This window comes from Lepus europaeus, chromosome 23, assembly GCF_033115175.1.
Source record: "Lepus europaeus isolate LE1 chromosome 23, mLepTim1.pri, whole genome shotgun sequence".
In the NCBI taxonomy this organism is placed as follows: Eukaryota; Metazoa; Chordata; class Mammalia; order Lagomorpha; family Leporidae; genus Lepus; species Lepus europaeus.
Genome location: NC_084849.1, coordinates 7,894,627 through 8,004,864, shown reverse-complemented (window position 1 = coordinate 8,004,864; position 110,238 = coordinate 7,894,627). Strand labels below are relative to the sequence as shown.

At 53.6% G+C, this 110,238-nt stretch overlaps 3 protein-coding genes across 15 annotated transcripts in view; 2 read left to right on the top strand and 1 right to left on the bottom strand.

Annotated features, from left to right (window-relative positions):
• The first annotated feature begins 5,826 nt into the window (after positions 1 to 5,826).
• Positions 5,827 to 43,182, top strand: HVCN1 (hydrogen voltage gated channel 1). Of its 10 annotated transcripts, none has more exons than XM_062181895.1 (9): positions 5,827 to 5,870; positions 11,871 to 11,953; positions 16,359 to 16,398; positions 31,232 to 31,270; positions 32,910 to 33,191; positions 36,544 to 36,648; positions 40,607 to 40,838; positions 42,799 to 42,911; positions 43,093 to 43,182. In XM_062181895.1, exons 3-9 carry the CDS (start codon positions 16,378 to 16,380, stop codon positions 43,156 to 43,158), a joined length of 858 nt encoding a protein of 285 aa, XP_062037879.1. In that variant the 5' UTR covers positions 5,827 to 5,870; positions 11,871 to 11,953; positions 16,359 to 16,377; the 3' UTR covers positions 43,159 to 43,182. The 10 variants fall into 10 exon arrangements, with proteins under 10 accessions (XP_062037879.1, XP_062037882.1, XP_062037877.1 ...); XM_062181893.1 differs by lacking the exon at positions 5,827 to 5,870 and adding an exon at positions 6,233 to 6,275; XM_062181894.1 differs by lacking the exon at positions 5,827 to 5,870 and adding an exon at positions 11,121 to 11,156.
• Positions 43,183 to 44,096: 914 nt separating this feature from the next.
• TCTN1 (tectonic family member 1) lies at positions 44,097 to 76,643 on the bottom strand. 4 transcript variants are annotated; one of them, XM_062181888.1, is made up of 14 exons: positions 76,409 to 76,637; positions 70,700 to 70,820; positions 62,413 to 62,543; positions 61,216 to 61,367; positions 57,095 to 57,182; positions 55,129 to 55,238; positions 53,459 to 53,479; positions 51,292 to 51,426; positions 50,719 to 50,844; positions 50,242 to 50,327; positions 49,635 to 49,775; positions 47,877 to 48,039; positions 44,682 to 44,807; positions 44,097 to 44,341 (listed from the first exon to the last, which is right to left on the bottom strand). In XM_062181888.1, exons 1-14 carry the CDS (start codon positions 76,620 to 76,622, stop codon positions 44,198 to 44,200), a joined length of 1,758 nt encoding a protein of 585 aa, XP_062037872.1. In that variant the 5' UTR covers positions 76,623 to 76,637; the 3' UTR covers positions 44,097 to 44,197. The 4 variants fall into 4 exon arrangements, with proteins under 4 accessions (XP_062037872.1, XP_062037873.1, XP_062037875.1 ...); XM_062181889.1 differs by lacking the exon at positions 44,682 to 44,807 and having other exon boundaries at positions 76,409 to 76,639; XM_062181891.1 differs by lacking the exons at positions 62,413 to 62,543; positions 70,700 to 70,820 and having other exon boundaries at positions 76,409 to 76,639.
• A 20,403-nt stretch (positions 76,644 to 97,046) lies between these two features.
• The window catches only part of PPTC7 (protein phosphatase targeting COQ7), a 60,981-nt gene continuing 47,789 nt past the window's right edge, over positions 97,047 to 110,238 (top strand). The window contains exon 1 of the mRNA XM_062182259.1: positions 97,047 to 97,541. Coding sequence (XP_062038243.1) covers positions 97,310 to 97,541 — 232 coding nt within the window. The 5' untranslated portion in view covers positions 97,047 to 97,309. The remainder of the gene's footprint in view (positions 97,542 to 110,238) is intronic.

Below are 110,238 nucleotides of genomic sequence, written 5' to 3'. Positions count from 1 at the left end.
ACTGCTGTATCTCTAGCCCTCCCCTGTGACTACGTCATGGCGCTCTACCCATTCTTTCAACGCCAATTCTGAATTTTCCAAAGGGTTATTAAAAGAACATTCTACCTCCCTTTGTTGAAAATGGAGAAGTGTGAAGCCAAAAGTGCAACAGAAAAATAGCACGTGGAGAAAAACTCTATCCTGACCAGGGCCAGGGGCCTCCATTGTTCCAACAGAACTGGCTGGGTGCACCTGGGAGCACTTGTTCTGCCTACCAGAGCAGGGCAGGTGCAAAAGTGCTGACCACATGGGGCCTCCCTGTGCCAGGAACAGCAGGGCCACGCCCCCGAACTCCGCCAGGGGCAGCTGTCCACTCTCACAGTGACAGCTCCCTAGGCTACCCCTGGATCCATGCACCCGGGGCTCCTGGCTTCTGGGTGGCAGCTGTGCCGATGCCAATTGAGACACCTGCGTTGCTCATCGGAGCAGTGGGTTCAAGTCCCAACTCCAGCTTCCTGCCCATGCACACCCAGGAGGCCGCAGACCGTGGCTCAAGGGCTTGGGTCCCTGCCACCCGTGGAGGAGACGCAGACTGGGCTCCTGGCTTCTGGCCCAGACCTGGCTGATGCAGGCACTGGAGAAGTGAGGTAGCAAGCGGGACATCCTCTCTCTCTCTCTCTCTCTCTCTCTCTCTCTGTCTCTGCCTTTCCAATAAGTAAATGAATGTGTGTGTGTGTGTGTTTAACGTAGAGGTGTTCATGCCTGTGGTTTTAAAAGATTACTTTGGAGGTTGGAAGGTTGTGCAGTGAAAGATGCCCTAAGCCCCCAGGTGCAATTGCTCACCAGTAGCCAGGTGCCCACTGCTCTACAGGTGACTTTTTTGTTTTTAATTTATTTCAAAAGGCAGAGATACAGAGAGAGAGGGAGAGAGAGATCTTCCACCTGCTGGTGTACTCCCCAGACGGTCGCAATGGCCAGGGTTGAGCCAGGCCGAGGCCAGGAGCCAGGAGCTGCTTCTGGGTCTTCTCACATGAGTAGCGGGTCCCGAGCACTTGGGCCATCCTCTGCTGCTTTTCCCAGGCCATTAGCAGGGGCCTGGATAGAAAGTGGAGCAGCCGAGACTTGAACTGCGCCCGTATGGCCTACTGTTGTCTTTGTCGCAGGCAGCGGCTTAACCCACTCACTGGTGACTTCAAAGCGAATACCGTTGCTGTCTCAGTGTCTCAATTTCCAAGGCACTTCTATGGAAGTTTCCAGAACTAGTCCGGACGAGGCCCACGAGGCCCGAGCCTGGGAGCTGACCGCAGCGTCTCAGTGGTTCTCCCTCCTTCCGGAAGAGGCCTGCTTCCGGCGGCCGGCACACCCGGATGCTGCATCGCCCTCTGCAAGCCGAGAGTCGGGCCTGAAGGTGGGGTCAGCGGCCGTTCCCGGGGGAGGAGACGGCCTTCTGCGGGTGGTGGTCCAACTCCGGGGGGCTCCAGTGCGCTGGCCGCCTGGCATTTGCCCTCAGAGCCACTGATCCCATTGGTACGTGAGGGGTGGCCGAATACCCAGGCCCTTATCCTAGGGAAGTTCTAGACAGAGAACATTCCCTTCAGCGACTGCTCGATCAGCGTGTGAGGTGCAACTTCACAAGGTTTGTAGGGAATTAGAAGTTTAGGGGCCGGCGCTGTGGTGTAGTGGGTAAAGCCACTGCCTGTGACGCCAGCATCCCATATGAGCACCGGTTCAAGTCCCGGCTGCTCCACTTCCGATTCAGCTCGCTGCTAGTGCACCTGGGAAAGCGGTGGGAGGTGTTCCTGGTTCTTGGGCCCCTGCACCCACGTGGGAGAACCAGATGGCTCCTGGCTTCAATTTGGCCCAGCCCCAGCCACTGCAGCCAATAGGGGAGTGAACCAGCAGATGGAAGATTTTCCCCTCCCTCTTTCAAGTAAAAAAATGAATAAATCTCTAAATAAAAGAGTTTGTTTTGATGCCAAAATAAGTTGCAATCCGTGCATGGTTTTCTCGTATTGCATGCTTTCCATGAACACTGTGGAGCCCCCTGGTGTGCAGGGGGAGGTTGGGAGAGACGCTTACCTCGCCCTTGTTTGCAGTTTTCAAGAGAGCGCTGATTCCCTAGATGATGGTGAGTGGAGGCTGGCTTTTATTTTGCTCTGTGTGAGTGCCCTTGTGGGGTTCTGGGTGTAAGTGTATCTGAGATCTTTTGGTCCATTGCAATTTTCTCTTTTTTAAAATATTTATTTATTTGAAAGACAGAGTGGCCCAGAGCTCTTCCATCTGCTGGTTTACTCCCAAAATGACTGCCAACAGCAAGGAGCCAGGAATTCCATCCGGGCCTCCCACGTGAGTGGCAGGGACCCAACACTTGAACCGTCCTCTGCTGCCTCCCAGGCGCTTAGGCAGGAAGCTGGGTGGGAAGACAGATGTGGGACCGCACCCCAGGCACTGGGATGTGGGATGTGGGTGCTCGGCCCACTCGCCCCAGCACCATCCTGCACATGTCATCAGTGGGCGCATGCGTGTTCCCAGGGCACGGGGCACACCAGCCATGCCTGCCTCCTGCCGTTCATCCTGGAGCCCCTCCCGTACCAGAGTCTATGTTCCTCTTGCCTTTCTCCTGGCCCCTTGTCCTCCAGGGGAGGCCATCACGGGGTCCACGCAGCCATTTGTCTGTCCGTGGCCATCAGGGAGGTCATGGCCCCTGCTCTCGCAGGAGGCGCCCCAGCGAGGCACCTGCCCGGCCTTTTCCTGTCACTGCACCTGCAGGGTAGGCTCCCGGGCAGGGTGCTGCGGGGCCAGGGCGTGTGCATTTTGGAACGGCTTGACGTCTTCATTTGCCCACTGCCTGCCTCTTACAGCAGCGTGGGAGAGCAGCCTACTTGCTTGCATCCCTCCCAGCTCCGTGTCCCACTGTCACAACCTTGCTCCCAGAAGGCAGACTGAGCCACGTAGAGCGGGCCCAGGTAGGGAAGGGGCCGCCTGCACGCCCGGGCGTCCCAGCGTGACAGTCGTGTGTTCTCCCAGGTCCGCTGTTTGCATCCATCACAGACGTGTGTGTACTGGGCGTCCCGGGGCCCCGCAGCCCCGGCCTTCACGGGCACGTTGGCGGTTCCGGGTCAGACTCTCCACCCTTCTTGGGCTCAGAGTGAAACTGCAGTGGACAGAAAACGAGGAGCCCTCCCCAGCAGGTGATCTGGGCTGAGGACGGCCCTGGAACGTGGGGGTGCTGGCGGGGTCCGCGCTCCATGTGAGCTGTCACCGGCTGACTCCGGATGTGCCCCGGCTCAGGACATCCCCTCCCGACTCAGGGCCCCCCGAACCCTCCCCACTGCATAGACGGGGCCACCTGACTCGCACGCCGTCCTGTCCTGGGTGTGTAAGGCCGAAGCCAGCTGCAGAGAACCTCTGCTGTCCGCACGGAGACTGTCCAGGCAGGTGTTCCCTGGCCGGGCTAGCCAGGTCGCCCCAATCCAAAGACGCCCAGAGCTGTGCACTGCCAGGTGGGGAGGGGCAGCCTTCAGCTAGTCTGGGGATGAAAATATCAAGGCCCAGAGATCAAGGAGGAGGCCCGAGCCCTGTTCAGGCCACACCCAAGCCCATGCTTCCACTGGACGCCATCGGCAAAGTGGCAACTCTCCGCTACTCAGGCCAATTAGAACTGTTTTCTGTTACTTATAGGTCACGGCACCAGGCGCGCTCAGGACACTCGGCCCCACCGTCTCCTCGAGGAGCCGTCCTGGCCAGCATGAGCAGGAGTGGCTCCGGGAACTGTGCTTCCCTGGCCAAGAGAAGGGCCTGTGCCATGTGCCGTTGGGGGCAAAGCCGGGCTCTTTTCCCGGCATGCCGAGCCCACCCCGGCATTTGCTCGCCTGGTCCTCCAGGTCTGAGGCAGGGCCCTGATCCGCGCCGAGGTGATGAGCGAGGAAACAGGCACAGACCGGCGTTGCTGACGGCAGGCAGCGCGTTTGGTACAGAGAAGCAGGTGAGCCTGGCCCACGGAACGGCTGCAGCATTGGCAGGTGCACCAGTGCTCCGTGGGTCCCGGCGGCCTCTCCCTGCCAGGCCCCCCTGGAAGGCCGGGCTCCACCCTCCTGGAGTGCTGCCAGGAGCTGGCCAGGTGCGGGGGGTGGGAGAGGGGGAGCAGGCAGGCTGTCGGCAGGGAGCCTGACCTGGGGGCCAGCAGGGCCACAGCAGCCAGGCGGCTCCAAGCAAGCAGCCCATCGTGAGAATTCTCGTCCGGCAGCAGGGGGAAAGAAGCCAGGCGGGGAGTCGGGAAGCACTGCCTCGATCCTGCTGGTGGGGGCGTCACCTTCTCTGCGATGTGTGGACGCTGGGAGGAGAGGTGCAGGAGGCAGGCAGCATTAGTGTCAGCCGCTCCAGGCGCCACCGCTTTCCTGAACGTGAGGAGGTGACCACACGCACACAGAGCATTTCCATAGCCTGGTGGCACCGATGCCGGGAGGGCTGGGCGTGGCCGTTACAGCCCAGCGAGGCCTGGTTCCCACAGCCGAGTTGGTGGCAGCTACTTAGGGTCGCATCCCTGGCCCCCAGGTTCAGCCACTGGTTCTCAAACTGGGTGCCCTGAGGACCCTGCCAGAGTGTGGGACCAACATGGGCCCCACCCGCCGCAGATTCTGACTTGGAAGTCAGCGCCGAGACATGTACCTTTTCTTCCTGATTCAATCTGAAAACAACGCAGGGGTCGGTGGTCCACACCCGGACTTAGTGAGACCCTGCTCTGGGCCTGCTGTTGTATAAACAGATACTCCCTGGCGCCCCCAGGTGGTGATGAACAGGCCCGACATAGCATCCAGTAGTGGCAGATGCACCACTGCCGTCCAGAGGGACATTGTCACCTTGCTTACCTAACCCAGCCCGGGGGTAGCTCTGGGCAGAGCCGGGGGCCGGCTGCCCACCCGGAGCTCTGCCGCCCTCCCACGGAGGGGCCAGGGGACAGAAGCCAAGCAGGGATGGTCGCCACCACACTCCTTAAGGGCCATGCCCTGGTCCCATGAGCCACCACGCGGCAGTGAGGTCCCTGGTGCTGAAAACAGCCAAGCCCGACCTGAGACCTGTGAGATGCTGCTCTGAGGCCAGAAGTCTGCTTCGAAAGACGCTCATTTTCTGGAACGTGGCTCTCAGGACATCCTGCCCCCTTCCACTAACGCAGGGTGCTCAGCTTAAACACCACCTCCTCCAGGAAGCCGCCTCTCGCAGCTCCCCTCTCTGTACCCACGCTCAGCTCCAACAGCCTGAGTTCAAGTCCTGCCACTACATGGCTGCTGACATGGACCAGTGACGCCTCTCCCTGAGCTATGTTTTCCTCTGCCCAGCAGCTGCCCAAGGGGCTCCTCCCATCCGTTCATTTGTCACATTTGTCGCTGATGCCCCAAATGCCCCAATCAAGGCCACACTTCCCGTTGTCCCTCGAGCCAGGAGTCCCAGGGGCCGTGTGAGTGTGGGCACCTGCTCGCACAGACACTTGGCGCTCCCCTGCGCTCCCCACGGTTGGAAACAGGCTGGCATCTGTGATCAGAAGGGGCCGCGCTCGGCCTGAGGCGTGGCGCCCTCAGCCATCGCCGTGGGCGGTCACTCAGCCTTGCCCTGCGCCCAGCGTCTGTCCCAGGCCCTCCCCCGGAAGGAGCGGCGCCTCCTTCTCCTGCTGCACACTGAGCTGGGCGAGCCCACGGGCACCTCGCCTCGGTCTCTGGGCTCCTTGCATGTTGGCTCAGGCCACAGGACAGCGCCTACTGCAGGGCGAGAGGACCCAGGCTCAGCCCCGGGGATGGCGCGCACCCCAGCCAGGACCTGCTGAGTCCCGTGCCCGCCTCTCAGCAGGAAGGAGGGGGTGCCTTGGCGAACGTTCCCCCAGGGCCCCACCCAGTGGGGTGAGTGGGTTCCCCGCAGGGGAAGGGAGGAAGTGAAGTGGGCAGTGAGAGCAGCCAAACCCAACCTCCAGCCAGGGAGGCAGCTGCCCAGGGCGAGGCACTGGCTGACAGCGCCAGCCTTGGGCCCCAGGCACGTCCCACCCCCGAGGTAGCACATCTCCTCCAGGCCTTGTGCAGAGCAGGGAGGCGCGCAGCGGGGCGGACCCGCCGGAGCCCCGCAGCCTGCCCTTGGCTTCATGGCCAGAGCAGCGGGCCACGGACAGCAGGCGGGATCGTCTCCCCTGGGGCAGAGGAGCTGGGGACCCTCCTAGGTCTGCTTCTGCCCCTGGGCCAGGTGCCAACTGACTGCGGGAGCTCCTCCAGCCAGGAGGGCGTTGAAGCCACGCTGTGTGTGGAGCAGTTCCTGTGAGTAGCCAGCAGGTGGAACAAGGTGTCGCTTAATCCTGTAAGGGAGGGGCCGCTCACCGGAGTGAGTGAGAAAGCTCGCGGCATCTCCCGCCCTCGTCTGCCCGGCGCTGGGTCTCACCCACTGCAACTGAGAGTCCTGAATGGGGGCCGGGCTGGCGGCTCTGCCTCTGCCTCTCCCAGCCGCACGGCCTTGTGGGCACTCTTTGGTGCCTCAGTCCTAGACTCCAGGCATGGGGTGGGCCAGAGGGGGCTCAGGTGTGGGCACTGCCGCCCTCCGGCTGCTGTCCCCGTCCTCTGCTGTCTCCCCACTCCCGGCTCCCAGGACCCCACATGCCCTTAGTTCTCTCCACCTCCCTGGCAGCCTCTACTCACCTGCTCCACCTGCAGCCCTCTGTCTACACTCTGGAATGGGGTTGCCCCAGAACTGGTTTCCCATTCCCCCGTTCACTGAGGACACCCCAAGTTGCAAACCTGCTTGACAAGCACTTGGGCTATCCTCCACTGCCATCCCGGGCCACAGCAGAGAGCTGGACTGGAAGAGGAGCAACCGGGACAGAATCTGGTGCCCTAACCGGGACTAGAACTCGGGGTGCTGGCGCTGCAGGCAGAGGATTAGCCTAGTGAGCCACGGCGCCGGCCAGTTGGGCATTTTTTAGAAAATATTTTTGCTTATTTATTTGAGATAGTTACAGACAGCAAGGGAGAGATAGAGAAAGGTCTTCTACCCACTGGTCTCTCCCCAAATGACGAAAACGGTCAGAGCTGTGCTGATCCAAAGCCAGCAGCCAAGAGCTTCTTCCAGGTCTCCCATACAGGTGCAGTGGTCCAAGGACTTGAGCCATCTTCTACTGCCTTCCCAGGACACAGCAGGGAGCTGGATCGGAAGTGGAGCAGCTGGGATTTGAACCAGTGCCCATATGGGATGCCAGTGCCGCAGGTGAAGGCTTAGCCCACTGTGTTACAGCACCAGTCCCAGGCTTTTTTTTTTTTTTTTAACTGACTTTTTATTTGAAAGGCAGAGTGACCTAGAGAAGGAGAGACGGAGACTTGGCCAAGCTGAAGCCGGGAGCCAGGGACTCCACCTGGGTCTCCCACGTGGGTGCCAGGGTCCAAGCACTTGGGCCATCTTCTGCTGCTTTCCCAGGCACATTAGCATGGGGCTGGATGGGAAACAGAGCAGCCAGGACTCAAACTGGCCATCTGATCTGGGTTGCTGGTGTTGCACGATGAGGTTTAACCCTCTGTGCCACAACACCGCCCCCGGTCCCGCCCTTCTCACATGGTTACATCCTCACGCAGAGGTGGCCAAGCCCTCGCAGACATGGTCACATGGATGTCACTGCAGGCGACGAATCATGCCTGCTGGGAAAGGCGCTCCGGACCAGACAGAAGTCGCAACTCTCATCCTCTTCTGGTTTGTGCTGTCGGGAGGGAAGTGGTCAACTGCAGCTGCTGGAAACGCTGCCCTGGGGGAACCCGAACCAGCAGAGGCCAAGGCCAGAGCCAGCCCCGCCCCCGGTGGCACAGGAGCAGGATTAGACTGTCCTTGGACTGCTCCCCGAACATCCAAAGGCAGACACCCAGACAGCCCGGGGGCCACGCCTGACAGCTGCCCCTGCTCCCTGCGCTCCCTGCTGGGGAAGGGGAGGGTGGGCAAGGGCTCCCTTGTGTGAGAGAGCAGTGGTGGCCTTGCCCAACCAGAGCAAGCCCTCCCTCTAAAGACGTCTGGATCCTTCCGTAACCCAGGCCTCTGACAGCTGTTGGCGCCACCGTGCCTCCCAGCAATGCTTTTCAGTGCATTCTGTTACCAAGGTTCCTAAAAACTCAGAGGACATCAGCCATCCTGAGACGCAGTTTTAAATGGTTTTTTACATCGTGAAGAACAGGGGTGGGCACTACGGCACAGTGGGTTAAGCTGCCACTTACACAGGAGTCCCTGGGTTCGAGTCCCGGCAGCTCTGCTTCTGATCCAGCTCCCTGCTAAGGCACCTGGGAAAGCAGTGAATGATGACCCAAGTGCTTGGGCCCCTGCAGCTGTGTGGGAGACCAGGACGGAGTTCAAGGCTCTTGGCTTCAGCCTGGCCCAGCCCCACCTGTTGTGGCCATTTGGGGAGTGAACCAGCAGATAGAAAGACATCCTTCCTCCTTCCCCAGTCTCTGTGTCATTCTGCCTTTCAAATAAATAAAAACACTAGGTCAAGTGCTGTTGCCATCCCTGATTTTGATGACCAAGTTATTGGCGTTGCTAATGCACCTGTGGTTTGTTAGCCACATTCGCAAGGGAAAGGGTGGCGTGATGCCACAGTAGGTTAAGCTGCCTCCTGCAATGCCGGCATTCCCGATGAGCACCACTTCAAGTCCTGGCTGCTCCACTTCCAATCCAGCTTCCTGCTAACGGCCTGGGAAAGCAGTGGAAGATGGCCCAAGTGCTTGTGCCCTTGCACCCAAATGGGAGACCCGGATGAAGCTCCTGGCTCCTGGCTTCCGCATGGCCCAGCTTTAACTTTTGTGGCTATTTGGGGAGTGAACCAGCAGATGGAAGATCTCTGTCTTTCCATTCTCTCTCTCCTTAACTCTTTCAAATAAGTGTCTTTTTTATTTTTAAAGATTTATTTATTTATTTGAAAGTCAGAGTTACACAGAGAGGAGAGGAAGAAAGAGGTCTTCCATCCGCCGGTTCACTCCCCAGTTGGCTGCAACAGCCGGAGCTGCGCCGATCCGAAGCCAGGAGCCAGGAGCCTTCTCTGGGTCTTCCATGTGGGTGCTGGGCCCAAGGACTTGGGCCATCTTCTACTGCTTTCCCAGGCCATAGCTGAGAGCTGGATCGGAAATGGAGCAGCCAAGACTTGAACCGGTGCCCGTATGGGATGCCGGCACTGCAGACAGCGGCTTTACCTACTATGCCATAGCACCAGCCCCAATAAGTGTCTTTTAAAAAATTAGGGCCTGTTGGGGCAGGCACTGTGGCATAGCAGGTTAATGCCCTGGCCTGAAGCACCAGCATGCCATATGGCCTCTGGTTCAAGACCTGGCTGCTCCACTTCCAATCCAGCTCTCTGCTATGGCCTGGGAAAGCAGTAGAAGATGGCCCAAGTCCTTGGGCCCCTGTACCCATGTGGGAGACCCAAAAGAAGCTCCTGGCTTCAGATTGGTGCAGCTCCAGCAGTGCGACCAACTGGGGAGTGAACCATGGGATAGAAGACCTTTCTCTCTCTCTCTCTCTCTCTCTGCCTCTCCTCTCTCTGTGTAACTCTTTCTTTCTTTTTCTTTCTTTTTCATTCTTTCTTTCTCTTTCTTTCTTCCTTCCTTCCTTCCTTCCTTCCTTCCTTCCTTCCTTCCTTCCTTCCTTTCTCTCTCTCTCTCTCTCTTTCTTCCTTTCTCTCTTTTTTTACAGGCAGAGTTAGACAGTGAGAGAGAGAAACAGAGAGAAAGGTCTTCCTTTTCCATTGGTTCACCCCCCAAATAGCCACTATGGCTGGCACGCTGCGCCAATCTGAAGCCAAGAGCCAGGCACTTCCCCCTGGTCTCCCATGCGGATGCAGGGCCCAAGCACTTGGGCCATCCTCCACTACACTCCTGGGCCACAGCAGAGAGCTGGACTGGAAGAGGAGCAACCTGCACAGAATCTGGCGCCCCAACCGGGACTAAAACCTGGGGTAGCAGTGCCGCAGGCAGAGGATTAGCCTAGTGAGCCGCGGAGCCGGCTCTGTGTAACTCTTTCAAATAAATAAATCTTTAAAAAAATAAATCTCTTGAAATAGTATGTCACAGAAAATTACACACACAAAAAAAATTTAAAATAAATAAATAAAAAAGTGGGGCCTGCATGTGGTATACTGGGTTAAGCTGCCACCTTAAGCACCAGCATCCCATATGAGTACCAGTTCATATCCCAGCTGCTCCACTTCTGATCCAACTCCCTGCTAATGCACCTGGGAGAGCAGCGAAGGTGGCCCAAATGCTAGGGCCCCTGTACCCACACAGGAGACCTGAAAGAAGCTCCTGGCTCCTGGCTTCGGCCCAGCTCAGCCCTGTCCATCACAGTCATTTGGGGAATGAACCAGTGGGTGGAAGATCTGTCTCCCTCCCACCGCCCCCAGCCTGTGTCTCTCTGTAGCTCTGCCTTTCAAATAAACAAAAACAACAACTTTGAATGGAATCCTAGGTGTCAGCTGGAGGTTACCGAGAATAAAGGTGTGCGTGTTTCCCTCCCAGGTTGTGGACCTCCTGCATTGCCTCTGCGGCCACAGGTTACCCTGTCCTGAGATCATGGCTCTCACTTCCCCATCTGCCGTGGGAGCTCTGAGAACAGGGGCTGCTCCTGTCTCAGGAAGAAGCCCCCGGGCCGTGCCCAAGCAGCACCTGTGGAGGCCACGCCTGCGCCCACTAGCACCAGGCAGGCCCAGCCGTCCAGGCCCCAGGGTGGGGCAGGAGGAGGCGAGCAGGGGACTGAGTGCAGGGCAGGGCTGGGGATTGGTCCTCACTTCCTCCCATGACCCTGGGGGAGGAGGAGAGCTGGAAGAGTCGGGCTGGACGGACTTCAGGGAGTCAGGAGAGGAGACCAAAAGGCTTTTGAGAAAGCCTGTGACAGACAGACCGCGAGGAGGGGAGTGAGGAGAAGCCGCTGCCCTCTGGGGGCAGAAGGAGGCCCCTGCGCAGGGAGCCGGCTGTGAGCCTGCTGCCTGAAGTGGATGCAGCTGGTGTGACCACCTTAGGGCCCCTGCGGTGGGGAGAGTGGCCGGGCTCCGCAGGTGGATCCCATGCAGTCACAGGAGTCCTTATAGGAGGAAGTCAGAAGGCGGAGCGAGGACGGACATGGCGCGCTCCGGCCTGCTCCGTGTGTGGTCATTTGTTACCCCCAGCAAAGCAGGACAAGGGGTGAGCAGGGCTGATTTCCAGCGGTGAGTGGGGGGCGGGTCCCTTGGGGCGCCCCTTCTTCACCTGCAGGCTCCCAGGGTGGCCGGCCCCTCGGGCGGGCTTTCTGCAGGGGATAAGTACTCTCCTCCCGCCAGGCAGCGGGGCTGGGGGCCAGGCCCTGCCCCCCCCCCCCCCCCGAGTGTGTGTGTTGGCGGGGGTGACGGCCGGAGCAGGAAGTGGCCGCCTCCTCCCACCCCTTCCCTGGGGCTCCCACGACCCCTCCCGCGAGCTGGACCTTTGTCCAGCGCGGGACAGCGGGAGGGCCCGGGCGGAGGGGCGCTCGGCAGGAGGTCAAGGACCGCGAGGAGACCCAGTGGGAGCCCGGGCCGAGGCGCGGGCGGGGAGGAGCCGGGAGGAAGGGGCGGCGCCGTCTCGCAGTCGCTTCGGTGGCCGCGGGCGGGCGGGCGCAGGGTAAGTGCTCCGGGCCCGGGGGCGGCGCGCCCCCTCTCCCAGCCCCCAGCCCCACCCTCCCAGGGCTGCGTGGCCCCGGCAGGACCCCCGGCCCCTGTTGCCCTGGCTGTCGGGCGGCCCAGGGCTGCCCAGGGGAGGGCGCCCCTGGGCCCCGGACCTGCCCCGGGAAGCTGAGTGGTGCTCAGGGCCAGGTGCCCTCGGCTCCTCCTTGCTCGCCGCGGCAGCAGCAGGTGATGTAGGGCCCTGGCTGTCTCCCTCTCACAGGTGAAGAAACCAGCACCCAGAGCGGCCAGGCCACTTGGCTTGGGTCGCACAGCCGCAGGAGGCAGAGCCAACTCCGACACCAGGTCCGTGGGAACCCCGGCGTCTTCCAGGGAGACTGCAGGGGCTCAGGGGGCGGGAGGTAGGGCTGGGGCCCCAGCAGCTCTCCCCTGGAAAGGGACCCTGAGGAACCGGAGGGTGGGTTGGGGGCACAGGGGCGGCGATTCCTCCCAGGAGCTCCTCAGCCTGGCCCTGGCACCTCTACTGGGTGCAGGGCTCCTGCACGCGGGGCATGAGACCGCCTGCATGGCCCCCCCGTGGGGCTCAGCGTGGTGCCTGCCTTGCGGGGCAGAGTGTGAAGGCTTAGCCCAGCCGCGCCCCCTCGGAGAGCCCCTCCCGGCCCTGCACGGGGTGCAGCCTCTGCAGCCTAGCTTGGCCCAGGCCCTCCGAGGTGTGCAGGACTTCCGGGCAGTCAGCCACTAGAGCTGCTTGAACAATTCCAGGCTGGGGGGTAGCAACTTCTCCCCCCAACCCCCGACTCCCCCAGTGAGAGGCTGCACCTGCCGGGCTTTGGCAATCTTTGAGGTGAGGCTTGCACAACCCCAGAACTGCCCTGCAGCCTCAAAGCCCTCCGTGGCCATGGGCTTCACCAAGAGGGGGAAGTCCAGACCGCTCTGGCCCCTGCACCTGCCACTTCCTGGTCACACAGGCCCGAAACCCCAGGAGCCATCACCTCCACGCCTCCCTCAGCCTCTGTCATAGCCCATGGACCGGAAGTCCTGCCCTAAGCATCTCCCGGACCTGGCCATCACTCCGTGTCTCCCCTGAGATCCCAAGCCCAGGCCCCGTCCTCCCCTGGCGCCACCGGCGGTCTTCCCGCCCTCAGCGTTGCCTCGGTTGTCCTCGGCCCTCTTGCTCCACAGCCTGCTGCTTCTTCTGCCAAGTTCTCTGCACTCTCGGGGCCCGGGCCCGTGCTCTCCCCTTTCCCGGGAAGGCTTAGCCCCGGAGTCTGCTTGTGACTCCCTTGGCCTGCCCAGGGCATGAGGAGGTCATCCTGACCACCCACCCACCCACCCGGCCCAGGCCCACTACTCTGTTTGCCTTTCGTCCCGGGGGATAGGATCTTGTCCGGGTGTTTCCTTGGAGGAGCCGTCTGCCCACCAGGGCGCTGGCCTTTGTCCCCAGCCCTGCATTTCCCTGGGATCGAGGAAGCAGCACGGGCACCGCCGGCCTTGCATGCACGTGTCCCCTCGTCGCTTCCGCACAGCCTTGCACCTCCGCATGGACCCAGGCACGGTCATCACTTGCGGCCACTGCCCTGCGCGGCTTTTCTCCAGCTTCGCCGCCAGCGTGGTTGTCCATACCGCGCAGGTTTGAGCTGCTGTAATGTCTTTGCATCTGGTTTCCTGAGTGAGGTGTTGAGGTCAAGGGCGTGGTCGTAGTGCAGGCCTTGCCGCTCCTATGCTCCCGTAGAGCAGCTGGCCACAGCCCTGTGCACATGGGGTTTTATCTTTTGGGCTCTTTTTTTTTTTTTCAGGGTAGGTTAATGGGAAAGGCATGGTAGTTTTCCCTTGGCGGCTGCTTGAATTGGTGAAGTTGGCTGCTTCTCTCCGTGTGCTGGGTCTATTTCCTGTCTGGGGGAGGAAGGAAGTCTCCAAGCCGCCTTAATTCTTCCTTTCGCCTCCACTTGCGGTGATGGCTGCACTCGAGCCCTCCTTGTGAGAGCAGGGTGTGGGCCCCAGGGGGCCGCCCGGCAGGCGAGCACGGAGCTGAACTCTGCTGGCTGCGGAAGCTGCTCTGTCAGTCAACCAGCAAGAAACTCTTTGAAAGTCCCGTGCACCCTTGGCTGCAGACCAGGGCACGGAGGATGAACATCTTTTTTTTAAGTCTTTGTGACTTTTTTTCAGAATTGTAATATTTTAGATTTTCTTATCAAAGTCACACAGGGCTTGCAGGGTCAGCTGCTGAGCTCTTGGGGCAGGAAGAGACCCGGAAACCGCCTCACTGTCGTTCACTCGTGGAACTCGTGCTGCTGTGGGGAGTCCTGCAGCGCCGTGGCAAGGCGTGCCCTGTGTCACTCCCCTACAGTCGCCGCAACAGAGGGCCACGACCTTGGTGGCTTAAAACAACGAGGCGCTTGTTAATTGAAGTCCGAGGTCCATCTCCGTGGGCTACCCTCCAGGGGTGGCCCTGGCTGGATTGCTGGGAGTGGGGCTCTCGGGGACAACCTGTGGGCCGCCTGCGCCAGCCTGCAGAGGCTACACGCTTCTCACTTTATCTTGCAAACCATCGATCAACGCAGATCTTGGGTCACCCTGTGGCTCCAGCCTCTGCTTCGATGATTCCTGATTCTCCCGCCGCCTCCTGATTGCCCGGGGCCCACCTGCTCGGTCACAGGGGCAGTGTCCCTTCCTGCACACGGGGAACGCCCACGCAGGTTGCAGAGGTGGGCATGGGGCGCGTAGGGAGGGAGTGTGTTACTCCGCCCTGAAGGGAGAGAAGCGGGGCTCGCGTTCCTGGGACGAGAAACCTGCGGGCAGCAGACGGGTGTGGGTGCGCTCCTGAAGCGTGGAGCGCTCCGGGAGGGCGGGCGCGGGGACACCGGCCGGATCTAAGCTTCTTACCACTCGCACGTGTCGCCTGTGTTCAAGAGAATTTTTAGAAGTTCAAAGTTTCCAGAGCAAAAAGAGAAGGAAGAGACCCAGCCCACCCCCACCCCCACATCTCTCCTCAGCCCACCCCCACCCCCACCTCTCTCCCCTTTTGGGCCCAAGAACCACTGCGCAGGGCTGGGCTGTGTCCTTGCACACTGGGGGTTTGCGTCCCACAGGAGGGGTCGCGCTGTACACGCTGTGCTGTTGCTGACTGCTGTGCCCACCGCAGGGCTGACAGCAGGGCCCCCCAGAGGCATGTACAAAGCTCTGAGCAGGCCCCGTGCCTGCATGTTGAATCTGTGTGCTGCTTCTCGGGGCAACCGTGGACACCATACTGTGTGTGTGTGTGTCTCTTAATTGGCATGAAAGTCCCACGATGTAAGGTGGACAAACCATTCATGGTTTCGTACTTAGAGAAACAGACCTGACACTGGGTAGGGCTGGGCCGGGCAGACGTGAAGAGCCGGGAACTCGGGTCCGGTTTCCCTGGTGGATGGCTGGGGTCCGAGTGCTGCACCCTCACCTGCTGCCTCCCAGGGTCTGTGTAAGCAGGAAGCTGGAGTCGGGAGCTCACCCAGGACTCCAACCCAGGCTCTTAACCGCTAGGACAAACTCCTGCCCCCAAATCGACCACTTTGTTAATTTTTTGAAGATTTATTTCATTTACTTGACAGAGAGAGTGACAGGGAGAGCCCGATCTGTCCACTGGCTCTCTCTCCAAGCGCCTGCAGTGGCTGGGATTGGGCTGATCCAATGCGGGCGGCAGGAACGCAGCCTCTTGAGTCCTCACTGCTGCCTCCCGGGGCCTGCGTAAGCAGGGAGCTGGCGTCGGGAGCCGGGTGCGATGCTCGGCACTCCGCTGTGGGTGCAGGCATCTTAACCAGCCGTGTCGCCGAACCGCAGGGCTAAACGCCTGCCCTCCAGAGCATCGTCACCAACCCCGTGCCCACTGAGCAGCCCCTCCCCGCCTCCTCCCTTCTCTCTGCCCCTGGCAGCTGCCCACCTCCTTTCTGTCTCAACTGGCCAATTCTAGACACTGCGTGTCGGAATCCCGTGATAGCCCACGTCTTCTGTGTGGCTGATGTTCCTCGGTGCCCACGCCATGGCGTGCATGAGTCTTGGTTCCTTTCCTGACTCAACTCCTTTGTCTCGGTCGGCTTTGTGCGCCCCCTCCTTGCTTGGGCTGCTTTGCCTGTCTGGCTGGGACACTCGGGGTGGTGGGGGATTCCGTTGGCCTGCTGGGATACCCAGGGTGGTGGGAAGTTCCGTTGGCCTGCTGGGACACTAGGGGTGGGGGTGGGGTTCCGTTGCCTGCTGGGACACTAGGGGTGGTGGGGGGTTCCGTTGGCCTGCTGGGATACCCAGGGTGGTGGGAAGTTCCGTTGGCCTGCTGGAACACTAGGGGTGGGGGTGGGGTTCCGTTGGCCTGCTGGGACACTAGGGGTGGGGGTGGGGTTCCGTTGGCCTGCTGAAACACTCAGGATGGTAGGAGTTTCCATTGGCCTGCTAGGACACTCGGGGTGGTGGGGGTTCCATTGGCCTGCTAGGACACTTGGGGTGGTGGGGGGTTCTGTTGGCCTGCTGGGATACTCAGGGTGGTGGGGGGTTCCGTTGGCCTGCTGGGACACTCGGGGCGGTGGGGGTTCTGTTTGGCTGTCTGCAGTTCCTTTGGGTCTACACCCAGGGTGTCCTTCTGCACACATGTGGAGCTGGGTGCGACCTTCAGACACTCATGCAACTCAGGTACCTCACGGCTGCAAAGCAGGGACGGCAGAGCTCCCCCAGGCCGTGGGGCGGCAGGAGGACAGAGCTGGACGGGTGTTCCCTTGTTTTCCAGATCCAGAGACAGCGAGAACATGGCCGCCTGGGATGAAAAGGTAAAAGCTTGTGCTAGGGTGGCGTCCAGGGACCACCCAGGTCATCCTGCATGGTGTCGCGTGCAGGACAGTGAGAATGTTTCTGTTACGCTGAAGTGTTAAGATTTATTTACTTGTGTATTTACTTATTTATTTATTTATTTGAAAGGCAAAGTGATGGAGAGAGGGAGGGAGGTTTTCCATCTGCTGGTTCACTATGCAAATGCTGCAACGGCTGGGGCTGGGCCGAGCCGAAGCCAGGAGCCTGGAACCCCAGCCAGGTCTCCCATGTGGGTGGCAGGGATCCAAGCACTTGGGCCATTTTTCCTGCTTTCCCAGGTGTGTTAGCAGGGAGTTGAATCAGAAGCGGAGCAGCTGGGACTTGAACTTGTTCTCATACGGGATGCTAGCATCGTAGGCGGCTGCCTAGCCAGCAGTGCCACAACCCTGGCCCCTATTTTTATTTATTTGAAATACAGATCTTCGGGGCCAGCACTGTGGCATAGCGGGTAAAGCCACTGCCTGCAGTGCTGGCATTCAGTATGGGCGCTGGTTCAACTCCTGGCTGCTCCATTTCCAATCCAGCTCTGTGCTATGGCCTGGGAAAGCAGTAGAAGACGGCCCAAGTGCTTGGGCCCCTGCACCTGAGTGGGAGACATGGAAGAAGCTCCTGGCTCCTGGCTTCGGATTGGCCCAACTCCTGCTGGTGCAGTCATCTGGGGGAGTGAACTGGCCGATGGAAGATCACGTTCTCTCTCTCTCATTCCACCATTCAGATAAATAAATAAATCTTAAAAAAAAAAAAAAAAAAAAAAGGATCTTCCGTCTGTTGGTTCATTCTCTAAGTGCACTCAACAACCAAGGCTGGACCAAGCCAAGAGCCAGGAACTCCATCTGGGTCTCCTTCATGGGCGGCAAGCACTTGGGCCATCTGCTGCCTCCCGGGCTGCATTAGAAGGGGTGCTGGGTCAGAAGTGGAGCAGCTAGGACTGGGTCCCAGGCTCCCCGATACGGGCTGCTGGTGTCCTAAGCTACAGCTTAGCTCACTGAGCCGTAACGCCCAGGCCGTGTTGAAAGTCACAAAGGTGAACAGCTTCAGAAAGGGTCACAGATCCTGCAGGCAACTGATCCTGCGTGAGGCTCCTCCCCTCCCAGCTCTGCGTTTTGATGACCACCCGAGCCTCAGTTCCTTACCTGGAACAGGAGGACCAGAAGGTTGTCCAGGGAAGATCGGCGACACAGTGGTCTCAGCCCCAGGCAGATGCTGGCCCCTTCAGGCTCCTCCTTGTCGCCCCTGTTACAAGTCAAGAATCTTGGGGCGTGGCTGCTGTGCCGAGCAGGTGTAGCTGCACCGGGGCTACTTACATCACATGTCTGAGTGTCTGGAGCCCAGTCTGTCCTCCAATCCCACTTCCTGCTCACGTGCCCAAAGACTGCAGGCAAGGGCTCAAGTACTTAGGTCCTGCCTCCCACGTGGGAAACCCGGATGGAGTTCCAGGCTCCTGACTTTGGCCTGGTGCAGCTAGGGTTATTGCCAACATTTGGGAAAGGAACCAGTGGATGGAAGACCTGTCTCTCTCTGTGTCACTCTGCCTTTCACATCTTCAAACCATGGAGAAGGAAAAGCCACTTGCCCAAGATCAGGGGCTGGCATGTGACAGAAACGGGGATTCTGCCTTGGCCTGGCTCCAGAGCGGATGCTCTGCCCCTCGGGTCATGCAGCTGTCCCAACAGCACTGACCCTGTCCCTGATCTCTGGGCGCAGGTGTGGGGAGTGTACTGGGTGTGGAGGAAGTTCGGGGTTCCCTCTGAGCTGCTCACATGGGCTGTGGGCTGTGTGGGGCGGGGCTGGCAGTTCAGGGGAGGGGGCGGAGTCCTAGGAGGCAAGGGGAGGGTCACTAGGACTCTGGGATGATAATGATGGTGACCCCAGCAGCTGTCAGAGCTGAAGTTGGCATCAAAGAGATGCTGATGGAAGCCATTCACATTTTGCCTTCATTTGCCTGTTCAGTGGGGCGAACCACAAATGCACATGGTGGACGTGGAAGGCCACCCTCCCACCCCGTCCCATGCGCGTCAGGAGTGCCAGGGCAACCCTCGTAGCTGTCCTGGACAAAATTAGGCAGTGTGGACCAAGGCAAGAAAAGTGCTGGTGTTGAACCCTGGCCCCAGCCCCAGGGGGAAGGAGAGGCCCCCCAGTGGAAAAGAGCCTAACCCTGCACCCTGATTCTTCCCACGTTGGACACCCCGGCTTGTAGATGCACCTGAGGCCCGAGGCAGGATGGACTTGGCAGAGGGGGCCGCTGTTGGGCACCGCCGGGGCTCCAAGGTGTGTAGGCGAGGTCTCCGAGCTGGCGATGAAGCTGTAGACGTGAGGAACGGTCAGAGCCCAGTGGGTCGTCAGCCCGCTGGACCCCTTGTAAAGGCACAGGTGTAACGCGTGCGGCTGGGGAGAGAACGCCGGGGCTGCGTGCAGCCTGGGAGGACATCTGGGAACTCGGGTCTTTATCAAGGTGCTGTTTCAGCTCCGGTTTTTGCCGTAGGAGCACAGGAAGAAGCAGGTGTGGGGTTGAGTTCTGGTTGCTGGTGCGAGTGACAGCAGGTGAGGCGGACTGGGGGTGTCCACGTGTGTCTGATGGGTCCCAGTGAAGCTGGGAGGTGCAGGGACAGTCCTGGGGTTGGGGCCTTGTCAGAGGCCTGTGCCAGGGCCTCAGGAACAGCAGGCAAAGCACAGAGCCAGCCTCAGGGAAGTCCCAGGGCAGGCGCCCGTTGGTCACCACCCGCAGGCTGGCCTGGGTGGCACTGCCAGGGGCCTGGGCAGAGGAGCCAGGACCAGCTGAGGCCAGTACACCTCTCCCGGTTCACAGACTTTGTCTGCGGGACTTTGGACCTTCGAGAGCCTGCCGTGGTCTGAGATTTTGCCGTGGGGTTGCTTTGAGAGCCTGTTCGTTGTCCAGTTCCAGTCATCCGAGTAGAGGAGAAGCTGGGTGTGGGGGATGGTGCTTAGCTCGGTGCGCACCTGATCCACAGGTACCCTGTGGGCCATGGACACCTGCCCTGCTCGGAGTCCCTGCCTGGCCCTTCGCGCCTCTCTCAGCATGTGCAGTAGGCCCCCTCTGCAGCGCGGCTCCCTCCCTCACACTGCGTCTCCCCCAACCCTGGGGTCTGCACCTTGGCAGCCAGGCGCACCTGCACCTGGCCTCGCCGCTCCTCCTCTCCAGGTGCAGCTCTCCTGTGGCTCCGGTGCCGCCTCTCCCGAGCCGAGCACTCAGACCGACTGGCTCTGAATCTGAGCTCTTCAAAGTGTCCAGGCGACTGCAGTGTGCAGCGGGGCCATGGCTCCCTGGGCTGAGCAGGGTCTCCCTCTGCAGAGAGGGACAGGGGAGAGGCGCGTCTGAACGCCGATCCTCGGTCATTTCCGCAGCTCGTGCCCACGTCGCCGAGACATGGGCTGGCGCAACTGAGTTGCACTTGCAGCGCCGCTATTGCAGCTGGGGAACCTTTTTTTTTTTTTTTTCTATGCTTTCGTAAAACATAGCCCAGCTTCTGCCCCTGGCTCAGCTGACTGATGTCGCAGGCTGTGGAGCTGTGCTCACCAGTTGTCAAGGGCCTGTGCCCCCTCACCCATGTCGTTCAAGCTCGGCCCCTTGGTGTGTCTGGACAAGCTGTCGGCCTTTGCTATAGCAGAAACTAGGACTGCTGGGGTGTTCCGCGCACGGCCACTTCAGTGTCAGTTATAGAGGAGCAGGATGTCAAACGCTGGCTTCCTTACCATGGAGCGCCGTGGCCCGCCAAGCGTGCGCCTCGCCAGCCGTGAGCCAGTGCAGAGCTCGGAGTGTGGGGTGAGGGGTGCCACGAGGCCTGACAGCCTGGGGCTCCTGGCTCTGCTTCTCACTGTCTGTGTGACCTGGGGCGAGTCGCTGGGCCCCTCTGTGCCCAGTTCCTGTCCCGTGCAGCTTGGAGAACAGCAAGTGAGGCGGGGTCAGAGACGATGCCCACTCTGCCCCGTGCTCGGCAGGTGCACTGACCCTTCAGGAGAAGGGGGTGAAGTCGGGGAGCACTGGTTTGGGGGTCCTAGGCTCCTTTCAGGCTCCTCAGCCCCCTGCCAGCCCGGTTGTTTATGTGCAGCTCAAACTTCCTCCCCACTCTAGAGAAGGAAAAGTGGCTACGCTTATTTAGAGACTTCCCTGATTTTAAAAATAGCCATTCCTCAGAACGAGAAACCCCCGGGGAGAGGAGAGGTGCTGGGGAGTGGCCACTGCTGGGCGGCGGCTGCCTGCCCGTGCTGTCCCCGGAGCCCACCCCCGGCGCCGGCCCACGCTCCAGGTGCGTGCTGTGGCCACAGCATGAGCTCGGCCCCACCCAGCCTGTGGCCCTGCAGGGGAGTGAGCCGTGGGGAGGCCTGGCCAGATGGCAGGAGGGGACTGAAGGAGGACAAGGCCATGGACGGCAGATTGAAGTGAGTGCGCATTCCAGGCAGAGGAAGTTGCCCTGCGAAGGCCCTGAGGTTGAAGGAGCCTTACCAGGGTCAGAAGGCTGAATGGTGGCTGTGTGGCCAGAGCGCAGGGGAAGACGGTGACGCTGGGTAGATGGCAGGGCTGGATCTCTGCCAGGTGCTTGGGTACGCGTGTGCTTGTCTCTGTGTGTGTATGTGTGTGTATTATAAAAGATTCATCTTATTTACTTGAAAATCAGATATTCCATGTGCTGATTCACTTCCCCAAGGCGCTGGACCAGACCCAAGCCAGGAGCCTGGAGCTCCATCTGAGTCTCCCACATGAGTGGCAGGGGCCCAAGCTCTGCTGCTTTCCCAGGCGCATTAGCAGGGAGCCAGATCGAAAGTGGAGCCACGGGGACTCGAACTCGTGTGTGATGCCGTTGTTACAGGCTGTGGTTTAACCTGCACCGCAACACCAGTCCCTGGGTCTTTATTTTTAAGAGCGCAGGAGACTTGTAAATAAGAGAGTACGCTGGGCGTCCTGGCGTCCACCCCAGGGTTGCTGCCTCTCCCGAAAGACTCCTGGGACCCCGCCTGCAGGGGTAGCCACGGCCAAGACTGCGGCAAAGGGAAAGCGTGCACAGGTGAGGTTGGAGGAGAGCAGGTGCAGGCTGCCCGTGTGCCCTCCGTGCGCTCACACAGGACACACGGATGTCCTCCAGCGTTAGCTATGACCAGACCTGTGAAGTCCACCCCAGGCGGCACCCAGGGTCTTCACGGGGGGAGGGGGTCCTGTCACATCCGGGCCTGCTGCCCGGCACTGAAGACCCAGACCCCCTGGAAGGCAGGCACTCTGCATGAATCACAGCTGTACCCACAGCGCGGGCCCAGTGAGCGGATCCTGGCAGGGAACCGGGGGACCCCGAGCACCGTTCTCTGTACGGGGCGGGCGGTGGTCTCTGGCTGCTCATAGAGGATTCAGACTCCCAGGGGCGAGACGGAAGGAGCTGGGACATCCTGCAAGTCAGAGGTGGCTTGGCCAGGGTGGGGACAGAGGGTGGGGGAAGCGGACTGCTCGACTGTGGAGAGGCAGTGATGGGAGGGGAGGCAGGCTAGGACTGGGGACAGCCCCCCTGCCCCTCCTCCTAACTCTGCCCAGGTGTGTCGGGCACCCCGGGCCGGGGAGACCCAGGAGCTAGTCCATGGTTGCACATGGGGAGGCCTCTGCCTCACCATCGGCTAAGAGAGAGACTGCGTCCCGGCACCTCCACGCCCCTCTTACGCCCACGTTCTTGGCTTTTCTACTTGATTTTCCCCTCTGTGGGTGAGCATCTTGGAACGGATGAGGCTGGGAGACTTGAGTTCCCGGCGGCTCTGTCACCTACTCGAGGGTTTTGTTTTGTTTAATTAAAATTTACTGGGTGGGGGGTGGAGACGATTTTCCATCCACTGGAAGATCCTAAACGCCCACGACAGCAGGAGCTGGGCCAGGACCCCAGAACTCGGTCTGTTTGTCCTGTGTGGGTGGCCGGGCCCCCAGCATTCAGGCTGTCATCTGTTTCCCAGATGCATTAGCGGGAAGTGGGGTCACAAGCCCAGAGTTACCAGGACTTGAGCCGGGCATTGTGATACGGGCTGTGGGTGTCCCAGGTGGCAGCCTAACCTGTTGTGCACAACACCTGCCCCCATCTTTTCTTTCTTTTTTAAAGATTTCTTTGTTTATTTGAAAGGCAGAGTTACAGAGAGAGCTTCCGTCTGCTGGTTCACTGTGCAAATGGCCGTAACACCCAGGGCCAGGCCAGTTGGAAGCCAAGAGCCTCGAATTTTATCTGGGTCTCCCACATGGGTGACATGAGACCCAAGAACTTGGGCCATCTTCCGCTGCTTTCCCAGGCACACCAGCAGGGAGCTGGATCGGAAGTGGAGCAGCCAGGATTCAAACCGGCGCCCATATGGGATGCTGGTGTTGTCACAGGTGGTTTGACACACTGAGGCGCAATGCTGGCCCGTGTTTTGTTTTTCTTAGCTGGGACTCCAGTGATGTACATATTTGTTCCTTCCCTCTCCTCTCCTCCTAAATACTTTATTCCCTGCTCCATTTTCTGCAGGCTCACTCCTACCGCTGCCGTTTCTCATGGTGCAGCCTAACGGATAACAATGGCAAGCTTCCCTCCCCAAAGAACTCTTTGCTTAGGGTTGTTGGTTTTGCCGGTTTTCCTGCAGCTGGAGGTCAAAGTCGGTTCGTACAGGTGCTGTCCATGCAGGTGCCACCGGGTGAACGGCAGTGCTGGGGGCTCACCGTGGTGTGTGTGGAGGGGGAGGCTTTGAGGCTGTGCTTACTGGGGCTGTCACAGCAGCAGTGTTGCAGTGGGCACGGCACACATCCAGGGTCTCCTGTCAGCTCCACGTTTTAGCAGAAACTGCTACAGGGCTGACTGTTCCACGCCTGGCACCTCACAAAAACGGAGCTACTCATTCAAAAGAGGAGAGAAGCACGTGGGCGTTGTGACCCACATCACAGTGCCTCGCTCCGGGGCCGGCTACTCTGCCTCTGATCCAGCTTCCTGCTGATGCATCCTGGGAAGCAGCAGGTGGTGGTGCAAGTGCTTGGGCCCCGGCCACCTGTGTGGGAGAGCCAGATGGAGTTCCGAGCTCCTGGCTTCAGCCTGGCCCAGGCCTGGCTGTTGTAACCATTTGGGGGATGAACCCATAGATGGAGAACCTCTATTTCCCTCTCTCTGTGTGGGTGTCTTTCTCTCTTCCTCCCTCTCTGTCACGCTGCCTTTCAAGTACATAAAAATAAACTTCCAATTTTTTTTTTTTTTTCTAAATGAAAAGGCCAGCGTTATGGCTCGGCAGGTTAAGCTGCCATTGCAAGCACTGGTTTGAGTCCTTGCTACTCCGCTTCTGATCCAGCTCCCTGCTGATGCACCTGGGAAGGCAGTGGAAGATGGCCCTAGTGCTTAGGCCTCTGCCACCCACATGGGAGACCAGGAATGAAGTTCCTGGTTCCTGGCTTCAACCTGGCCCAGCCCCAGCCCTTGTGGATATCTGGGAAGTGAACCAAGTAGATAGATCTCTCTTTTCCTCTCTCCCTGCCTCTCTCCCGCCCTCTCTCTCTCTCTCCCCCACCTTCTCTCCCTCTCAAGTAGAGGAAATAAATCTTAAAAATGAAATTGCCCACCTGTAGTCTGCCTGTTACTGTGGGCTCCAGGAATTCCAGGAGCGCCCTACACCTCACCTGCTCTTGACAGTGATGCGGTGTGACTTGGCCAAGTGGTCTTTCCTCCCCAGGCCTCAGTTTCCCTCCTGCAGAGTGGACGTAAGGGCCTGCCCTGCCCCATCCCGCACACATCTCAGGGTTGCTGTGAGTGTGGAGCCGGGGCAGGGCCCGGTGGTGTGCTGCAGGCCTCGACTGGGTCACCTTACGTGCTCTGGAGAAGCAAGGCCAGGATGGACCCATGGCCTGCGGCAGCCGCATGGCCACTGTGTCGTCTCCTGGGACTCCTGCAGGCAGCTGGCGCACAGCAGCAGGGCTGACGCTGGGCTCTGGCAGCCACAAGTCTGGCGTGCAGGGCTGGGCTGGCTCCTCCGGGAGGCTCCCTGCCGCTCTCCCAGGTCTGGCTGCTGCTGGCCACCCCCGCTGCTCCCGCTCTGCTCATCTCCCCCTCGAGACCTTGACTTTGACCACCTTCACCTTCACCTTCCTCCTCCTGGCTGCAGGGTGATTTCACCTCAAGATCTGTGGCTTGTTTTCCCTGCAGAGGCCAATATTCCCAGTTAGTCACAGGGTGGGCTTCCAGGTGGATGTGGGGGAGGTGCGGGGCACAGTTCAGCCCACGGTACCCTGGTGGCAGGCTGTCTGTGGTCACCAGCTGCCTGGCTTTCTCTCAGCTGTGTGTTCTTAGAACAGCCTCCAGGGCAGACAGCCCTAGGGGTGGGAGTTGGAGAAGACCCTAGTTCTTGCATTTTGCAACAGAGAGCGACTTGGGACAAATTGCTCCCCTCCAAGACCCCTCGGTGGTGGCCGGGACTTGGGAGGTGTGAGTAGATGGCGACTGTTGGGTCCCAGGGTCGGAGTTTGGGGTTAATTAGGTCCGCCAGAGTCACCCTGGAAGGGAACAGAGAACAGGAAGTGGAGTCTCCTTCCAAGCTTCCTTCTCTGAGTCGTTGGCGTCCGTGCGCAGAGCCAGGCGCCCCAGAGCGACGTCAGGCCCGGAGGACGCAGGCCTCTCCCGCCCAGGGCTGCTCCTGCGCCAGCCCCTCTCTGCCAGGAAGCAGTCGTTCTGGTGGGAATCCTGCCACGCGTGAAAGAGGAGGCGGCGAGTGTTTCCCTGGAGGGGCAGCTCCTGCGAGTTTTGTTGTTGTCTGTTGATTTACTCAGTGTTTACTGAGCCTCCCTGGGACGGGCGGAGACGCTGGTGCCGGCCAGCTGTGGCCTGCGTGTGGACAGATGGGGCCTCCCCTAGCTGGGGAGGGGGCGAAAGCGAAGCCTGCCCCCCGGGGAATGTAAAATCCAAGTGTGAGACCTGGAAGACAAGTAGGAGGCAGGCAAGGTTCTGCAGGGTCCTGGGATGGAGCGATGCGCGCTCTAGTGCTGGCGGGGCAGGAGCTGGGGGGAGACCGAGGTGAGCAGCAGGGAGGGGGCGGGGGGGACGTGGGTTGGGGTCCCGGAGTTTCCCGGCGCAGGGCAGCCAGAGGCTGGGGAGGCTGCGGGACGGGAAGTTCGCTGCCTTTAGGGGATCACAGCGGCCAGCCTGGGGGGGCTGCCCCAGGCTGGGCACCAGCAGGATGAACGCAAGGCCCACTGAGTCAGTCTTTCCACGAGGGGCCGGGGCCGGGGAGTGGCCGAGGCCACAAGGCCTGCTTGATCAGCTACGTGTCTGCCCGTTCTGGAACTTTCCTGCGTGTGGCGTGACAGCCTCTTGACTTAAAACCAGAATTGTTTTCTGCTCTGCTGGCTGCCGTAAACGTTTTCATCCCGAATTACTGAAAGCTGCTTTGTGAGCGGCCCCCGTGGTTTCGGAGGCTGGCCCTGCTGTGGGATGCACTCACTACATATATATAGATTTTTGCCCCGAGGCTCCCACGGTGCTGAGCAAGGCATGGGTGGCTCCTGTCTGCAGGCCAGGGGTTTTCAGGGGGAAATCGTGACCCTGTGTGGGAGGTGGGGAACCAGTATCCCCAGGCGACAGGTGCGCAGGGGCTTCTGCCGCCGGCAGGGTCTCGTGGCGCTCTGGGGACACACATCCTGCCCCCGCTTGTGAGGGGAGGGGAGCAGAAATGGCCTCACAGTGACTTCTGGTCCACACTGTGACAAGGGCCTTGAAGGAAGACTGAATGAGGAGGGAGCAAGCAGTGGGCGGCGACGACAGTGGCCCTTTGGACGCCACCTCCCGTACTGGAGGGCCTGGGTTCGAGTCCCAGCTCCACTCCTGATTCCAGCTTCCTGCTCACGCGCACCCCAGGAGGCAGCAGGTGATGGCCCAAGTCCTTGAGTTCCTGCTACCCCTGTGGGAGACTTGGGTGGAGTTCCAGGCTCCTGGCTTCAGCCTGGCCCAGCCCTGGCTGTTGTGGCCATTTAGGGAGTGAATCAGCAGATGGAAGATTCATAGCTCCTCTCTCTCTCTCTCTCTCTCTCTTTCCCTCCCTCCTTCCCTCTCTCTCTGAAAAAAAGTTACAAGAGGCGATCACAGAGCTGGGAGGGGTCTGAGTGAGATTCTAGGGTCCAGGAGGCTCCTGGGTGGATGGGACGTCTCGGCTGAGGCTTCAAGCGTAAGAGTGAGCCACGCTCCCAGTGGGGAGAAGAGTGTTCCAGGCAGGGGCTGAGCATCAGAGGGTAGCAGGCAAGGCTCTGGTGTGGCGAGCAGGTGGGGGAGGGAGGGGCCATCAGGCCCGTATACGCTACGGGAAGAGGCTGAGACGTATCCACAGGCAAAAAGGCATGGTGAGGGCAAAGCAGGAGGCCATCACGTGGTCTCCGTGAGGGTCCAGGAAGCCCTTGGGAGACACTGTGAGCACCCAGGTTGGAGCAGACTCCTCGGGAGAGGATAGGGCTGGTGGCGGAGGTGGAAATAAACTGTGGAGGTGAGAAGGAGGACGGAGACAGGACCTGGGCTCCTGGCAGAGGAAAGAACCGGAAGGCAGCAGGCTGCAGGTGCCCCCAGGAGACAAGTTCTCCTTGGATCTCTGAGTGTTGCGGGAGATCTCCAATCTGGGGCTCCTGAGGGACCCACGCCACAGGGGGCGCTGGGCAGAGGAAGCAGCCTGGAGCAGGGACTGCCGGGTTCCTGGACCCAGCGCTCGGGAACGCCACTCTTCCCGGCATCCTCCACAACCTTGCCCCGCGACGTTGGGGGGGGGACTTTCCCCAGGGCCCTTAGCTGGAAGACGCAGGGGTTCGAGGGGGCTCACGCAGGAGCTGGGGTGCTTGGAGCAGACATTTGAGGAGGATGGTGGCCTGGGAGCCGCGGGGCTTGCGCCCTCCTCCCAGGTTCACTGCAGGCCCCGGCTCTGCAGGCTGCTGACGCGGACGGAGGGGGCGTCTGCCCAGGCCGTGGTGGTGGAGCCCGCGTCCTTTCTGAGTTTCTGAAATCTGTTTTTCAAAAGTCTGAGCACGTGCCCACGGCGCGGATGGAAACTTTATAATTCTACTTTGAGAAATGTAAAAATATGAAAGAGCCAAGATACCATCAAATGCTGGAAGGTATCCCAAAGTGGCGACTGTGAACATTTTGCCGTATTTTCTCCAGGTCTTTCCGTCACTGAAAAACCTGTTTCTAAGCTGGAGATCAAGCACTTGAGCGCAGCCGCCTCCCCCCCCCCCCCCCCCCGCCACCTCAGGGTCCCTGCCCTCCCCTCCCCTGTCCTCCCCTCCCCGCGGGAATCAGTGTCTCCGCCTGGTGCCCTCTTTTCTTTTCTGTGTTTTTCCTGCTCCGTGCTCACCGGTCTGCAGGTCCTTGGGTCGACAGGTGTGTATTTTTCCATCTGATTTGGAAAGTTTTTCCCGTTATTCCCTCCCGTGTTTTCTCCCTGTAATCTCTGTCATCGCCTTTGCTGTGTTGGGCGGCTTGATGTCCCCGAGGCTCTGCTCAGTTTGCCTTGCAGCCTTTTTCCCTCCCTGTTTCCTCTGTGTGTTTCTGTTTCTTTAAGTCCACACAACCACACACCTTTTTTTTTCTCCCTGTCGTATCTTATCAGCTCTTAGCCTGTCTAGGAGTTTTTGGTCATGTCTACTTTCTGGTTCAAACGTACCCATGTCAAATCATTTTTCTCTTTTTGTAAAGGTTATTTATTTATTTATTTATTTGAAAGGCAGAATCACACACACATACTCACAGAGCAAGATCTTCTACCTGCTGGTTCACTCCCCCAAATGACCACAATGGCCAGAGCTGCGCTGATCTGAAGTCAGGAGCCAGGAGCTGCCTGTGGGTCTCCCACGTGGGTGCAGAGGCCCAAGCACTTGGGCCATCTTCTGCTGCTTTCCCAGGCCATAGCAGAGAGCTGGATCAGAAGTGGAGCAGTTGGGACTCGAACTGGCACCCATATGGGCTGCCGGCACTGCAGGCAGCAGCTTTACCTGCTGTGCCACAGCACTGGCCCCTTGAATGTTTTCTATTTCTCTAGTGAGAGTCTTTATTTCCTTATTAAGTTCATTTTCCTTGAAATCCTTGAATGCATTTGTAATACCAATTTTTAAGTCATTGCTGGTCTGCCATATGTCTCCGTTCTAAATCTGCTATCAGCTGGTTTTTCTTACTGCTGGTAGACCATATTTTTTCTACGTTAATTTTTTTTTAAAGATTCATTTATTTATTTTGTTTTGAAAGTCAGAAGAAGAGACAGAGATCTTCCAGCCCCTGGTTCACTGCCCAAATGGCCACAATGACTAGGGCTGGGCCAGGCCAAAGCCAGGAGCCGGGAACTCCATCTGGGTCTCCCACATGGGTGGCAGTGGCCCAAGAACTTGGGCCATCTTCCGATGCTTTAGCAGAGTGGCCGGGGCTTGGACCAATACTCACGTGGGGTGCCAGCATTGCAAACACCTAAGCCACAGTGCCATAATGCCAGCCCTAGTCTAGTCATTTTTACTGTATGCTAGATATTACACATTCTGTTGTTTAGTGTATTTTGTTGTCTTCCCTAACAGACTACTAAGTTTTGTTCTAAGGCAGTTAATGTACTTGCAGACCAGCTTGACGTTTTTAAGGTTCGTTGGGATGAGTCTAAGGTGGCCTTTACTGGAGGGCTAGGTTAGATCTACTCATAAGGGAGGCTCTCCTGGAATCTGTACTGAGTGCTGAGGGTTCAACAAGAACTGAAGATGCTCCACTCTGGCTATTGAGAGGGCACACATTCATCCAATTCTCTGTCACTCCTAGTATTTTTCAGCCCACAATCTCCAAGAGTTCTTTTTTCTGAAAGTTAGCTTTGCCTCTGCCTCAGCAAGTCTTGCTCTGCACATGTACAGCTTAGGACTCAACCAAAGTCCATTTAAACAAAAAAGGTGTGTTTGAAAGGCAGAGTTAGAGGAATAGAGATAGAAATGGGTGGGGGGGACTTCCATCTACTAGTTCACTCCCCAAATGGCCACAATGGCCAGGGCAGGGGCAGGCTGAAGCCAGGAGCCTGGAACTCCATCCAGGTCTCCCATGTGAGTGGCAAGAGCTCAGGCACTTGGGCCGTCTTCTGCTTTCCTGGGTGCATTAGCAGGGAGCTGGTCAGAAGTGGAGCAGCCAGGACTTGAACCAGTGCTCTCATAGGACGCTGGGTCACAGGTGGCAGCTTTAACCCACTGTGCCACAACGCTGCCCCCCCACCCCAGCCCATTTTTTGGGCTCCTTCTCTACATGACTTAGCTTTCTCCAGCACCCTGCTGTGCACATGTCTGAGTGAGGGGGCCTCGTAGCCCCTGCACCACGAACCTTCCCTCCACAGTCCAGAAAGCCAGGGTGATGGTGGTGATGGTGATGGTCCCTCTCTCAGGGACCACAGCTTTGTGGATTTTATTCAGTTTTTAAGAAGTGGATGGCAGGAGGAACAGTCTGGTACCAGTTACTCTGTCTTGGCCAGCCACAGAAATATCATTCTTTTGTGTGTTTTCACACGTTCCAAAAACAATACATAGAAATATTTTCCGTGGCTTTTAGAATTCTGCTTGAGTGACGTTGCGTTGCTCCTGTCCTTCCATTATCTCCCTTTTACGCTCAGCGTATTTTTCAAGATAAATCCACACTGCTACATTCCCTCACCAGACATCTGAGTGGCTCTGAGCGCCTGTGACGTGCCGGGCACTGCCCTAGGCACCGTGTCCAATTGCAACAGATCTGCTCGCGGGCTGAGAGCTGACTGGGAGGTCGCGAGCAGACCGTGTCCGGTAGCAGGAAGCAGCGGGTGGAAGGCGAGCGAGGCGGGGCGTTGGCCCCAGATCTTTAAGGAGGGGCAGGGTTTGAGCAGGCTCTGTCCTCTTTGAGGCTGCGCCCCAAGTCGATGTCTCTGGAAGAGAATTCCAGGGAGAGGGGCTGAGTGTGCAGAAAGACCATTTGAAGCTTTTAAGCAAGGATATGATGTGATCTCATTTATTTTTTAAAGATTTATTTGAAAGGCAGAGTTGCAGAGAGAGAGAGAGAGAGAGAGAGATCTTCCATCCACTGGTTCATTCCCCAAATGGCCACAATGGCCCGGGGCTGAGCCAGGCTGAAACGAGGAGCCTAGAACTCTATCCGGGTCTTCCACGTGGGTGCAGGGGCCCAGGCACTTGGGCCATCTTCTTCTGCTTTCCCAAGCGCATTAGCAGGGAGCAGGATCACCAGGACTCGAACCAGCACTCCAGTGTGGGATGCTGGTGTTGCTGGCAGTGGCTTAACCCGCCACACCCCGTGCCGGCCCCTCACCTAGGTTGCAGGAAGCTTGTTGTGGTTCGTGTGTAGAGGACGCCTGCTGGGACTGGCGGGAGGCAGCTGCAGTAGCCCGGGTGGGGGATGGCCAGACACTGGGCCAGGGACTTGCAGCGGACATGGGAGAAGCTGTCTTTTGTGGAACGCGGGTTCAAGGCAAAGCCAGCAGAATTTACTGACAGGGAGAGTCTGAAAGAGAGAAAGATCAAGACTGACACCCAAGTTTTTGACCCACGGAAGAGGAGAAATGGAGTGCTACCAGCTGAGGTGGGGCAGCTTTGGGGGACCCAGGACTGATGTGGCTTTGGCTGTGCTCACCATGTGACGGCTGGGGAATACCTGAGGGTGCCGATGCGCGTAGGGTGCGGGCGAGGGGTGGGGGTGGAGGTAGTATTGGAGCATCATCGACATAGAAATGGTTTTGAAAGCTGTGTGCTGAGATCCTGGAGGGGGAGAGGTGCTCAGAGCGCCAAGCCTTGGGAATTCTGAAACCTAACTGTGTGGCCTTCTTCCTAAGGGAGCCGGCAGAGGACACGGCCAAGACGCGACCATGGAGGTAGGCGGGGACCCAGGCAGGGACTGTGGCGGCCCGGGGCTGGGGAAGAGGTCTTGGAAGAAAGGGAAGGGATGCCCAATGCTGCTCCGAGCTCTGAGTGGGGGCTTGCAGGTGGCACGGGTGAGGGAGGGGCAGAGCTGTCGCTGTCTAGCGTCCATCGCGGCAGTAGACAAGATCCGGGCCACTCCGGGCCGCCGTTGGGGTCACTATCTGCAGTGAACGCTCCTGCTCTGTCGCCCGTTTGAGCACGTGTGGGCAGGTTTCTCTCTGGGCCCGATCTAGGGCCAGGTCACTGGTTCACTGAGAAAGGTAAGCCCAGATGGGCGCCGTGCCTGTCCCTTCTGAGTTCAGAACGCCCCGTCGCGTCCCTCACCTAGGCTCGGTCCCATACTCTTAAGATTCTGCCGGCCTCAGGAGTGACGCGATGGGTGATGGGTACTTCAGCCCCCGCTTGCCTGGGTCCTGCTGAGCTTCCGCATCTCTGCCTGTTCATATTCAGTGCCCAGTTTCCCATGGAGTTTTTCTTTTCCGTGTATAAGATTGCTTTGCATATATTCTAGATAGAAGTTTTTGTCTGTTAACTACATCGTAAACATCTACTCCCAGTCACCGGTGTGCGGTCACTGTGCAGGGTTGTGTGTGTGTGAGCGCATGTTACGTAAAAGCTATTATTAATTTCTATGCACTCAGATCTGTTTTGTACCTTGTATGTTGCTTAAGCAGTCCTCCCCCCATCCTAGGGTCAGGATTCTACCTGTATTTTCTTCTATGTCTTTAAAAGATTTTTAAAAATCTGCTTTTACACATTAATGGATGGGAAATGGATTGTGCGGTGGGGTGGGGGGAGGCAGGGATCAGGTTGTCTCCTCTGTTGGAGAAGCCGGATGGCCTGGCCCGCCCCAGCCTTCTCCCGTTGGTCACAGCAGCCGCCAGTGCCCCTCCGCCTTCCCACAGGGGCCCGGGGCCGTCAGGGTCCTCGCTTCCTGTTCACCCCAACATCTTGCCTACTCTCAAACCCAGGAGGTTTGTTATCTTACTGTTTGATGTATTCGGCATCCGGGGGAGTGAGTTGGGCAAAGCTGGACTGTTTGCTCTTGCCTTGAGGTCAGCTCTCTTTCAACGACCATCCGTGTATTTAAAGTAGCAGTGGCTGAACCTTGGAAAAAGTTCGTTTGCCACTCACCTGTCAGGCGGGCCTGCAGTGCACGGTGGGAGTCTCGGGACGTCCCTGTGGAACTCTGGGTACTTTTACTTTTGTCTTTCCCCTCCCTCTGCCCCGCTCACTCTCACCTCCGGCTTTCAGGAGTGATGGGTGGCTCTTCCGGTACCTGCCCACGGGTCTGTCGTGGGTGTTTGTGACTGGGCCGCAGGACAGATTCTCTTGGTTACTGCCAACCAGACCACAGAGACGGGCCTGGTGGGGCTGGGGTTTCCTGTTGCCTCACCGACACAGAGACTCTGGCTGCCAAAAATAAAAGCACGAGAAACCACCGTGACCTCACGGCCTCTGCTCGCCCGGTGCTCCGAGCGCCCAGGGGCCGTCCTCACTGCCGCCGCCCTGCCCGGTCTGGGCCCCCCACTCCCCAGGGTGCGAGGACTGCCCACCTGACGCGCTCGCCCCCTGTCGCCACCCCTCCAGGCCGTCAGCCGCAGGGCCAAGGTGGGCCCTGGCGAGAGGATGAGCAAGTTCCTGAGACACTTCACCGTGGTGGGAGACGACTACCACAGCTGGAACGTCAACTACAAGAAGTGGGAGAACGAGGAGGAGGAAGAGGAGGAGGAGGAGCAGCCGCCTGCTGCACAGGCTTCCTGCGAGGAGGGTGGAGCTGCGGACCCCGAGGCCGCCCCCGCCCCTGCGCCCCGGCCCCCTCCCGACTTCAGGAGCTCCCTGAGGAAGCTCTTTAGCTCGCACAGGTTTCAGGTAGGTGGGGCAGAGGCCTGAGATGCCCCGGGCGGGGTGGGGGTGGCAGTCACGAGGCCGGCCAGGGTGGGCACCCGGCCTCGTTCGTTCCACTGGTGTTGTGGACCACGCACCTGCCACGTGCCATGGGCACAGCCCGTGTCATCAGGGGAAGTGATCACAAGCAGAAGTGAGGGAAGGGCCCGTCGAGGGCTCAGGGGACAGACAGGACATCCATCCGTGCAGTGCAGGACGGTTCAGCCTGGCCCCTCGCTCCCCCACGGCTGAGCCTTGAAGACGGGCTGCACAGCGAAGCCAGGCACGATCCTGGTTCTGGGCATGCAGTGCCCGGGCCACACGAAGCCAGGCAGACACAGGGAGACTGGAGAATGCCACGGGCGACAGGAGGGAGGCGTGGGAAGGGAGTGCTTCCTGGGTGCAGGGTTTCCACAAGGGGAACGTTCTGGAACTCGGCGTCGGTGATGACTGCACAACCCTGTGCAGGCACTCGCTGCCCATGACCTTTATGCCAGCTTTCGGGTGGCGAAGCTGGGAACTTTTTATGCTGCGCACACAGTAGATTAAAGGTGAACACTGGAGGCAGAGAAACATCACTGCAGGACCCAGCAGGTCCCCAGCCCGGGGGGCTCACAACACCTGCCCGGCCTCTCCCCACTGCAGACCCCTGGCGCAGCCGTGGGCAGAACAGGAAAGGTGGGCACGGCCTTGAAAGGAGAGCAGAGGCGCCGACCTCTCCACGTGGGTCAGCGCCTGGCCTGCCGCTCAGACCTGAGCATCCCTCTCTGGGGTGGCCGAGCCGGGGTCTGGTCTGGGGGCGCCCAGTGACATCAGGGAGGGACACAGCCCTGGGTTGGTTCAGTTCCCAAAGAAGGCGCCCCCCCAGCCCTGAAGCCGGATCGGGCCCCTCCCGAAGCTGAGGCGCAGCCCTCGCCTCTCCCATTGCTGACTTTGTCGTAGGGTAAAATAGAAAACAACATGTATTTTGGTCTCTCTCTTTTTTTTTTCCATTCTCTTGTGGCTTAAAGAAACAAAGCCAGCCGCCACCCCAGCTGCCCTCGGCTCGGCTCATTTCCCCACGGCTCGATGGCAAAGGAAACGTGGTGTTAAGTCATGGGGTTGAAGTCCCAAGCCCTCAATTTCAGGAACAAAAGGAAGCAGCTGGTCTCCTGCAGCTGCCAGGAGAACCCAGGCCACCCCTCTGGGCTGCCCGGGCCTCCGGGGCACCTCGGGCCAGGACAGGCCCCCAGAGACACCCCTACTGGGTGAAAAACTGACTTGGAAAACAAGGCCCTTATTCTGTCATGTGCTGTCACTTATTAAGCACCTACTGTGTACAGTGGCACTCCCTGCGGAGGATCGATCTAATGACAGGAGGAGCCCTCTGCTGGGGTGGGGGACCTGGTGGAGGCCCGGCAGTCGGAGGAGGTGACGTCCCCTGACGCCCGAGGGAGCCCTGTGGACAGAGGAGGAGCGTCCCCTGCAGGGGGGCCTCACTTGCCGGGGGCGGGCAGAGTGGGACCTGCAGCAGTGGTGGGATGGAGAAAGGGGTGAGAGGAGGGGGCCGCGGGGGCCGTCGAGGGTCCCAGGCCGGGTGTGAAGGGGGTGATGTGATCAGAGTGGGGTCAGGGTGGACTCAGGAGCTGCTCGAGAATCAGCATGCAGGCAGGTTCTGGAGCCCTTTCCCTGGGGGGTGAAGTGGCCCAGGCGACTCGCTGGGTAGCGGGCTGCTGTCCCTCCTCACCCAGATTGCACAGCCGAGTCGGCAGAGCAGGTGCAGCAGGCACCGAGCCCGTCCTGAGCTTTCAGTCTTGTGCATGCTTCGCACGCGTGTGGGCCCCCGTCGTCACCAGGGTTAGGAAACAGGACCCCGGAACGTGAGTTACCACGAGGCCCGGCAGCGTCAGGGGACACGGCCGAGGTCGGCCTCGCGGCTCTGCCTGGCACTGCCCTGGGAGCATTCTGTCTGCCAGGAAGGTTGGGAACTGCCGGCTTCTCCGGGCCGTGTGGTGTCCTTGTGACGCGGCTCCCCTCAGACCTGGGTCATAGAGGCCATGGTGGGTTCACGGTCTTGAGTCTCTTCCTCTCGTGTCTGATACTTTAAACTCCGGTGAGAGTCTCCTAGCGTAGAATTCAGCATTTTGGAGCGACGATGGCATTTATTCAGCGGAGGGTTGTAGGATGGCGAGTGTACTACCTCATTCCAGAATACCACATACCTGCCCGGAGGAGACCCCATGCCTCCCTACCCTGAGCCCCGGGCAGCCATCACCTGCCTGTTCTGGACACAGCTAACAGTGCGTGTGTGCGGCCCTGGGGCCTGGCTTCTCGGCCTTAGCACGATGTTTTCTGGGCTCACACACGGGGCAGCAGGTGTCAACGCCTCTCCTTTTGGGTGGCTGAATAGTGGGTCTTGTTCTTAGTATCTCTGTGCCTTGGTTTTGAACCACGTGAGCTCTGAGCTCTCTTGGCTCAGGCAGAAGCAACGATAAGAAGCAAAGCCAGCAAGGGTCTGAGTCCTTATCCGGCTACTGAACGGACTTGCTCATCACGTGCTCTGCTGCTTCAACACAGCAGGTGCCGCAGGCTGTGCCGGGCTCCCCGGGCCTCACAGCCCTTCCCTGGCAGAGCCCTGAACATGCACCTGCCCACAGTAGCAGCGGCCAGGCCCTGGGGATGCCACCCGGTGGCCTGGGATCTCGAAGGCAGGGAGGTCACACGAGGTGCTTTGGGGCTCCTCCCATTGCTGCCACTTCCAGCTCCACCATGAGTCCCCGAATGCTGTCGCTGCCCCCTCGCCAGCATCCCCCACCACGGTCCCCGCCAGCCGCCCCACAAGGGCCACCGGAGAGACCACCCACCTGCTGCCCAGCCTCCCAAAGCCATGACTGTGCCTCCTCCACCTCTTCTCCGCTGTCCAGGGTGCACGTGAGAGGGCAGAGCAGCTCCCAGCCTGGCCGAGGCGGCCTTGCGTGGGGCGGGCAGCGCCATAACCCGGCAGCCGCTGGCCCAGGGGAGCCTCGGGACTCGGATCTCCGAGGCTGGCATGTCCAGAGATTTCGGGAGTGTGCATTCTGTGCACGCCCAGACAGCAGCCATGCCCAGGAGGGAACAAGGAGAGGCTTCCTGTACTCTGTGCCGCCTGGCAAGTGGTGCTTCCGTTGGAGACGTGGTATTGGATACATAGGGAACAAGAAACCTGCGGTGACCAAGGGCCAACACGCGAGCCGGGCAGGCAGAGGCCAGCGGGAGGGCGGTGGCACACCCCCAGGGGTCTCCTCCCGGGTGTTTCCAGACCAGTGCTTAGCGACACAGAGGCCTCAGGCCTTGTCCCCCTCCCGGCCTCGGCCCGCAGGTCATCGTCATCTGCCTGGTCGTCCTGGACGCATTGCTGGTGCTGGCCGAGCTCATCCTGGACCTGAAGATCATCCAGCCCGACAAGAACAACTACGCCGCCAGGGTAAGCTCCCGGCGGCCCTCGCGCTTCCCCTACCGAAACGGGGGGGGGGGGGGGGGGGGCGGTGTGACCGGGCGTGTCGGAGGGCAAAGCGCCTCCCTTTCCAAACTCTGGGGAAGCTTCCCCTCCAGTGGGAAAGCTTACGCTGCCTGATCCGTGGGAGCTTCCAGCGACGCTAACCGCCGGGCTGCAGCTTGCCACCGCTTCCAGAGCCACTGCCTCCATGCCCTTGGGCTTCCTGGGGCGAGCGAGCCGTGTCTCCTGCTGTCTTTGGTGGAGGGGCTGTGGTCCCGCTTGTTTATCCAGCAGATGGGTCCTGGTGGAGCCCACCCAGACCTGTGCCCAAGGGGCGGTGGATGCACCTGTCTCAACCATCTCCCGCTCTGTCCTTCTGTAAAAATAGTGGAGCTGGCGCCGGTGCTGTGGTGCAGGGGGTTAAGCCACTGCCTGCGGTACCTTATATGGGCACAGGCTCGAGTCCCGGCTGCTCCACTTCTGTTCCAGCTCCCTGCTATGGCCTGGGAAAGCAGCTGAAGATGGGCCAAGTGCTTGCGCTCCTGCACCCCGATGGAGACCTAGAAGCAGCTCCTGGCTTCAGCCTGGCCCAGCCCTGGTCATTGGCGGCCACCTGGGGAGTGAACCAGCAGATGGAAGATCTGTCTCTCCTCCTCCTCTCTGTAACTCTGCCTTTCAAGTAAATAAATACCTCTTTAAAAAGGAACAGTGATGGAGCTGACCACAAATCTCCTTTCCAAGTGGTAAAAAGGGCAGGGGGAACCATGAAGCCCCCTCGCCCTGCATGCCTCCCCAGAGGCAGCCCCAGCACCCGCCTTCTCTGTCAGCCCCACCCTGGGCCGAGGTGACCGTCTCCCCCCTCCTTTTAACGGAAGCAGTCCCGTGCCTGTGGGGCTGCAGCTGTTAAGAAGGGCACATGTGCACCTCGGCCTGTTCGCTGCTTTGCTCTGTCCACACCCACATCCATTTTCTGTGACAGTCCCACTGCTCTTCAGCCCTGAGGACTCCAGCCTGGGGACAGGTCTTTGTCCCACAGAACGGTGATGGTAAAGGAGCAGTCACTCCAGAATAGCGAAGACGTGCTTTGACTCAAGTTCCCTCAGCTATCCTGGAGCTGTCCAGACTCCAATCTTCTACTTGGTTATATCGTGAGATTTTTTAATGTAGAATCCTCTTACTTCTTTTTTTAATTTGTTCTCATGACACTATTTATTTAAAAGGTAGAACTACAGAGAGAGATCTCCCATCTGCTGGTTTACTTCCCAAATGGCCACAATGGCCAGGCCAAAGCCAGAGCCTGGAACTCCATCTGGGTCTCCCACATGGGTGCAGGGGCCCAAGTACCTGGGCCGTCTTCCGCTGCCTTCCCAGGCGCATCGGCAGGGAACTGGATTGGAAGAACAGCCAGGACTCAAACCAGCGCTCACATGGGATGCTGGCATGGCAGGCAGCGGCTGAACCTGCTGTGCCACAGTGCTGGGCTAACTTCAGAGGTCCTTGAATCTGTCCTTATCCCCTGGACATCAGAGGTGAGGCCAGACTGATGGGCTGGTTTTACGTTTTTAAACTTTATATTTGAAAGGCTGAGTGTGAGAGATCTTCCATCTCCTGGTTCACACCTCAGATGGCTGCAACAGCCAGGCTGGAACCAGGAACTCCACCGGGTCCCTGACATTGGCAGCAGGGACCCAAGTATCACTGCCTTCCCAGGCACACGGGCAGGATCTGCATTGCAAGCGGAGTAGCTGGGACTTGAACCAGCGCCCCTGTGGGATGTGGCCATCCCAGGCAGTGACTGAACTCGTTGTGCCACAGCGCTGGCCCAGGGCTACTCCTGGCATGGGATGCCAGGGTCCTGCTCCGTGGCCGCTTGCCGCACTGTCCAGGCAGCGTTCCCTCAGCAGTTACAAATAACCGGCCTAACACTCGGCTGCCGTGCCAGCGGCCTCGTCCCCAGCTGGCACCACCGATAATCCTTGTCTGAGCGAGTGAGTGCACCGGGGGGACTAAATGGTGGCCTTCAGATGCTGTCTTTCCTCTGCCTTCAGTAATTTGTGTTCTTTAATAGTTTTCTGCTTCTCCCGTGTGTGTGTGTGTGTGGGTGTGCTGGGCCTCGTTCCGGACTTGTGGATTGGTTTCAGGGAACTATAATCATTCTAAGTCATTTTCAAATTGTCCCAAATTTGGTCACTGTGAGCCTCTTCAACCAAACTGGTACTGTTTTTAAAAAAAAAAAAAAAAAAAAAATTTATCTGAAAGGAAGACAGAGCTGTCTCCTGTGCTGGCTCACTCCTCAGATGCCCACAGCAGCCAGGGCTGGGCTAGAAGAAGACAGGTGCCCAGCCTCCGTCCAGGTCTCCTGCCTGAGAGCAGATTCCCAGGTACGGGAGACACTCCCTGCTGCCCCCCGGGGTGCGTGTGAGCAGGAAGCTAGGATGCGGAGTGGAGCTGGGACTCGAACCCAGGCACTCCAGTGCGGGATGCAGGCGGCCCCAGCAGTGGCATAACCATCAGGTCCAGCGCCCACCCTGCCACGCACTTTGGACGAGTCCTGGGTCCCTCCCTTGCTCCCTGGCAGCACTTGGTGAGGACTGGTACGTGTGAATCAACACCCGTGAGCGCTGTTACCTGACCATCGCCCGTCTGTCCGCCTGGATATGCCTGTTTCGTGACCACTGAGTAGTGCCTGGTAGAGCAGGTGCCATCTAAGGCGTGTCCTTAGATGCTGTCCTACCGACAGTGCCGACAACCTGGCTCTGGGTCCTCTTGGTGCACCCGTGAGTCTAGCTGTAGGATGAGCTCCCAGTGGTAGAACTGTGGGTCAAAGGGCATGGTGGATGTTTTCATTCTGACCTTGCCTAATTGCTCTTCAAGAGAACAGGGTAGGGCTGGCGCTGTGGCGCAGCGGGTAAAGCTGCCATCTGCAGTGCTGGCATCCATTTGAGTGCCACTTCATGTCCTGGCTGCTGCACTTCCCAGCTCTCTGTTGTGGCCTGGGAAAGCAGTAGAAGATGGCCCAAGTCCTTGGGCCCCTGCACCTGCATGGGAGACCTGGAAGAAGCTCCTGGCTTCAGATGGGGGTAGCACCAGCCATTATGGCCATCTAAGGAGTAAACCAGCAGATGGAAGACCTCTCTCTCTCTGCCTCTAACTCTGCCTTTCAAACAAATAAATCAATCTTAAACAAAACCAAAAAACCCAGGCACCTGGGCAGGTATGTAGCCTCGTTGGAATGCTTCGGTTCACTCCCAGTTCTAAATTTTGGCTTCCACTAATGCAGACCCTGGGAGGCAGCATGTGATGGCTCAAGTCCTTGGGTCCCTGCCACGCACGTGGGGGACCTGGAGGGAGCTCCCTGCTTTGGCGTGACTTAGCCCCAGCTATGCAGGTATTTGGGGAGTGAACCGGTAGACGAGAGCACATGCATTCTCATTCTCTGTCTCTCAAGTGAATAAATTTATTTTAAAGACTAATTTGAAAGGCAGATTTACGGAATGAGGGAGAGGGACAGAAAAAAAGAGCTTCCACCCACTGGTTCACTCCCCAAATGGCCACAACAGCCGGGGCTGAGCCAGGCTGAAGCCAAGAGTTTCATCCAGGTCTCCCACGTGGATTGCAGGGGCCCAAGGACTTGGGCCACCTTCTGCTGCTTTCCCAGGCACATTAGCAGGGAGCTCACGGATCAGAAGTGGAGCAGCCAGGGCACAAACTGGCGCCCAAATAGGATACCGGCATTGCAGGCAGCAGCTTACCCGGTGACACCACACCACCAACCTAGTAAAATTAAAAAAAAAAAAAAAAAAAAAGAACTGGGACCTTGTCTGCAGTGGGCACCGTTGCATTTCCAGCACTGGGAACAGCGCCCAGTTCGGAACCTGTCAACCGCCAGGCAGGTGCGCCGAGGCCAGCAGGCCTGGGCCTGGCTAACGCGGCCCTGTCCCTCCAGGTGTTCCACTACATGAGCATCATCATCTTGGTCTCCTTTCTGCTGGAGATTTCCTTGAAGATATTTGTCTTCCGCCTGGAGTTCTTCCACCACAAGTTCGAAATCCTGGATGCCGTGGTGGTGGTGGTTTCGTTCATCCTCGATATTGTCCTCCTGTTCCGGGAGCACGACTTTGAGGCTCTTGGCCTGTTGATTCTGCTCCGGCTCTGGCGGGTGGCCCGGATCGTCAATGGTGCGTTGGGGCAGAGGGCGGGGGCTGGGAGTGGGCACAGCTGGTGATCCCTGGGTGCCTGCGCTTACACACACCCGTGGTTTCCATCACAGCCTCCTGCTCCTTCTCGTGGGGAGTCGAGAGAGAAGCGAAGGGGTGTGATTTCACATCCCACCGCTGCCTCTGTGGTTACACCTGGAGACCAGGACGCATGCTGAATATGAACACACCATTAGGCCCGCCCTGCTTGCTTTTAGTCCGGGGTTCCCACATGAGGATCCTGCCCAACCCAGCCCTCCTTGGGTGGCCCCGTCCAGCAGGGACACAGCTAGCTGGGAGCCGCTCCCAGGTGGAAGCCCCTGCCTTTGAGAAAGGCCCAGGGCCTTGGCAGGAGCAAGGTGTGGAGAGCTCCCGCAGTGCTCCAAACTGACATTCTGACATTTGGGGAGAAGTGCACCTACTAACATGGCCTAGCTGCTGGCTCTGCAGAACACACCTGGGACACTGATGGACACCAGGTACAGATGCTCTTGCTCACACACCGGCTGGAGCTGTGCTTCTGCAGACAGAGTGACCACCAGCTGGGGTGACCTGGTCAGAGTCCCTCCAAGGTCACCCATGCACCTGCTGCAGCAGTCCCCTATGGGGCCTTTGTAAGTGAGCCTGCTGCCAAGGGGCTGGGGAGCCGGGCAGAGGCCGCTTTGGAAGTGCTCCCAGGTGCGTGGCATGTCCAGCCTAGTCTGAGTCTCCAGGCGTGGGGCGAGACGACAGTCTGCCCACAGGGTGTCCTGTGACATCAGCTGCTTTCCTGGGTGGCCTCCTGAGTCCTGTGAAGGCCCCTCTGCCCCAGCAGACCCCGTGAAGAACAAGGCCCCAACTCCATGTGCCTTGTCACAGTAGGGGCAGGTTTCGGTCAAGGTCCGATCTGGTGCTCAAGAGAACTTGGGTCTCTCAGGAGTGAAAGCCTTTGTTACTGGAGAGGCGGCTCCTGCCCTGGGCCCTCGACATCTGTGCACCCTGTTGCCCATACCCACACACTGCTGTGCACAAGTCCTGTATTAAGAAACTTTAAAAAAAAAAATAATCACAAGTATTAAATTTTTTTTTTTTATAGAACAAGGGGACATGTGTGCAGTGCTCAACGGGATCTGTCACTTTTTTTTTTTTTTTTTTTTTTTTTTTTTTTTTGACAGAGTGGATAGTGAGAGAGAGAGAGAGAAAGGTCTTCCTTTTTACCGTAGGTTCACCCTCCAATGGCCGCTGTGGCCGGCGCATCGTGCTGATCTGAAGGCAGGAGCCAGGTGCTTCTCCTGGTCTCCCATGCGGGTGCAGGGCCCAAGCACTTGGGCCATCCTCCACTGCCTTCCCGGGCCATAGCAGAGAGCTGGCCTGGAAGAGGGGCAACTGGGACAGAATCCGGTGCCCCAACCGGGACTAGAACCTGGTGTGCTGGCACCGTAAGGTGGAGGATTAGCCTGTTAAGCCATGGCGCCAGCCACAAGTATTAAAATTGATTTTATTTATTTGAAAGAGTTAGAGGTCTTCCATCCACTGGTTCGTTCCCCAGATGGCCACAATGGCTGAGGCTGGGCCAGGCTGAAGCTGGGAGCTTCCTCCGGGTCTCCCGTGTGGGTGGTAGGGGCCCAAGCACTTGGGCCATTTTCCAGGGCTTTCCCGGGTGCATTAGCAGGGAGCTGGATCAGACGAGGAGCAGCCAGGACTCGAACCAGTGTCCATATAGGACGCCGGCATCACAGGTGACAGCTTAACCCACTGCACCACAGCGCAGGCCCCAGGATTCTTGTCCCTGATTTCTTATCCGCATAACCAGATCCTGAGTAGCTCAGAAATCAAAGCACAGATCCTCCTCGCTCTGATGCTCGCCTGCACCACTCCCAGCTGCTTTGATAACACAAATCTTTTGGCCCTGAGGGGTTAAAATCAGAAGCCAGCGGCACTGAGGCCCTCAGTTGTTTTCCAGGGATAATCATCTCGGTGAAGACACGTTCAGAACGGAAACTCCTACGGCTGAAACAGATGAATATCCAGCTGGCCGCCAAGGTCCAGCACCTCGAATTCAGCTGCTCCGAGAAGGTAGGGAGGGCCGCTGGGGAGGGCGTTCGCAGCCTGCAGCCCTGTCCGATCAGAGGGGTCTCCCCGGAGGGCCGAGTCCCGTGAGGCATGGAGCCTTCCTCCCCTTGCACCCCTGGGTGACTGTTACATCCCCGTTAGGCTCACAGGGGAAAATTCTCACATTTGTCTGCTTTTGCAACAGGAACAGGAAATCGAGAGACTCAACAAGCTCTTGAGACAACACGGACTTCTGGGCGAGGTGAACTAGACCAGCACGGCTTCCCCGAGAGAGGACAAGCGCACGGTGTACGCCGGGCCAGAGCGCTGACCGCAGCGCCTGGGGCCGTCGGGAGAGGTCTGGCCTGATGCCTTTGCCTCCATCTGCCCAGCGTGGATTCAGGGTGGACATAGCCTTCGGGAATGGACACAGCCCCATGCCCACGCCGCCCTGGGTAACACTTCTGTCGACTCTCTCGCTCAGCATGAACGTTCCTGCTTGCGAGCGAACGCGGAAGTGGAACACTCACCCGTTGTATATACAATTTAATCTCATCAGATGTACAGTTTCCAGAGCGCCTGTGTACACAGAAGGACCAGCACGGCCTTGCAGGGGAGCACAGTCTTAGTTCCTAGCTGTTCTAAACAGCTGCTCTTGTCAGCTTACCCCAGGGGAGCTGCTCGCGGGCCCCGCCCCTGCAGCACGCAGCTGCACGTCCGGATTCTAGCTGCCGCCACCTCGTTCTGCCACCTGACAAGGGTTTTCTCAATTACTGTACAATTAATGTAGAAAATAAACTCTGTCCCTCCCCAGGGCCTCCTCCTGTATTCTTTCCTGGGTAGCACCCCACACCAGCTGGAGCTGGAGCTGGTGTGGGGCCGGCACACAGTGGCAATTAGACCTGCGCCTCCCCTGTAATTAGCATGCTCTTTAGGGGAAGAGCCCACGTGAAGCTTTATAATCTACTTATGTGACTTTGCATGATATTTTGCTATTTTTGTACTCATTTCAACCATATCTGTAAAGCAAAGAAAACCTGAACTAAAAACAACACATACTGTTTAAAATAGCTCCCATGAAGCAGGGGATGAGTGAAGAGGCGAGGCCGTTCCTGCTGCTGGAGCTTGAGGGCTTCCTGAGGACCTGTGACCTCTCGGGTGAGTGCCGGGAAAGCCCAACACCAGATGCCCGCAGGACGAGAGAGGGCGGCGCTGGTCTGGGACAGCCTCCAGGGCAAGGAGGGATGGATTCCGGTCCTCCTCAGGGGAAGACAGCAAGGTGGGAGTGTGTCCTTAGGCAACAGCTCACGTCAGACAAACGGGAAGAAGAAGTTAAAGGGCAGCCTGGCGTTGATGGTTGGTCGAGCCCGGAAGCCGGCCTCTGCAGGTGCAGACACGTCCACGAAGGTAACCGCAGTGGAAAGAAGAGTCGTCCTTTCACTTCCTGAGTGCACCTGCAGCAAAAAGTCAGATGCAAGTCCCGCCCCCGGCGTGCGCCCAGAACACACGGGATCTCTCGCTCACTCCCTCGCTCAACCACTGCCTGCTGGCGAGGCCGATGGACACAGAGGGCTGTTGGCTACTAAGCTGCCCGCGAGGGACCATTTTACTCGGGTTGTCCTGACATCCAATATCAAGTCTAAACAAGAATACTAATGCAAATAAAACCATGCTCAAACTAAGTAAAAGGCAAAGAATGACTGAAATTAGTCTCAGAATCCAAATTGTTAAGTGATAATCCTTTAAAACTCCCCAGCCACACTTGAGTTTGCTCGAGGCTACAGGGAGACACACCTCGGGGAACGAGGAGGAGAGGAGACGCGCGGTCACGTTCACGATTTTGGCCTGTGGGTTCAGCAAGGACCCGTATTTGGTCCACTTCACTTCTATAACCAGAGCCACAGGGAGCTGGCAAGAATCCTGCAGAACAAAATGCCACTCATCAGTGTGAATCCTGTACAACCTCAGACTTAATCTGCAGCTCACAGTTCTAATTAGAAAATGCTTCATACATTACAAGATGTCCTGAACAACAGGATGAATAGACTGGAAGCTCAGGCAAAAACAGCTTAGACAAAGCGCGCTCTGGAAGTACTCAGGGCATCAGAAACACTTCAACACCGAGAGCCTAACTTTGCATCCCCTGCTGCTTCTGCAGAGGCCCACATCACCTGGGAGCCATGGCAGTCCCAAAGCCAGCTGTGGAACCCTGGGGCCTTAACAGCTTGCTGGGCCTTCAGCTACCTGTTCTCAACCGTCTGCCCTGCAGGTACTACAAGAGGCTGGCTGGCACGAGGGGCCTGGAGAGAATGGGGGTATTCGCAGAACAGAACCTGAAGGCTCGTCGTGCGGAAACCCAAGGGCTGGCTTCTCATTTTTTTTTTCCTAATTTCTTCAATAGGCAGCACTGTGATATTTGGATACATGGGCAGTGCCCGTATGCTGTCAGACACGAACCACTCGTGTGCACTGAGCCTGCCGTGGCCAAGCTGCCTAAGCTGAGGCTCAACACTACAGAGTTGGATCTGCGGCCTCTGCCCCAGGCTCTTTGCTTGGTCAACCCCAAGGGAAAACAGACAAGTGGGCCTTCCAGACCTCCCTCCTGCCTTCAGCTGGCAACCATGGTACCTGTTGATGCTGCCTGAGGGGTAGATGGGGACTCTGTTACACTGTGCTACTTCTGAGTGTGTCTGGAATTTTTCCACGATATAGATTGTTTTAGACACACCTCAGGACATGAGTAGCTAAGTGGGCTTCCTGACTTTGGCACCTGCCAGCAAGGCACTGTCACAATTCCTGAGCTGGGAACTGCCTTTAAGAACCTTGCGCTGTGGCATAGTAGGTTAGGCCTCCACCTGCAATGCCAGCATCCATATGGATACAGGTTCAAGACCCGGCTGCTCCACTTTTGATCTAGCTCCTGGCTGATGGCCTGGGAAAGCAGTGGAAGATGGCCCAACTGCTTGGGCCCCTGCCCGCACATGGGGGACCCAGAAGAAGCTCCTGGCTTCAGATCAGCCCAGATCTGGCTATTGCGGCCATTTGGGGAGTAACCAGTGGATGGAAGACCTCTCTCTCTGTAATTCTACCTCTGAAATAAAATCTTAAAAGAAACTTGCAAGCAAATGGAGCCAGCATTAAGCTGCAGCCTGCAGTGCCAGCATCCCATATGAGCGCTGATTGCGTCCCAGCTGCTCCACTTCTGATGTTGCTCCCTGCTAATGTGCCTAGGAAAGAAGTGGAAGGTGACCCAAGGCCTTGGGCCCCTGCACTCACGTGGGAGACCCGGATGGCGTTCCAGGCTCCTGGCTTCAGCCCGCTCAGCCCTGGCTGTTGTGGCCACTTAGGGAATGAACCAGCAACCCCTGGGTGTATCAGGCCATCCGGATAGGAGGCAGTGGGTGTAAACAGAAGTGTGGAGACGCTCATGCAGCTGTTACCTACACGGCCGGAACAGAACCCACCGCAGGCCCTCGGAGCACCCTGACTACTTGCTGGCAGGTGCCAAAGCCAGGAAGCACCCTGGCCAGCACCCTGCGCTGCTGCCCCTCCTCCCAAGCTGCCATCCTCTGGAGGGCAGAAAAGAACAGGACGTCTTCCCAGCTTGCCAAGAGGCTGGCAACTGGCTGTGTTCACCGAGGCAGCGGAGCAGGACAGGAGTTAGCAGAACTGAGTGATCCCGGGTCTCTGCTGGAGACCTGCGGGGGAGAGGGCAGGACCGGAGCTCGTGAGCTGGTCCTCACCCTGTGACGCCCTTGCTATAAATGTGCTAAGCAGATAATGAGCCCGAGAAACTGACAGAGAAACGCAGGGTGATTAGGGGATAAGCTGGGGAGTGCGCCTCTGGTGATGGACAGGGCCCGGCCCACGCGCTGACGGCAAAGACAAAAGAAAAGGTGGGCAGGAGACTCGCACGTGCCCAGGAGCCTATTTGTAGGATGTCAATTTCCATTAAACCCTTTGGGAACTTTAGAATTAAAAGCTCACGCGTGGGCTGCGCTGTGGAACAGGAACAATGGCTGGGACGGTGATGTGGAGGAAGCCGCCACCTTGGAGACAGCCCTCACATTCATCTTACCGCATCACAAGATGCCCGGAGGGCTCACCTAACACCAGCAAACAGGGACAAAGTCCCGGTGCTTGCTAAGTAGCCCCTACCAAAGGGTTTCAGATTGGGGGACAGCTGCATATACTTAATGGGGATAGGAGCCGAGTCTGAACACAATTTCACATATACCTCAAACACAGCTGAAGGTAATTTTATATCATGTTCTTACTGCACCTGTTCTTTTGTTTGGTTTTTGAGACACAGAGAAAGTTCCTATTTGCTGGTTTACTCTCCAAATACCCACAATAGGTGAGGCTGGGCCAGGCCCATCAGGAGCCTAGAACTCCAGCTAGGGCTCCCCTGTGATGGCAGGGCTCAGTCACTTAGGCCATTGCCTGCTGCCTCCCAGGGTCTGGATCAGGAGGAAGCTGGCATTGGGAGCCATACACAGGACTTGAACCCAGGCGCTCCAATACGGACTGTAGGAATCCTAACCAGCATGTCACCTGCTAGGCCAAACACCTGCCCTGCACCTGCAGCCCATGACAAGGAGCGGGATTTCTCACTTGTGGCATTGCATCAGCACTCAAAGTCCAGGTTAGGAATGGCCGACCCGTACCACCAGGATGGCCAGCAGCAGCCCCATTTAGGAAAGGAACACTAGCTGCTGTGCCAGGGACCAAACGAGCTCCCCCTCCTGACAAGGGCCAGGTCCGTACTGGGACTGTCACTCCCACTGCACAGGAAAGAGGTTCCGACCTCCAAACTGCTGGCCACAGGCAACACTGCTCACAGGGCAAACTCAGTATTACAGATCCAGGCCAGTCTGCTCATAGCACCCAGGCTCCTACCCAGACACCACCTCACTCCCTGCGGGGCCCCAGCACCCGGCCCAGGAGAGGGAGAGACTGTCGGCCTGTGCCTTCAACTGCCCCCTTTACCTTCATGTTGGATGACTGGGTGACGAAGTGGACGGGCACCCAGTCCAGCACATCCTGGGCACGGGTATTTCCAAAGGGGGCCACGTAATCTGGAAAGCCCTGGCCCACCAGCAGGCTCTTCACTATTGGCGCCAAGAGCCGACATGGGAGGGCTCTGGTCAGTCTAGGGAAGAGAAAAGAGGTCAGTGAAGGGGCCGCTGTCCCCAGAAGCTGCTTCTAGGGGTCTCAACAGCAGCCATGGCCCTCAGCTGCACTCTTAGCTCTGCAAAAGGGGGCTCCTCGGCAGAAGCCAAGGGGGCTCTAACTTCATGAAATCTTAGCCAAGGCGATGAGTCCAGATGTTTCCCAAACGGGGTTCCCAAAACTACTAGAATGGTTCCACAGCCAAAAGTCGGGGAGACCCCGTCTCTCCTCGAAGCACACGGCTTCTACGGTTGTAAGTCTTCCCAGAGGAAGCAGTTGTGGTTGTAACTTTGATTTGGTATCCCCAAACATACTGGACTATAGACCCATGCCTGCTCACGTCTTGTAGAAACGGATTCCATGGAATGCTGGCCTAAAGAGATCAAAACTAAAAATGCAAATTTTGGTCTAACCAAAGTCATGATAGTATTAACCTGGGGAGCAGTGGAAAGTATGTTGTGAGAGCCAGATCTTCCACAGAGGAAATCCACCAAGGAAAAAAAATTTTTTTTTAAATCAAGAAGTGGAATTATATGAAGGTTATTTCTAGATATGGGGTTGGATTCCCAAAGAAACAGCTACATGAGCTGAAGTGGTAGTCTCTGAGGTTTGAACTGCTGGCTTTATAATGAGCCCCCCAGAGCTATATGACATTTTACAGTATGCACACAGTTGACAAGACGACAATAAAAACACACTGATCACATTTGGGGTTCCTCTCACTGGTTTCCTCATGCTGTACATGCAAATATCAAAATTCAGAAATCAGAAGGCACTCCAAAAAGTTCATGGAAAATGAAATTAAAAGTTTACTTTGGGCTGGCGCCGTGGCTCACTAGGCTAATCCTCTGCCTTGCAGCGCCGGCACACCGGGTTCTAGTCCCGGTCAGGGCACTGGATTCTGTCCCGGTTGCCCCTCTTCCAGGCCAGCTCTCTGCTGTGGCCAGGGAATGCAGTGGAGGATGGCCCAAGTGCTTGGGCCCAGCACCCCATGGGAGACCAGGAGAAGCCCCTGGCTCCTGCCATCGGATCAGCGCAGTGCGCCGGCCGCAACACGCCAACCATGGCGGCCATTGGAGGGTGAACCAACGGCAAAGGAAGACCTTTCTCTCTGTCTCTCTCTCTCATTGTCCACTCTGCCTGTCAAAAAATTAAAAAAAAAAAAAAGAAAGAAAAGGAAAAGTTTACTTTGGTGCCAAAAAAAAAAAAAGTTTGAAATCCATACATATGAGGACTCTTCAAAAAGTTCACAGGATATGCATTATGTTGAAAAAAACTACACATGAATTTCACATTTTTTGCACCAAAATAAACTTATTTTTTCATTTGATTTTTCCATAAGCCTTCTGAAGGGTCCTTGAGTAGGACTTCCAGGGCAACGTCGTGGCTGGGAGGCCAGCAGGAAGCGTGCAGGCTTGCCACGCTCACCTGCCACAGCTGCACAGTTCTGCCACCGCCCATCAGCAAGGACAGCGCGGCACGTGGCCGTTCATGGCTCAGCAGCCGAGGCAGAGGCTGCACGGTTCTCCTTGTGGTCGGCACACACACTCTTGGACAGGCAAAGTGGCTCCTTACCTCAGTTTACAGCCAGACTGCATGTCGTGACCAAACAACACCGGGGCTCGGACGCCCTCCAGGGCTAAGCAGTCTTGCTCAGTTGTGCTACGGAGAATGGTAAGTTGTCCGTACCTATTTGTGGTCTGGATGATCCCAGACATTCACCAACAGTTAAGGGAAAGCCACCTAGTGCTAGAGCAGCCCGATTCTCAGGTAAGGAGATGGCGTCACCTCTGTGACGTGAGACACGAGTGAGACCCAAAGCCAACCTCCCCGGACCCCTGGGATTCTGAGTTCTAGCCATCTTCCTTGATTCATAATCCTCAGGGGAAAAGGCTTCAGAAAATTGGCTCTTCAACATTAATTCCAAATTTTCAAAATGACTACATCTGTTCAGGAGATTCTGTTTAAGTGTGAAATTAAACCCAACTAAATGAATGTCAACTTTTCTGTCTTAAGATTTTTGTTTCCAAACACATTTTCCCCAGCCATGCTGTCACCTCCATGGCTCTGCAGCCCGCCCCACCCCCGCCAGAGCCTCCAGGAGCGTGCCCTGGCCGACACTGGTCTCTCCTTCCTGGAGGCAGGCGGACAGGGTGCCGACCTACAGAACCACAAAGGATATCCCTTCTGAGGCTGAAATCCAGCAGCTAACGGGAGCCCCACAACGTAACCAGGGTTGCCACTGAGAGGAATCGGCTTCGTGCTGTGCTGAAAAACAAGGCAGAAGTGCCCCCCAGGAATTCTCATTTTAATGAGGGAACGGCAGGGAGAAAATGAGATGCTTCTCACCACAAAATCTGGAATCTCCTACCAATAAAAGAATGCCTCCCCCTACTCAGAATTATAAATATACCTACTGGTGTGGGAGTGCACCAGGCTGTAAAAGAACAAGCTAGCGTGGAAAGGAATCGCGTTTCCAAGTGGGAAAGGCACAAGGACTACGCCCGGTTCCATTACCAACTCCACATGCCACACGCAAACCTTTTGTTCAGTACAGAGGGTGAGATGGGGTGATATTGCTAAATTGAGTTTTTCTCAGGAAGAACGTAGGACTTTTTAACTTGGCGATTGAAGCCTTGTACGAAATGATCCGGCTTACCTGAACGAAGTGAATTTCAAACTTCTGCTGCAGTGGGAGCACCGCACTGCTGACTGTCCCCAGGAGGAGCCGGAGGTCGGCTTTTGTGATTTCACCCGCGTCTGTGTACGTGAGCCTGTACTTCACCTACAACCAAAACCAGGCTGCAAATACACCTGTTCCCACGACATCTCAGCTGCTGTCCGCGGAGCAGCAAAGCCTGTCCGCCTCACCACTAGCTGCAGCTTTTCGCTGGGGAATGGGAGAGAGGTTCCCTCTGCATCTCCCCAGGCGATGGGTGCGCCGGAGCCCCTTTGTGCCCAGCTTCTGTAACGAAGTTCCAAATCACCTGGGCCATGCAGAATTAACCCAGCTCCACAGGGGACATGCGCTAAACCAAAGACAACAACAATGTCCTGATGCATTCCTGCAAGTGTACTTGTCCCTTGGAGATGAGCATAAGGGCGCACAGGAGGCCAGGAGAAGCGACACTGCAGGAGGAACCAGACCTCTTTGCAGGTGTCCCGGCATTCCGTTACCTGCAGAGGACTCTGCCGAACAGATGGGGCTTCCGAAGCCAGACTGGGCGCCTACCTCAAGGACGACGTTCGTGCAGACTGTGGCGTGCCCAGCAGTGATCAGAGACGGCGGCAGCACCTCCGGGTCTGCTAGGCGGGTGAGTGTTTTGTTTAGCGACTGGATGACAATGGACTGGATGGTGATAGGGACCTGCCGAGCAAAGATGTGGACTTGAAAGACTCTCTACAACACAGGTGAATGAGTTAAAGTAATAAAACTTGAACCAAACCTCCACAGAGACAAGCCTGCTAAAGAACAGTGTGCACACTCAGTCCACATTTGTACCAATACAGACACTTATAATTAGATATATTCAGACATACACATTCACTAAGAAAACCCTCAAGAAAGATACAACCAAAATCACCTAGCAGTGGGATTGTGGGCAACAGCAAACGGGGACAACCAAGGCCAATGCTGTTACAACACTTCTCATCAGTGGCTGTGGCCGGCGCACCGGCAAAGCAGCAGGCGACCCTCCTGACTGTACCGCTCATCCAACCCGTCCTCTGAAGTTCAAGTCTCGGGAACCACTATTCAGGAAGGAACCTAAGGTTCCCAGTTGTCTAGACAGCTTTGAACTCGCAGACCATTGTAGAGATAAGTGGTCTGTGGTGTCTGCTCCCAAAACCAAGGTGACAGCAACGTCCTCTACGTCAAAACCCCCACACGAAAACACGATGTGGCTGTCGTGACAGAAAGAAAACCCTCGCTGCCGTGCCCTCTGCCGACCGGGCTGCCCCAGCGGGTGTCAGGACCACGTAGTGCCCGCACGATTTAATCAGCCCTCGCATAAGTCAGGCCTGAACCTGTGGTGGCAATGAGACTGGCTTCCAGGAAGGCCCCTCGGCACCGCTGCTGACGGAGCCACGCCCGTGGCGCATGGAGCGCCAATCTGAAGGGTGCAGCTCAAAGCAGCTTTGGAAAGACCAATGGACTCGTGTGAACAGCACGAGCCGCAGCAGACCATCGGCTCTCACGAAAGCCGGGCTCCGGGCAGCAGGGCTGCTCTCACCCGCTCCGTGCCCCGCTCAGTCACGTCCCCCTCTCCAGCCCAGCCACAGGGAAGGCGCCACAGCGAATGCAACACTGGGGCCACAGGGCCTTCTGTTTTTCATGGATGGTTCCACGGACACCAACAACGATTTCGAGCCATCAAAACCGGATCCCGTTTCTGTGTTCCTGATCCTAACACGCCCCAGGAGGTCCCTCCCTCTTTTTCAGTTAATCCCCGCTATTCTTTACTTGCTTGTGCTTTGGTGTCACAGAGACCTAAGTCGGAAGTCCCAGTGGCCACCCTCTGTGAACGCGTGCGAAGCTGTACCGTGGGGCCTGTCACTCAACGGAGCTCGTTAGGGTCGCAGTAAAGTGCAAGGTGGCTGGGCCAGGCTGCCCGGAGCCCCCACTGGCTGGCCACCTCCCAGCTGTGCAGCGTGGGCAAGCTCATCTCTCAGACTCATCTGCCACACAGTGATCCAACAGGACCTGCCTCCTGGGACAGCTGACTGGCATCAAGGACTTCAGGAGTGTCCCACACTCAGCCGCTGCTGGCACCCATTCCCTGCCTCTCAGTGACCTCCCCCTTCCCAACTTGACTGAACCAACCTCCCACCATTCACTCAACACGAGTATCCAACACACACCCGTGCTGCTCTGAACCGAGGATACACCATGTGCAGGCGGAAAGCGGGGCTGCCCCACAGATGATTCAAGTCTACGCAGGTTGAATCATAGCAGTTGGAGGGATGTGACATTTAAACTGGGCTCCTGGAAGTCCTAGGATTCCTGAGAGGAACCAAAGAAAACACAGGGAGAGGCCAGGTTCAGGAGACTTCCAGCCCTACCCGGCTTCAACCAGCACAGCTCTGTCCGAGACTGCACTAGCGAGAGGAGCTCCACAGATGAGGGATGCAGGCCGCACAGAGCAGCCCAAGACCCAAAGTCACTGCTTCTTTCCAGACGTCTCCCTCAAGCGTGTTCATGCCCAGGACCTAACACCCACTATCGTCACCCAGAAACAGTGTGGAGCCACAGACATGAAGGGAGTGAGAAAACCTCCCCTGTGAGTCCAAGGTCAGCTGCTAAGCCACTTCCCTGTCTCGCTTTTGCTTGTTGTGTGGGAAATGCTCTTGTGATTAAGGCAGTGTATTAAAACTAACTTCCCATTAATGCATATTCTTACCTTGGTTCTTGAATTAGGCACCTAGACAAAAACAAAGCATGACAGATTTTGTTAAGTTCAACAAAAGGAAGCATTTTCATTGCTTTTTCAGACTTCAGGGTAAAGGGCATATTCATTCCATTAAAGCGTTCACAAAGAGGAAAACAGAAATTCAGAATCCAGATTTGAGATCTACAAATCTGCATTGCCTTCTCCTACATTCATTTCCTTCCGAGGGGAAGCTCCGTAGGCCAGCTCGGAGAGTGGTCTCGGCGTCGGTAGGCCCCAGGGTCATTCCTGTGTGTTCCCACACCGCAGCCACTGGCAACAGCGCCGTGAGGAAGGCACGGTGCCCTCCTGGTCACCTCCCACTGCACCTGCCCTCCCTGGAAGGCACTGCTGCTTGCCCAGGCAATTTCCTGCCCCCAGCCTGAGCCCCTTGGTGCCACACTCCCATCTCCCAATCTAGCCAGAGCTCTCTCTGAAGGCCTGACTTCCAATTCCTGTCCCCCATCTCTTCCAATCTTGTTACAAGACACCCTTTTAAGCCACTGGCAGCTTAATTGGGGGGGGGGGGGGGATGAACAGACATGTTTGCCAAGGCTTGCACAGAAAGGAACCTACACCTGGCCAACCAAGAGACGAGCCCTGGACAAGTGCGAGAAGACCAAGGCCTGGAGGGCTGATTTACAAGAGATGGCAGGGAGTAGGGAGAAAAGGTTAAATTTCATTCTAAAAACTAACACCCAGATGAATAGTGGGGCCACGGGCCACCCCACCCCCATACTCCCCTAACAAAGGCAATCAGGTGGGCAGAGGAAGCAGTCACATGTTCTACAACCACTGGAAAGGCCTCCTCCCCTGCACCCTCCATCTCCTCCTGACCAGACTGCACCCCCGGCCTCCCTCATCCACCAACTGCGGCTTTGCTCGCTGCCACCAGACGGCGGCCTCTTCTCCCTTCTCCAGAAATTCCACTTCCTGTCCTGCCTGGCTGCCTGTTTCATCTGCTCTCTCTCCTGGTGCTAATATGGTTATTTCTGTCACAGACACTAAAATATTTTTACGATTAAAGTTTTTAATTTTTTTTTAAATTAGGAGATAGACATTACTGGTTATAGTCAAAATGAATGAAAGAAGAAAATGAATGAAAGCATAATATAAGAAAACTATAAAAATAAAAGTCACCTAAAGAATTATTTCAACAATCACTAATATCAAATTTTATTGGAGAAGAAAAATTGAAACCCAGTTGTCAGTCGTATACTGAAATTATTCAATGGTTGTCACATTTTAAGAGTACGAGGGGCCAGCGCCGTGGCTCAACAGGCTAATCCTCCGCCTTGCAGTGCCAGCACACCGGGTTCTAGTCCCGGTCGGGGCGCCGGATTCTATCCCAGTTGCCCCTCCTCCAGGCCAGCTCTCTGCTGTGGCCCGGGAAGGCAGTGGAGGATGGCCCAAGTCCTTGGGCCCTGCACCCCATGGGAGACCAGGAGAAGCACCTGGCTCCTGGCTTCGGATCAGCGAGATGCGCCGGCCGCAGCGGCCATTGGAGGGTGAACCAACGGCAAAAAGGAAGACCTTTCTCTCTGTCTCTCTCTCTCACTGTCCACTCTGCCTGTCAAAAAAAAAAAAAAAGAGTACGAGGAACAGAAAACAGAGCTAAGCCGTCAGGTCACTTCAGTGCTTACCCGCAGAATCCGGGGGCTGCTGTAGTAAGTCATGCTAAGAGCTTCTGTGTCCTCACATTGCTCTAAATTTACCCTTCTGGTGCACTTAACAGCCTGGTTCACCAGAAACGCTGGCAATCATAACATTCCCAAGGGAAAAAAAGACAAAAGAAAAGAAAATTTTCAACTGTTCAATGGTAATTTAAAAAAAAAAACAACAAACTATAATCTATGGGGGCTGGTATTATGGCACTGTGGGTAAAGCCACTGCCTGCAACACTGGCATCCCATATGGGCACAGGTTTATGTCCTGGCTGCTCCACTTCCAATCCATCTCCCTGCTAATGGCCTGGGAAAGCAGTGGAAAATGGCCCAATGTGGATGCTCGGGCCCCTGCATCCACATGGGAGATCTGGACGAAGATTTTGGCTCCTTGCTTAAGCCTGGCCCAGTGCTGGCTGTTGTGGCCATCTGGGGAGTGAACCAGTGGATGAAAGACCTCTCTCTGTGTCTCTCCCACTCTGTTTAACTCTGAAAATAAGTAAGTCTTTAAAAAAACACAAACCTATAACCTAGGTAAAACTGTAAAGTAAGTTACAATACAGACAGGTGAATAGGTAATAAATACATTCAGATTCAAAAGGCACAAAAAGGTAGTGAACAATGTCTCCCTCCAGTTCATATCCCCTCCCCAGAGGCAACCAGCATGAAGTTCCTTGTGTTGTCTTTCTGGAAACATTCTATAAAAATACAAGTAAATACACATGTCTAAAAAATGGGCAACAAACCCATGAAACACACGCCCTCTGTCCCTTTCTTCCCTGAACAACGTACTTGCAGACCATTCTGTCTCAGTGCATGAAGAACTTCCTCTTCCCTCTGAAGCCGTAATATTCCATTAGAGATGTGGCATAATTACTCCATTAGCTCCCTATTAATGGAGCTAATATTGAAGTTGTCTCTATCTTTGCTCTCTACAATCTAGTATTTCCATGTGGCCTAGAGCTTCTGCAGAACCGAGTCCTGGCCGAACGGCACATCCGTCCGTAATTCTGCCGGATTTTGCTGCTCGGCCCTGCACAGAGGCTGCATCAGTTTACAGTCCCGCCAGCCATGCAGGTGGGTGCCTATTTTCCTGCAGCCTCAAATTGGTGAGCACTGCTGACCAGACAGGTGAAAGTGGTATCTAGGTTTGGTTTTAGGTTACACTGTCCCTAGTGTGTACAAAGTTAGAGGAGAAGCAGGACTGGGAGGCAGGGAGTGCAGGGCCATGTGGGCTCCAGCTGTCTGCTCTGCTCCACCCTGAGTGATTTCAAGTCAAAAACCACAAATCTCTTCATTTCCTCGCCTAAAAAACGGAGACTCTGGGGCAAGAGTTTGGCAGAGCAGCTAAGATACCACTTGGGACACCCACATCCTGTATCAGAGTGCCCGGTTCAAGTCCAGGCTCTGCTTCCGGTCCAGCTTCCTGCTAATGTGCACCCCGGGAAGCACAGGTGAAGCTCCAAGTAGGTGGGTCCCTGACACCCACAAGGGAGAGCCCGGCCTGGCCCTGGCTATTTGGGGAGCGAAAGGGTAGATGGGAGACCTCTGCCTGTCTCCCTGTCTTTCAAACAAAAATAAATAGATTCTTAAAAAGTAAAAAAGGGACATATCCACCTGACCTCAAATGATTACTGTGAAGATTACACCACAGTAATTGGTGGTGACTGATAGCCGCTAGAACCTCCCCAAAACGGGGAGTGTTAGACATCCAAGCGGACTGTTTTCAGGTGTGAGCCGACCATCTCTGCCCACGCACTGACTGTACGTGGCAGGAAAAATTCCAGCACCGGATGCAAAATCAAACCACATGACCTTCGAAGCCTCTTGCAGCCCAAAGATCCTCTGAGTCTTCTCTTACGAAGCCTGATCATTTGCCCACGACTATGTCGGCTAGAACCGGCCCGCTCCGTGTACAGGCAGCGAGGAGAACGGCCGCGCTCACCTGCGGGGTTCCCGTCGGCGCACACAGATGAGGTCAGCGGGGAAGGCAGTCTCAGGAAGGCGTCCGCAGTCTGCACAGAGGCCCCGTGCTGTGAACACAGTGACCGGCCACGGCCGTGGTGTCATTAAGGGACCTCAGCAGCACTTACAGGGCACTCACTGCACGCCAGGCAGCATCACGGACGTAAGGGACAGGATGAAGGTGGCCCGTGGTCTGTGCCCAGATGGCCTCCACCCAGCGGCCGGCGTGTGCAGGCCTCTGTGATCATAGGCTTTTTAACTAGGGAATCCCTCGAGAAGGGTCTGAGAAGCTGACGTCAGTGCCTTTACAGACAAGAATCAGGCGGCTAGGCGCAAGGTGGAGAAAAGTAATTATTTTCCATTGGCATTAATTATTTAAATAACAGAGCACATATTCAAATTTTAAGTCCTTTTTTTGCCTAAAGATTTATTTATTTATTTGAAAGGCAGAGTTAGAGAGGCAGAGGCAGAGGCAGAGAGAGGTCTTCCATCTGCTGGTTCACTCCTCAAATGGCTGCAACAGCTAGGACTGGGCCAGGCTGAAGCCAGGAGCTTCATCTGGGTCTCCCACATGGGTGCAGGGGCACAAGCAGTTGGGCCATCTTCCACTGCTTTCCCAGGAAAATTAGCAGGGAGCTGGATTGAAAAGTGGAGCAGCCAGGAGTTGAACCAGCGCCCATATGGGATGATGGCACTGCAGGCAGTGGCTTTACCCACCACATCACAGCGCGCCGGCCCCTAAAAATCCATGTTTTATGAGAATACCTACTTTACCAAAACCAAATCCTATAATCTTCTTCCTTAATATTCAAACACAAATCCTAGACATTGGGCAGACAGCTAATTTTCCTGAATTTGAAACTTTACTCAAATGCCTTGTGCCAGCAAGGGCAGGAGAGAATAAGTCCTCTCACGCAGCGGAACCACACGTGGTAACTACCACAGGCTTTCTGGATGCCAGTCTGGTATCAGTGCTTAAAATTTCCTCTCATTTTGACCAAGCCAACCCACGTACAGGAAAGTAGCCTAAAGATTTAATGAGACAAATATATAAAGATATGTGTACGAGGGTACTTCAAAAAGTAGTTCATGGAGTCCAGCGCTGTGGTTTTAGCGAGCTAAGCCTCCAGCTGCGGTGCTGGCATCCTGGCATCCGATACAGTTGCCAATTCCAGTCCCGGCTGCTCCAATTCCAATCCAGCTCTCTGCTATGGCCTGGGAAAGCAGCAGCAGATGGCCCAAGTGCTTGGGCCCCTGGACCAGCACAGAAGACCCAGAAGAAGCTCTTGGTTCCTGGCTTTGGATCAACCTAGCTCCTGCTGTTGCTGCCATCTGGGGAATGGACTAGTGGATGGAAGACCTTTCTGTCTCTCCTTCTCTCTGTAACTCTCTCTCTCAAATAAATAAAATCTTAAAAAAAAAAAAAAGTAGTTTATGGGGACCAGCATTGTGGCATAGTGGGTAAAGCCATCACATCACCCGTGACACCAGCATCCCATATGGGCAAGTTTGTGTCGAGGCTATTCCACTCCCAATCCAACTCCCTGCTGATGGCCTGGGAAGGCAGTGGAAGACGGCCCAAGTGTTTGGGCTCTGCTACCCACGCAAGAGACCCAGATGAAGCTCCTGACTCCTGACTTCAGCATAGTCCAGCCCTGGCTGTTGAGGCCATCTGGGCAATGAACCAGTGCATAGAAGATCTCTGTGTCATCCTCTGTCAAGTAAATAAATAAATCTTAAAAAAAAGAGAGAGGAGAGGAGAGGAGGGAAGGGGAGGGGAGGGGAGGGGAGAAAAAAGAAAGAAGGAAAGAGAGGGAAGGAGGGAGGGAGGGAGGGAGGAAGGAAAAAGTAGTTTACGGAAAACTGAGAAGATAAGTTTATTTTGATGCAAAAAAATTTTTTAATCCACGTAAGGATCTTTTAAAAGTTCATGAAAAATGGATACTATGAAAAAACCACACATGGACTTCAAAATTTTCAAGTTTCCTGAACTATTCTCATATAGCCAAGAATATTCCTTGTGGATTATTTATAATAGCAAAAGCTGCGAGTGAATCTCTGAAGAGTGGCACGGCACACACACACAGAAGGAACATTCGTAAACACAGCTCTGACACCGGCCCACAAGGTGCTTTCAGAGTCCACGCTTTTCCCCTGGGTAAGTGGGGACAATGAGGGGTCCCTCCAGGCCATGTGAGGTAATGGCGGGGAAGCTCTGCACATGCCTGGCACACGCAAAACATTCACTGTAACACCAACATGGCGGGGGTGGCTGACGCTGTGGCACAGTGGGTAAAGCCACCGCCTGCAGTGCCAGCATCCCATATGGGCACCGGTTCGAGTCCCAGCTGCTCCACTTCCAATCCAGCTCTCTGCTATGGCCTGGGAAAGCAGTGGAAGATGGCCCAAGTGCTTGGGCGTCTGCACCCGAGTGGGAGATCAGAAGAAACTCCTGGCTTCGGATCAGCGCAGCTCCACCATTGTGGCCATTTGGGGAGTGAACCAGCAGATGGAAGACCTCTCTCTCTCTCTCTCTGCCTCTCCTTCTCTCTCTGTATAACTCTTTCAAGTAAATGAATAAATAAATCTTTTAAAATTAATAATAAAAACCACCAGCATGGGAAGGTGCACGAGATTTATCACTTTGAAAAAGAAATGTTCTAGCACAATGTGGAGAACCAGAAATCCAACTTCTAGGGGCCGGCGCTGTGGCAAAGCAGGTTAAGCCATGGCCTGCAGTACTGGAGTACTGGCATCCCATATGGGCACTGGTTCCAGTCCCAGCTGCTCCACTTCCGATCCAGCTCCCTGCTAATGCTCCTGGGAAAGCAGCAGAAGATGGCCCAAGTGATTGGGCCCCTGCACCCATGTGGGAGACCCTGAAGAAACTAATGGCTCCTGGCTTTGGTCTCGCTCAGCCCTGGTCATTGTGGCCATTTGGAGAGTGAACCAGCGGATGAAAGATCTCTCTGTCTCTCCTTCTCTCTCTGCACCTCTGCCTTTCAAATAAATAAATAAATCTTTTTTTAAATATCCCACTTCTAGACAATACTATGTATGTATTCTATAGATAAATTTAAAAATCAGGAGGAATACACTCCATCTTTGCACAGCGATCTGTGGTGTGATTTTTTTAAATGAAATTTTAGTTTTTAGTTCTAATTTTTATTTATCTTCATTTTATTTGAAAGGCAGCGAGACTGACAGAGACAGACACACACAGATCTTCCATCCACATTTCCCAAATACAACAGCCAGGACTGTGCCAGGCCAACGCCAGAAGTCTAGAACTCAACTCAGTCACCCACATGGGTGGCAGGGACCCAAGTACTTGAGTCCTGCTACCTCTTAGGGTGCACATTAGCAGGGAACTGGGATTGGAAGGGGCACCCAGGCATCCAATACAGGGGCAAGTGTCTCACATGGTGCCTTAACCACTGCACCCAACGCCCACCCCCGCGGTGTGCGTTTGAAGGGAAATGCGGCCTTTCAGTTTTTACTGATTTATCCCCATGCTTTTAACTTTTAGAACTTATAAATATTGCTTTTATTCTTTTTAAAAAATGCTTCTGAAAAAGTATTCAAAGTTAATTTGTGTCACATTTTTAAGATTAATGAAGTGATATAAAAACAGCACCTATTTTCCCAAAATTTGGAAAACTAAATACAATCGTGAGAAGACCAGGCATCCACTCCACATCCCAGGAGCAGCCACAAGCTTCTTAATGTTGAAAGGACAAAGAATTCTGTGGATGAAACACAAATACCACAGAATAAATGGCTCTGAATCCAATATTCAGAATTCAAATTCTCAATTTCTAAACATATTTTTACTTGTTTATTTGAGAGGCAGAGACAGAGATACAAAGAGAAACAGAGCTCCCAGCCCCTGGTTCACTCCTCAAATGCCAGGAAGTTGAGCCAGAGCCGAGTAGCAAACCCAGGAACTCCAATGTGGAACATGGATGTCCTGACTGCCAGGCCTCTGCAGAGCACTGCTAGCTTCGCCGTCTGATCCGTAGGCCCAAACCAGAAGTCTCCAGTCTACAGTGTCAATTCACAAGGACAGGAAGAGCAGGTTCAGTTAAGGACTTGACTCACCTCATATTTAGCAGCACCGGGGGCATCCAATTTGGGGGTGAGAGCAGCATCTGATTCTGTGTTCAATGTAAAACCAGTGGATGTTTTCACCAATTCATCAAAATTGCTTTCATCAGGCACTTCCGGGTCAATAAAAGATAACGCAGGTTTATCTGGTTTTAGAAAAAGAGTTTTTAAAATCAGCTCAGAATGTGCATATTATATACGACATCTACAATATTTTGTTTTTATGAACATTAATGTGAAAAAATAGTGTTTCCTTCCACGTTCACCCCCCAGGGTTTCTTGAAGCCGTTCAAGTAAACAGGGGCCCTGGGCTCAGCCTGCTTCTGGAACAGGGGAAGCAGTGGATCCCAGTCCCACAAGATTACAGCACAAGAGCCATCTCTTCCGGAGCCCACGGGCGTGAGGCTCTGCAGCAACTCTGCGGGGCAGCTGTCCCCAGAGTGCTGTGGGAACCTCCAGTGTGCTATGCACAGAGGAGCCAGGAGCAGGGAACGGGCTGGTACGTTCACCGGACTGGTGTGATGTGGAGACACTGACCCTCACCAGCTAGTCATCAATCCAGACGAAAAATCGCCGAGCATTCACGTAAGTGTTCAGTCACAGGGGGACAAACCAAAATACACACAGACATTCCAAAAAGACAAAATTTAACTGATAAAGCCGCAGCTGTGTCTCCGGGCTCTGACGCCTTGGTACCATTTTACTCTCACATGTACTCAGGATTTAGACCTTCTTTGAGCTAAATGCGCAGATAAAAATAAAGATCCTGTTTTCATGCAAATATTCTTAGTAAAAATAAAAAAGAAAAAGGAAATAGAAACCACAGGTACTGTTCAAAGCTGAACCTGATTTTCACCCATTACACCAGGAAGAAATAAAGTAAAAAAAAAAAAAAGAAAATCGCATGTATATATATTAAATCCAGATTCCGTGTACCTATGTCCACATATTATAAACATGTTTGAAATAAAGCAAAAAATTTCCAAAGACAACTACACAAGCACAGTCACTTTTAAAGAAAACATGGGTGCCCACAGCTCTACAAGTTACTTGCAGATAACTGTGGAATAGCCTCAGAAGGTACACGTTCTACCCACACGGTTGCTTTAATCTAAAAGAGCAAGATATTCTTCCATAACATAACTCTGAAAGAACTACATTCCAGAGTTTCACATCAATCCAAATACTTACAGTTTGTGATATGAACGCAGAAAACAGATGGGTTGACCTGGTCGACGAGTTTAAATATCCTCTCAGGTGGGTGTGAGGTAAAATTCAAGGAATAGATGGCTGCCTTTTGACTACAAAACTGGCTATCACCCCTGAAAATTAAATATCACAACATCAAGTGTGAAGGCATGAGCACACAACCTTAGCACAATTACTTAAGTGTCACGCTTGCACTGTCCTATGTTAACAGCTATTGGGAAAGTAGTTATGAAAACAGCTTGGAATTCATTTTTTAATCATTTATTTGAGATGCAGAGAGACAGAACTCTCATCTGCAGATCACTCCCCAAATGCCCAAAATGCCCAAGGCAGGAGCTCCACTCAGGTCTCCCACGTGGGTCACAGGGACCCAGGGGCTGGAGCCATCACTGCTGCCTCCCAGCGTGTGCGTCAGCAGGAGGCTGGGTCAGAAGCTGCAGCCAGGGATTGAGTACTGGTACTCTGTTACGGATACCAGTGTCCAGAGTCCTAACTGTGAGGCTAAACGCCCTCTCTGGGTCCATTTTTATTTAATTTTTTTAGTGTTAAAGTGTTGGCATTTGAAACTTTCTCTAACAAAAAAAGAAATCAAGATAAGTATGATAACCTTTAAGGAGCTCTTGTTAAGTATAAAATACAGATCAGGGTATAATGAACCATTAGATTTTGAAAATATCAACTACACAAATTTTTTGCACAACTGTTTGTACCCAAACAAACAAAAAACTCCTTGTCTAGAATACAGTTGTCTTCAAAGGATTGTGGGAACAACAAAATGTGAAGTCATTTGGAAGGTTTAGGGCTTAGAAGTTAGGGTACAGTCAAGTCCTCAATCAATCCTAGATCTCACAAACTGTAATCAATTGAATAGGTACAGACATGGTACGGAGAAGAGTCATGGAAGAAATGCAATCATATTCTACAAACTGCTTTAAGTCCTTTCTCATTTAATAATGCCAAATTATTTCCCAGGTCATCAAACATGTTTTTGCAATATTATATTAAATGGCTTCATCATATACCAGTTTATTCACCCAACACGTTCAAGCAATCTGCTACTGCTGGTTTAGGTTGTTTTTAATTTTCCCCACATAACATTATAATGACATAAGGTTATAATGACATCCTTATACAAACATCTTTATAAATATCTCCAGTTATTTCCTCAGCACATGCTACTCCCTGAAGTAGAGTTGCTGAATCAAAAGATAAGAATGGCGGCCGGTGCTGTGGCACAGTGGGTTAAAGCCCTGGCCTGAAGCGCTAGCATCCCATATGGGCACCGGTTCTAGTCCCGGCTGCTCCACTTCCGATCCAGGTCTCTGCTATGACCTGGGAAAGCAGAAGATGGCCCAAGTCCTTGAGCCCCTGCACCTGTGTGGGAGACCTGGAAGAAGCTTCTGGCTCCTGGCTTCAGATTGGCGCAGCTCTGGCCCTTGCAGCCATCTGGGGAGTGAACCAGCGGATAGAAGACCTCTCTCTGTCTCTACCTCTACCTCTCTCTGTAACTCTGCCTTTCAAATAAAATAAATCTTCAAAAAAAAAAAAAAAGTGGGGCCGGCGCTGTGGCGCAGCGGGTTAATGCCCTGGCCTGAAACGCCGGCATCCCATATGGTCACCGGTTCGAGACCCTGCTGCTCCACTTCTGATCCAGCTCTCTGCTGTGGCCTGGGAAAGCAGTAGAAGATGGCCCAAGTCCTTGGGCCCCTGTACCCATGTTGGAGACCTGGAAGAAGCTCCTGGCTCCTGGCTTTGGATTGGCACAGCTCCGGCCGTTGCAGCCAATTGGGGAGTGAACCATCGGATGGAAGACTTCTCTCTTTCTCTGCCTCTCCTCTCTCTGTGTAACTCTGACTTTCAAAGAAATAAATAAAATCTTTTTTTAAAAAAAAGACTTGTTTATTAAAAAACAAAAAAAAAAAGTAAGCACGGGAATTGGCATTGCGATGCAGCAGGTAAAGCCGGTTTGTGTCTCAGCTGCCTGTCTTCCAACCCTGCTCCCTGCTCATGGTCTGGGAAAAGCAGTGGGAGATGGCCCTAGTGCTTGGACCCCTACATCTATGTGGGAGATCCAGATGAAGCTCCTGGCTTCAGCCTGGCTCAGCCCTGACCATTGCAGCTACTTGGGGAGTGAACCAGCATATGGGAGATCTGTCTCTCCCTCTTTGTAATTCTTTCAAATAAATAATTTTTTTAAAAGGGGGTTAGTATTTTACTGAAGGTTCCTGGGAGATACTGTCAGAGAGCGCTTACCTCCCTGCAGTGTTGCCGAGACGGGCTATCATCTGCCAGTGTTTCCTAAGCCGTAAAGGCCAAGTGGCAATCAGAGAGGAAGAGGAAGCTAATCAAGTGCAGGAACAGAAATGGCCAAGGACGGGTGAGGAACCGACGGTCTCTGGGAAATGCTGAGTGCCAAGGCTGGGCCGTAGCAAAGGGTTCAAGGTAGGATTGGACAGGAAACAAGACCCAAAGTTGAAGCAGCACCTGAATCTGAGCTAAGAAGTCTACAGGGAGAGAGGACGACTGCAGGCTTTGAGCAAGCGACAAGATGAGCTGTGACGCTTATCAAGTAGAAGGGACCAGGAATGGACAAACCCAGGGGATGCAGCGAACGAAACTGCCCTGAGGTCAGCCAGCTCTCCAGCCCTGTGCAGCATCTCGGTGTCAGTCCCACTGTCAAAGCCTCCCTCCTTAGGAGGTGGGGGCACCCACTTAGTCCTCACCTGCAATAGCTTCTTCCTGGGCCCTCCCTTCCAGGCTCCTCTGTAATAATCTGCCGTGTGTGTGTGTGTGTGTGCGCTGCAGAATTACACAAGATGAGAATCTGACCCTCTCATGCCCCCTCCTCTTGAGGACTTCAGGACAAAGTCCAAACCCCTCAGTGCACTCGTGTGCACACACGAGGCCACACACACACACACACACACGAGGCCTCAGTTACCTACAGGCAAGCATACAGGCCATAGTCCATCACACCAGGATTCAGCCCACAAGGTTCCCTCAACCTGAACGCCTTCCCTGATCCCACGCTGGCCACCTTCTACTTGTCCTTTGGGAGCTGCTCAGCTCAGATCGTCTCTTCTCGAAAGCCTCCCCTAGCCTGGGTGTCTGAGTCAGAGGCAGCTCGGTGCAGAATGGACCATGCACTCCTCTGTCTCCCTGACTCCCTGCAGGCAGGATCCGGATGAACTCATCCCCGGTGCCAGCATATAGAAAGTGCTCAAGAAAGGCCTGGGGAGGAGTAGAGATTCTAAGGCAGAGAAGGCCAGGGAGACGCAGAAGCCAGGGCTCTCCAGGTCATGGCTGGTGTGCTGCCTGGAAGGTGGGTGGGAGAGGAAGTGAATCAGTCAGGGTGTTAAATGAGGGCCAACTGTGTGGCAGGAGCTGTGCTGGACACTGGTGGTCCTTGGGCCCATGAAGTTCTCATCTAATGACCAACAAATGCACGACACCATAGGACTGGTTGCTAAGAGTTTAACAAATGTACATAACAAGAACCCTCGGGGTGGGCACTGTGCTGCAGGAGATTAAGCTGCTGCCTGGGATGCCCCACCCCACAGCAGAGTGCCAGGGTCAGGTCCCTGCTACTCTACTTCCTGCTAATGCACCTAGGAGCTAGTGGGTGACAGCTCAAGTCCTTGAGTTCCTGCTACCATGTGGGAGTTCCTGGCTCCTGGTTTCAGCCTGTCGCAGTCCAGTCTGCTGGGGCCATTTGGGGAGTGAACCAATGGATAAATCTCTCTAGGGCATGGTGTTGTAGCACAGCAGGTTAAGACGCTGCCTGCAGCGCCAGCATCCCACACAGATGCGGTTTACATCCTGGTGTTCCACTTCTGATCCAGCTCCCTGCTAATGAGCCTGGGAAAGCAGACGATGGCCCAAGTGCTTGGGCCCCTGTACCCACGTGAGAGACCAGGATGAAGCTCCCAGCTTTGGCCTGGCCCAGCCCCAATTATTGCAGCCATTTGCAGAGTGAACAATGGAAGATTTCTCTCTCTCAAGCTCTCTTACCCCAACCCCTGCTCCAGTAACTCTGCCTTTCAAAAAAATAAGATGATTTTTTTTTAAAAAAATTAGTTCTGTCACTCTTTCAGTAAAAAAAAAAATCTTAGAAAAGAAATCTCAATTAGAACTAATTTGAATTGTGGTTGTAGGAAAAAGTCACAAGAAAAACTCCAAAAGCTACGATGGAGCTAAAGAACTCAATACTTGCTTTTTTCCCACTGACCAGTTACTAGAACTCTGCTTTGTCTATGTAGCATACGGTTTATTTTTTTATCTGAACACTTCTCTTTTTGGTAATGATTAACGTGTATTTTTTTTTTTGAAGTCTGTTTTTCTCAAAATACCTTTAAAAAGATTTTAAAACTATTTCATAACTGGTCAAGTGAAGATTTTAAGAAATTGACTTGAAGCCGGCGCCACGGCTCACTAGGCTAATACTCCGCCTTGCGGCGCCAGCACACCGGGTTCTAGTCCCGGTCGGGGCACCGATCCTGTCCCAGTTGCCCCTCTTCCAGGCCAGCTCTCTGCTATGGCCCGGGAGTGCAGTGGAGGATGGCCCAAGTGCTTGGGCCCTGCACCCCATGGGAGACCAGGAGAAGTACCTGGCTCCCGCCTTCGGATCAGCACGGTGCGCCGGCTGTCCACTCTGCCTGCCAAAAATTAAAAAAAAAAAAAAAAAAAGTTATCTAACCCCGCAGGCAAAGTTCACTGAACCTCGTTCTAAACAGTCTGATCTAAAATACCATACAGGTTAATAAAAGTTATAATCTAAAAAATGGTCCCAAATTGGAACAGAAATCCTACACTCAAGCCTCTGTACTTATGGAGGCAGGAGCAGAAAAATTTAAACAAAAAAATCAGATTGAAAGGCAGAGCAACAGAGAAAAAGAGAAAGAGAGAGACCTTCCATCTGCTGGTCCACGCCCCAGACGCCTGCACATCCAGGTTGAGCAGAACGATTTTTTTTTTTTTTTTAGATTTATTTATTTATTTGAAAGGCAGAGCTACAGAGAGGCAGAAGCAGAAAAAGAGATTGATCTTCCATCCACTGGTTCACTCCCAAAATGGCTGCAACAGCCAGAACCGGGTCAATCCAAATCTAGGAGCCAGGACCTTCTTCTGGGTTTTCCACGTGGATGCAGGGGCCCAAGCACCTGGGTCATTTCCCACTACTTTCTCAGGCCACTGGCAGACAGCTGGATCAGAAGTGGAGCAGCTGGGACTTGAACCAGCACCCATCTGGGATGCCAGCACAGACAGCAGCTTTACCCGCTATGCCACAGTGCCAGCCCCTTACTTTTTTTTTTTTTTAAGATTTATTTATATTATTTGAAAGGCAAAGTTACAGAGAGAGAGAGGGAGAGTCAGAGATAGATATTCCAGCCACTTGTTCACTCCCTAAATGACCACAATGGCCAGGGCTAGGCCAGGCTGAAGCTAGGAGCTTCATCCAGGTCACCCATGTGGGTGCAGGGGCCCAAAGACTTGGGCCATCTTCCACTGCCTTCTTAGGCAACAGCAGAGCTGGATTGGAAGTGCAGTAGGGGCTGGTATTGTGGCCGGCATCCCATATGGGCACCAGTTCAAGTCCTGCCAGCTCCTCCTGGCTCCTGGTGGCCATTTGGGGAATGAACCAGCAGATGGAAGACACCCCCACACACACACACGCCTCTTTGTAACTCTGCCTTTCAAATAAATAAATAAATCTTTTTTAGAAAAAAAATAAGTGGAGCAGCCAGGACTTGAACCAGCGCCCACATGGGATGCTGGCCTCACAGGAGGCAGCTTTACCTGCCCCAAGCAGAATGATTTTCAACAGACTCAAGCTGTAGTCCAAGTAGCCAAAAGAAAATTAACCTAATTGCAACAACCCATTCTTCAACAGTTTTTACAATATTAAAAATAGGTTTGATTTCCCAATAGTCAAAAAAAATAGATCCTAACAGAATAAAACCCATTATACTTTTTTTTTAAAGATATATTTATTTACTTGAAAGTCAGTTACACAGATAGAGGCGAGGCAAAGAGAGAGAGAGAGAGAGTGAGAGATCTTCCATCCACTGGTTCACTCCCCAAATGGCCGCAACGGCCAGAGCTGCGCTGATCCAAAGCCAGGAGCTAGGCCAGGCTTCTTCCAGGTCTCCCACCTGGGTGCAGGGGCCCAAGGACTTGGGGCCATCTTCCACTGCTTTCCCAGGTCATAGCAGAGACCTGGATCAGAAGAGGAGAAGCCGGGACTAGAACCGGTGCCCATTTGGCATGCCAGCACTTTTAGGCCAGGGCGATAACCTGCTGCACCACAGCGCTGGCCCCAACCCATTATACTTTGAAAAAGGATTCACTCAAGGCCAGGGGTGGCAGGCATTTGGGGCATTCCCACTTGGCACATCTGCATCCCATTTCAGAGCAGCTGGGCCAATCCAGCTTCCTGCTAGCACACACCTGGGGAGGCAAAGATGACAACTCAAGCACTTAGGTCCCTGCCACCCAAATGAGACCTGGATTGGGATCCTGGCTCCTGCCTTCAGCCTGGCCCAGCCTGGCTGTTGCGGGCATTTGGGGAGTCAACCAATAGATGGAAGATCTTTCTCCACCTTTCAAATAAAATGAGAAATACATTAAAAAAATTTGTAAAGGATTCAATCAGCCAAGTATAAATTGCTAAAAATATCAAGATAAATTAAATTAGCTTTCTCTGAATAATGAATTGATCCTACCCGGAATAAGTCTCTTCCAAGTGTTGGTTGTTTTTTGTTTTGTTAGTATTTATTTATTTGAAAGGCAGAGAGAGAGTGAGAGTGTTTCCATCTACTGGTTTACACCCCCAAATGGCTGCAACAGTCAGGGCTGGGCCAGGATGAAAACAGGAACCAGGAACCCCATCCAGTTCTCCCACACGGGTGGCAGGAACTCACGAACTTGAGCCATTACCTCTACCTCCAGGTGCTTCTCAGGAGACAGATCAGAAGTGGACAGAAAAGTGGAACAGGCTGGACTCAGACCAGGCACCACAACATGGGATGCAGGCATCGAGTGACAGCTTAACTGCTGCACCACAACACCCACTCCAGGGTTGCTGTTGTTGTTTTTTAATCTGAATCTGAAATCCAAATATGAGAGTAGATCATTTAGAACAGATTATTTCTGGGGTTGGCACTGTGGTACAGCAGATGAAACTGCAGCTGATGATGCCAGAATCCCATAACAGAATACTGGTTTGAGTTCTGGGTGCGCCACTTCTGATCCAGCTTCCTGCCAATGTGCCTGCGAAGGTGGTGAAAGATGGCCCACACGCTTGGGTCCCTGCCACTCATGTGGGAGACAGGGTGGAGTTCCTGGCTCCTGGCTTTGGCAGGAGCATTTTTGGCAGCCATCTGGGGAGAGAACCAGAGGATAGAAGATCTCTCTTTCTCTCTGCCTTTCAAATAAGTAAACACATCTTTCTTTAAAAAAAAAAAAATTGTTTACCTTGCAATTGACTGTGAATGTAATTTTTTATTGTTCTCCACACAATATGAAATGTGAGGGTTCCTAGATTTACAGATCAGAAAAGTATAAACAATGCTTTCCCAGCTATGTGCTGAATTTTCTGTTCCAAGTATCGAGTCTGTAACAAAAGCTGGGGCCAGTGTAACGGATCAAGCTGCCACCTGCGATGCCAGCATCCCATATGTGCACTAGTTCAAGTGCTCCACTTCCAACCCAGCTCCCTGCTAATGTGCATGGGAAAGCAGTGGAAGATGGCCCAAGTGCTTGGGCTCCTGCACCCACGTGGGAGACCCAGAAGAAGCTCGGAGCTCCTGGCTTTGGCTTGGCCCAGACCTGGCCATTGCAGCCATATGGGGAGTAAACCAGCAGATGGAAGGTCTTTCGCTCTGTGTCTTTCCCTCTCTTTGTAACTCTGCCTTTCAAATAATTAAATCTTTAAAAAAAAAAAAAAAAGGTATAAACTACATTTGTCAGCCTGTATTACACATGAGACTAATTCACTAATATGAAAAAGTCAAACGAGTATGACTACCTCCAAACACTGAGAGATCTCATCATACTCCTTAGACTTCACTCTCTTTTGCCTGTACTCTCTGGCTGGATGCAAATAAGAGAAAGCTACTCATTTACATCTTGCTTTGGACAACACAGCTTCTAAATGATGAAAACTATAGGAAATCAGGTTTGGGTTTTCCAGTCTGGGGAAGTTTCCACTTTCTCCAAATTTTATTTTCCTGGTCAAATCTTATCAAACCTGCACGTGTCATAAACTTACGTGACAACTGGAACTGAGCAGGCAGAAAAGACGCTAAAATCCGCGGAGCTGCAGTCGGGATCACAACAGCAGTTGACGTCACACTGTGCTGGGGACAGGTCACACACACACAGAGCAGCGACTGCAAGGAGAAGGGCAGGAGCCACAGCAGCACAATCAGCAGGCAGTGACTGCCCCCTGCCACCACAACAAACCAGTGTCACACAGAACCGCTTCTCCTACTGCACTTCGGGGTGGGGCAGCAAGCTGTCAGGCGGAGCACCCCGCAGTCAGGCTTCCCCAACGCGGCTGACCAGGACTCACCCAGGAAGTTCTGCTTGTGCTCCACCTGCACACACTCTGATGTGGTAAGTGAATATGCAGCCCAAACATACGTAATTTTCAAAACAGACCGAAGAGGGGCCGGTGCTGTGGAGCAGCGGGTTAAAGGCACCAGCATCCCATGTGGGCACCGGTGCTAGTCCCGGCTGCTTCTCTTCCGATCTAGCTCTCTGCTGTGGCCTGGGAAAGCAGTAGAAGATGGCCCAAGTCCTTGGGCCCCTGCACCCACGTGGGAGACCCAGAGGAAGCTCCTGGCTCCTGGCTTCGGATCAGCGCAGCTCTGGCCATTGCAGCCATCTGGGGAGTGAGCCAATGGATGGAAGACCTCTCTGTCTGTCTCTACCTCTCTCTGTGTAACTGTGTCTTTCAAATAAATAAAATAAATCTTTAAAAAAAAAAAAAAAAACAGACTGAAGAGCCAGCACACGTGAAACCCCTGCCTGCTCACAAGAGCCACCAGTTCACAGTCACAGGCTCCCAAGCCTCTGCTCTGGACACGATTCGGGGGCCACCTAACGCCCCCACGGAGAGTGTTTTCAGTGGTGCCTCACTGTTCACTTACATCTGCAACTCTGAAGTCGAACTCACATTCACAGGCTTTTAGGCAAGCAGCAGACCTGCTCAAGTTGCTGGAATATCTTTGGTAATTTATATAATGCATGGGCGAGGAGTACCAACTTTTTTTTGTAAAGATTTATTTATTTATTTGAAAGTCAGAGAGAGATGACAGGAGAGGAGAGACGGAGAGCGGGAGAGAGAAAGAGAGAGAGAGGTCTTCCATCCACTGGCTCACTCCCCAATTGGCCAATCCAAACCCAGGAGCCAGAAACTTCTTCCAGGTCTCCCATGTGGGTACAGGGGCCCAAGGACTTGGGCCGTCTTCCACTGCTTTCCCAGGCCATAGCAGAGAACTGGATTTGGAAGCAGAGCAGCTGGGACTCAAACTGGGTATATGTGATGCCAGCACTGCAGGCAGCGGCTTTACCCACTACACCACAGCGCCGGCCCCCGAGGGGTAGCAACTTTTTTTTTTTTTTTTTTTTTTTTTTCTTTTTGACAGGCAGAGTGGACAGTGAGAGAGAGACAGAGAGAAAGGTCTTCCTTTTGCCGTTGGTTTACCCTCCAATGGCCGCTGCGGCTGGCGCTCGAGCTGATCTGAAGCCAGGAGCCAGGTGCTTTTTCTGGTCTCCCATGGGGTGCAGGGCCCAAACACCTGGGCCATCCTCCACTGCACTCCCGGGCCACAGCAGAGAGCTGGCCTGGAAGAGGGGCAACCGGGACAGAATCTGGAGCCCCGACCAGGACTAGAACCCGGTGTGCCAGCGCCGCTAGGCGGAGGATTAGCCTATTGAGCCACGGCGCCAGCCCGGGTAGCAACTTTTAACTGACAATGATAACCTGGATTTTCAGTGCCGAGTTTTATCCTGTCAAACACCTTAACGATTCAGCAGATGGGACCGACCCTCGGCATGCTTACTAGGAGGCTGCCTGGGACGCAGGAGCGCCTGGCTTCAAGTCCCGGCTCTGCTTCCTAGTCCAGCTTCCAGCCAGTGTGCCCCCTGGGAGGCAGCAGACGATGCCTCAAATGGCTGGGTCCCTACCACCGCATGGGAGACTTAGACTGAGTTCCTGGCTTCTTCCCAGCCTGCTCCTGGCGTTTGCGGGCACTAGGGGAGTGAATCAGTGACAGAAGATCTCTGTGTGCTTTGCCTTTCAAATAAAATGAACACTTAAAACACAAAAGACTATAAAAAAGAAATAGCACAGCATGAGACTAATAAACACTAAATTCATGGTGGTGTTATTGCTGGGGTTAAAATTAAGGCTTTCGGCCAGCGCCACAGCTCACTAGGCTAATCCTCCGCCTTGCGGCACCGGCACACCAGGTTCTAGTCCCGGTCGGGGCACCGGATTCTGTCCCGGTTGCCCCTCTTCCAGGCCAGCTCTCTGCTGTGGCCCGGGAGTGCAGTGGAGGATGGCTCAAGTGCTTGGGCCCTGCACCCCATGGGAGACCAGGAGAAGCACCTGGCTCCTGCCATCGGATCAGCGTGGTGCGCCGGCCACAGCGCGCCAGCCGCGGTGACCTTTGGAGGGTGAACCAATGGTAAAGGAAAACCTTTCTCTCTGCTCTCTCTCTCACTGTCCACTCTGACTGTCAAAAAATTTAAAAAAAAAAAAATTAAGGCTTTCATCTTTTTTTAAAAAAAGATTTTATTTATTAGAAAGGCAGAGTTTCAGGCCAGCGCCGTGACTTAACAGGCTAATCCACCGCCTTGCGGCGCCGGCACACCGGGTTCTAGTCCTGGTTGGGGCGCCGGATTCTGTCCCAGTTGCCCCTCTTCCAGGCCAGCTCTCTGCTATGGCCCAGGAAGGCAGTGGAGGATGGCCCAAGTCCTTGGGCCCTGCACCCCATGGGAGACCAGGAGAAGCACCTGGCTCCTGGCTTCGGATCAGCGAGATGCGCCGGCTGCAGCGGCCATTGGAGGGTGAACCAACGGCAAAAAGGAAGACCTTTCTCTCTCTCTCTCTCTATCCACTCTGCCTGTCAAAAAAAAAAAAAAAAGAAAGAAAGAAAGAAAGAAAGGCAGAGTTTCAGCGAGGCAGAGGCAGAGAGAGAGAGGTCTTCCATCTGCGGATTCACTCATCTTATCTGCAATGTTGCACTGTGACCCTGGGGAAGCCGCCACTTGGGACACCTGCATCCCATCTCAGACACTGGTTCAAGATCCAGCTTCCTACTAAGGCATCCCAGGAGGCAGGAGACGATGCCCTCGGTCCCTGACACTCCTGTAGGAGACACGGATGGAGTTCTAGGCTTCAGCCTGGTCTAGTTCCAGCTACTGCAGGCATTTAGGAAATCAATCAGCAAATGGACACTCTCTATGTTGCTCTTTCAAACAGGTAAAAAGAAATAAACATGGCGGGGGGGGGAGCACAAAAGATCTCAAAGCAAATGCTGGCAGAGGGCCCATACAACATTCTTGTGTGTACGTATGAATTATCTCACAAAATGAGATGTAGAAAAATATAACCTAAAAAAGGTAAAACAGACTCTGGGAAAGGGAGAGGGGAAGGTTCTGCCAATGCACACAACGTTTTACTTTGAGATGCAAATGTTTCGCCCTTAAGTTTACAGGCTTTTCTCTAGCCAAGAGAATAATGTTCGTAGTAAAATAATGACACAACGCGGGCTAATGTTATTTTTTCATTCAGGTTTCCTACCTTGTGTGTTTCAAATTACAATCTCGATTTGTTTTCAAAACTTACAACCCTGGTAGGCAGCTGTGAGACTATTAGGGATGAAGCAACCCTGCTTAATGACTCCACTTAGGAACAAAACGGTCCACCTGTCCAGGACGGGAGTGCACTTCCTCGCCCGAGAAGTATCTGTTGAGCCAGTCCTGTGCCCTGGGCCTCCCGAAGTCAACGGTGACTACCTTTCCCTTCTACCCAGATTCCCGAAGTCAACGGTGACTACCTTTCCCTTCTACCCAGGTTCCCGAAGTCAACGGTGACTACCTTTCCCTTCTACCACAGGTTCCCGAAGTCAACGGTGACTACCTTTCCCTTCTACCACAGGTTCCCGAAGTCAACGGTGACTACCTTTCCCTTCTACCACAGGTTCCCGAAGTCAACGGTGACTACCTTTCCCTTCTACCCAGGTTCCCGAAGTCAACGGTGACTACCTTTCCCTTCTACCACAGGTTCCCGAAGTCAACGGTGACTACCTTTCCCTTCTACCCAGGTTCCCGAAGTCAACGGTGACTACCTTTCCCTTCTACCCAGGGTCTGCAAACGCCCATCCAGTCCTCCACTGCCAGCCAGCCTCCTGCTTCACCACACAACAGCTGTGTGGCCTAAAATCACGCCAGCCATTCACCTCCGTGAAAAACAGGGCTAACCATACCCACATCGCACGGACAACACAGACGAACTGCACGGCCTGGCGTCTGCCACACGGCAGGCAGTTAGTAAATGAGTTCTTGCCACCCTATTTCTGAAGAGGAGTTCTTTTAAAACAAAAAGGACAAGTACAGATTCACCCTCTGTATGGGAAAAACAGCCCTAAACACATACCCTAATCATGATGGTTCAAGAACAGCTTCACTTGGGAACAAAGTGCATTGACAGACGGGGTCCTTACGTGGGTAAAAGACAACCCAGGCCAACAACTTCAGGGAATTTCGGGCACGGAACCTATGCTGTCCCAATTTACCACTGATCTAACTTCTCCATTAACTCGTCAAATCAACAGGTTAAAATATTTAAGTTCCCGGCCAGCGCCGCGGCTCACTAGGCTAATCCTCCACCTTGCGGCACCGGCACCCCGGGTTCTAGTTCCAGTCGGGGCACCGGATTCTGTCCCGGTTGCCCCTCTTCCAGGCCAGCTCTCTGCTGTGGCCCGGGAGTGCAGTGGAGGATGGCCCAAGTGCTTGGGCCCTGCACCCCATGGGAGACCAGGAGAAGCACCTGGCTCCTGACTTCGGATCAGCGCAGTGCGCCGGCCGCAGCGCGCTACCGCAGCGGCCATTGGAAAGTGAACCAACGGCAAAAAGGAAGACCTCTCTCTCTGTCTCTCTCACTGTCCACTCTGCCTGTCAAAAAAAATAATAATAATAATAATTTAAGTTCCGTTTATTGAGAGAGAAACATCTTCGTACTTCTTCTTACAGACTGCTCATAATTTATAAAGGAGGACTTTTTGTAGAAATAACGGTTCAGGAACTAGAGTTCAGGCTGTCAGCCAATGGGGCTTTTTAAATTTACTACTACTCTGCCTTACTCGATCTCAGAATCGACTTTTCTCTCAAGCGGGGAAATAAAAACGGATTAACCACTCACTGTGCAGGGGGGCACTGTGCTATGCATTTCACCTGCACAGTAACTTAATAAAATACAATAAAGATTCCTGAAGTCTTTATATTTAAATAAAATATAAATATAAAATAAAATCTTTATATTTAAATAAAATAAAACACAAATAAACAACAATGCCGCACACCTCACGGGGGTTCCTCTCAGTCCCCTCTGTATTCAGAGGATTAATTTTTTTTAGGATACAAACCCGTTTAAAAATCTGACTGCTAACGACCCTTGACTCCAGGCGTCGCACGGACACCCCCACCCCCACCCCCGAAGTCGCCCGGGTCAGGTCGGCCTGGAAATCGGCCGCCACACGCGTGGCTGACGCTCTCCGCGCCTCGGCCGCCTCCCTCGCACGCGTGGACAGTACCGTGGGTCGCCCGCGGTGACCGAGAAGACGGACGCCCGAGCGACACCCCGCACGGCCGGCACGCCGCGGGTGTCCACGGAGCGTCCCCTCCTCACCCGGGCTGCCCCCTCCAATGGCGGTGGACCCCCACCCCAGGAGTCGGCCTCGGCACCCACCGTCCGTGACCGGCGCGGGCCTGGCGCCCGAGGAGGGCTCCGGGGCTCGGGAGGTTCCGGGGGGCGCAGGCGACGCGGACGGTCCTGAAGTGGCCGGGGCTGCCTCAGTGAAGTTGTCCGCGGTCACGGCCGGGGTCGCCGCGGTCTGGGCCCTCACCGCCGCCCAGCAGCCCGACAGGACCAGCAGCAGCGGCCGGAGGCCCGGCAGCCCCATAGCCCCCGGGGATCCCGGTGGGGCCGGCGCGCGAGGCCGCTCGTTGCTCGGCAACCGCCACCGCGGGCGCGGGGCACCACGGGAAGAAGCCCACAAGGCAGCGCGAGGGGGCGGGGCGCGCGCGAGGGGGCGGGGCGAGGGGCGGCGCGGGAACCCGGCTGTGGCTCACGGCCGGCCTGCGGCGCTGACTGAAAAGGGCGGATTTCCAGGTGGATCCGTAAGTCCAGCGCCCAGCCCGGCTCTCGGGGTTTTTAACGAGTGCGTGGGCGTCCGACGCACCGCGGTCCCTCAGTTCTCCCGGCCCAGACCCTGTGGCCGTTGGCTTCGCCTGTTTTGGTTTTAACGGCATCGCGGAGGGTCGCCAGGTAGCTTCTGGGACCGATAATCACTTTTTTTTTTTTTTTTTTTTTGCAAATTTGACAATAAGTAAAACAGTGCGTAAGTCTTAAAGGGAAAGACGGGCAGTTTGTAACTACGAATCGACCAGTTTGGAAGAATGCCGAACACTGTACGAGGACACAGCTCCCTTATTACCTGTCCGTAGCAAAGTTAAGTAATCACACATCTTCCTGGTGCAATCCAGAGACGCTGCCTCCAAGTGTAACTGGAGGGGCCTGCGTTGCGGCCCAGCCGCCTAAGCCGCCAGCATCCCACACGAGCACCTGCGGGAGTCCCAGCGCTCGGCTTTGCACCTGGGAAGGCAGCAGAAGATGGCCCCTGCACCCACGTGGGAGACCCAGTGCTGTTCCCGCGGACTTCAGCCCGGCCTGCCCTGGCCTTTACAACTGTCTGGGGAGTGAACCAGCAGGTGCAAGACCTCTCTCCCTCTCCCCTTCTCCCCCGTCTTCCTCCTCTGTCTTTCCCTCTCTCTGTGTAACTCTGCCTTTCAAATAAAAATTTTATTTATTTATTTATTTATTTGAAAGGCAGAGTTGCACAGAAAGAGGAGAGGCAGAGAGAGAGAGAAAGGTCTTCCATCCACTGGTTCACTCCCCAAATGGCCGCACCGGCTGGAGCTGCGCCGACCGGAAGCCAGGAGCCAGGAGCTTCTCCCTGGTCTCCCACGTGGGTGCAGGGGCCCAAGGACTTGGACCATCTTCCACTGCTTTCCCAGGCCACAGCAGAGAATGGATGGGAAGTGAAGCAGCCGGGTCTTGAACCGGCGACCATATGGGATGCCGGCACTTCAGGCCAGGGCATTAACCTGCTACACAACAGCGCCTGCCCCATAAATATATTTTCTAAAAATATATATAACAGGATCACACAGATGTGTCATAGACATTTCCAAATTTTCCTACAGGAGATTGCTTTTGCACCTGAAACTTCTTATGACGAACTAATGAAATACTTCCCTTTAAAAATATATGTATTTTCTAAACCTTTATCTCATAGCTTGTAGATCCAGGACTTGTTCATGTTGGTTTAAACCTCTCATTCCCAGGCTTCTTTTAGTTTTCTTTCATCGTTCCTTCTTTTCCACCCTCCTTCCTCCTCCTCTCCCTCCCTCTTTCCTTCTTCCCTCCTTCTTTCTTTCTTTTTTTTTTTTTTTTAATTTTTGACAGGCAGAGTGGACAGTGAGAGAGAGAGAGAGACAGAGAGAAAGGTCTTCCTTTGCCGTTGGTTCACCTTCCAATGGCCGCCGCGGCCGGCGCACCGTGCTGATCCGAAGGCAGGAGCCAGGTGCTTCTCCTGGTCTCCCATGGTGATGCAGGACCATGGGGTGCAGGACCCAAGCACTTGGGCCATCCTCCACTGCACTCCCTGGCCACAGCAGAGAGCTGGCCTGGAAGAGGGGCAGCCGGGACAGAACTGGCGCCCCGACCGGGACTAGAACCCGGTGTGCTGGCGCCGCAAGGCGGAGGATTAGCCTAGTGAGCCACAGCGCCGGCACCTTCCCTCCTTCTTTCAAAGGCAGAGGCAAAGACAAAGAGAGGTCTTCCACCCACAGATTCAGTTCCCAGATGCCTGTGACAACCAGGGCTGGACCAGTCCAAAGCCAGGACCCTGGAACCCAGCCCAGGTTTCCCATGGGAGGCAGGGACTCAACCACTTGAGCCGCCACCTGCTGCCTCTCTAGACGTCCGTCAGCTGGAAGCTGGAATTGAGAGCAAAGCCAGGACCGAAACACTGAGCTAACGAGATTGTGCGTCCCAGGTGGAGTCCACTGCTGCACCATATACCTGGCCCTTTTTTATTCCTTAATGTCTGTGAATTATTTTGTCTTATTTTCTTTCTTTTTTTTTTTTTTTTTTTTTTGACAGGCAGAGTGGATAGTGAGAGAGAGAGACAGAGAGAAAGGTCTTCCTTTTGCCGTTGGTTCACCCTCCAATGGCCGCCGCGGTAGCGCGCTGCGGCCAGCACACCGCGCTGTTCCGATGGCAGGAGCCAGGTGCTTCTCCTGGTCTCCCATGCGGTGCAGAGCCCAAACACTTGGGCCATCCTCCACTGCACTCCCTAGCCACAGCAGAGAGCTGGCCTGGAAGAGGGGCAACCGGGACAGGATCGGTGCCCCGACCAGGACTAGAACCCGGTGTGCCGGCGCCGCAAGGCGGAGGATTAGCCTAGTGAGCCGCGGCGCCAGCTATTTTGTCTTATTTTCAACTTTTAGGCCTCAGGGTGAAATTTCGGCAAAGTGTCTTTGAGCTCCACAAGTTTTTTGTCTTTGTGCTTTTATGACTTCTGAGGTCTCCTTCAAGCCTGACGTGCGTGCCGTGATTCCAAGCAGGACTGGAGCAGCGTGGTTTGGGAAATGTCTGATCCCACACACTCACTGGATGGCCCATAAGGAGTCTCCTGACATTGGCCTTTGTCAGAGTCACGATGACGGTGCATCCCTCAGACGCCGTTTGCAAACCGGGGATTCCTCATTTCATGGGCGACCCGTTTCTGCCGGGCTTTTTTCATCTTGGAATCCAGAGCATTCTCTCTCCCTTCCTGTTGTCCTGGCCTTAGGAGGTCTCCCGTTTGAGAAGAAGGGCACAAAGCGTGGCTAAGGTATAGGTCTGTGCTTTGCCACACGCCTTAGTGTGTGGGTTGTGCGTGGATGTGTGTCATGTGATACGTCCACCAGGGGCGGGCATTTGGCACAGTGGTGGAGGCAACCTGAGATGCCCACGTTCCCTACTGCAGTACCTGGGCTGAGTCCCTGCTGCTCTGCCTCCAGCCAAGCTTCCTGACTAAAAGACATTCTGGGAGGCAGCAGATGATGGCTCAAGTGTTCAGGTCCCTGCCACCCACGTGGGAGATCCAGATGAAGTTCTAGCCCCCTGGCCGCTGCAGGCATTTGGAGAGTGAACCAAAGGATGGAAGATCTCTTCTCTCTCTGTCTCTGTCTCTGTCTCTCTCTCTCGCTGCCTTTCAAATAAAATGAAAATAAGTAAAATGTCTACCGGTTGGGGCGAACATTTGGCCTAGCAGTTAAGATGCCTGCGTCCCATTATCAGAGAACCTGGATTTAAGGCCTAACTCCAGCTTCCTGCCGATGCAGACTCTGGGAGGCAGCAGGCTATGGCCCAAGTGATTGGGTTCCTGTTGCCCACGTGGAGACCTGGGTTGAGTTCCAGGCTCCTGACTACGGCCTTGCCAAGTCCCAGTCACTGCAGGCGTCTGGGGAATGATCAGCAGATGGGGACTCCCTGTCTTTCTGTCTGCCTGTCTCCTTCTGTCTCTCCGTCTCTGTCTCTGCCTTTAAAAATAGGAGGAACAATGAGGCTAAAAAGAAAAAAAACTAAGGCTGACATCACAAGGTAGCATCAACTACTCTGCTCTTTGGTGTGGTTTAAGGTGAATTGGTCATTATTACTCACACAACTGTTGTCTTGCGAAAGTCATAGCTTCTAGCGTGTTTAGGATTAGGTGCCTGTCTAGTATATCCATCCATTTTAATCCACCTGACCCAACGACTTTATAAATCGGGAGGCAGATTCATCCAGCTCGTATGAAGGAGTTGCGTGGAGCTACACGGGGATCAGGCCTTGTGAGGATGAAGGATGGGCTCAGCTCTCTTGGCTGACGTCTCCGGTTGGATGACTGGGCTCCAGATCAGTACCCAGAAGCAGAAGTACTCACTGCTCCCCTCTCCCGCCCCCACTTCCCCACTCTGCGTACCGGATTCTATTCCTGCTCTGCAGGGCATCAGGGCTATTTGTGCACGCTTTCTTGAATGGTCTCCAGTTTACATTTGACCTTTTCTGAAAATGAAGTAATACGTCCAAGGGGACTGCAAAAAATGGATGGAAATTGGAATTAAACCAAGTTTACTTTGGTGCAAAAACTTTTAAATCTATGCACAGGGTTTTTTTTTTTCCCCACAATGCACATTTTCCATGAACTTTTTGAAAACATAGGCATGAATCATAATTTTTTGGTTTCAAAATAAAACTCTTTTAATTCTATTCTCCACAAACTTTTTTTTACAGATTTTATTCATTTATTTGAGAGGTAGAATTACAGACAGTGAGAGGGAGAGACAGAGAGAAAGGTCTTCCTTCCATTGGTTCACTCCCCAGATGGCCACAATGGCCAGAGCTGTGCCGATCTTAAGCCAGGAGCCAGGTCTTCTTCCTGGTCTTCCATGCAGGTGCAGGGGCCCAGGACTGCTTTTCCAGGCCATAGAAGAGAGCTGGATTGGAAGAGGGGCAGCTGGGACTAGAACCAGTGCCCATATGGGATGGTGGCGCTGCAGGTGGAGGATTAACCTACTGCACTACGCAGCTGGCCCCCTCCACAAACTTTTTAAAGTCCCCTAATATGGTCACTGGCATCCACTGACAGGATTTAAATAAGAATTTTGTTTACTATACAGTTTCTTTAAAAAAAATTATTTATTTCAGAGGCAGAGAGAGCCCACAGAACTGGGCTAGGCCACAGCTGGAAGCTCAGAACCCAGTCTGAGTCTCCCACGCAGGCGGCACAGGGACCCAGCCACTTGAGTCATCGCTGCTGCCTCCCAGGGTGTGCGTTAGCGGAAGGCTGGAGTCGGGAGTGGAGCCCGTGCTGATCTCAGGCACCCCAGCTGGCATCTTAACTGCTAGGCCAAACAGCCACCCATACCACACAGGCGCATCCTATTACTGAGGTGTGCTGTAGTCTGAAGAAACTAGTAGCTTTTTAACAGGCCTTTGTGTTTTCAGTTTTCAGATTGAAACATTCCAAGTACAATGAAAGGTACAGAAAGAAGCTGCTATATACTGCACCACGATTTCAGAGGCTGATATTTTGCCTTGTTTTACTTCTTTTTATTTAGGTTTTTTCTTTTTAAAGATTTATTTATTTTATCTGAAAGTCAGAGTTACACAAAGAGAGGAGAGGCAGAGAGAGAGAGAGAGAGAGAGAGAGAGAGAGAGAGAGAGAGAGAGAGAGAGAGGTCTTCCATCTGATGGGTCACTCCCCAATTGGCTGCAACAGCCAGAGCTGCACCGATCCAAAGCCAGGAGCCAGGAGCTTCCTCCGGGTCTCCCACGTGGGCTCAGGGGCCCAGGGACTTGGGCCATCTTGTACTGCTTTCCCAGGCCACAGCAGAGAGCTGGATCAGAAGAGGAGTAGTCAGATCTCGAACCGGTGCCCATATGGGATGCCAGCGCTTCAGGCCAGGGTGTTGACCCGCTGCGCCACAGCGCCGGCCCCTTGATTTAGGTTTATTGAGGCATAATTTCTACACAGTATAAATTTTTGTCTACAACTGAAATTTACTTTCATTTTGGAGCTGGTGTTGATGTGTAGTGGGTTAAGCTGCTTCCTGCAAAGCCCACTTCCCAGATGGGCACCTGTTCAAATCCCGGCTGTTCCACTTCTGATCTAGCTCCTTGCTAATGCACCTGAGAAAGCAGTGGAGGATGACCCGAGTGCTTTGGTGCCTGTACCCACGTGGGAGACCTGGAAGAAGCTCCTGGCTTCTGGCTTCAGCCTGGCCCAACCCTGGCCATTGGAGCCATTTGGGGAGTGAACCAAAGAATGGAAAATCTGTCTCTGTTTCTCTCTCTCTCTCTCTCTCTCTCTCTCTCTCTCTCTCTAACTCCACTTTCAAATAAACAAAAAGCTGAATCTTTAAAAAAAATTATTTGAAAGGTAAGGACACAGACAGATGGTTCATTCCCCAAATGCCCATAACAGCTACGGCTGGGCAAGGCTGAAGCCAGGAGTCCAGAACTCAATCCTAGTCTCCCATATGTCTGGCACGGACCCAAGTACCTGAGACATTGTCTGCTCCATCCTAGGATGCCCGTAACAGTGTTCCTGTGTACCATTAGGGAGAATATTTGGAAAATAAAGCAAAAATCCCCTCTCCCACCAGCCTCCCCTCGCCCATCCCACCCCACCCCACCCCCGCTTAAACTAGATTTGAAAGCAAGTAAAAAACATGAAGGGAGAGTATTTGGCCACCAGTTAAGATCTTGCTTAGGACACTTGAGTTTTCGTCCTGTGGCTGGTTTCTGACTTCAGCTTTCTGCTAATGTTCATCCTGGGAGACGGCAGGTGATGGCTCAAGTAATTGGTCCCTGCCACCCACATGGGAGAATCGGATGGAGTTCTCTCCTCCCAGCTTCAGCCTGGCACGGCCTTAGCTGTCGCTGGCATTTGGGAGTGAACCAGTGAATGGAAGTTCTCTGTCTCTGTCTCTGCCTTTCAAATAAATACATAATTTTTAAATGATTTATTCATTTATATGGAAGGCAGAGTTAGAGAGAGAGAGAGAGAGAGAGAGAGAGAGATCCTCCATCTGCTGATTCACTCCCCAAATGGCCACAGTAGCCTGAGCTGGGCCGATGAAGCCAGCAGCCAGGAGCCTCTTCCAGGTCTCCCATGTGGGTGCAGCAGCCCAAGCACTTGGGCCATCTTCCACTGCTTTCCCAGGTGCATTAGCAGGGAGCTGGATCAGAAGTGGAGCAACTGGAACACAAACCGGTACCCATGTGGGATGCTGGCCCTGCAGGCAGCAGTTTTACCCACTATGCCACAGCACTGGCCCCATAAATAAATCTTTGAAAAAGAAACTTTCCTTCAGGGCTGTTTGGAATGTTGCAGTTCTGCATTCTCCCTGCAGGTGGCAGCCTTTGTTACCAAAACTTGGTTCCTCTCGGGGCTCATCCTGAGATGGGGAGAAAAACTCCTCTTTCATTGGTTCTAGCTCATTCAGCGGGCATTTACTGAGCACTTACTGTGTGCAAGAAACCAGGGAAACAGCAGTGGTCAAGCAGAGACTCCTCAGAGTTGACAGTGACTCTCAAACTTCATTCAGAGAAGCTGAGGATCCTTCCCAAGAAAACCTCCCATGAAAATGAGCTAGCATGAGTCAGAAGCCCTAAACTGGGGTCCTTACTCAGAAACCAGTGTCCTCCTGGGGCCGGTGTTACGTGTTACGGGTTGAGCCGCCACCTGGACCACCTGCTTCCCATACTGGAGTGGTAATTCGAGCCCTGGCTCCCCTTCCATTCCAGCTTTCTGCTGGTGTGCATCTTGGGATGACTCAAGTTCTTGATTCCCTGCCACCCACCCATGTGGGAGACCTGGACTGAGTTCCTGGCTCCAGGCTTCAGCCTGGGCCTGGCCTGGCTGTTGCAGGCATCTGGGGAGTGAACCAGCAATGGAAGAACTTTCTCTCTCTGCCTTTTAAATAATAATGATAATAAAGAAATAGGATGCCTTCTTCAGTCAAAACAGTGCTGTTCAGGACACTGCTCACCACCCACGGTTTCTCAGGCCTACTTGTAGGCCACCAATGCAGGAGGAAGATGGTGGGGTAGCGGGATGAGTGCACGGGAGGACAGAGGAATTACAGGTCACAGTCAGCAACTCTCAAAACGCCTCCCAATTTTCAAGCCAAAGATCTCCCTTTTTTTTATATATATATATGATTTATTTATTTATTTGAAAGTCTGAGTTACACACAGAGAGAAGGAGAGGCAGAGAGAGAGAGAGAGAAAGAGAGAGAGAGAGAGGTCTTCCATCTGCTGTTTCACCCCCAAGTAGCTGCCACAGTCGGAGTTGCACCAATCCGAAGCCAGGAGCCAGGAGCTTCTTCCAGGTCTCCCATGTGGGTGCAGGGGTCCAGGGACTTGGGCCATCTTCTACTGCTTTCCCAGGCTATAGCAGAGAGCTGGATCGGAAATGGAGCAGCCGGGACATCAACTGGTGCCCAGTGGGATGCTGGCACTGCAGGCGGCGGCTTTACCAGCTTTGCCACAGCGCCGGCCCCAGAATTATACACATTTGGAAATAAGACCAAGATGGCAACATGGTCCTTTGGGCATGATCTGGAGCATCATTTAACAAGCTCCCTGAGCACTGATTGTCCCACAGAGCTCAGCAACCTTTCTCTGTGAAGGTCCAGGAGGTAATAATTCTCGGCTTTGCAGCCTGTACGCCGCACCCCCCTCCCTGCTGCAACTCAGCTCTGTCCCTGTGGTGTTTCAATAAAGCTTTATTACAAACACAGGCAGCAGGCCTCATATATGGGCCAGGAAATGCATCTGTGTTTGCCTGGCTGTTTACTGTTTACCGTTGGCTGAAGGCCCAGGTTCTTGTCTGGTAGAGCTTTGAGCTCTTTGTCTCCAGTACGAGAACACAGGAGCTTAGTTTGTATTACCTGCAGAAGGTTAACCAGTTTCCTACCTGAGTTTCCTCCTTTCTTCTTCCCCTTTGGGAAGCTGACTCAGTTTTGACCTGCCTTCACTCTGTATTTGAATGAGTCTTGTTCAACGTCTGACATTCTTGTACTTTTGTTGTTCCCCAGTAATTAGCAATAATCCCCTTACAGAGCCTTTCGTTATGGAGGTCATAAAATCAAGGAGGAATTTAGAAATGGCTTCCCATTGTGTCTTCAAACTTAGAGAAGAGAGAGAGAGGAGAGAAACTTTGTAGAAGGGACAGACATTTTGTCCCTTGGCAAGGAATAAAAAGAAAAAACCATACAATTTCTCCCCAACATTTCCCTGCCTCCCCAAATAAGGCATGATTCTATACATCTCAGAAAAATGGACTGTGGGGGAGTCGTCTCACCCAGGCTCAGAGTTACTCGCACAGTTTTCACTGCCACATCTCAGTCCCTCATTTCTGGCCTCCCCAAATACACTTTTTCAAGCAAGCCCCACGTGGAAGTGCAGGCCTGGGTTGCACTGAGCAAACGCTGCTTCAGCTCTCCCTGTAAAGAGGCCGGGCCTTGCTTTCCCCTCCAGGAGATAGCTGCTTGAGGAAGCATTCGAATGGCTTCCCACAGCCCTCAGTAAGACCCCAGACCCCCAAGATCCTGCACCCCCTGCTGTCTGCCCACTGTCTCAGCTTCATCTCCTGCTCCATAACCCCCTCGACACTTCACCCACCCCTCCTTGACCAAGGAGACCTGTTCCTACCCCAGGCTGCTCACACTCGTTCTTCCCTCGACGTGAAATCCGCTTCCTCCACAACTTGGTGGGTGTTTGGGGGTTTTATTATTTATTTTCACTTTTTTTTTTTAATGCAAGAGAACAGAGACAGAGGGAGATCTTCCATCAGCTGGTTAATTCCACAAATGCCTCCAGTAACGAGGGCCAGGGTAGGCCTAAGTCAGGAGCCTGGAACTCACTGTGGGTCTCCCATGTGGGTTGCAGGGACCCAAGTTCTTGAGCCTTCACCTGCTGCCTCCCACGGTGCCCACCAGCAGGGAGCTGGATCGGAAGCCGCGGCAGTATTGGAACCCAGGCACTCAGATATAGGATTGCAGGAGTCCCAAGCAGTGGCCCCACTGCTGAGCCACAATGCCTGTCCCTTGAGAAAATATCTTTCTCCTTGTCTTTTCACTGTTTCTTTTTCTTTAGTGAAGAACTTTTTTATGTACCAATCCTTTGTCGGTTTACACACTACAGATACCTGTCTTCAGGCGTGTTTCCATAGTGTAGAAGTTATCACAGTCTCCTCACAAATACCTTTCTTCAGACTGTGGCTTGTCTGAAGTTCTTTTATCCAGTGCTGTTCTTTCTTGTAAAGAAGTTTTAACTTAGAAAAAAAATTTTTTTAAATTATGATCAAATATAATGTGAAATTGAAAAGACCATTTAAAAATACACCACAAAGTCACATTAAGCACGTTCTCATTGTTTGGCAGCCGTCACCACCATCCATCTCCAGGACTTGTTGACTTGTTCATCTTGTAAAACTGAACCTGAGCCACCACACACTGGCTTCCCACTTCCCCTCCCCCAGCCCTGGCACTCCGCTTTCTACTTTCTGTCTCTATGGGTCTGGTTACTCCTCAGTACCTTATATAAGTGGAATCATACAGTATCTGCTTTTCGTGGCTGGATTCTTTCATCTAGCAGTGTTCTCAAAGTTCAGCCAATGCTGACTGCAGCGTAAGTCAGAATTGCCTTCCTCTTGAAGTCTGAGTAATATCCCATTGAATGTGCTATGCCTCATTTTCCCGATTCATTTATCCATCACCGGATGCTTGGGTGGCTTCTGTTTCTTGGCCGTAGTGAATGATGCTGCTGTGACCACGGGTGAATCAATACCCGTTTGAATCCTGACTTCCAGTTATTTTGGGTAAACGCCCAGAAGTGGAATCGCCAGATACTATTTGAAATAATCTATTTTTCGCTTTTTGAGGAACCACTATACTGTTTGCTACACTCGCTGGGTCATTTTGCACTTCCACCAACAGACCACAAAGGTTCCAGATTCTGAGTCCGCGTCCACACTTACCATTTTCTCTTGCCTTTTTACGGCAGTCGTGCTGATGGGCGTGAGGTGGTGTACGGTGTGAGGTGGTGTCTCGGCGTCATTATAATCTATATTTCCCTGGGGAGTGATGCTGAGCGTCCTTCCACGGACTTACTGGCCATTTACATCTAGCTTCTTTGGAGAAATGCCTGTTCAAACTCTTTCTCATTTCTTAATTGTTTTGCTGAAGAATTATAGGAGTTCTTTGTGTGAGGATACTTCAAAAGATTTGTGGAAATGGAATTTTTATTTTATTTTTTATTTTTATTTAAATTTTTTTTTTGACAGGCAGAGTGGATAGTGAGAGAGAGAGACAGAGAGAAAGGTCTTCCTTTGCCGTTGGTTCACCCTCCAATGGCCGCTGCGGCCAGCGCATCGTTCTGATCCGAAGCCAGGAGCCAGGTGCTTCTCCTGGTCTCCCATGCGGGTGCAGGGCCCAAGCACTTGGGCCATCCTCCACTGCCTTCCCGGGCCATAGCAGAGAGCTGGCCTGGAAGAGGGGCAAACCGGGATAGAATCCGGTGCCCCGACCGGGACTAGAACCCGGTGTGCCGGCGCCGCAAGGTGAAGGATTAGCCTGTTAAGCCACGGCGCCGGCCTGGAAATGGAATTAAAAGACAATTTTATTTTGGCCAAAAGTTTTTTTTTTTTTTTTTTTTTTGACAGGCAGAGTGGACAGTGAGAGAGAGAGAGAGACAGAGAGAAAGGTCTTCCTTTTGCCGTTGGTTCACCCTCTAATGGCCGCCGCGGTAGCGCGCTGCGGCCGGCGCACCGTGCTGCTCCGATGGCAGGAGCCAGGTGCTTCTCCTGGTCTCCCATGGGGTGCAGAGCCCAAACACTTGGGCCATCCTCCTCTGCACTCCCTGGCCACAGCAGAGAGCTGGCCTGGAAGAGGGGCAACCGGGACAGGATCGGTGCCCCGACCGGGACTAGAACCCGGTGTGCCGGCGCCGCAAGGCGGAGGATTAGCCTGTTGAGCCACGGCGCCGGCCCAAAAGTTTTTTGAAGTCCATCCATACTCATATATTCAGGACATCAGCCTCTTTATCAGATATATAATTCGCAAATATTTTCTCCCAGGGACTGGCACTATGGTGTAGTAGGCTAAGCCTCTGCCTGTGGCACCAGCATCCCATATGAGAGCCGGTTTGAGTCCCAGCTGCTCCTCTTCTGATCCAGCTGTCTGCTAATAGCCTGGCAAGGCAGTGGAAGATGGCCCACGTGCATACGTCTCTGCACCCTCGTGGGAGACCTGGAAGAAGCTCTTGGCCCCTGGCTTCAAATTGACCCAGCTCAGGTCATTGTGGCCAGCAGATGGAAGACCTTTCTCTCTGTCTCTCCCTCTCTCTGTTTGTAGCTTTACTTATCAAATAAATAAATAAAGTCTTTTTTAGAAACAATTATTTTATTTATTTGAAAGAGTTACAGAGAGGTAGAGCCAGAGAGAGAGAGAGAGGTCTTCCATTCCACTGGTTCACTCCCCAAATGACCATAATAGCCAGAGCTGAGCTGATCTGAAGCCAGGAGCCAGGAGTTTCTTTTGGGTCTCCTATGCAGGTGCAGGGGCCCAAGGACTTGGGCCATCCACTGCTGCTTCCCCAGGCCACAGCAGAGAACTGGATTGGAAGAGGAGCAGCCGGGACTCGAACTGGCACCTATATGGGATGCCGGCACTGCAAGCTGAGGCTTTAACCAGCTGCACCACTGCACCAGCCCCTAAATAAAGTCTTTAAAAAATATTTTCTTCCATCCCATGTGTTGTCTTAATTTTTCATTTTGATATAGTCCAATTGATCTACTTTTCTTGTTGCCTGTTTCTGATATCATACCAAGAAATCATTGCCAGACCCAATGTCATGAAACTTTTTCCCTCAGATTCTTATAGTATGAGCTCTTGCATGTAGATATTTGATCCAGTTTTAGAAACTTTCACCTTTCAATAAAATTAAATAGATCATAATTTGCCCGACAGCCTTCTGCTATAAGGCACACCCCGGGAGGCAGAGATGCTGGCTCAAGTAGTTGGGTCTCTGCCACCCATGCGGGAAACCCAGATGGAGTTCCCAGCTCCCAGCTTTGACCTGGACCCAGCCCCCAAATGTTGTGGGCATTTGGGGAGTGAACGAGCTGGTGGAATATGTCCCTCTGTCTCTACCTCTCTCTCTGTTACTCTGCCTTTCAAATAAAGAAATAAAGCTATTCTTTTTATTATCTTTCATTATAAAATACACCTCCATTCCATGAGGAAGGTCAGCGTCTGGGCTCCCCAAATCCAAAGCCATGGTCAAGGCTCATGCAGTTAACGAAATCAGTGTCCATTTGTGCAGCCTTTGGCTTCAGTGAAATATCCCGCAGGGAGCACAGATCCACCCCCAGAGCCTCCAGGTTTGTGAGCTGAAGCTCCACCCTCTCTAAGGTGAGCGTTCTCTGGGACAGAAAGCCATTTTTTCCCCATGATCTAATCTGTGTTCCAGCTGCCTGCTGAGGTCAAAGCTGTACTCACAGGGGTTAGGTCAAGGCCTGCCCCAGAGGCCCTTGTACTCAACCCTGTGCCAGTTACAATCCACAGAACAACTATAGCTGCCACCAACTGCCCAGGTCAAGAATCCACCTGACCCAGGATTACCGCCCAGAGCCCTAACTGCACTGAAACTTGATCTCCGCCTGTTATTTTAGACCCTGAATGTCAGTCGTGGTGTCTACCTCTCTACATTTTCCAAAGAGAAAATTTGCTTTTTTTTTTTTTTTTTTTTTTTTTTGACAGGCAGAGTGGACAGTGAGAGAGAGAGACAGAGAGAAAGGTTGTCCTTACGTTGGTTCACCCCACAACGGCCGCTATGGCCAGTGCGCTGCGCTGATCTGAAACCAGGAGCCAGGCGCTTCCTCCTCGTCTCCCATGCAGGTGCAGGGCCCAAGCACTTGGGCCATCCTCCACTGCCTTCCCGGGCCACATCAGAGAGCTGGACTGGAAGAGGAGCAACCAGGACAGAATCCGGCGCCCCCACCAGGACTAGAACCCGGGGTGCCGGCACCACAGGCAGAGGATTAGCTTAGTGAGCCGTGGAGCTGGCCGAAAATTTACTTTCTAAAGTTTTTTTTTATTGTTATTTATTTGAAAGGCAGAGAGAGAGAAAGGTAGGAGGCGGGATCTTGCATCTGCTGGTTTACTCCTCAAATGCCTGCAACAGCTATAACTGTTACCAGGCCAGGCTGAAGCCAGGAGCCTGGAACTCCATCTAGGTCTCCCACATGAGTGACAGGCACCCAGCTACTTGAGCCACCACCAGCTGCTCCTGGGTGCTCATTAGCAGGAAGCTGGATTGGGAGTGGCCCCGGGACTGAAAGCCAGGCTCTCTGGTAAGGGATGCTGGCGTCCTGGGCAGCACCTTAATCATCGCACCAAACCCTCAGCCCTGAAGAGAAGAATTAAATTAACATATTGGGGGCTAGCAGGGGGAGTATGAATGGCACCCTTCTTGGCCTTTCCAAATTCCGAAGCCACTGAGCAGCAGCTGCGTGATCAGGGCACTGCAGCTCTGGCACGGCGACTGCGGCAGAAGCATGGTGTGGATGTGCACCCCGTCTCCCTCTGGAGTAAACTGATCGGCCTGATCACCAGCTGGGTTCCTGCAAGCCTGTTGCACGGGGACTAGCTCCCCACGATGGACAAGGAAAACACGAGCGAGCAAAGGTTAGGCCACAGCAAAAAAGAGCCAAGAGAAAGGAGGTAGACAACAAGCCCAGCGACATCTCCACCCCCAGTCAGAAATGGCTCCTCGTCTCTTAGAGGTACGAAGAGGCCAGAAGCTCCCCTGTAGTCATTTTCTATGAGAAGTAGCTCTGTCTCCTCTGTAAGCAGCAGAGAGGGTGAGTTCCCATCCAACAGCTGCCTTTGGTACGGGGACTTGCTCTTGTTCCAATCATGGTAGCCATGGTACCTGCATCACAGGAGCTGGTTGTCAGGATTCATTGCATCTCGAGCCAAACTCAAAGAGGCTTAAGCAGAGAATAGGGGAACCCATGGAGTTCATATGCTGGTGCTCCCTCAGGCAAAGCTGCATGGGGAGGAGGGTTTGATTGTTTGTCGGCAGGCCTCTGCTGCTTTAAGCTTTGTTTCTGTCTCTGTTGGCGTCATTCTCTGTTGGTTCTTCCCACGTAGTAGTAAAGGTGGCCATCAGCAGGCCCAACCTGGCATTCCACCAGCTTAGAGACCCTGATGAGAATCTCTCCTCCCTCACACTCGTGCTTCCAGCAAAATCCTGTAACAGCGTCCCTGGTGCAGCCTGTCTTCTCTCTGGAACAGTCCCTGTGACCGAGAGAAAACAGTGCTGTGAATCCCGCGTCCACCCTCGCAGTCCTGCTGCAGTTCCACGGAAGCTGCAGGAACCTCGTGGGTGTTGGGTTATTCCTCCCAGGGAAGACAAAACGCTGGCATCCGAGAAGCAGAGGACAGGATTCTAGATGGGGAAAACGTGACCATTACTCTGCAGGTTGCAAAGCAACACGAGTTAAATGGAAAGAACAGCCTAGGGCCAGCTCCTTCAAAAGGGCTTTGCAGGGCAGGCATTATGCGTCTGGGGGGTGCCTCGCCAGTCGCGCGCAGCTCTGTGCACCAGCTGCCTGTGGGGTGAACATAATACTAGACTCCTTCCCTCCGCTGAAAACTCGGTTACTTGTTATCTGTTCATCGTTGTGTTTTATGCAGCTGTATTCACTCCCTTGGCACTTATTTAGCACTGATTACCTGCCAGGCACTGCTCTGGACATTTGAGATAAAGTGCTGTACTGAATAACACAGACAGAACATACTTTAGTCAGACAGGAGAGAAACAGGCGGCCGTGGTAATGGTCCAGGTGATTGGGCTCCTATCACCCACCTGAGAGACCTGGATTGAGTTCTTGGGCTCCTGGCTTTGGCCTCAGCCCAGCCCCAACCATGGGGGGGGGGGGGGCACTTGGACCAGCAGATGGAAGAAATGAAGTTCTCTCTTTCTGTCTCTCTGTATCTCTCTCTCTCTCTCTCTCCCTGGCTCTCAAATTAAGAAACAAAGCTTTTAAAAGAGAAAAATGGAGATAGACTTGTTGGGTGGTTCAAAGAGGTGGCGAGAGAAGACGGCCCACAGGCAGAGCATAAGATAGGTGTCAGCCCATTGATGTTGCTCTCATTACTATCCTCACTCCTCTATCTGCACATTAAAAGCTTTTGGTGATCCCTGGTGTCTCCAACATGAAGGGTCCTTGGCATGGCATACAAAGCCCTCTGCAGTAAATCTTGAACTGTTTTTTAAACTGGATGTGATTCACATACTGTAGTTTTCAACCTTTTACAGTATCTAGTTCAACTTGGTTATTAGTGTATTTATAAAGATGTGAAACCATTACCGTTACCTAATTCCAGAACATTTCCTCACCCCAGAGAGCAGCCCTGTGCCATCCCTATTTGCCTCTCCCCACCTGCCCTGGCTGCCACCAGTCTGTCTCCGTGGATGTGTCTGCTCCGAATATTTCACACAAATAGAATCACACAACACGTGGCCTTTTGTGTCCGACTGCTCCCGTTGAGCATGTTGCTTTCGGGGTTCATCCGTGTTATAGCCCGTTTCAGCATTTCCTCCTTTCCTGTGATGGATTTGACCCTAAAGTATATTTTCTCTTCCCATTTCCCACTATTTCTGTTTCAGATTCTACAGTCAAGCCGCACTAGACTGCCTTCCCTTCTCCGGACACCCTGCGTTCATTGAATTTCCTCGTCTTTGTTTCTGAATGAGTACAGCCCCTCCTCAGACCTCTGTCGGTCTTTCACAAGCACCCCCTCCTCCAGAAGGGCCCCTGAGTGGTCTCACACCCCAGGGGGTGCCCCTTTCCCCTTCCCAGAGCCCTTTTTATTCCACCTGATGGTGCTGATTCTTTGTTTATATTTACTTGATTTTAATCCTCCTAGTATGCTGTGATTGTCAGGAAGTCACTGTCGTTTTTTTAATCCTGAGCTGATTGCCTTGAACATAATAAGACCTTGGCAAACATTTGCTTGCCCGGCATGGCCATAACCCAGTGGTTCTAAACCCAGGGTACTGTGGGCCCCCAGGAACACTGGTGGTGTCTGTCCCATTTGGGGGGAGGCATTGTGCCAGCGGCATCCAGCAGGTGAGGCCAGGGCTGCGGCTGAGCTCCGTCCAGCACACAGGACATCCCCCACAACTGGGAGAGCAGCCCTCAGCTAACGCCTGCTCCTTTTGACTGGGTTAGCAGCAGGAATCACAAGAGATCCATGCACCGTTCTGGCAGAGAATTCTAGGAAATTCATGCCCCTTTCTTTTCTTTGTTTTCCTCTTTGTCTCTTTCTTTTGGAGCTGGGGGTGGCTCCAGTGCAGAGCTCTTTCCTAATGCCATTGAGGTGCCCTGGGAGCACAGATGGTATTTTCACCACTTGTTCGCCCCTGAGAGTGGCAAGTGACCTCCCAGGAATCCTTGAAGTGCTAGGAATGTAACTCTGGTAGAAAAGAAAACTCGGAGCTTTTTACATCTAGCAGAACATCCCACGTGCCCTGCGCGCCTGGGGGAGCTCAGGGGAGGGAGCTTTTAAAGCGCCCTCTCTCCAGGCTTCCCCACACCGGGGAAACCTCAGAGTTGCATCTGGAATAAATGATTCAAGGGAACCTGAGGCCCTGACGCCTCTCCTTTCTGAGAAAGGAATCTGTTTGCAACAGCTTCAGTGAGCCGAGCTGCGAGTTCTGCAGGAATCTCGTTTACCAGGAACTCAAGGCACTTGTATCACTTAACTGGGGAACAGCAGCCCCATCGGAACAGGAGCAGGGGGAAGCAGCTCAGGCTCACATCTTACGTTCCTGCTCTGGTGACTGACACAGAAATTGCTGGACAGATGCCCTGAAAATGAAAGGCAGCCGCGGGCCGAAGGCGTTTGATGAGACGAGGAATAAGGGTTGACATGCTATTTTAAAAAGTTTGTCCTTGGGGTAGAATTACCTGACGGGCTGGCCGGGATTTGGTAGTGGTGAAAAGAACAACCTTTAGCTCAGCTGGCAGGGACAGAAATGCCAAGCCCAGATTCCAGGAGGCACCACCCCCTCTTCTGGGCACTCGCCAAGTCTTGTGCCATTAAAAAAAAAAATAGCAAGGTGTGATTGTATTATTGGAATTGCTGTGACTTTTATCCAGTAAATAACCATTTTTGTTCATCTGTATACTTGACAAAATGCCACTCCCTATGTGAAGGGACTTACTCATTCCATTTTCATGAAAACCCCTGAGTACAGAAATATACGGAATACTTGGCACAGTGTGAATTGCCAAAGTGTTTAATGATGACAGTAATTAGGATACTGGAATAATGTGCATTGAGTAGATGGTTGGCAGGACTTTAGACACATTAAGAAAGTAAAAAAAAAAAAAAATCCTTTAAAGAACAAGATGGGAATCTGCAGAGTAACTACAGCCCTGTCAAAAGTGAACTGGGGCCGGCGCCACGGCTCACTAGGCTAATCCTCCGTCTTGCGGCGCCGGCACACGGGGTTCCAGTCCCGGTTGGGGCACCGGATTCTGTCCCTGTTGCCCCTCTTCCAGGTCAGCTCTCTGCTGTGGCCCGGGAAGGCAGTGGAGGATGGCCCAAGTGCTTGGGTCCTGTACCCCATGGGAGACCAGGAGAAGCACCTGGCTCCTGCCATCGGATCAGCGCGGTGTGCCAGCCGTAGTGGCCATTGGAGGGTGAACCAACGGCAAAGGAAGACCTTTCTCTCTCTCTCTCTCTCTCTTTCTCTCTCACTGTCCACTCTGCCTGTAAAAAAAAAAAAAAAAAAAAAGAGCTGGAAAAGGGCCAGTGCCCCTTGGCGACAAGTATTTATGTTCTAAAAAAACTAAAAATGATTCCAAGCTGGATGACTTGCCTCAAACCTCAGTTTTATTTTGTTTGTGCGGCTCATTCGTTCAATCATTCCCTTGTTCAACAAACATTATTATTTATGGTTCCTATTCCATTATTCCCGCTTGTGTTTAACAGGCATTTACAAACTCCCTCACCCTGTGCCAGGCATTGCATTAGATCCTAATAATACAATGGCAAATGATCCTTACCCTTAGTGAAATATCCATTAATTCAAGTAAGTATTTACTGTGTGCCCAGATGTTATGGAAATGTAGTAACAGGAAACACAGAACTCCCAGATAAATGAGATTACATCCTAATTAGGCAGCTGTGGGCATGGCTAGAGCCTAGTTAGCAAAAAGGACATGACACCAAATGGGGTGGAAGAGGTATTCAGGGGTTAGACTATATCCCACCCCCAAATAACCTGAAGGTATGAATATATTCATACACACACGTACAAACCTATTACATACATACATATTACATGCATGTTTCAGGAGCTAATCTTCCCATTAGATTTAGCTGTTATTAGACCTAAATAACTTCAGAAGTAAGTTACTTGGTTTTTTTTAATTAATTTTTTCTTTTTTAAAAAATATTTATTTTTATTTGAAAGCTAGAGTTACACAGAGAGAAAGAGAGGCAGAGAGAGAGAGAGAGAGGTCTTCAATCCACTGGTTCACTTCCCAATTGACAGCAACAGCCGGAGCCACGCCAATCCAAAGCCAGGAGCCAGGAGTTTCTTCTGGGTCGCCCATGCAGGTGCAGGGGCCCAAGGACTTGGGCCATCCTCTACTGCTTTCCCAGGCCGTCACAGAAAGCTGGATTGGAAGTGGAGCAGCCAGGTCTCAAACAGGTGCCCATATGGGATGCTGGCACTGCAGGTGGTGGTTTTACCCATTACGCCACAGCGCCGGCCAGAGAAGCAAGTTACTTGTAATAACAGTCAATATATGGGCAAGACTACATGCTATCCTTGCTAGGGCTGGGCTGAGAGCTTAAACAAACAAACAAACAAACAAAGAGGTATCTTGCCAAGAGCTTCCCCCTTGATGAGAAGAGACAGCAGCTGTGGCAGGAGAGAGACAGGGGCCTTAGCCTCACAAGGCTTTGCCTTCTACATCCTTCCTGGGCCTCCTCACCAGAGGCCAGGAGAAGACTTAGGGCCAGAAAGTCGGAGGTGGAGAGTTGCCCCTCCCAAGTTGGCAGAACTGTCTGCAAAGTGTGAAACACGTGTGACATGGCCACAGTGGCCATTCCCATATCTCCATCAGCCACTCCTCACGTAGTCCTAAAGGACTATGAAAAAAGTACCTTCTTTTCAAAATTAGTGCCACCCTAAATCCTTCCAGTACATGAATTGTGTAAATGTCACTAGATTTGTGTACCTCTATTTCTTGGTATGTATGTTACAGGGTAATATGTGAGCCTGATCCTGTTTTTTTTTTTTTTTTTTTTTTCATATTTTTGTTTAAAGGGGTGGTGGCATTATCTTTTAAAATAACCTTTTGTAAATACAGTTAAAACATGGTAGGAAGCCCCCAAGCAATCTTTGTACAATTCTTAATAATTTAACCTAATAGTCTCACATCTGGGGAATCCCCTAGGTCCTAGCTCCTAGGCAGCCAAGTCAGAAGCGACTACAACCTTTGGGACTACAACTCCCAGTAGACACCGCACCAACACCCTCGGCGCATGCTCAATCACGGTGACTGCATAGGGCAGCAATCCCGAGGGGGCGGGGCTGGAGCCCGGCCCGCGAATCGTGGGCGGGGCTACAGGCGTGGCCAGAAAGGGGGCGGCGCTGCCGGGGCGGCCCGGAACACGCTAGTGGAGCGGAAGATGGCGGCGGCAGCAGCGGCTGCAGCCGGGGCCCCAGTCGGGCTGAGGCGGAGGAGCCGCCGGCTCTGACCTCGCTCTGGCTCCGGTGCGTGCGGCTGAGCGTGTGCGAGGCCCCGCGCGTCGGGCAGGGGCGGCGGCGGCCACTGCGCGCCGCCCTGAGGAGCGCCCCGGAGGCGGCGCGGCTGCGGCTGAGGAGAGAGCCGGCTCCGGGCCTCCGCGTCCTCCTGCTCCCCCGGGCCCCCGCCTCCTCGGGGGGGCGGCGGCGGCGATGTTCTCGGTCCTCTCGTACGGGCGGCTGGTGGCCCGCGCCGTGCTCGGCGGCCTCTCGCAGACCGACCCCCGAGCCGGCGGCGGCGGCGGCGGCGGCGGCGGCGACTACGGGCTGGTGACGGCGGGCTGCGGCTTCGGCAAGGACTTCCGTAAGGGCCTCCTCAAGAAGGGCGCGTGCTACGGGGACGACGCGTGCTTCGTGGCCCGGCACCGCTCGGCCGACGTGCTCGGTGAGTTCCCGGCCCGGGTCCCCCGCCTCAGCCCCGGGCCCGCCTCCCGGGGACTCCCCTGCGCGGGGCTTCCCCGATTCCTCCGGGCGGCGGCGGGAGCCAGGGAGCTCGCTTGGAGGGCGCGCTTACGAGGCGCCAGGCGCAGTGCCGAGCGCCCCGAGGCGGGTTTTCCACTTGAACAACCCCCCCATTTTCGAGAGGAGGAAACTGAGGTGCAGCGCGGTCGAGAGCCATGTGCTCAAGGTCACAGCCTGAGAATGTGACCGGGCTGTCCCGGTCGGAGCCGCGCCCCGGGCGACCTCGTCCCCTCCCTCGACGACGACACCTGCAGGCTCGTAACCTCGCTCCGGTTCCCTCCCTCCTCCCTCTGCGTGCCCCGGGGATCCCTGCTTCCTCGCGTGCTCCTGGCTGCGGGATCCCGAGCCGACGGGCGTGAGCCTCGCCGCCGCGGTCGGTCGTGACCCGATCTCCACGACTCGCGCGGCAAGGGCTGCTGCTGGCCTGGTGACAGCGGCTCTCACACTGCGTTCTCCCAAACTGATCTTATGCACTTGAGGTCGCTTGGGGTGGCAGAAAGTGTCCTTGACCCAAAATAGAATGGCCGTCGGACCTGCTTGTAGACTGCGGCCAGGAGAGCTTTGAGAACTGGTCGGAGCCTGCCAGGCCACAGGTGCTTCCTAAGGTGCTTCGGAAGGCCTTGTTGGGCTAGGAGGCTAGGGAGAGAGCTTGCACAAAGAGCTGAGTGTCACTCACAGGCAATCTAAACTTTACCATATGTATGTATTTTGGAGGCAATCGTATGCTGCTAAAACTATTTTCGGAAGTGAAGTCCTTCCTTTGAAATCGAAGGGCATGCTGTCATTGAACTTAGATTTAAATGTCACTTTGGTTTCACTTCTCAGGTGAGATTGAGGTGGCTTCCTTTAAGTTTCCTATGCTGGGGCAAAGTTTGGCAGGGGAACAAATGATTCTGTGAGTTTTTTATGACTAATTATTTTTCAATCTGATCTTCGAACAACTGCCTAGTAGCTTTGATTCTAGGACACGTAGTGTTTGTGGACGTGGGACTGGAAAAGTTCTCGCTTTAATTTATCAATGACCCCATTACCTGTACTGAAAAAAAAATCATTTTGTGTTCAGGCAACATTGTTGCCATTAACTTTTGAGAAAGAGAGGGGGAGAACTTAGAAGGCCGGGGTGGTGCAGATTGAAACTGTACGAAAAATAAGTTTGATGCCTTTTTTTAAGGGTTGTCAGAAGCTGTCTTTTTCCGTTACATTTAGAAGAGGTCCATTCACTGAGCTTGTGATGGGTGCTGTTTTGAAGTTGCAGTCATAGTGCAGTAGGATAGGGGATAATGGGCCCCTAAGATTCACCTTATAAATGTGCTTATCATGTCGGTCTTCGTGAAAGATCTTTGATTTCATCAATGATTTTGATCCCTATGTTAAAGCTTGATTTTTAAAGCTTTAAGAAAGCTACCTTCGTAGTGGAGTTGGGTATTTACAAGGATATGGGAAATTTTGGTCCTATTCATTCTAAAAACAGCATAAACATAATTTCTTGCTCCGATGTGGTGGCAGAAACCCAGCCTTCTTTGAGGTTCAGCTTTGCCACTTAGCTGTGGTTCGTGGTCCTCGCCAGAGCCTCTCTTGAGTCTAATTTTCTTTACCCAGACTGGAGGATGGAGGGGTGGGCCTGACCCTTCAGGACTAACTTCTGACCATCTCCTCCTGTTTTCCTTTTGTTTTGAAAAGATGCACTCTTTGTTATTTTGCATCTCAAATAATAGGCATTACCTTCTGTCTCATTAACAGTTAGCTTCTATGGATTTCTTCTGTTATTTGGCACTAAAGCAGCAGTTCTTTTTTTTTTTTTTTTTCTTTTTAAGATTTATTTATTTATCTGAAAGGCAGAGAGAGAGAGGTCTTCCATCTGCTGGTTTACTTCCCAGGTGGCCGCACTGGCTGGAGCTGCGCTGATCCGAAGCCAGGAGCTTCTTCCAGACCTCCACATGGGTGCAGGGACCCAAGGACCTGGGTCATCTGCTGCTCTCCCAGGCCACAGCAGAGAGCTGGATCGGAAGTGGAGCGGCCGGGATTGGAACCGTCACCCATGTGGGATGCCGGCACTGCAGGCGGCAGCTTTACCCGCTATGCCACGAGAGCCGTTCTCCAACAGTTCTTTTTTTATTTCTTTTTTTATTTTTGACAGGTAGAGTTAGTGAGAGAGAGAGAGAGAGAGACAGAGAGAAAGGTCTTCCTTCCGTTGGTTCACTCCCCAAATGGCTGCTATGGCCGGCGCTGCGCCGATCTGAAGCCAGGAGCCAGGTGCTTCCTTCCGGTCTCCCGTGTGGGTGCAGGGGCCCAAGCACTTGGGCCATCCTCCACTGCCCTCCCAGGCCACAGCAGAGCGCTGGACTGGAAGAGGAGCTACTGGGACTAGAACCCGGCACCCGTTTGGGTTGCCCGTGCTGCAGGCAGAGGATTAACCAAGTGAGCCACGTCACCGCCCCCCCCCCCAACGGTTCTTAACTTTCCTTGGTTCACAGCTTCTGAGGATGTTTGTCCAAGGGCTCTCTCCCCAGAAAATGCACAGACATAGGAGTGCCTGGGCTTTCAAGGACCTCGCTGACCCCACACAGTTCCTCTGTGTGCCTGCTGCAGACTTAAACCCAGCTCTGGGGCAGGGGTTTGGCACATCAGTTAAGACACCACTTGGGTGCCCATATCCCACATTGGAGTGCTTGAGTTGGAGTCCTGGCTCCATTTTTTGATTCTGTTTTCCTTCTAATGTGCACCGTGAGAGGCAGCAGATAACAGCTCAAGTAACTGGATTCCTGCCACCCACATAGGAGACATGGATGGAGTTCCAGGCTCCTGGTTTCTGCCTAAACCAGCCTCAGCTCTTGTGGGCACTTGAGGAGTGAACCAGCAGCTGGGAGATCTCTGTGTCACTTCGCTGTCTCCCTGACTTAAAAAAAAAAAAAAAAAAAATTCCCAGCTCTGTACCCTTCCTGAAAAGAATGCCATGAGGCGCAGCAGTCAGATGGCTGCTTATGTGACACTGGGGGTAGTCATCAGCCACATTTGACAAAGGTCACACACATAGGTGTGCACATGTGTAAATGAGGGAGTGGGCACAGGAAGACACACGTTCTCCAGGGCTGTCCTGTTGTGACGGACGCTCTTCTAGAAAGCTGTCTGGGAGACACCTGAAACAATTTCACAGGTTAGTCTCATTTCATCCTTGGCTGCCATGGACCGGTTCATACGATGGTGACTTGTCACTGTCTCATCACAGGCTGCTCTGATTAATCTGCTGTGATAGAGGTGATAAGTCTCAGTCTTTTTTTTTTTTTCCTTTTTATTAATATGTATTATTTATTTGAAAGGCAGGGTTACAGAGAGAGAGAGAGAGAGAGAGAAGTCTTCCATTCACTGGTTCACTCTCCAAATGGCTGCAAAGGCTGGAGCTAGGCCGATCCCAGGCCAGGAGCCAGGAGCTTCTTCTGGGTCTCCCACGTGGATGCAGGGGCCCAAGGACTTGGGGCAGCTTCCACTGCTTTCCCAGGCCACAGCAGAGAGCTGGATGAGAAGAGGAGCAGCCGGGACTAGAACTGGTGCCCATATGAGATGCTGGCATTGCAGGCGGTGGCTTTACCCGCTATACCACAGCACTAGCCCCACGAGTGAGTCTTTAACACTGCTTTCAATTCTAGAAGTTGGAGTTGCAAATTGAATTGCATTAAATATGTTGAGTAGTTATGTTGAGCTTCAGTGCTTCAGAACCTTCTAGTTCTGTAGATAATTCATTGTCTTTATGTTGCCACCACATTTAGGGCTAAGATTATTCACTATGGTCATCTAGGACTCCTTGACTCTTTGGATGTAGAGCTGTTTATTTCTTTTTGTATGAGAAAGAAAACAGTTTTGTTTCTTTAATTTAGAATTGATCTGCCCTATTAGTCATGCAGTGACTAAAAGTACTTGGTGCTTCACAAATATTTTGTAGTCCCCACTGGATTTCTTTTAGGAAAAACTAACTATGGTGGGTGTGGTGAGACATAGGAACCACTCCTATGCCCTGGAAAATTGGCAAAGGTGCTTTCTCTTTATTAGGTCCAACAGGAGTAAACCCGTACCAGCAGGAGCTGTGTACACTTTTCTTGTTCCTTCTTCCTTGTAGCTAATCCTGTGTTCTCTTACTACTCTATAAGGCATGGCTTCCTAGGTACACAAAAATGTGAGAGCTGCTTGGCATATTTGCTTTCTCATAGCCCTCTGCTACTTCACAGCAGAATCAAAGACCATTGAGGATTCTAAGAACTGTGGAGTCCGGGTCTGTGATCTTACTGATGAGAAAACAGAGGCCCTAGAGAGGGTCAGGTGACTTCCCGAGGTTACTCCACTGGTGTTTCTCAGAAATGGGCTTACTCCCAGATTCCCCATCCCAGTCCTCTGTGATACAACACTGGTCAGGTTTTCTTGATGAGATATGTGAATTCGAAACCACTCCGTGTCCTGGTGCTATTTGTCCTTCTAATGCTTTTCCCACTCAGAGAGGTGTGTGTGTGTGTGTGTGTGTGTAACTTCTTTTTTACTGTGACTCATAACTAAAATGCAACAAAAACTCCTCTACTAAACCACAGTGTTTATAAAAACCACTTGTTTAAAAAATGGCAGCATGGTCTATGCCATGTAAATTCTGACCTCTGAATATTGAATGGTAAAGCAACTCTTATAAAACTGCGGGTTGTTTACTTAAGGTTGGTTTAACTTGAAATCTAAACATGAAATTAAAATAATTTCATTTTCCAGCCTCTGGATCTGATTGTGACCAGATTTTGAATTGTTTATGTGAGGACTGCCCATCTTTTTTTTTTTTTTTTTTTTTTCCTTTAAAGATTTATTTATTTGAAAGAGCTACACAGAGAAAAAAGGAGAGGCAGAGAGGGAGAGAGAGAGGTCTTCTATCCACTGGTTCACTCCCCAATTGGCCGCAACGGCCGGAGCTGGCCGATCCAAAGCCAGGAGCCAGGAGCTTCCTCCAGGTCTCACGCGGGTGCAGAGGCCCAAGAACTTGGGCTATCTTCTGCTGCTTTCCCAGGCCATAGCAGAGAGTTGGATCAGAAGTGGAGCAGCCTGGTCTCGAACCAGTGCCCATATGGGATGTTGGCACTGCAGGCAGGCGGCAGGCTAACTCGCTACATCACAGTGCTGGCCCTGAGGAGTGCTCATCTTAAAAGTAGTTTTTTTTGTTTTGTTTTGTTTTGTTTTTGAACAGGCAGAGAGAGAGAGAGAAAGGTCTTCCTTTTGCCATTGGTTCACCTCCCAATGGCTGCCGCGGCTGGCACCCTGCAGCCAGGCATCACGCTGATCCAAAGCCAGGAGCCAGGTGCTTCTTCTGGTCTACCGTGTGGGTGCAGGGCCCAAGGACTTGGGCCATCCTCCACTGCACTCCCGGGCCACAGCAGAGAGCTGGCCTGGAAGAGGGGGACAGAATCCGGCGCCCCGAACAGGACTAGAACCTGGTGTGCCGGCGCCGCAGGCAGGGGATTAACCTATTGAGCTGCAGCGCTGGCCTTAAAAGTAGTTGTCAGGATCAGTGCTGTGGTGTTAACGGGTTAAGCTGCTGTCTGCAATGCCACCAGCATCTCGTGTGGGCTCCGGTTTGAATCCTGGCTGTTCCGCTTCTGATCCAGCTCCTTGCTAATGTGCCTGGGAAAGCAGTGAAAGGTGGCCCAAGTCCTTAGGCCTCTGCATCCACTTGGGAAGCCCGGATAAAGATTCTGGCTTTGGCCTGGCCCAGCCCCGGCTGTTGTGGCCTTTTGGGGAGAGACCCAGCAGGTGGAAGATCTCTCTCTCTGTGGCTCCTTCTCTTTCTCTACCCTGCCTTTCAAATAAATAACATAAATATTTTTTAAAAAAGTAGTTGTCTATGATATATAGATGAAGTGGACAATATAAAGATGTAAATTTAGTTAGGGAATGAATTGATTGGGTAGAATTGTGTTTTCAGATATTTGTGATTTTTTTTTTTTTTTTTTTGACAGGCAGAGTGGACAGTGAGAGAGAGAGACAGAGAGAAAGGTCTTCCTTTTGCCGTTGGTTCACCCTCCAATGGCCGCTGTGGTTGGCGTGCTGTGGCCAGCGTACCGCGCTGATCCAATGGCAGGAGCCAGGGGCTTATCCTGGTCTCCCATGGGGTGCAGGACCCAAGCACTTGGGCCATCCACTGCACTCCCTGGCCACAGCAGAGAGCTGGCCTGGAAGAGGGGCAACCGGGACAGAATCCGGTGCCCCAACCGGAGCTAGAACCCAGTGTGCCGGCGCCGCAAGGCGGAGGATTAGCCTAGTGAGCCACGGCGCCAGCCATTTGTGATAATTTTAATATACCTGGTAGAGCCTCTGTATCTGAAAGTGAATTGTCCTTGTTAGAAAGTAAGTCACCTTATGGCCAGCACCGTGGCTCACTAGGCTAATCCTCCGCCTGTGGCGCCGGCACACCTGGTTCTAGTACCGGTCAGAGCACCGGATTCTGTCCCACTTGCTCCTCTTCCAGGCCAACTCTCTGCTATGGCCTGGGAGTGCAGTGGAGGATGGCCCAAGTGCTTGGGCCCTGCACCCAATGGGATACCAGGAGAGGCACCTGGCTCCTGGCTTTGGATCAGCACGGTGCGCTGGCTGCAGCACACCGGCCAGAGCGGCCATTGGGGGATAAACCAACGGCAAAAAGGAAGACCTTTTTTTCTGTCTCTCTCTCTCACTGTCCACTCTGCCTGTAAAAAAAAAAAAAAAAAAAAGACTCCAGCCTCAGAATCAGCCCTTGAGGCATTTGGATTTGGCTAAAAGGCTTATGAGAGTTTCATAGGCATGGAAAGCCAAGACACTGTGGCGCAAAAAAAAAAAAAAAAAAAAATTAAAAAAAAAAAAAAAAAAGTAAGTCACCTTGTGGGAGTGTATGTGAGAGCTAATTTCAGCCTTTCAAGAAGTCCTCTTGGGGCCGGGGCTGTGGCGCAGCGGGTTAACGCCTTGGCCTGAAGCGCCAGCATCCCTTGTGGGCGCCAGTTCTAGTCCTGGCTGCTCCACTTCTGATCCAACTCTCTGCTATGGCCTGGAATAGCAGTAGAAAGATGGCCCAAATCCTTGGGCCCCTGCACCCAGAGAAAGCTCCTGGCTCCTGGCTTTGGATCGGCCAGCTCCAGCCGTTGCGGCCAATTGGGGAGTGAACCAGTAGATGGAAGATCTATCTCTCTCTCTTGCCTGTCCTCTCTCTGTGTAACTCTGACTTTCAAATAAATAAATAAATCTTTTAAAAAAAGAAAAGAAAAAGAAGTCCTCTTAGGGATTTCTCTCAGCTAGATTCCAAGTAATATCAGGAAGCCAGTTTCATTATTATGTAGTCATAATGTTCTTTTTTTTTTTTTTTTTTTTGACAGGCAGAGTGGACAGTGAGAGAGAGACAGAGAGAAAGGTCCTCCTTTTTGCCGTTGGTTCACCCTCCAATGGCCGCCGTGGTAGGCACGCTGCAGCCGGCGCACCGCGCTGATCTGATAGCAGGAGCCAGGTGCTTCTCCTGGTCTCTCATGGGGTGCAGGGCCCAAGGACTTGGGCCATCCTCCACTGCACTCCCTGGCCACAGCAGAGAGCTGGCCTGGAAGAGGGGCAACCGGGACAGGATCGGTGCCCCGACCGGGACTAGAACCCGGTGTGCCGGCGCCGCAAGGCGGAGGATTAGCCTATTGAGCCGCGGCGCCAGCCCAGTCATAATGTTCTTAAAGTCAAATTCCAAGCCAGCGCTGCGGCTCAATAGGCTAATCCTCCGCCTAGCGGCGCCAGCACACCAGGTTCTAGTCCCGGTCAGGGCGCCAGATTCTGTCCCGGTTGCCCCTCTTCCAGGCCAGCTCTCTGCTGTGGCCAGAGAGTGCAGTGGAGGATGGCCCAAGTCCTTGGGCCCTGTACCCCATGGGAGACCAGGAGAAGCACCTGGCTCTTGCCTTCGGATCAGCCGGCCGTAGCAGCCATTGGAGGGTAAACCAATAGCAAAGGAAGACCTTTCTCTCTGTCTCTCTCTCTCTCACTCACTGTCCACTCTGCCTGTTTAAAAAAAAAAAAAAAAAAAAGTCAAATTCCAGCTGATGTACCTGTTGATAGTAATTGTGACCTTGAGTGAATTTTTTTTAATTAATTTACTTTTTAAAATATTTTATTTATTTATTTGAACGGCAGAGATAGCCAGACCAAAGCCAGGAGCCAAGAGCTTCTTCCAGATCTCCCTCTTGCATGCAGGGGTCCAAGGACTTGGGCCATCTTCCACTGCTTTCCCAGGCCACAGCAGAGAGCTGGATCAGAAGTGGAGTAGCTCGGACTTGAACCAGTGCCCATATGGGATGCTGGCATTGCAGGTGGAGGCTTGATCTTCTATACCACAGTGCTGGCCCCTTTGAGTGAATTTTTTAAAATCAAAATGTATAATTCACATGCAATAGCATTCACTTTTTAAAAAAAGATTTATTTATTTATTTATTTATTCAAAAGACAATACTACAGAGAGTGAAGGAGAGATAGAAAATTACAGAGATCATCTGTCTTCTGGTTCACCCCTCAAATGGTCACAGCGGCGGTGTCTGGGCCAGGCCTGAACCAGGAACCAGGAACAATCCGGGGCCCCAGTGGGGGTGGGAGGGGGCACAAACATGTGGGCATTTTCAGCTGCCCTTCTAAGTGCAACATCAGGTCGCTGCCTTGGGTGAGGAGCAGCTGGGACTCAAACCAGTGCTCATTTAGGAATGGGTCATCGCAAGTGGCTGCTGAGCCACTGCACAGCTGTGGCCTCTGCCACAGTTGTCGTCACTCTTGCCATTGATCAGGTTCACTTATTCATGATTTTTACAAATTGAAATATTTGAGTACAGAATAGTTATGTGTTTGCCTTCTTTTGCTGAACTTCTTTTGAATTGCCTGTTGGTAGGATCATTGTGCCTACTTTTAGTGGTAAATTGCACACCGGACGAATGAAGCTATGAATCACAAGCAGACTTAAGCAGACTTCACACTTAGTTTTGGTAGGTATCCCAGTTTTTCAAAAATGCTGATTCCACCCAAAATCCCACAAGTGCATGAAAGTTTTACTACTTCCTTGAATGTGGCCATCAACTTTCCAATTTTAGCCATTTAGCAGTGAACATGGTGGTATTATTCTTGGTTTACATCTGCATCTACCTGACATGTAATGATTTCCTGTGCTTCTTGGCTACAAAGATCTCTTCTTTGATGAGGGTACCTGCTGAAACATTTCCCCCATTTCTCACCTTTTTTTAAATTGAAGGGTTGCCTTCTGGTTCCTTATCCTTTATTGGTATATTTGTATCTTTATATCTAGATACATGTACATAATAAAATACAAGCCATGGGGCTGGACATTCACTTAAAAAAAAAAGATTCATTTATTTGAAAGGCAGATTTACAGAGAAAGAGATCTTCCGTCCACTGGTTCACTCCCCAAATGGTCACAACGACCAGGGCTGGGCCAGGCTGAAGCCTGGAGCCAGGAACTTCATCCGGGTCTCCCATGTGGGTGCTGGAGCCCAAGCACTTGGGCCGTCTTCCACTGCTTTCCCAGATGCACTAGCAGAGAGCTGGATCAGAAGTGGAGCAGCCAGAACTCAAACTGGCAAACATGTGGAATGCTTTACCCACTACACCACAGTGCTAGCCCTGCATTCACCCTTTTAAAAAGAGAGTAATGTTTATTTTCATCTGTTTGAAAGGAGACCAGGCAACAGAAAAATAGGTCTTCTCTTCCATCTGCTGATTTACTCCAAATTCCTGAAACAGCTGGGGCTGAGCTAAACCAAAGCCAGGAGCCTGGAGCTCCCTCCAGGTTTCCCCCATGGATGGATGGGCCTAACCACCTGAATCATTATCTGCTGCCTTCCAGGATGCATCAGCAGGAAGCTATGTTGGAAGAGGAGTAGCTGGGACTTGAACTGTGACTCCCATGTCAGATGCTGGGATCCCAATCTGCAGCTTAATCCACTGGCCACAATGCCAGCCCCAATTTCCTGCTGATGTTCTTGGAAAAGCAGCCAGTGCTCAGGTCAAGTGCTTGGGTCCCTGCCACCCACATGGGAGACCTGGCTGAAGTTCTGGGCTCCTGGCTTGGGCCTAGCCTGGCCCTGGCTATCATGGGCATTTGGAGAGTAAACCAGCTGATGGAGGCTCTCTCTCTCTGTCTCTCTGCCTTTCAAGTAAATAAATAAATCTTTAAAAAATAATCAAGTCAATGTGTGGAAAGGTTTTATGGAAATGAAGAAAAATATATTTAAAGTGTACAGTTTAAAGATTTCTTTGAAAGCGTTAGAGAGAGAGAGATCTTTATTTTTTTTTTTGACAGGCAGAGTTAGAGAGAGACAGAGAGAAAGGTCTTCCTTTTTCCGTTGGTTCACTCCCCAAATGGCTGCCATGGTGGGTGCTACACCAATCCGAAGCCAGGAGCCAGGTGCTTTCTCCAGGTCTCCCATGCGGGTGCAGGGTCCCAAGCACTTGGGCCATCCTCCACTGCACTCCCGGGCCACAGCAGAGAGCTGGACTGGAAGAGGAGCAACCCGGACAGAACTGGCACCCCAACCGGGACTAGAACCTGGGTGCTGGTGCCGCAGGTGGAGGATTAGCCAAGTGAGCTGTGGCGCTGGCCAAGATCTTTCTTTTTTATCTAAAGATTTATTTATTTATTTGAAAGGCAGAGAGAGGCAGAGGCAGAGAGAAAGAGATCTTCTATCTGCTGGTTCACTCCCCAGGTGGCTGCAATGGCTGAAGCTGAGCCGATCCGAAGCCAGGAACCAGGAGCTTCCTCCAGGTCTCCCACACAGGTGCAGGTGCCCAAGCACTTGGGCCATCTTCCACTGCTTTTGCAGGCCGTAGCAAAGAAGTGGAGCAGCCGGAACTCCCGTATGGGATGCCGGCATTGCAGGCGGCGGCTTTACCTGCTGTGCCATGGCGCAGGCCCCGAGAAATCTATCTTCCATCCATTTGTTCACTCCCCAGATGGCTGCAATGGCTGGGATTGGATCAGGCTGAAGCCAAGAGTTTCTTCTAGGTCTCCCACGTGGGTGGCAAGGGCCTAAGCACTTGAACCATTTTCTGCTGCTTTTCCGAGGCCATTAGCAGTGAGCTGATTTGCAAAAGGAGCAGTTGGGACACGAACTGGCACCCACATGGGATGCTGGTGTAGCAGGCAGTGGCCTTACCCGCTACACTGAAATGCCAGTCCCTAGTTTAATCGTCTTTTACATCTACAAGCTGTGCAGCCACCACCACTGTGGTTGTAGAGCATTTTCCTCAGCTGAAAGGAAGCTCCCTGCTCAGTAGCAGTCACTTCCTAGTCTCTCCTCCCAGTCCCTGGGAACAGAAAGTAGATTTCTGTCCCTGGATTTGCTTATTCTGGACATTTCATATAAATGGAATCATACAATATATGACCTTTTGTGTCTGTTTTCTTTCACCTAGTAGCATCATGTTTTCAAAGTTCACCCATGTTGGATATTGTCAGTAGTTTATCCCTTTTATGGCTGAATAATATTCCATTGTATGCATATACTACATCTTGTTGATCCACTTGCCTGTTGATGGACATGAAATTGTTTCCATTTTTTGGCTTTTGTGAATAGTACTATGCACGTTTGTGTGCAAGCTTTATGTGGACATATATAGTTGTTTTTTTTTTTTTTTTTTTTTTTGATAGAGTGGACAGTGAGAGAGAGAGACAGAGAGAAAGGTCTTCCTTTGCCGTTGGTTCACCCCCCAAAGGCCGCTGTGGCTGGTGCACTGCGCTGATCCGATGGTTGGAGCCAGGTGCTTCTCTTGGTCTCCCATGGGGTGCAGGGCCCAAGCACTTTGGCCATCCTCCACTGTACCCCCTGGGCCACAGCAGAGAGCTGGCCTGGAAGAGGAGCAACCAGGACGGACTAGAACCCGGTGTGCCAGCGCTGCAAGGCGGAGGATCATATATACATTTTTAAAGATTTATTTATTTATTTGAAAGAGTTATACAGACAGAAGGAGAAGCAGAGAGAGAAGTCTTCCATTCCTCTGGTTCACTCCCCTACTGGAGCTTCGCCGATCTGAAGCCAGGAACCAGGAGCTTCTGCCAGATCTTCCACACAGGTGCAGGGGCCCAAGAACTTGGACCGTCTTCTGCTTTCCCAGGCCACAGCAGAGAGCTGGATCGGAAGTGGAGCAGCCGGGACTCAAACCAGTGCCCAGACAGGATACTGGCACTGCGGGTGGTGGCTTTACCCACTACGCCACAGTGCCAGCCCCAGACATATATTTTTAATTTGCTTGAATATATATCTGGGAGTGGAACTGCTGGGTCATATTATAATTATGTGAGGGATATGGTTTTTTAATATGGTTGCATTTACATATAATTTCTGCAAGGGATGTTCTTTTTTAAAGTGCAACAATCAAATATTCAGAGATTAGACTTTAAATATGTTTGATTTCATAATCTATATGCTTTACAGAGAAAATTGTGGCATGTTAAGGAGGTGGGAGAATTGCAGGTTAGTGAAACAGCCACCTAGGACTAACAGAAGTCAGAGTTAGGGTGCTGGTGATTTGGTGCAGCAGGTTAAGCCACTACCTGTGACACTGGCATCCTGTGTATCATAGTTCCAATTTGAATCCCAGCT

What these genes read in the sequence shown, in the direction of transcription:
- HVCN1 (XM_062181895.1), top strand. Translation starts at nt 16,378, where the DNA reads ATGGCCGCCTGGGATGAAAAG. An exon ending in TTAGCTCGCACAGGTTTCAG is followed by an intron (nt 33,192 to 36,543) that starts GTAGGTGGGGCA and finishes CTCGGCCCGCAG; the next exon opens with GTCATCGTCATCTGCCTGGT. An exon ending in AATTCAGCTGCTCCGAGAAG is followed by an intron (nt 42,912 to 43,092) that starts GTAGGGAGGGCC and finishes CTTTTGCAACAG; the next exon opens with GAACAGGAAATCGAGAGACT.
- TCTN1 (XM_062181888.1), bottom strand. Translation starts at nt 76,622, where the DNA reads ATGGGGCTGCCGGGCCTCCGGCCGCTGCTGCTGGTCCTGTCGGGCTGC. An exon ending in GCCCGCGCCGGTCACGGACG is followed by an intron (nt 70,821 to 76,408) that starts GTGGGTGCCGAG and finishes TTCTCCTTGCAG; the next exon opens with TCGCTGCTCTGTGTGTGTGT. An exon ending in TGCCTAATTCAAGAACCAAG is followed by an intron (nt 51,427 to 53,458) that starts GTAAGAATATGC and finishes TTTGCTCGGCAG; the next exon opens with GTCCCTATCACCATCCAGTC.